Source organism: Tachyglossus aculeatus, chromosome 1 (assembly GCF_015852505.1).
Source record: "Tachyglossus aculeatus isolate mTacAcu1 chromosome 1, mTacAcu1.pri, whole genome shotgun sequence".
Taxonomy (NCBI): domain Eukaryota; kingdom Metazoa; phylum Chordata; class Mammalia; order Monotremata; family Tachyglossidae; genus Tachyglossus; species Tachyglossus aculeatus.
Window position 1 is genome coordinate 87,885,621 of NC_052066.1, and position 144,179 is coordinate 88,029,799.

General features: G+C 44.6%; 1 protein-coding gene, 1 non-coding gene and 1 pseudogene across 2 annotated transcripts; 2 read left to right on the plus strand and 1 right to left on the minus strand.

The window, feature by feature from the left end:
• Positions 1-31,386: 31,386 nt before the first annotated feature.
• LOC119936138 lies at positions 31,387-31,489 on the plus strand (annotated as a pseudogene).
• A 10,522-nt stretch (positions 31,490-42,011) lies between these two features.
• SLC25A36 (solute carrier family 25 member 36) lies at positions 42,012-116,976 on the minus strand. Its single transcript, XM_038745742.1, has 7 exons — positions 116,899-116,976; positions 84,517-84,687; positions 72,752-72,829; positions 62,500-62,600; positions 54,926-54,992; positions 49,051-49,340; positions 42,012-46,062 (listed from the first exon to the last, which is right to left on the minus strand). The coding sequence occupies exons 1-7, from the start codon at positions 116,937-116,939 to the stop codon at positions 45,869-45,871; spliced, it is 942 nt and encodes a 313-aa protein (XP_038601670.1). The 5' UTR covers positions 116,940-116,976; the 3' UTR covers positions 42,012-45,868.
• A 12,635-nt stretch (positions 116,977-129,611) lies between these two features.
• On the plus strand, positions 129,612-129,749 carry LOC119935611. The gene has a single exon (XR_005453399.1). It is a non-coding gene; the product is annotated as a small nucleolar RNA SNORA7 (small nucleolar RNA).
• The last annotated feature ends 14,430 nt before the right edge of the window (positions 129,750-144,179 follow it).

Sequence of the window (144,179 nt, forward strand, 5' to 3'; positions counted from 1 at the left end):
TCCAGCCCACCCCGCCCCCTCCGCTCCTCTGCCGCTAATCTCCTCACCGTCCCTCGTTCTCGCCTGTCCCACCATCGACCCCCGGCCCACGTCATCCCCCGGGCCTGGAATGCCCTCCCTCTGCCCATCCGCCAAGCTAGCTCTCTTCCTCCCTTCAAGGCCCTACTGAGAGTTCACCTCTTCCAGGAGGCCTTCCCAGACTGAGCCCCCTCCTTCGTCTCCCCCTCACCCCCTCTCCATCCCCCGTGTCTTACCTCCTTCTCTTCCCCACAGCACCTGTATATATGTATATATGTTTGTACATATTTATTACTCTATTTATTTATTTATTTTACTTGTACATATCTATTCTATTTATTTTATTTTGTTAATTTGTTCAGTTTTGTTCTCTGTCTCCCCCTTCTAGACTGTGAGCCCACTGTTGGGTAGGGACTGTCTCTATATGTTGCCAACTTGTACTTCCCAAGCGCTTAGTACAGTGCTCTGCACACAGTAAGCGCTCAATAAATACGATTGATTGATTGATTGATTGATTGATTAAAACACGATCGGAGAAGCCGCGTGGCCTAGTGGATAAAGGACAGGCTTGGAAGTCAGAGCCTGGGTTCTAATTCTGGCTCCACCACTTGTCTGCTATGTGACATTGAGCAGTTCACTTCACTTCTCTGGCCTCAGTTACCTCAGCTGTAAAATGAGGACTAAGACTGTGAGCAGCTTGTGGAACACGGACTGTGTCCAACATGCTAAGCTTGTATCTACCCCAGTGCTTAGAACAGTGCCTGGCACATAAGTGCCTAATAAGTCTTTGTCTTATTCATTCATTCATTCAATCGCATTTATTGAGCGCTTACTGTGTGCAGAGCACTGTACTAAGCGCTTGGGAAGTACAAGTTGATGCTCTCAAATCATCTCTGACCATAGCGACACCATAAATACATCTTTCCCAGAATGCCCCACCTCTCTTAGCGATTGTTCTGGTAGTGGATCCATAGAGTTTTCTTGGTAAAAATATGGAAGTGGTTTAGCACTGCCTTCTTCCGCACAGTCAACTTGAGTCTCCGCCCTCGTCTCTCTGCCATGCTGCTGCTGTCCAGCACAGCGGAGCCTTGACTTGTAGAAGATGGCTTTCCACTGGCTAGCCACTGGCCAAGCTAGGAATGAAATGGACAGGACTCTGCTTGACTCTCCCTCCCATAGTCGAGACTGGTAGCATACTGGGAACTCTCCATGTGCGATCCTGAGAGGGTACCCTAACGAGTATCGTGAAAAAAAAATCTTCTGAATCCCAGGCCTGTGCTTTTTCTACTAAGCCAACCTACTCCTGCACTGTAAATTCACTGTGGACAGGGAATGTGCCTTTTTATAGCTGTATGGTACAACCCCCAAGCATTTAGTACAGTGCTCTGCACATAGTAAGCACTCAATAAATAGGATTGAATGAATGACTGAATGAATAAAAATCTCATCATGTAAATATGGTCGATTTTACTTCACGGCAACAGTGTGCCCTCTTGGATGGGGAGGGAAGACAAATCTGGCTGCATCTCCTGGATTAGAGAATGCCAGGGCAATGCCAGAGAAGCAGCGTGGGCTAGTAGATAGAGCGAAGGACCTGGCTTCTAATCCCGGCTCTGCTGCTTGCCTCCGGTGTGACCTTGCACAGTCATTTAGCTTCTCTGTGTCTCTGCTACCTCGGCAGTGCAATGGGGATGATGGCTGTGAGCATGTGGGGCAGGAACTGTATCCAGGAAAGAGCCCAGGCTTGGGAGTCAGAAGTCGTGGGTTCGAACCCCGGCTCCTCCAGTTGTCAGCTGTGTGACTTTGGGCAAGTCACTTAACTTCTCTGTGCCTCAGTTACCTCATCTGTAAAATGGGGATTAATCAATCAATCGTATTTATTGAGCGCTTACTGTGTGCAGAGCACTGTACTAAGCGCTTGGGAAGTACAAGTTGGCAACATATAGAGACAGTCCCTACCCAACAGTGGGCTCACAGTCTAAAAGGGGGAGACAGAGAACAAAACCAAACATACTAACAAAATAAAATAAATAGAATAGATATGTACAAGTAAAATAAATAAATAAATAAATAGAGTAATAAATATGTACAAACATATATACAGGTGCTGTGGGGAAGGGAAGGAGGTAAGATGAGGGGGATAGAGAGGGGGACGAGGGGGAGAGGAAGGAGGTTCTTGAGGAGTGGGGAAACATGGACTGAACTCCCCAGCTCACATGCTTTGTTCTTCTTCAATTCACAATTTTATTGTGCTTCACTTTTGACTCTCCACCTCTGAACACTCCATCGCCCTGAGCCTTCCGCCAGGAACTGCCTCTCCCTTTGTGCCCTAGTGGAAAGGGCTTGGGCCTAGGAGTCAAAGGGCCTGAGTTCTAAGCCCGGCTCCATCACTCGCCTGCTGTGTGACTTTGGGCAAGTCCCTTAACTTCTCTTGCCTCGGTTCTCTTATCTGTAAACTGGGGATTCAATACCTGTTCTCCCTCCTACTTAGACTTTGAGCACCAGATGGGACAGGGACTGCATTCAACCTGATTATCTTGTATCTATCCCCAGTAGCTAGTACAGTACTTGACATATAGTACATACTTATATACTAAAATAATAATAAAGCACAGTAGGTCATAGCTCTCCCCATTTTCAATGCTCTCTGAAAATCATAATAATTATAATGATGGTATTTGTTAAGCGCTTACTATGTGCCAAGCACTATTCTAAGCACTAGGGTAGACACAAGGTAATCAGGTTGTCCCACATGAGGCTCACAGTCTTCATCCCCATTCTACAGATGAGGTAACTGAGGCACAGAAGTCAAGTGACTTGCCCAAAATCACACAGCTAACAAGTGGTGGAGACAGGATTCAAACCAACTACCTCTGACTCCCAAAGACTGTGAGCCCCCTGAGGGACAACCTAATTACCTTGTAACCTCCCCAGTGCTTAGAACAGTGCTTTGCACATAGTAGGTGCTTAATAAATTCCATCATTAATCCCGGCTCTGCCACTTATCAGCTGTGTGTCTCAGTTACTTCGTCCGTAAAAGGGGGATGAAGACTGTGAGCCCCACGTGGGACAACCTGATTACCATGTACCTACCCCAGAACTTAGAACAGTGCTTGGCACATAATAAGTGGTTAACAAATACCATCATCATCCAGTGTGGCTCAGTGGAAAGAGCACGGGCTTTGGAGTCAGAGGTCATGGGTTCAAATCTCAGCTCCACCACTTGTCAGCTGTGTGACTTTGGGCAAGTCACTTCACTTCTCTGGGCCTCAGTTCCCTCATCTGTAAAATGGGGATGAAGACTGTGAGCCCCACGTGGGACAACCTGATCACCTTGTAAACTCCCCAGCGCTTAGAACAGTGCTTTGCACATAGTAAGCGCTTAATAAATGCCATCATTATTGTTATTATTATTATCCAAACCAATTTGCTTGTACAAACCCAATGCTTAATACAGTGCTTGGCACATAGTAAGTGTTTAACAAATGCCGCAATCGTCGTCATCATTATTCGTTTTTATGTTCTATGTTGCCAACTTGTACTTCCCAAGTGCTTAGTCCAGTGCTCTGCACACAGTAAGCACTCAATAAATGCGATGGAATTGAATTGCAATTGAATTGTTTTTGCAGAGCAGCTGCTGCACCATGTTCCTTTCAACATTTTCCTCATCGGGGGCTGCCTCACTTGGACTCACCTTCACAACTGTGATCTCTACAAACCATAGCGGGGCCAGCACTGCTCAATCAATCCTATTTACTGAGCGCTTTGGATGGAAAGATGCTCACAAAGGCGAGTCACTGGGTGATTGGGCTCTTAGGGGCAGAATTCAGAATGATCTATTTCACCCTGTGTATTTTAAAGTCTAGATTCTAGACTGCAATCTTCTTGTGGGCAGGGAACATGTCTACCAACTATCATAATAATTAATAATGGTATTTGTTGCTATGTGCCACACACTGTACTAAGTACTGGGGCACACACAAGATCATCAGGTCCCATATAAGGGTCACAGTCTAATTAGGAGGGAGAACAGGTATTGTATCCCCATTTTGCAGATGAGGGAACTGAGGCCCAGATAAGTTAAGTGACTTGCTCAAGGTCACACAGCAGGTAAGTGGCAGAACTGGGATTAGAACCCAGGCCCTCTGACCCTCAGGCCCCTGCTCCTTCCACTGTCACACTGATTGTTTTACTACAATCTCCCAAGCGCTTAGTACAGTGCTCTGCACATGGTAAGTGCTCAATAAATACCATCTGGAAAATCAGCTCTGAGTAAGCAAAGCTACAGGCAAAATCCAGGACCAACCTGAGGGACTGGCTATGTATTTGGAGAACCACAGCTTCTTTCCTTGCTCCACCCCATCTCTCCATTCCCTTTACCTCCCATCCTCAGTCTCCTATGTGGGCCTTGGAAATGGGCAGAGGATGATATATGGCCCACATCTTAACTTGAGCAAGGTCCTCGGTTGTAATCTACTCTCAACAATGCAATGATTCCATCCCCTTATCTGACTCCCACTTCAAATTGAGCCTAAATGCTGCTACCAAAGTCATCTTTTGTTTGAACCATTGCCTCTCACCTCTTTTTTTTTTTTGGCCTGTATTGGCTTCTAACTGTGCCAGAGCTCCAGGCAAGATCTTCACCCCTCTGCCGGGGTGAGTGGTTTCCGACCCATAGCAATAATCACGGACACATCTCTCCCAGAATGTCCCGCTCTCCATCTGCAATCGTTCTGGGAGTGGATCCATAGAGCTTTCTTGGTAAAAATATGGAACTGGCTTACCATTGCTGCCTTCTGAGCAGTAAACTCGAGTCTCCGCCCTCAACTCTTCTCCCATACCTCTGCTGCCCAGTGTGGGTGAGTTTTGACTTGTAGCATATTGCCTTCCACTTGCTAGCCACTGCCCAAGCCAGGAATGGAATGGACAGGCCTCTGCTTGACTCTTCCTCCTGTACCTGAGACTGGTAGCCTACTGGGAACTCTCCACATGCGACCCTGAGAGGGGTCCCTCTTATCATCCATCGTTAATTTCTTTTTAGCATGCCTTGGAGGCTTGCTAATTTTGATTGGCTCACAAGGCACCGTCATTGAGAGGGCTCCGGAGACAGAAGAAATCCCATTCATTAAAGGGTTGCTTTTTTTTTAATGGCATTCATGAAACTCTTACTATGTGCCAGACACTGTTCTAAGCACTGGAGTAGCTACAAGCTAATCAGATTGAACACAGTCCGTGTCCCATATGGGGCTCACAGTGTTAATCCACATTTTATAGCTGAGGTAACTGAGGCACAGAGAAGTGAAGTGACTTGCCCAAGGTAACACTGCTTGGATTAGAACCCTGGTCCTTTTGAACTCCCAGGCCCATCTTCTATCCACTAGGCCATGCTCTTTCTCTGGGCTTAGGTGAAAGAGAAAAAGTACAAGGACCACATCCCTTGAGGGTCCAATGACCAAACTCTGACAAAACCAGGAGAGGAGAAGTGAGGCTTCGCATCTCCTCCTGCCTCGCATCTCCTCCTGCCTTCAGGACATCTCCATCTGGATGTCTGCCCGCCACCTAAAACTCAACATGTCCAAGACTGAACTCCTTGTCTTCCCTCCCAAACCCTCCCAAACCCTTCCCTCCCAAACCCTGCCCTCTCCCTGACTCCTGTATATATGTATATATGTTTGTACATATTTATTACTCTATTTATTTATTTATTTATTTTACTTGTACATATCCATTCTATTTATTTTATTTTGTTAATGTGTTTAGTTTTGTTCTCTGTCTCCCCCTTTTAGACTGTGAGCCCACTGTTGGGTAGGGACTGTCTCTATATGTTGCCAACTTGTACTTCCCAAGCACTTAGTACAGTGCTCTGCACACAGTAAGTGCTCAATAAATGTGATTAATTGATTGATTGATTGATTGATCAACTCCCCAAAATGGCTTTGGATCTGTTGGTACTAGGGAAGTTGATCTACCCAGGTATTTAAGGGAAAATAACAATGATGGTGGTCTACTCTGTGCCACATATATAGTATGACATATGAGGTAATCAGGTCAAGCACAGTACTTCTATACCCCACAGCATTTATGTACATACACATAATTTATTTATTTCTATTAATATCTGTCTCCCCCTCTAGATTGTAAGCTCACTTTGGGCAGGGAAAGGGTCTACCAACTCTGTTATATTGTACTCTCCTAAGCACTTAGTAAAGTGCTCTGCCCACAGTAAGTGCTCAATAGATATGATTGATTGAAACACTTGTGCCCCACATGCGGTTCATGGTCTAAGTCTAAGGGAGAACAGAAAAGCAGGTGGGTCACAGATGGTCAAGTGAGATTTTGGATTATATAAGGCTAAATTTCTTGGTCCAGGAAATCGAAGAATCAACTACGGTGTATATGCTTTTTGATTTGATTCTGATACACCAGGGAAAATGTCTCCTCTCTCTTTGCCCAAAACCATTAAGTTTGGCCAAGTCTCCAATCAGGCAGCAGCTAATAAACCCACTGATTCAATAAATAACAGAGTTTTGGGTTAAAAAAGTGTCCTTTCCATAATCATAAAATGTCAAATGTCTTGAGTTCTTTCCCTCAGTTCCCTCATCTGTAAAATGAGGATTAAGACTGTGAGCCCCACGTGGGACAACCTGATCATCTTGTATCCTCCCCGGCACTTAGAACAGTACTTTGCACATAGTAAGCACTTAATAAATGCCATTATTATTATTATTATTATAAACTACTGTCAGAGATAGGATGGTGTGCTGCATAAATCATTGGTCTGGTCTAGTAATGCCATTATGTGCCAAGTGTTCTCTTGGAATTCTTAAAGGAACAAATCCAAAGAACATACAATCTTGCTGCATCTAGAAATTATCCTTTGCATCCCTCCAATGAATCTGGCATTTGCAAGCCCCAACAATCCAAATTAGCACTTTAAGGTTGCAACTGTTACATTCCCCCACACCCAAATTTTCTATGCACGTGTCTTGAAGAGCATAATTCCCTAGAAGAGGCAAGTGTAACCAGCAGTTACATTACTAGTATCTTGGTTTTGTATGGTACTTTGATTTCCACAAGGCTCTCCTGTTATCTCCTTTTTTTGAGATAATTAATGTTACCCAGAGCCATCAGATAATCCAAAACATTCTCCACAATGGTTGACTATGTTTTACCAAAACATGGATTTACAATAAAATAATAATAATAATAAAAACAACAATGGTACTTGTTAAGTTCTATGTGCCAAGCACTGCTCTAAACACTGGGATGGATACAAGTTAATCACGTTGGACACAGTCCCTGTCCCACGTCTTAATCCCCATTTTACAGATGAGGTAACAGGCACAGAGAAGTTAAGTGGCTTGCCCAAGGTCACAGAGCAGACAAGTGGCAGAGCCAGTATTAGAAGAAGCAGCGTGGCTCAGTGGAAAGAGCCCGGGCTTTGGAGTCAGAGGTCATGGGTTCAAATCCAAGCTCCTCCACTTGTCAGCATGTGACTTTGGACAAGTCACTTAACTTCTCTGTGTCTCAGTTGCCCCATCTGGAAAATGGGGATTAAGACTGTGAGCCCTACATGGGACAACCTGATCACCTTGTAACCTCCCCAGTGCTTAGAACAGTGCTTTGCACATAGTAAGCGCTTAAAAATGCCATTATTATTATTATTATTATTATTATTATTATTATGTGGCTCAGTGGAAAGAGCCCGGGCTTTGGAGTCAGAGGTCACGGGTTCAAATCCCGGCTCTGCCAATTGTCAGCTGGGTGACTTTGGGCAAGTCACTTCACTTCTCTGGGCCTCAGTTTCCTCATCTGTAAAATGGGGATTAAGACTGTGAGCCCCCTGTGGGACAACCTGATCACCTTGTAACCTCCCCAGTGCTTAGAGCAGTGCTTTGCACATAGTAAGTGCTTAATAAATGCCATTATTATTATTATGTCCTCTGACTTCCAAGCCTGTGTTCTATCCATTAAGCCATGCTGCTTCTCAACTACTTGATATAAGTACTACTTAACTACAAGTACTTGATATTCACCCCACCCTCAACCCCACAGCAACTAGACACATACCTGTAATTTATGCTAATGTGTGCATTCCCCTGTAGACTATAATCAATCAATCAATCAATCAATCAATCGTATTTATTGAGTGCTTACTGTGTGCAGAGCACTGTACTAAGCGCTTGGGAAGTACAAGTTGGCAACATATAGAGACAGTCCCTAACCTCCTTGTGGGCTGGGATTGTGTTTGCCAACTCTGTTGTACTGTCCTCTACCAAGCTCTTAATAAAGTGTTCTGCACACTGTAAGCACCCAATAAATACTATTGATTGATTGATGGCCATTTTTCTAGGCTCATAAGAAAGCTCTTGTACCCTACAAGCACTGAGGAGGAGAAGCTGTTCTTGAGGGGCTTTAGAGTTTCACAACTTCCAAGGGTTTAGCTGAGGTATATAATTTTCCTTCAGATTCAATGAGGAGCTCGTTGAAAGGGAGTTTTACCTCTAAGGGAAAGGAGGGGATATTTTTCTTAAAAATAGGCTGATAAACACTGTGTCAAAATCAAACAGGACAAGAATGTGCCTCTGCGGTAATGTGGAAAAGTAGCTCGCACTTGCCTGTTATAATATTTAACAGAGATGAAAATGAATCACAGAAATCTTTCTCCTTAGTGAAAAGTGGAAGAAGAAAACAATATAGAAGCAACTTGGCCTAGTGGAAAGAGCCAGAGTTTAGAAGTCAGGAAACCTAGAAGATAATCCTAGCTCTACCCTTTACCTGCGGTGTGACCCTGGATAAATCATATCAATTCCCTGTGCCTCAGGTTTCTCATCTGTAAAATTGGGGATTAACTACCTGTTCTCCTTTCCTCTTAGACTGTCTGTGAGCCCCATGTGGGACAGGGACTCTGTCCAATTTGCTTCTATCCTATCTTACCTAGAGCTTAGTACAGTGCTTGGCACAGAGTAAGTGCTCAGCATATACCATAACCACTAATTATTTGGGGAGGTGAGCATACTAAGCGCTTGGGAAGTACAAGTTGGCAACATATAGAGACGGTCCCTACCCAACAACAGGCTCACGGTCTAGAAGGGGGAGACAGACAACAAAACATGACATGTAGACAGGTGACAAGACAGGTAGACTTAACAAATACAATCGTTATTATTATTAATCAATCAATCAATGGCATTTATTGAGCGATTACTATGTGAAGAGCACTGCACTAATCACTTGGTAGAGTTGGCAGACATGTTCCCTGCCCACAGTCTAGAAAGGGAAGAGGGACTATTTAGAAGCAGCGTGGCTCAGTGGAAAGAGCATGGGTTTGGGAGTTACAGGTCATGGGTTCTAATCCCACTCTGCCACTTGTCAGCTGAGTGATTTGGTGTAAGTCATTTAACTTCTCTGTGCCTCAGTTCCCTCACCTGTAAAATGGGTGAGGGAGAGTGTGAGCCCTATGTGGGGCAACCTGATTACCTTGTGCTCACCCAAGCACTTAGAACAGTTGACCTTGGACAAGTCACTTCACTTTTCTAGGCTTCAGTTTCCTCATCTCCCTTAGACTGTGAGTCCCAGGTGGGACAGAGATGTGTCCGACCTGATTGCCTGGCATCTGCCCTAGAGCTTAGAATAGTGCTTGACACAGAGTAAGTGTTTAAAAAATATTGCTACAGCACTTACATACATGTGAGCCTGCTGTTGGGTAGGGACCGTCGTTATATGTTGCAAACTTGTATTTCCCAAGCGCTTAGTACAGTGCTCTGCACACAGTAAGCACTCAATAAATACGATTGGATGAATGGATACTTTAGCTGGTCAGATTTAGCAGCTAAGATTTCTTTGCTTTCTGGTACCCAAGGGTGGGTTGAAGCAGTGATTACCCTAAACTGAAAATATTCCTCCATTCCAATCAATCAAATCAATCATATTTATTTTAGTGCTTACTGGGTGCAGAGAACTGAACTAAGTGCTTGGGAGAGTACGATATAATGGAATTTGTAGACATTCCCTGTCCACAGTGAGGATACAGTCAGCCCATTTATCAACATACATTCATGCTAAATTCTTGGGGAACAAAACCCTGTGTTCTCCAGTGGATTGGAGGAAGAGGAAAGTGAGCTATCCTTCCTAACTGATGAACTTGGCATTATTTTTGCAGCTACCTTCAGGGTGGATATCTGGACCCTTCTAAAGGGAAAGAGGAAATATACTCCAATCTTATACTCCAATCTTATACTCCAATCTTAATGTTTTGACAGCAAACTAAAAATAATTTGGCAGATTTGGGTGTCAGGTTTGAGACAAACCATTTCCCAGTCCCTGAGTGGTTTTTGTTAAGAGTTCATCATTCTTGCCCCACAGAGCTACCTAGACACATTTCCAGCGGCTTATTAACATTTTAAAATACCTCTCCAACATCTGACTCGATGACATGACAAATTACTTTCCATCAATCTCCTTCAGCCAGTACAAATTCTACTTTGCCGTTTAAATTTTTAAAAATGTTCCCATTTAGAACGTTCCGAATTTGCTGCGGGTCGAGCCGAGTCACCATCTGTTTCAGACAATAAAATATTCAGGATGATCTGGCTTGACGGGGCAGTGACACAACCCCAGGGATGGGAATATGTGGATCTTATTTTTCCGGGAAGTAGCTGCCAACTGCTTCCCGCGGCTGGGCCCGCACTGACTGGTAAAGCGGATTTGAACGCTACCCAATTTGCGACTCCGCTCAGGGAGCCACCGGAGTCAGAGAGAAAGAAGAGAGAGACATCAGCCTGACTGGAAGGTAGAGACAGGAGTGGCTACTGTCTCTCCACAGAGAAGCAGCATGGATTAGTGGATAGAGCATGGGTCTAGGAATCAGACGGACCTGGGTTCTAATCCTGGCTCCATCTCATTTTTGGCTGTGTGACCTTGCGTAAGTCACTTAACTTCTCTGGGCCTCAGTTACCTCATCTGTGAAACGGAGATTAAGGCTGTGAGCCCCATGTGGGACAGGGAGCAGCGTGGCTCAGTGGAAAGAGCACGGGCTTTGGAGTCAGAGGTCATGGGTTCGAATCCCAGCCCTGCCACCTGTCTGCTGTGTGGCCTTGGGCAAGTCACTTAACTTCTCCGTTCCAATCAATCAAATCAATCATATTTATTTTAGTGCTTACTGGGTGCAGAGAACTGACCACCCCCTTCTCCTCAACACGTTATCTGACCTTGGCTTCACAGACTCCGTCCTCTCCTGGTTCTCCTCTTATCTCTCCGGTCGTTCTTTCTCAGTCTCTTTTGCAGGCTCCTCCTCCCCCTCCCATCCTCTTACTGTGGGGGTTCCCCAAGGTTCAGTGCTTGGTCCCCTTCTGTTCTCAATCTACACTCACTCCCTTGGTGACCTCATTCGCTCCCACGGCTTCAACTATCATCTCTACGCTGATGACACCCAGATCTACATCTCTGCCCCTGCTCTCTCCCCCTCCCTCCAGGCTCGCATCTCCTCCTGCCTTCAGGACATCTCCATCTGGATGTCCGCCCGCCACCTAAAGCTCAACATGTCGAAGACTGAGCTCCTTGTCTTCCCTCCCAAACCTTGTCCTCTCCCTGACTTTCCCATCTCTGTTGACGGCACTACCATCCTTCCCGTCTCACAAGCCCGCAACCTTGGTGTCATCCTCGACTCCGCTCTCTCATTCACCCCTCACATCCAAGCCGTCACCAAAACCTGCCGGTCTCAGCTCCGCAACATTGCCAAGATCCGCCCTTTCCTCTCCATCCAAACCGCTACCCTGCTAATTCAAGCTCTCATCCTATCCCGTCTGGACTACTGCACTAGCCTTCTCTCTGATCTCCCATCCTCGTGTCTCTCTCCACTTCAATCCATACTTCATGCTGCTGCCCGGATTATCTTTGTCCAGAAACGCTCTGGACATATTACTCCCCTCCTCAAAAACCTCCAACCTCCAAAAACCTCAAAAACCATCAATCTGCGCATCAGGCAGAAACTCCTCACCCTGGGCTTCAAGGCTCTCCATCACCTCGCCCCCTCCTACCTCACCTCCCTTCTCTCCTTCTACTGCCCAGCCCGCACCCTCCGCTCTTCTGCCACCACTAATCTCCTCACTGTACCTCGCTCTCGCCTGTCCCGCCATCGACCCCCGGCCCACGTCATCCCCCGGGCCTGGAATGCCCTCCCTCTGCCCAACCGCCAAGCTAGCTCTCTTCCTCCCTTCAAGGCCCTGCTGAGAGCTCACCTCCTCCAGGAGGCCTTCCCAGACTGAGCCCCTTCTTTCCTCTCCCCCTCGTCCCCCTCTCCATCCCCCCGTCTTACCTCCTTCCCTTCCCCACAGCACCTGTATATATGTATATATGGTTGTACATATTTATTACTCTATTTATTTATTTATTTATTTTACTTGTACATTTCTATCCTACTTATTTTATTTTGTTGGTATGTTTGGTTCTATTCTCTGTCTCCCCCTTTTAGACTGTGAGCCCACTGTTGGGTAGGGACTGTCTCTATGTGATGCCAATTTGTACTTCCCAAGCGCTTAGTACAGTGCTCTGCACATAGTAAGCGCTCAATAAATACGATTGATTGATTGATTGATTGATTCTCTGAGCCTCAGTTACCTCATCTGTAAAATGAGGATGAAGACTGTGAGCCCCATGTGGGACAACCTGATCACCTTGTATCCCTCCAGCGCTTAGAACAGTGCTTTGCAGATAGTGAGCACTTAACAAATGCCATTATTATTATTAACTTGTACATATTTACTATTCTGTTTATTTTATTTTGTTAATATGTTTTGTTTTGTTGTCTGTCTCCCCCTTCTAGACTGTGAGCCCGCTGTTGGGTAGGGACAGACTCTATATGTTGCCAACTTGTACTTCTCAAGCGCTTAGTACAGTGCTCTGCACACAATAAATACGCTCAATAAATACAATTGAATGAATGAATGAATAAATGAATGAACTTGTCTCTACCCCAGCACTTAGAACAGTGCTGGGCACATAGTAAATGCTTAACAGATGCCATAATTATAATTAATTATTAGCCTGGAAGTCATAAAGCTTGATGAAAAACCAAGCCAATCTTTTAACGCTGTGACAGGGGGTGGTGATGTTTATAAAGAGATGTTTAGCATGATCTAGTGGAAAGATTCCTGGGAATCAAGGAACCTGCTCTGCCACTTGATTACTGTGTGATTTTGAGCAAGGCACTTAACTTCTCTGGGCCCCAATTTCGTCATCTGCAACATGGAGATTCAATACCTGTTCTCTCTGAGCCTCATGTGGCACAGTGACTGTGTCTAATCTGCTTAAATTGTAGCGATCAGCCCACCTTGGGGCAGAGCTGCCTGAGCTCTGCTCCCTTTGTTCCTGTATATATGCATATATGTTTGTACGTATTCATTAGTCTATTTCTTTATTTATTTTACTTGTACATATCTATTCTATTTATTTTATTTTGTTAATATGTTTGGTTTTGTTCTCTGTCTCCCCCTTCTAGACTGTGAGCCCACTGTTGGGTAGGGACCATCTCTCTATGTTGCCAACTTGTACTTCCCAAGCACTTAGTACAGTGCTCCGCACACAGTAAGCACTCAATAAATACGATTGATTGATTGTTCTTCCCCCCTCCCAGCCCCACAGAATTTATGTACATATCAATAATTTGGGTAGGGACCATCTCTATATGTTGCCGATTTGTACTTCCCAAGTGCCTAGTACATTGCTCTGCACACAGTAAGCACTCAATAAATACGATTGAATTAATACTTTAGTTTATTAATAATAAAATGTATTAATAATCAATATATTTATTTATAATAATGTCTGTCTCCCCTCCCCCTAGACTGTGAGTTCATTGTGGGCAGGGAATGTGTCTGTTTATTGCTGTATTGTACTCTCTCAAGCTCTTAGAAGTGCTCAGCACACAGTAACCACTCAATAAATATGAGTGACTGACAGTAATATAATAATAATAATAATAATCAGCATGGCCTAGCAGAAAGAACACAGGCCGGGAGTCAGAAGGAACAGGGTTCTAATCCCAGTTCAACTCCTTAAACAAATTGATTGATTGGAATTTCTACTCGATATGGAGAAAACACCTCAAGTTGTATCTCTTCCAGGGGCTCTCCCATTACCTCCATGATCTTTATAGAGGCAGCATTCATTCAGTCATATTTATTGAGCGCTTACTGTGTGCAGAGCACTGTGCTAAGGGCTTGGGAAGTACAAGTTGGCAACATATAGAGACGGTTCCTACCCAACAGTGGGCTCACAGCACTTAGAGAGATCTCAAATCCGAGGCCCCTTTCAAAAGTGGCTTTACAATTCTGCGTCACACTGAAAGGAAGAACTCCAGCTTCAATCTCACAGTAGAATGACTGCACACACACCAACCCATCAACTGCTCTTCCATTGTTAGTTAAAATATAGGTGGGCTAAAAACAAAAATACTATACCTTCATGCCCCAGTTCTCTATGTTAATAAGGTGTCTCTTTTAAACGCTGCTTAGAAAGCAGTGTGGCTCAGTGGAAAGAGCCCAGGCTTTGGAGTCAGAGGTCATGGGTTCAAATCCCAGCTCTGCCAATTGTCAGCTGTGTGACTTTGGGCAAGTCACTTAACTTCTCTGTGCCTCAGTTACCTCATCTTGGTAAAATGGGGTTGAAGAATGTGAGGCCCTGTGGGACAACCTGATCGCCTTGTAACCTCCCCAGAGTTTAGAACAGTGCTTTGCATTCATTCATTCATTCATTCATTCAATTGTATTTATTGAGCACTTACTGTGTGCGGAGCACTGTACTAGCCACTTGGGAAGTACAAGTCGGCAACATATAGAGATGGTCCCTACCCAACAACAGGCTCACAGTCTAGAAGGGGGAGACAGACAGCACATTGTAAGCATTTAATAAATGCCATTATTATTATTATTATGTGAATGTGAATGTTATATACCCATGTGAATGTGTCTGTTTTATTGTTATATTGTACTTTCCCCAGTGCTTAGTTCAGTGCTCAGCACACAGTAAGTGCTTAATAAATATGATTGACTGACAACGGTAATAATAATAACAATAATAACAAGCAACATGGCCTAGTGGAAAGAGCACAGGCCTAGGAGTCAGAAGAACCTGGGTTCTAATCCCAGTTCTGCCAATTTATTGATTTGTGATCTTGGGCAAATCACTTAACTTCTCTGTACCTCAGTTTCCTCAGCTATAAAATTGGGCTTATTCTCACTCCTACTTAGACTGTGAGCCCCATGTGAAACAGGGACTGTGTTTGACCTAATTAACTTGTACCTACCCCAGCACTTACAACAGCGTTAAAAAGTACCATAAATAATAATAACTGTGGTATTTGTTAAATGCTCAGGTCCCAAGGGCTTAACAAAAATCATAAAAAATAGGAAGAGCCCTTGACCTCATTTCAACTTTTGCAGGAAAGAAATATAGTCCCCCTTCTAGACTGTGAGCCCACTGTTGGGTAGGGACCGTCTCTAAATGTTGCTGACTTTTACTTCCCAAATTCTTAGTACAGTGCTCTGTACATAGTAAGCACTCAGTAAATATGATTGAATGAATGAATGAATAGTCCCAGGCAGACATGTCACGTTTAGTGGTTGCACCATTAGTCAATTCCCAGCCCTAACTTTCTGCCTCTTCTGTTTCCAACTCTGCAATTGGCCTGAGCGCTGGTTTACCTCCCCTGGTCCAGGAGAGCAATCAATCAATCGTATTTATTGAGCGCTTACTATGTGCAGAGCACTGTACTAAGCGCTTAAGAGCAGACCCGAGCTCCTCGTCAGCCTCTGAAGAACTTCACATCAACACCTAGCCGCATCGGGGGCTGTTGCAATTCCTAACTTGGATTGCCACGAAGGGAATGCCGCACAATTGGAAATCAGAAGTGCTTATTGAGCACGTACTCTGTATTCATTCATTCAGTCAGTCCTATTTATTGAGCACTTACTGTGTGCAGGGCACTGTACTAAGTGCTTGGGAAGTACAAGTCAGCAAAATATAGAGATGGTCCCTACCCAACAACGGGCTCACGGTCTAGAAGGGGGAAACAGACAACAAAACAAGTAGACAGGTGTCAAAACCATCAGAATAAATAGAATTATAGCTATATATGCATCATTAATAAAATAAATAGAGTAATAAATATGTATAAATATACACAAGTGCTGTGGGGAGGGGAAGGGGGAAGGCAGAGGGAGGGAGTGGGAGTGTTGGGGAGGGGAGAAGGAAGCACTTGGGAGAGCATACTAGAGCTAAGAGGACCCATCTTTGTCTTCAAGAAGCTTACACATAAAACCTGAAAAATAGGCGTTCGAGAACTATCTGTCACTATTTATTGACATGAATTTGCAGTTTATATGTTTTCTTGAGCAGTCCCCTCAGGTGAAAGAATGACAAGCATTTCCTGGGTGAATAAATGACTCCAGGTATATAGCTCCTGAAGTACATTTGAATCTTTCCTGTAATTCCTCAAAGATACTATTTTTCACAAGAACTTTATACACCGGTGTCTATTTTTCTCGGGGTATTTTTTTCAACCGATCCCATCTTGGTTGCTTGAACCCTGAGTGGATCGTGCTGACTCACAATTGTGCTACCCACTCCCTTCTCTAACCTAATGGCAGTGGGAATGAGGAAGCTTAGAGGATAAGTTAGATGAGAAGCTCCTCTTAATAGCTACCCTTTGGTTGAGGAATATGCCGAACATATGTACACATAGAAATATTAAATTGTCATTTTGATCACTCGTTACTGCTTCTTCGGGTGTTTTTAAAAGGAACCATGATTCGGCCCAATGTCAAATCAGTAACCTACATACCCCAAAGCCGTAGACCTCTTGTAACATCTGGAAAGGACTGCTGCCCTGATTTACCATTCTGCTTCTGCACTTGGCGCTTAGTATAGTGCTCTGAACACAGTAAGGGCTCAGTAAGTACTACTTGACTGATTGCTTGGTCAAAGAAAGTGATTCTTAGAATTGAGGTTTCTTGATTTCCAGCTTTTACCTGAGAACTGTTTTCTTGGGATGGCCAGTGTGCATTCTTTGGGGGTCTTCAGGCTTCTCTCCGGGTTTTCCCTGGAGTCCTGACAGCAGCCAGAGATGCCAACTGCAAGTCTGCTTTTGCAAGTTGTCTTTACCCTCCCCTAATTCTGGCCTCCCTCTTAACCCTGCACTCTAGTGCGCATACATGCACACACATATACACCACACACACACCCCTCTTCCCTCCTCCCCCTTAGTGGAAAGAGCATGAGCTTGGGAGTCAGAAGCTCCTGGTTCCACCACTTGTATGCTCTGTGATCTTGGGCAAGTCATTTAACTTATTTGTGCCTCAGTTACCTCATCTGTAAAATGGGGATTAAGATTTGAGCCCCATGGAGGACGAAGACTGTGTCCAATCTGATTAGCTTGTTTACTAAACATTTCACAGTGCCTAGCAGATAGTAAATGCTTAACAAATATAAAAAAAATTGAAAACATTTACCTTGCTTCCATATCTGTTTACTCAATCGCTTCCCCTACCGGCAATTTACCCTAGTGTTTGCCTCCCCTACTAGATTCTAGATTTCCCAAGGGCAGGGAGGCTGCAAATCCTGTGTAGGATAGGGATTGGGACTGGTTTTCCTTCTGTCTCTCTGACCACCCCTTCTCATCACCAGTGGTATTTATTCAGTGCTTATTGTGTTCAAACCACTGCATTAAACACTTGGGAGAGGACAATACAACAACAGATTCAGTACACATGTTCCTTGCCCACAGTGAGGTTACAAATCTACAAGGCTCACCTCCTCCAACCGGCTTTCCCTGCCAGAGCCCTCCTTTCCTCTTCTCCAGATCTCCCTGCTGTCTCGCCCTGACTTGTGATTAAGACTGTGATCCCCACATGGGACAACCTAATTAGCTTGTATCTACCCCAGTGCTTAGAACAGTGCTCTACACAGTAAGCACTCAGTAAATACAACTGAATGAATGAATGCTTGGCACATCCTCTCCATCCAAACCGCTACCTTGTTGGTTCAATCTCTCATCCTATCCCAACTGGATTACTGCATCAGCCTCCTTTCTGATCTCCCATCCTCCTGTCTCTCCCAGCTTCAGTCTATTCTTCACTCTGCTGCCCAGATTATCTTTCTACAGAAACACTCTGGGCATGAAACTCCCCTCCTCAAAAATCTCCAGGGGTTGCCTATCAACCTTCTAATTAAGCAAAAACTCCTCACTCAGCTTTAAAGCTCTCCATCACCTCACCCCCTCCTACCTCACCTCCCTTCTCTCCTTCTCCAGCCCAGCCTACACCCTCCCCCCCTCTGCTGCTACCCACCTCACCGTGCCTCTTTCTCGCCTGTCCCGCCATCGACCCCTGGCCCATATTCTACCCCTGGCCTGGAATGCCCTCCCTCCACACATCCTCCAAGCTAGCTCTTTTCCTCCCTTCAAAGTTTTACTGAGAGCTCACCTCCTCCAGGAGGCCTTCCCAGACTGAGCCCCCCCTTTTCCTCTGTTCCTCCTCCCCTCTCCATCGCCCCTACTCCCTCCCTCTGCTCTACCCCCTTACCCTCCCTACAGCACTTGTGTATATTTGTACATATGTATTACTCTATTTTATTAATGATGTGTATATATCTATAATTCTATTTATCTATTTTGATAATAATAATAATAACAATGGCATCTTCCTATGTGCAAAGGTGGTTACAAGGGGACTCACAGTCTTAATACCCATTTTATAGATAAGGTAACTGAGGCACAGAGAAGTGAAGTGACTTGCCCAAAGTCACACAGCTGACTATTGGCAGAGCTGGGATTTGAACCCATGACCTCTGATTCCAAAGCCCATGCTCTTTCCACTGAGCCATGCTTGAAACTTGTCTACTTGTTGTTTTGTTGTCTGTCTCCCCCTTCTAGACTATGAGCCCGTTGTTTAGTAGGGATCATCTCTATAGGTTGCCGATTTGTACTTCCCAAGCACTTAGTACAGTGCTCTGCACACAGTAAGTGCTCAATAAATACGATTGAATAAATGAATGAATGAATGAATGAATTCATTCATTCCCCTTCCCAGCTCCAGAGCACTTATGTACATGTCTGTAATTGATTGATTTATTCATATTAATGTCTGTCTCCTCCTCTAGACTGTTAGCTGGTTGTGAGCAGGGAATGTGTCTGTTGATATATTGCATTCCCTCAAGAGCTTAGTACAGTGCTTTGCACAAAGTGCTCCATAAATAGGATTGAATGAATTAATGAATAAGAATGATGAATCCCACCTAATAATGCTAGAATTTATTAAGGGCTTATAACTGCATTGCATTTTACTCTCCCAAATGCTTAGTACAATGCTCTGCACACATAAGCACTCAATAACACTGACTGATTTATTTATTTATTTATTTATTTAATTTATTTCTACATATCTATTCTATTTTATTTTGTTAGTATGTTTGGTTTTGTTCTCTGTTTCCCCCTTTTAGACTGTGAGCCCACTGTTGGGTAGGGACTGTCTCTATATGTTGCCAATTTGTACTTCCCAAGCGCTTAGTACAGTGCTCTGCACATAGTAAGCGCTCAATAAATACGATTGATGATGATGATGATGATTGATTGATTATCGTGTGCCAAGCTCTTGGGCAGATACAAGATACATGACAAGATAGATTAGAAGCTCTCCTGATTGCACATGGAAATCACAGTCTAAGAGGGAAGGTGAACAGTCTTTTAATCACCATTTTACAGATGAGAAACTGAGGCACAGAAGAGTTAAATGACTTACCCAAGATCGGACAACAGGACTGAAGTCTTTCCACTAGGTCATGCTGTTTGTTCTGTTAGAATGTGTCATTTGGACAAATCTGGTTTCAACTTAAAGTTCCTTCAGTTCATGCCCATTCAACTGTTAGTCAAGTCCATCCACGGGGATGTGTGTTTCATCCCCAAGGAATCCAGTATTCTGCTGAGGCCTTGGAATCCATAGGAAGGAAGTTCCTGTTTTCTAGGAGCTTACGATCTTAAGGTTCTCCCTCCACTTAGACTGCGAACTCCATGTTCACAGCGTGGCTCAGTGGAAAGAGCCCAGGCTTAGGAGTCAGAGGTCATGGGTTCAAATCCTGACTTTGCCACTTGTCAGCTGTGTGACTTTGGGCAAGTCACTTAACTTCTCAGTGTATCAGTTACCTCATCTGTAAAATGGGGATTAAGACTCTGAGCCCCAAATGGGACAACCTGATTACCTTGTATCTTCCCCAGCACCTAGAACAATGCTTTGCACATAGTAAGCGCTTAACAAATGCCCTCATCATTATTATTATGGGGGACAGGGACTGTATCCTACCTTATTACTTGTTAAATGATTAACTGATTAACTAAGCACTAACCCTAGTGCATAGACCAATGCTTGACACAGAGTAAGTGCTTAAAAAATACCATAAAACAACTAATTGAAGAGAGCGTGCACACACACAAACACACCAATAAAACAAATACGTGCCAATAGAGGGAATAATTGGAAGAATGACCTAAGTGGGGTTATGATGGGCCTGAGGGGTTGGGATTGTGTCACAGGGCAAGGGGGTGAGGCTGGAAATGCAATGGAAAAGAGGTGATGGGGAGGGGGGCTTAATGGGGGTGGATACAAGCAGATGGTTTGTGCAGAAGGGATAGTGAGGACAAAGAGTTAGCCATGAGGGAGGGCAAGTTGGGGATAAGGAACCACTAGTCGGGTGCATTCTGGGCTAGAGGGAACCATGGAACAGTGCTCTGCACACAGTAAGTGCTCAATAAATACGATTAATGATGTCAAGCATGCATTTATGTGCCATAGCATGCTGGGAAATTCCCAGGCCAAGAGAGGGTGATTTGGATGGAAGCTGACTTTAGAAGCAGTGAGGAAGGACTGGGAGATCTGTAAGAAAGAGAAGCAGTGTTGCTTAATAATAATAATGGCATTTATTAAGCGCTTACTATGTGCAAAGCACTGTTCTAAGCACTGAGGAGGTTACAAGGTGATCAGGTTGTCCCATGGGGGGCTCACAGTCTTAAATCCCAATTTTCCAGATGAGGTAACTGAGGCACAGAGAAGTTAAGTGACTTGCCCAGAGTCACACAGCTGACAATTGGCAGAGCAGGGATTTGAACCCCTGACCTCTGACTCCAAAGCCCGGGCTCTTTTCTACGGAGCCACGCATGGGCTTGGGAGTCAGGGGATCTACCTGGGTTCTAATCTTGGCTCTGTTACTTGTATTTATTGAGCGCTTACTGTGTGCAAAGCACCATATAATGATAATAATATTTGGTATTTGCTAAGCACTTACTATGAGCCAAGCACTGGTGTAGACACAAGATATAATAATAATAATGGTATTTGTGCTGGGTAGTGTACTAAGTGCTGGGGAGGATACAAGCAAATTGGGTTCCCCCTCCTCTCCCTCCCTATCCCCCCCGCTTTACCTCCTTTCCCTCCCCACAACACCTGTATATATGTATATATATTTGTACGCATTTATTACTCTATTTATTTATTTATTTTATTTGTACATGTTTATTCTATTTATTTTATTTTGTTAATATGTTTTGTTTTGTTCTCTGTCTCCCCCTTCTAGACTGTGAGCCCACTGTTGGGTAGGGACTGTCTCTATATGTTGCCAACACGTACTTCCCAAGCACTTAGTACAGTGCTCTGCACACAGTAAGTGCTCAATAAATACGATTGAATGAATGAATGAATGGCCAAGTTTACTGGTAAATAATTCTCCATGGACTTGACCATAGTGGAAAAAAATAAATTAATAATAGAATCACCACTGGAAGCTGGGTTTGGTACAAGAAAAGGACTAGAACATAATGTTCTAAAAATCGATCTAATTAGAAATGGGGTATTTCCCCCCTTTTGTTGCTTCCCAATTTTTGCCGTTGTTAAAGAACTCAGCTATGTACACAAACACGATGGAGTTACAAATTGGGAAGCTGGATAGGGCTGGAACACAATGAAAATCCATATTGCAATATTAAAGTCTTATATCAGTAGATGTAAAAACCTCGCTGCATCCTAAAATATTAATGCCATCGTAAACATCCACACTCTACCCTAAACACAAAGTAGAAAGCATGAAATATTCAGTGCGCGCGCTCGCACACACACACACACACACATTCTCTCTCTCTCTCTCTCTCTCTCCCTCTCTCTCTCTCTCTCTCTCTCTCTCACTCATCACCCGACCAGATGGGATAGCGATTTTTGGGTCTTACTCTGGACTCTAAGCTCACTGTGGGCAGGGAATGTGTCGGTTTATTGTTGTATTGTACTCTCCCAAGTGCTTAGTACAGTGCTCTGCACACAGTGAGCACTCAATAAATACGATTGAGTGAGCGAATGAATGAATGAATGAATGAATGAATGAATGCAATGACCCACCTGATCTTCCCACTATCCACCTCAACCAGCTCACATGGAAGTTTGCAGCCATTATGCAACCCAAATGAAAGAACTTGAACTTTTATAATAATAATAATAATAATAATGGCATTTGTTAAGCACTTACTATGTGCAAAGCACTATTCTAAGCACTGGGGTGGGGATACAAGCTGATCAGGTCATCCCACGTGGGGCTCACAGCCTTAATCCCCATTTTACAGATAAGGTAACTGAGGCTCAGAGAAGTTAAGTGACTTGCCCAAGGTCACACAGCAGACATGTGAAACATTTTCTTTAAAAACCTACTCTGGTTAATATTCTGGGGGAGCAACATGAACCAAGATATACCATGTTTTTAAGCCCCAAGTCTCAAAGGAACATTAGAAAGAATAGAGGAGGATTTTTTTTTCAAGTCTGCAGCTCCCCATTAAAATGAATTTCACTCTTGCCGGCTTTCCAAGAGCCCCTTCAAACTAACCCTCCCCCTACCCCTGCCCCCTCCACACATACACCAGCCATAACCCTGAGATACCACTTACCTGTTGTGTGACCTTGGACGAGTCACTTAACTTCTCAGTACTTCAGTTTCCTCATCTGTAAAATAGAGATTCAACGCATGTTCTTCCTCCCACCTTGACTGTGAGTTCCATGTGAAACAGGGGCTGTGTCTGAACTAATTATTTTGTAACTACCCCAGCGCTTAGTACAGTATTTGGAGCATAGTACACACTTAACAAATAGCATTATTATTAATAGTAGTATTATCAACATCATTATGGCAATCCAGTTTTTAAGGAGAGGAATCAAAAACAGTTTTAAGGACAATGTTTCCAAAGAGTGCATTGAAAATTCACATCTGGATATTTCACAATCCAGCTGAAATCACTATATATAAATATATATATATAGTTTTATATATGAATATATTTATTTTAATATATTGATTTATGTATATATGTACAGTGATTGTATATGTAAACACACGTATATATTTACACACACGTGTGCGTGTGTATTCATATGCATTTAAACAAAGTAGGCCCATCTGTTAGTTTTAGCTTAATGGGATACTGATTCCACGAAGAAAGGCCCATTAAAATTAAAAGGAGCTCAAGGCTCTAAGATTTCTTCAAATCAATTCTTTCCGGAACCACCGCAGAAAGCTAGTATAATGATTTTGCCATCGTAGGCCTCTTGTACCAACAGGAAATAAAAATGAGACAGCATCAGTTTGAGCAAGAGAAAAAAGTAATTTACTTTATTAGGAGAAAAATAAACCACCACGTGTCTTTCAAATTGAAAGCCATGGAACCATACGGTAGTTGTCAAAACTGAATAAGGTTATTTCAATAAGCAGTGGAGGGCACCGTCAAGCTTAAGAGACTGGTTATTGGAAATTTCAGATGCTGGTTACTGGAAATCCCCTACTAAAGTCAGCTTATGAGAAAGTTCTCTGATACTAGGGGCTTTAATGGAGAAAGGATGAGCCTCTGAGACGAATTGCAGCACACTTTGGGGACGATTCAAGCCGCAGCCAGTGGTTGGGGGAGGGAGAGAGACAGCAAAACAGAGACAGAGACAGAGAGAGCTGTGCTACTTTTCTGCTTCTTCCTGTGTCCTTCCGTTTACCCACATTTCCACAGCCCATAGCCCCTCCTTTGGTGACCAGTCAAGAGGAGAACAGTGCGATCTCTAGGCCTTTCAGGCTCTCCTCCAGACATCTACAACTCCTCTGTCCCCTCTTTCTTTCTGCTCTGTGCAAGGGAATAGTGGAACACTTCAAATGGAGACAGTGCCCTCCATTAATCCGCAGGAAGTCCTCCGCAGGTGAGACATGGCAGGTGCTCGCTGTTTGTAACTCATTTGCTCCTGGAACAATCAATCAATCGTATTTATTGAGCGCTTACTGTGTGCAGAGCACTGGACTAAGCGCTTGGGAAGTACAAGTTGGCAACATGTAGAGACAGTCCCTACCCAACAGTGGGCTCACAGTCTAGAAGGGGAAGACAGAGAAAAAACCCAAACATACTAACAAAATCAAATAAATAGAATAGATATGTACAAGTAAAATAAATACATAAATAGAGTAATAAATATGTACAAACATATATACATATATACAGGTGCTGTGGGAAAGGGAAGGAGGTAAGATGAGGGGGATGGAGAGGGGGATGAGGGGGAGAGGAAGAAGGGGGCTCAGTCTGAGAAGGCCTCCTGGAGGAGGTGAGCTCTCAGTAGGGCCTTGAAGGGAGGAAGAGAGCTAGCTTGGCGGATGGACAGAGGGAGGGCATTCCAGGCCCGGGGGATGACGTGGGCCGGGGGTCGACGGCGGGACAGGCGAGAGCGAGGTACGGTGAGGAGATTAGCAACAGAGGAGTGGAGGGTGCGGGCTGGGCTGGAGAAGGAGAGAAGGGAGGTGAGGTAGGAGCGGGCGAGGTGATGGACAGCCTTGATGCCGAGGGTGAGGAGTTTCTGCCTGATGTGCAGATTGATTGGTAGCCACTGGAGATTTTTGAGGAACATTGCTCACCATGACCATGAAGGGAACTTAACAAATTCTGACCAATCTATCTACCAAACCTGCATTACGGTTTGATCCGAACGGAGTACAGAAATGAGCTGCCTTATTTTTAATTGCATTTGTTGCATGGCTCAGCAGAAAGAGCACGGGTTTGGGAGTCAGAGGTCATGGCTTCTAATCCCGGCTCTGCCACTTGTCAGCTGTGTGACTTTGGGCAAGTCACTTGACTTCCCTGAGACTCAGTTACCTCATCTGTAAAATGGGGACTAAGACTGTGAACCCCCCATGGGACAACCTGACCATCTTGTATCCTCCCCAGCACTTAGAACAGTGCTTCGCACATAGTAAGTGCTTAACAAATACTATTATTATTATTATTAAGGGTTTACTGTGTGCCAGACACTGTACTAAGTGCTGGGGTAGTTACAAGATAATCAGCTTGGACACAGTGGGGATTGCAGTCTTGATCCCCATTTTAGAGATGAGGTAACTGAGACACAGAGAAGTGAAGTGACTTGTCCAAGGTCACACAGCAGACAAGGGGAGGAGCTGGAATTAGAAGGCAGGTCTTCTGACTCCTGGGCCTGTGTTCTTTCCACTAGGCAGGATAGGGAATGTGCTTGGATTAATGTGATTTGAATGGAGAGGAAACAGTGGATTCTAGAAATGTTGTGAGATAGAACCTGCAGCAATTGGTGATGGATTGAATGTGTGGATTGAATGAGAGAGAGAAGAGTCAAGCCAAGAGATATCTAGTGGATAGAGCACAGGCCTGGGAATCAAGAGGATCTAGGTTCTAATCCCGACTCTGCCACTTAATAATAATAATGATAGCAGTAATAATAATTGTGGTATTTATTAAGTGCTTACTATAAGCCAAGCATTGTACTAAGCATTGGGGTGGATACAAGTCCCTGGCCCATGTGGATCCCACTGTTGGGTAGGGACTGTCTCTATATGTTGCCAACTTGTACTTCCCAAGCGCTTAGTACAGTGCTCTGCACACAGTAAGCGCTCAATAAATATGATTGATGGATTGATTGATGTGGAGCTCACAGTCTCAAACCCCATTTTGCAGATAAGGTAACTGAGGCCTAGAAAACTAAAACGACTTTCATTCATTCATTCATTCAATCGTATTTATTGAGCGCTTACTGTGAGCAGAGCACTGTACTGAGCGCTTGGGGAGTACAAGTCGGCAACATATAGAGACGGTCCCTACCCAACAGTGGGCTCACAATCTTGAACGGGGAGACAGACAACAAAACAAAACATGTAGACAGGTGTCAAAATCATCAGAACAAATAGAATTAAAGCTATATGCACATCATTAACAAAAATAGAATAGGAAATATATACAAGTAAAATAAATAGAGTAATAAATCTGCACAAATATATATACAGTTGCTTTGGGGAGGGGAAGGAGGAAGGGAGGAGGGGATGGGGAGGAGGAGAGTAAAAGGGGCCTCAGTCTGGGAAGTCGTCCTGGAGGAGGTGAGCTCTCAGTAGGGCTTTGAAGGGAGGAAAGGAAGGTGAGCTCTCAGTAGGGCTTTGGAGGGAGGAAAGGAAGGTGAGCTCTCAGTAGGGCTTTGGAGGCCTTCCCAGACTGAGTCCCTTCCTTCCTCTCCCCTTCGTCCCCCTCTCCATCCCCCCATCTTGCCTCCTTCCCTTCCCCACAGCACCTGTAAATATGTATATATGTTTGTACATATTTATTACTCTATTTATTTATTTATTTATTTATTTTACTTGTACATATCTATTCTATTTATTTTATTTTGTTAGTGTGTTTGGTTTTGTTCTGTCTCCCCTTTTTAGACTGTGAGCCCACTGTTGGGTAGGGACTGTCTCTATATGTTGCCAATTTGTACTTCCCAAGCGCTTAGTACAGTGCTCTGCACATAGTAAGCACTCAATAAATACAATTGATGATGATGAGGAGGAAGAGAGCTAGCTTGGCAGATGTGCGGAGGGAGGGCATTCCAGGCCAGGGGAAGGATATGGGCTGGGGGTCGACAGCGGGACAGGTGAGAATGAGGCCCAGTGAGGAGGTTAGCAGCAGAAGAGCAGAGGGTGTGGGCTGCGCTGGAGAAGGAGAGAAGAGAGGTGAGGTAGGAGGGGGCAAGGTGATGGAGAGTCTTGAAGCCGAGAGTGAGGAGTGTTCGCTTGATTCGAAGGTTAACAGGCAACACTGGAGACTTTTGAGAAGGGGAGTGACATGCCCAGAGCGTTTCTGTACAAACATAATCTGGGCAGTAGAGTGAAGTATAGACAGAAAGTTAGAGACAGAAGGATGGGAGATCAGAAAGGAGGCTGATGCAGCAATCCAGTCAGGATAGGATGAGAGATTGAACCAGTAAGGTAATGGTTTGGATGGAGAGGAAAGGGTGGATCTTGGCAATGTTGCGGAGGTGAGACTGGCAGGTGTTGGGGGATGGATTGGATGTGAGGGGTGAATGAGAGATCAGAGTCGAGGATGACACCAAGTTTGCGGGCTTGTGAGACGGGAAGGATGGTAGTGCCGTCAACAGTGATGGGAAAGTCAGGGAGAGGGCAGGGTTTGGGAGGGAAGACAAGGAGTTCAGGCTTGGACATGTTGAGTTTTAGGTGGCAGGCAGACATCCAGATGGAGATGTCCTGAAGGCAGGAGGAGATGCGAGCCTGGAGGGAGGGAAAGAGAGCAGGGGCAGAGATGTAGATTTGGGTGTCATCAGCGTAGAAATGATAGTTGAAGAAGTGGGAGTGAATGAGTTCACCAAGGGAGTGAGTGTAGATAGAGAACAGAAGGGGACCAAGAACTTACCCTTGACGAACCCCTACTTGCCCAAGGTCACAGTGCAGGCAAGTACAATATCTCTAGAATCCACTGTTTCCTCTCCATTCAAACTGCTACCACATTGATCCAAGCAGTTACCCTAACCTGCCTAGTGGAAAGAGCCTAGATCCACTCAGAGGACCTGACTTCTAATCCCGGTTCCATCCCTTGTCTGCTGTGTGATCTTGGACAAGTCACTTCACTTCGTGTCTCAGTTACCTCATCTGTAAAATGGGGATTAAGGCTGTTACCCCCACTGTGTCCAACCTAATTATCTTGTACCTTCCCCGGCGCTTAGTAATTTCCTTACATTTCTAGTGAGCAACTCTTTATTTCTAAATATTCCAGATCATGAAAGAGTATTTGCTCCTCTGCACTGAATGAGTGCTATTGTGCATCTCACATCACAGTGTTTTTATTGAATTCCCTGCCCTGACAACACTCTTATCTCTGATAAATGACTCATTTTGAAATCACTTTGGGTAATTACAACTTCTATGAAGTCAGGTCACAGAAGACTAGACTATAAAGAATTCAAACACAGATAAACTAAAGATGCCGCTTCCCAGGTTTCCTCTCTACAGATGGGTAAAGCAGGTTGTAACTATTTTGCCTGTGAACAACTTCTAGCTGGTCAGCCCTGTGTTGACCCTGGGTAGCATAGATATTTCAGTGATTAAATTGGAAATTTAAGTTTGCCATACAATCGACAACTGGAAGTGAATGATCCTAAACTCTAATTTATGTATGATGGCATTAAGGTTAAGGCTCCTCAGACTCACACCAAAAAGGTAATTTTCATTTAAAGGTTTAAAACCAAGAAATTTTAAGAAAATGAATTTGACAACTAAAATGACTTGGCTGTTTTAGAACAGGAAGCATCGAGGCTGAAATATTACAGCAAATTAACCTTTAGAGACATGTCCTTGTTTGCCTAAAGCCAGGGATATTTTTATAGTTACTTATAAAACTGTCTACTGAAGATAAATCCAAACACAGAAATAAGCTCAATTTGTCTGCTAATTTAATGTCTCGGAACTTAAAACTCCCTCCACTGGTGACTCAGAAACCTATGTAAATTAAAAATGAAAATAAGAATGCACACTTTTAATACATTCTTTGAAAAGTCTTCAGGATTTTTGCTTAGTTTTATTTTAATTGACATGTTCACAATTACACGGGATTTAAAAAAAACATTTAATTTAGGTAGACACTTAAATGGGAAAAAATCAAACTAATCAGAGAATAATGAGGCTGAGGGAGACTTCACATAGCTACAGTACTTGGAGATAAATATTATTGTGAGGGAAGGATGAGCTATTAAGCCTGTTCCCTCAGAGCTAGCAGTCTCCTATGTGCAATACAACCTAGGAACATAACAAAAATGTGTGCACACAACTGCTGAAGAGGTGTAGACGATAATGTCACCAAGACAGAGGGAGGGTTAGCCAGGATAGGAATATTACTTGTCTGCTATGTGACCTTGGGTGAATCACTTAACTTCTCTGTACCTCAGTTGCCTCATCTGTAAAATATGTAAAATACCTCATCTGCCTCACCTGTATATGTGTATATATGTTTTTACGAATTTGTTACTCTATTTATTATTTTACTTGTACACATTCTATTTATTTTATTTTGTTAATATGTTTTGTTTTGTTCTCTGTCTCCCCCTTCTAGACTGTGAGCCGACTGTTGGGTAGGGACCATCTCTATATGTTGCCAACTTGTACTTCCCAAGCGCTTAGTACAGTGCTCTGCACACAGTAAGTGCTCAATAAATACGATTGAATGAATGAATGAATGAATAAAATAGGGGCTAAGAGTCTGACTCCCATGTGAACCACGAACTGTATCCACCCTGATTACCTTGTATCTACCCCAGTGCTTAGAGCAATGCCCAGCACATAAGTTCTTAACCATTAAAAAAAATAAAAAAGAAAGTAATTCTTGGAATTTAGGTTGGCAGATCTCAAGCTTTCACCTGAGAAATGTCTTCTTAGGATGCCAGTGAGCATTCTTCAGAGTTCTTCAGGCTTACAGTTACACTTAGGAAGCACTTTAACAAATAATATAAACAATTTTTTAAAAAGCACTGGGGTAGATATGAAATAATCAGGTCGGACACAGTCCCTGCCCCACATGGGGCTCACAGTCTAAGGAGGAGAGAGAATGAATATTTCATCCCCATGAAATATTTTCTGAGGCACAGAAAAGTGAAGTGACTTGACCAAAGTCACGCAGCAGGCAAGTGGCAGAGCCGGGACAAGAACCCAGGTCCTTCTGACTCCCAAGACCATGCTCTTTCCATCAGGTCCTACTGCTTCTCTATGGCAAAGAGCCATTTATGTAAGCAGAACAGGATGGGGTGAGGAGGAAAGGAAAGCTAGGGAGAGAAGACAATTGAAGAAAGAAAGGGAAAGTATGTGTGTGTGAGAGAGAGAGAGAGAGAGAGGTCCCAAAAGTGCAAAACACGGCACTTGCTGTTGACACTATCACATTTGCACCCTCTGTTTTCTCCTAAGCAGCCACCACTACAACCTCCACCACCCCAAACCTGGCACTTGGTGGTAAATTCATTCGTTCAATCAGTCGTATTTACTGAGCTCTTACTATGTGCAGAGCACTGTACCAAGCACTTGGGAGAGTACAATTAAGCAATAAGCAGACACATTCCCTGGCCACACAGAGCTTACAGTCTGGAAGGGGAGGCAAACATCAAAATAAATACATGAATTTCAGATCTTTCCTCCACGCCTGGTGGGGAGCAAGGCTTCCAGCCTGAGGGCTGTCCTTGCCCCCATCCCCGCACTTCCCTGCCTGAAAAGCAACCCACCACAGCCACACTAGTGCAAGGGGCACCCCCAAAGCCAGGCTTGGGGGTCTGCTCCTATCCTCCCCTGGCCCCGCTCCAGAGCCTACAAAGGGGTAAGCACTCTTCTCCACCTGGCATGGCCGGTCCATCTCAGCCCTGCTGCTGCTACTGTTGCTGCTTCTGCTTGCATAGACGCTGAGGAGTGGGAGTGAGAGCAGCAGTGTGGACTAGTGGATAGAGCATGGGCCTGGGAATCAGAAGGACATGGGTTCTAATCTCAGTTCTGCCACTCTTCGGCTGCGTGAATTTGGACAAGTCGCTTTGCTTCTTTGTGCCTTATCTGTAAAATGGGGATTAAGACTGTGAGCCCCATGTGGGATAGGGACTGTTTCTGAATCAGTTTGCTTGTAATAATAATAAATAATAATAATGATGGCATTTATTAAGTGCTTACTATATGCAAAGCACTGTTCTAAGCACTGGGGAGATTACAAGGTGATCAGGTTGTCCCATGGGGGGCTCACAGTCTTAATCCCCATTTTACAGATGAGGGAACTGAGGCACAGGGAAGTTAAGTGACTTGCCCAAAGTCACACAGCTGACAATTGGCGGAGCCGGGATTTGAACCCATGAACCCTTGTATCCACCCCAGTGCTTAGTACAATGGTTGGCACACAGTAAGCACTTAACAAATGCCATTATTATTTTTATTATCAACTCCAGCCCATTCTGTCATCCAATGAGTATGGTGGGAACACCACTGACCCCCAGACTGTGTAGGACAAAGGAGAGGACAAAGGAGAGATGGTTAGCACTCCCCTTGAGAAGGATGGAAGAGGTCTTAGTTAAGGCATTGCCACCTGCTTCATGGCATTCATTCATTCATTCATTCAATCGTATTTATTGAGCACTTACTGTGTGAAGAGCACTGTACTAAGCACTTGGGAAGTACAAGTCGGCAACATATAGAGATAGTCCCTACCCAATAACGGGCTCACAGTCTAGAAGGGGAAGACAGACAACAAAACAAAACATGTAGACAGGTGTCAAAATCATCAGAACAAATAGAATTAAAGCTATATGCACATTATTAACAAAACAAATAGAATAGTAAATATGTACGAGTAAAATAAATAGAGTAATAAATCTGTACAAATATATATACAAGTGCTGTGGGGAGGGAAAGAAGGTAGGGTAGGGGGATGGGGAGGAGGAGAGGAAAAAGGGGGCTCAGTCTAGGAAGGCCTCCTGAAGGAGGTGAGCTCTCAGTAGGGCTTTGAAGGGAGGAAGAGAGCTAGCTTGGCAGATGTGTGGAGGGAGGGCATTCCAGGCCAGGGGAAGAATGTGGGCCGGAGGTCAATGGTGAGAACGAGGTACAGTGAGGAGGTTAGTGGCAGAGGAGCAGAGGGTGCGGGCTGGGTTGGAGAAGAAGAGAAGGGAGGTGAAGTAGGAGGGGGCGAAGTGATGGACAGCCTTAAAGCCGAAAGTGAGGAGTTTTGCTTGATTCGTAGGTTGACAGGCAGCCACTGTAGATTTTTGAGGAGGGGAGTGACATGCCCAGAATGTTTCTGTACAAAGATAATCCAGGAAGCATACTGAAGTGGGGAGAGACAGGAGGATGGGAGATCAGAGAGGAGACTGATGTAGTAATCCAGTCGGGATAGGATGAGAGATCGAACCAGCAAGGTAGCGGTTTGGATGGAGAGGAAAGGGTGGATCTTGGCGATGTTGTGGAGGTGAGACCGGCAGGTTTTGGTGACAGATTGGATGTGTGGGGTGAATGAGAGAGCAGAGTCTCGGATTAATAATTAATTAATAAGGGCATTTTATTAAGCGCTTACTATGTGCAAAGCACTGTTCTAAGCACTGGGGAGTTTGCAAGGTGATCAGGTTGTCCCACAGTGGAGCTCACAGTCTTAATCCCCATTTTACAGATGAGGTAACTGAGGCCCAGAGAAGTGAAGTGACTTGCCCAAAGTCACACAGCTGACAATTGGCAGAGCCGGGATTTGAACCCATGACCTCTGACTCCAAAGCCCGGGCTCTTTCCACTGACCCACGCTACTTCCCAAGGATGACACCAAGGCTGCAGGCTTGTGAGACAGGAAGGGTGGTAGTGCCGTCTACAGTGACCGGAAAGTCAGGGAGAGGGCAGGGTTTGGGAGGGAAGATAAGGAGTTCGGTCTTGGACATACTGAGTTTTAGATGACCGGCAGACATCCAGATGGAGGTGTCCTGAAGGCAGGAGGAGACGTGAGCCTGGAGGGAGGGAGAGAGAGCAGGGTCAGAGATGTAGATTTGGGTGTCATCAGCGTAGAGATGATAGTTGAAGCCGTGGGAGCGAATGAGGTCACCAAGGGAGTGCGTGTGGGGACCAAGAACTGACCCTTGGCAACTAACCAATTTTTTCTGTCTCCCCCTTTCTAGACTGGGAGCCCGTTGTTTGGTAGAGATTGTCTCCATCTGTTGCCAAATTGTACTTTCCAAGCACTTAGTACAGTGCTTTGCATACAGTAAGCACTCAATAAATATGACTGAATGAATGAATGAATGACTGAATCCTTCTGGTGGAGTGGGCAGAGAATGTATCTATTGTTATAGTGTAGTCTCCCAAGCACATAGTACAGTGCTTTGCACACAGTACGTGCTCAAAAAATACGATCGAATGAATGAACTGAATGAATGTGCAATCAATCTTCTTTGTTGAGTGCTTACTGTGTGCAGAGCACTGTACTAAGCGCTTAGGCAAGTGCAATATAACAGCTGATAGGCACATTAACTGTTTACAAGGAACATAAAGGCCTGGAAGACAGAGGCTCTGAGTTTTAATCCCTGCTCCATCCCTTACCCGCTGTGTAATAACAGTAATGATGGTATTTGTTAAGTGCTTACTATGTGCCAAGCACTGTTCTAAACGCTGGGGTAGATACAAGGTAATCAGGTTGTCCCACATGGGGCTCACAGTCTTCATTCACCTTTTACGGACGAAGTAACTGAGGCACAGAGAAGTTAAGTGCTTCATCTGTAAAATGGGGATTAAGACTGTGAGCCCCACGTGGGACAACCTGATCACCTTGTATCCCCCCAGCACTTAGAACAGTGCTTTGCACATAGTAAGCGCTTAACAAATGCCATTATTATTATAATTATTAAGTGATTTGCCCAAAGTCACACAGCAGACAAATGGAGGAGCTGGGATATGAACCCATACCCTCTGACTTCCAAGCCCATGCTCTTTCCACCTTGGGCAAGTCACTTAACTTTTCTGTATCTCAGTTCCCTCATCTGCCAAATGAGGTTTCAAAACCTATTCTCCCTCCTACTTGGACTGTGAGGTAAGGTAAGTGCTTTACCCCAGCACTTAGTGCAGTGCTTGGCATGTAGAAAGCACTTAAATACCACAATTATTATCTTTGCAGTTTAGAGGGGGAGAGAGCCATTGATATAAATAAACAATTACAAGGACTGGAGTCACCATCTGGACTCCACCCAGGCCCGTTCCCACTCAGAGGGTCCAGCAGGCCAGACGCTTCATGTACAAATCACTCTAAGGGTCCTCTGTGAGCCCACTGTTGGGTAGGGACTGTCTCTATATGTTGCCAACTTGTACTTCCCAAGCACTTAGTACAGTGCTCTGCACACAGTAAACGCTCAATAAATACGATTGATTGTTAATGCTTGCAATGGTGTCACCCTCATGCTACCAAACCCATCCACAGAATGGGCTCCTAGCCTTGAGAGCCACATCTGGTATCAAGAATCAGCTCTAGCTTGCCAGCCAACGGCGCTCATACCACCGCTTTTCTGCTGTCCGTAACTTCCCTGGGCCTCGGTTCCCTCATCTGTAAAATGGAAATTAAAACTGTGAGCCTCACATGGGACAGGAACTGTGTCCAATCTGATTACCTTGTATTTACCCTAGCGCTTAGTACAGTGGCTGGCACAAATCAGCACTTGACAAGTACCTTAAAAAAAGAAATAATAACAAAAAAAGTTGTAGTGTATACACTAGCTAGATCACAGAGTGATCTGGATTGTGGGTGGGGGGTTAATAGCTTATTTTACATTCATTTTTGCCCCACATGATACAGTTCCATTACTTGAAAACAAATGACACTGGAAAAGGATTCACCTCTGAGCATGTGAGCCACATAGGAGAGATGGAACAGCTCGTGTTGAACATTATTTTTGATTTTAAAATTGCTTTCCCACCTCAACTTTTCTGCAAACATCAGGAAAATGTGCTGAGCTCATGCGGTTAAGATAGAGGGAAGGGAGGACAAGGTTATTGCTCAAACACCTCTTGAAGTTCCAAATCAGTGTGGAAAGTGGCAGAGTCTTCAACTGTGGAAAAGGCAGCTGTTTGGGGAATAGAAGACGGCCAGCAAATTTCCAAGAGAAATAGAGAAATGCAAAGTTGCAGCCATTTTAGTGATTGACTAGAAGGAAATTTTTAATTACAGGAGCTGTAAATTTAGTGAACAACTGGAGCTGGCCCCAGTTACTACCGACTCAGGGTACAATTATTCTCCCTGGCTCCAAAGAGTTATTGAAGGCACATCTGCTAAAAGAGGCCTTATCTGACCAAACCCTCCTTTCCTCTTCACCCATTCCCTGGGGCATCATCCTGACTTGCTCCCTTTATCCCAGACTAAGCACCCCTTTTCCTCTGCTCTCCCTCCCCTCCCCATCCTCCCTCCCTTTGTTCTACCCTCTCCCCCCACCACAGCACTTATGTATATATGCATATATTTATAATTCTATTTATTTATATTAATGATGTGAGCCTGTTGTTGGGTAGGGATTGTCTCTATCTGTTGCTGAATTGTACTTCCCAAGCGCTTAGTACAGTGCTCTGCACACAGTAAGCGCTCAATAAATACGTTTGATTGATTGATTGCTCTGCACAAAGTGTAATGCGATTGAATGAATGAATGAATGTTCATCCCCCACCCCCCAGCACATATATACCCATCTGTAATTTATTTTATTTATGTTAATGTCTGTCTCCCCCTCTGGATTATAATCTTGTTGTGAGCAGGGACTGTTATCTGTTTATTGTTTTGTACTCTCCCCAGGGCTTAGTACAGTACTCTGCACACAGTAAGCACTAAATAAATACAATTGAATAAATGAACACCCCCCATTTCCCCAACATCTCCCAGCTTCTTATTTTTCCAGAAACATTTTGTTTCAGAAAATGCCTGATCACAGTACATTTGGAGGTAATCAAAATGAAGACTTATTCCTATTTACGAGAAGAAATATTGAGTGTTCTGCCAGATTCTCCCAGGGCATGAGTTAGAGGGTGTGAGAGGTGGATTAACTCTCTGGCCACTGGAGCCAAGTGCCAGGACCCAACCAGTTTCCAAATAGGTAGGGCCAGGGAAGGCATTCCTCAAAGGGCCTTTCTTATTCCAACAAGTAACTTAGCCACTGACCACACCTGCACAGAGCCAATCAAATGATCACCGGAGGGAAAGGATCCCTCAGCCCTGTTTATTAACACCAGAATAATAATAATAATAATAATAATAATAATATTGGTATTTGTTAAGCGCTTGCTATGTGCCAAGCACTGTTCTAAGCATTGAGGGGGATACAAGGTAATCAAGGCTGTCCAACGTGGGGCTCACAGTCTTAATCCCCATTTTACAGATGAGGGAACTGAGGCACAGAGAAGTTAAATGACTTGCCCAAAGTCACACAGCTGACAGGTTGGGGAGCCGGGACTCCTAGCTTTCTTCTCCACTCACCAAGAGATTGAATCTAGGATGAAGTTGTTTTTTGGGGGGGGGGGGCAAGGCAATTGAGGAACTCACCCCATCCCCACAGCACTTATGGACACATCCTTAGACTCAGTTGCTTCCCCAGTTTACAATCTAGAGGAAAGAGCACAGGCTTGGGAGTCAGAGGACCTGTGTTTTAATCCCTGCTCTGCCACCTATCTGATGTGTGACATTGGCCTAGTCACTAACTCAGTTATCTCATCTGTAAAATCAGGTTTCAATACCTGCTCTCCCTTCTACTTAGACTGTGAGCCCTGTTTAGGACAGGGCCTGTGTCTGAAGTGTTTATTTTGTATCTTCCCTAGCGCTTGGAACAGTGCTTGACACATAATGAGTGCTTAAAAGATACCACAATTATTATTATTATTATTCAATGCTGTCTTCTTTGAAGGTAGGGATCATGTCTACCGATCTTTGAAGGCAGGGATCGTGTATTGCGATTGTATTGCAACCTTGATTACCTTGTTTTCCCCCAATGCTTAGAACAGTGCTTTGCACATAGTAAGCGCTTAACAAATACCGTTATTACTATTATTATTATTATTATTATTGTGCTTGCTCAGGTGTTCTGTATAGTGCTCAGTACAAAGTAAGCACTCAATAAACACCATTGATTGATTAGTCAAATAAGGTTTGCTTCAAAAATCAATCAGTCAATGTGTGCAAAGCACTGTATTGAGCACTTGGGAAAGTACAGTACAACAAAGTTGCTGTATACATTCCCTTCCCACAAGGGGCTTCCAGTCCAGAGGACTGGACGGCGGAGACTGTGTCCTACTAGAGGGGGAGACAGATTTTAAAACAAGTTATGGATATGTATGTTAAGTGCCAGAGGGCTGAGGGTGGGTGACTCTCAACTGTTTAAAAGATACAGATCCAAGTGCGCTGGTGATGCAAACGGGAGAGGAAGTAGGGGAAATGATGGCTTACTCGGGGCCGGCCTCTTGGAGGAGATGGGATTCTAGTAAGGCTTTGAAGGTTGGGAGAAAATCAAAGAGGAATCCTTCAAGAAAGGTGAACACCTCCTGAGACTGGATCCCTTCCCTGCCGGTGAAGCACACAGTCTTTCTCTCACCTTGCCCAGAAAGAAGCAGAGAACTAAAACATGCCTCTTCTTCTTCTCTGATGGTTGAGAAGAGAGCAGCGTTTGCCTGCAAATGAACCGAATGGGCTCCCTCAGCATGTCCTCTCCCCCTCAGCCCCAACCCCCTTCCTCATCTTGTTACCTTCTCCCACCACTTCCGCAAACCCTCTGACCCTTTCAAATTCCCTGCCACCTTACCTCCCCACACCCCAGGGCCCCTCTCCCACAACTTAATTGCCACTGTGATCCGTGAAACCCCTGAGCCATCAAGGGCAAACTCCCCACTATCCTCAACCTGTTCCCGACTCACTCGCTGCTCCTCCTTTCCACCTCAGAGACTCATCTCTCACACGATGACAACGCCTCCCGCATTGCCCTCTCTTTTCAGAAGGCCTCATCTTCTCCCACTCTTTCCAGCTCACAAGGAAAGGAGGTCGAGTTGGCCTGCACCTTCCAGTTTCCATGATCCCTTGAAACCTGGTTTCCAATCCCTCTACTCCATGGAAACTGTCCTCTCTAACATAACTACTGGCCTCCTTCCAGCCACATTCAACTGCCTCTACTCCATTTGAATCGTCCTTGACCTCTCAGCTGCCTTCAACACTGCAGACCACCCTCTTCCCGTGGAAACATTATCTAACTTCAGCTTCACTGACACTGTCCTCTCCTGGTTCTCCTCCTATCTCTCCGGCTGCTTATTCTCAGCCTCTTTTGCAGGCTTCTCCTCCTGTTTCCCACCATCTAACAAGCGCTTAATACAGTGCTCTGCACACAGTAAGCACTCAATAAATACGATTGAATGAATCCAACTTTGGGAGTCCCTCCAGCCTCAGTTCTAGCTCTCTTTCTCCTCTCAATCAATCTTTTTTATTGAGCACTTACTGAGTGCAAAGCACTTGGAAGAGTACAATAAAACAATAAAACAGATGCATTCTCTGCCCACAGCGAGCTTACTATTTAGAGGGGGAGACAGGCACAAATATAAATAAATTAATTACCAATATGTACATAAGTGCTATTCCTCCCCTCACTGGCTTGCACCTGGAGAGTTTCCAGTACTTAACCAGTCTCGACTGCAGGAGGGAGAGTCAGGCAGAGACCTATCCATTCCATTCCTAGCATGGCCAGTGGCTAGTGAGTGGAAGGCAATCTACTATAAGATAAAACTCACTTGTGCTGGGCAGCAGCGGCATGCGAGAGAGTCGAGAGTGGAGACTCGAGTGTACTGTATGGAAGGAGACAATGGTAAACCACTTCCCAGACTTCAAGATCGTTTGGGCAGGGATTGTCACTGTTTGTTGTTGTATTGTTCTTTCCCAAGCACTTAGCACAGTGCTCTGGACACAGTAAGTGCTTAATAAATGCATTTGAATGAATGAATGAATCAATCAATCAATCGTATTTATTAAGCACTTACTGCGTGCAGAGCACTGTACTAAGCGCTTGGGAAGTACAAGTTGGCAACATATACAGTCCCTACCCAACAGTGGGCTCACAGTCTAGAAGGGAGAGACAGAGAACAAAACCAAACATACTAACAAAATAAAATGAATAGAATAGATATGTACAAGTAAAATAAATAAATAGAGTAATAAATAAGTACAAACGTATATACATATATACAGGTGCTGTGGGGAAGGGAAGGAGGTAAGACGGGGGGATGGAGGGGGGATGGGGGGAGAGGAAGGAAGGGGCTCAGTCTGGGAAGGCCTCCTGGAGGAGGTGAGCTCTCAGTAGGGCCTTGAAGGGAGGAAGAGAGCTAGCTTGGCGGATGGGCAGAGGGAGGGCATTCCAGGCCCGGGGGAGGATGTGGGCCGGGGGTCGATGGCGGAACAGGCGAGAACGAGGCCCGGTGAGGAGATTAGCGGCAGAGGAGCAGAGGGTGCGGGCTGGGCTGGAGAAGGAGAGAAGGGAGGTGAGGTAGGAGGGGGCGAGGTGATGGACAGCCTTGAAGCCGAGGATGAGCAGTTTCTGCCTGATCCGCAGATTGATTGGTAGCCACTGGAGATTTTGAGGAGAATGAATGAGGTGTCAGCAAAATATCTAGGTAGAGATATCCTGGAAAGGCAGGAGGAAACATGGGACTGTAGAGGAGAGAAGTCAGGATTTGGGAGATAGTTTTGAGAATCATCTGCTGAGACAATAGTTGAAGTTGGGGGAATGAATGAGTTCTCCAAGGGAGGAGATGGAGAATAGAAGGGGACACAAAACTGTGCCTGGAGGGATGCCCACATTTAGAGGGTGGGAGGCGGAGAAGGAGAGGGTGAAAGAAATTGAGGAATGTTAACAGAGAAAGGAGAACAGGGAGAGGCGAGTGTCTGTGAAGCCAAGGTTGGACTGTGAGAAGTAGCGTCAGTGAACAGGGCACGGGCCGGCAAGTCCGAAGGAACTGGGTTCTAATTTTGACTGCCACAAGTCTGCTGTGTGACCTTGGGCATGTCACGTCACTTCTCTGTGCCTCAGTTCCCTCATCTGGAGAACGGAAATTAAGACCGTGAGTCCCATATGGGAAAGGGACTGTGTCCAACCCAATTTGTTTGTATCCACCCCAGGGCTCAGTAAAGTGCCTGGCACATAGTAAGCAGTTAATAAATACAATTATTTAGACTGTAAGCTCATTATGCACATGGATTATCACTGTTTTTTGTTGTATTATAGTTTCCCAAGCGGTTAGTAGTCCTCTGCATACAGTAAGTGCTAAATAGATATGATTGAATGAATTATTGCTGGATAAGACCACCTTCGATATATCCCTTGTTCTTGCCTCTCCAGTCTTTGTCCCCCTGGTCTTGCTGTTTCTCCAAGATGAAATTCCTTCCCATGACCAGACAACAGCTCTTCTTGAGTACTTTGCCATTACCCTGAGCCAAACTATCCTTAAAGCCAATTCTGGCACTTATCAACCTATTTACACCCTCATTAGTGTAATTATGTCCTTTTTAAAACTCCCTCTAGATGGAAATACTCCTTTGTTTGTGTCCCCAATTAAGGCTCAGTGCTCCTTATGGACACGGATTGTGTCATTTTGTTGTTCTACAGCTGCATTAGAATTTCTCATGCACTTAGTACAGTGATCTGCACACAGAAAGTGCTCAGGAAATAACATTGATCGATTCCCAAGCACCTAATACAGAGCACTTCACTAAGAGGGTGCTCAGTAAGTGCTACTGAGGTGAATCAACAATTTAGTGAAAAACACATAGACTTACTAGAATGCCATTTAAGGATATAAAAAATTTGCAGAATATGAAGCTTTTGATTGTTTTCCTACTATATGATAATAATAATAGTAATGGCATTTATTAAGTGCTTACTATGTGCAAAGCACTGTTCTAAGCACTGGGGAGGTTACAAGGTGATCAGGTTGTCCCATGGGGGGCTCACAGTCTTAATCCCCATTTTACAGATGAGGTAACAGGCTCAGAGAAGTGAAGTGACTTGCCCAAAGTCACACAGCTGACAATTGGCCGTGCCGGGCTTTGAATCCATGACCTCTGACTCCGAAGCCCGTGCTCTTTCCACTGAGCCAAACGTATCCAGAAGGCTTGCTATCTGCAAGCTATATTATGAAAAAAATGCTATTTTTTCTTCATAGTGCTTAGGCTTTTAAAATAAAGGTTCACCATTCACAGATGGTCCCTTCTCAGAATTGCACCTGGAGAGTTTCCAGTAGTGGGAGGGAGAGTCAAGCAGAGGCATACCCATTCCACTCCTAGCTTGGGAAGCGGCTAGTGCGTGGAAGGCAATCAAGTCAAAACTCACCTGTGCTAGGTAGCAGCAGCATGGGAGAGTCTCGAGGTTGGAGACTCAAGTTTACCATGTGGAAGAAGGCAATGGTAAACCACTTCCATGTTTTTACCAAGAAAACTCTGGCTACACTACTAGAATGATCACAAATAAAGGTGGGGAATTCTGGGAGAGATGTGTCCGTGAAGTCGCTATGGGTGGGAAACGACTTAGCATAAGACAAGACAAAGTCATAGACGCAGACCACTGTACTAAGCACTTGAGAGAATATAAAAAGAGTTGGTAGACATGTTCCCTGCCTACAACAAGCTTACAGTCTCTAGGGGGAGAGACATTAATATACAGAAATAAATTAGGGATATGTACATAAGTAGTGTGGGGCTCAGGGAGGGTTGAATAAAGCGTGCAAATCCAAGTGCAAAGGCGACATTGCAGGGAGTGGGAGAAGAAAAGAGGGCTGGGTCGGGGAAGGTCGTTTGGAGGAGATGTGATTTTAAAAAGGCTTTGAAGGTGGAGTGATTATCTGTATGTCTTTCGACTACGAAGAGGGAGGGAGTTTCAGGACAGAGACAGGGCATGGGTCAAAGGGCAAGATAGATCAAATGGAGGAACAGTGTATGTATCCTGGCATTAGAGAAGTGAAATGTGCAGGCTATCTTGGAGTAGGAAACTAAGGAGGCAAGATCGGAGGGGAAAAGGTGATTGAGTGCTTTACAGCCTGCAGACGTGGATGGGCAATCACTGGAGTTCAAGTAGTGGAGCAACGAACCGAGAAAAACATTAACATAAGTATGATTTAATTTTTAAAATTTTAATATGATCCAGAAATTCAGCTAAATAACAAATACAGAGTAAATGCACACAATTTACAGCACTTTCTTTAATTCTGAATCGCCAACTCATACCGTCAGAGGATTTCAGTTCTTAGAGGGTGAGAATTTTACTCCAGCAGGTCCTAATATAGAGGATGTGCAGTTTTAAATCGGAGTGATGTAAATCTTGCTTGAAACAGAAAACTGAATATAAAAAAGGGCATGGACAGGGAGAGCTACACATTTAATTAGATCGTGTTTGGTAGTCCAATTGTTTGTGCTTTAAGAACAGTTCCAAAGCTTTCTAATTTGAACTCTAAAGAAGGAAAGAATTGTATCTATTTAGGAATGCTTTAAGTTGTCATCAAAATGAAAAGGAAAAAAAGGTCAAACTGTACCAGCCCAAGAGGTGTCACTGACAGGTTGTTTGGAGGATTTATGTAAACAAGCTGCACACAATATCAACGGAGAAGGGGCTGGCTGATTTAATCACTGACTCTAAAATAACTTAAAAACATCCACCATTTATATGAACCTTTGTCGTAGTTCACGACTACGAGAAAACCCTCAAATGATATTTAGAGTTTAGTTAAGAGCTAGATAGAACACTTTCAACTCAGCCGGTCCTAGTAAGAGCACTGCTTCACAATGTGCCTGGGATGTCAAGGCAGAGAGAATTCCATGTTTATAATCGACTGATCTAACAATAAAATTCTACCATGGCCTCCAAGTTCCAAATGGATGATTTGAGGGGTGACACAATTTTAATCATTTCGTTTCTCAAAGTAGAGTGTGTAATGGGATGAGAACTTTTCAGCGCTTTTATTTACGGTGGCTTTGCACTTTCCAAGCGCTTGGTACTGTGTTCTGCACACAGTAAGCACTCAATAAATACAACTGAATGAATTAATACACCCAGCAATTGTAGTTAAAAGTGGATTAGGCTTGAATTGAATTTGGAATCTGCGGAGTGAGATTCTATGAACCAGTGCACCACCAACTGGCTACAATACAGTGTTATCTCTAGACCTTTTTCTCTTCATTTTTTTTTTTAACTCCAATCAGCTAGTAAGCCAATTAATTCCATTTCTGGGAAGATTATATAGGAAGAGATACCAAAATAGAACACTAAGTGTTTCCTGTATTCTAGTAATCATATAGGCGAAACAGAAAAAGCCCGACTTCAAAGCTGAAGCAAATGAATAGTGACGATGAGTAGAAAACCTTTACTTTAGGAATATAAACCAAAAGAGCGAAACAATTTATGAAGTCTTTGGGAAACACTTTAAATTGATCTTTGTACAGACATTACAGACCTAGTTTTACCTTGTATCTCTCCAAATTGCAATTTTCATAAAAACTAGACAATGAAAATAATCTTAGGTGCTCTTCTCCAAATCAATCGCATTGTTAGTAACTACAGACAAGATTCATCAAAATCCTTTCTTCCTCTCTTGTATGCTCAATACTTTTACTTCATTAAAAAGCTAAGTGTATGCCCTGAAGGAAAAGTCAACACAAGCCTGTTGAATAGGATACAGCTGTTTACTATTTTTGAGGAAAATTCAGATTTCACATCCTGGCCCAGAACCGGGAGACCACTAGCAAACCTGGAAGAACTTCTATACATATATTCAATACCTCATAGTTACTATACTGTACACCCTTGGGGTACAATGGCACTGTATTAGACCCTACACCAATAGCAGCAGAAAGGTTAGGTCAAACACATCAGGCTGTGGACATCAGATAGAAGAGCTCTCCTTTTTCACAAGACAAGATTGTCAAACCTAAATCTTAGAGTATTCAATGTAAAAAGGCTAAGCAAATTAATTCACTTTTGGTCTCATAACAGCCAAGAATACTTAGGTATTTCCAATGAAAACACTTTAACAATGTCACAGTGTTTTTAAGAATTAAGACATCTTTGTGTCCCGTTGATGACTGCAGTAGGAAACGTCTTTGCTATTACAGGGAATTTCCAAAATTTTATAATAGCGTAGGGGTCACTATGGTGCTCAAGAGAAAAAATGAATTGCTCGATATATGTGAAGCTTTACTTAGAGGGTCTCCCTTAATGTGAGTGGTCCTGATGCCTTATTTTCTGCAGGGTTTCAAACACACTGCTTTTTGCAAAGAATCCATGATATCTTGAACAGTTCTGACCACGCATGATCATTACTCTGAAATCTGAACACAGAAATTCACAAGCCAAAAAGGAAAGGCCACAAAGTGCATAAGGAGTCATTCTCAATATAAAGCCATTGCACACAATGCACAGTTTAATGTATACTGAAGTACCACACCGGAGTTTAATTGCACTATTTTGTCATCCAGTGTAGCAGCATCCATAGGTAGAAGTTTATTGACACAAAATTATGATGAACACTTCTATTAAGGGCAATAGATAATAACCGAATTACAAGTATTAGAAGGTGCAATTCAGAAATCTAAAAGATTTAAAAGCTATATGATATTGTTAGAGCATTTAACTTCCATATCTTTCTGTGATTTGTCACTTAGTAAATTAGGATAGCATAAGTAAGGTCTTTTTGTATTCTCAAATACAAAACGCATGGTTGGTAAATGTCACTTTACAAAAACCAAATCCTTTACAAAACCCCACCTGAAGAATCTGACAATATACTGGAGGGGCTTCTTTTACATAATGCTTATTCTGCCATATAGGATTTCACAAAACATTGCTCTTTAAGAAGGGATTCCACAATTTTCTTTTAAAGGCAATGCTTAAACAAAAGTCTCAATTATTTTCTCATTCAATTGGGTTTAATTTAGAGTCGCCAAAAAATGAATTACAGCTTTATGTTCTTATGAAACAGGAACAGTTCTAAGAACAATCAATCACAAAATATACCTGTGGTAAAATATTTCTCCCCCCCACAACCCCTTTGAATTCAGTCATCTTAACTGAACAGTCATGATTTAGGGTAAGCTCTTCAGGAAGAATAATGAAAATAGCTTTGTAGCCACGGTTCCCTCAAAGGCAGAATGCTTCTTGCCTTCTTTTGTAGTTGTGTGAGGATTTTAGTATGTGTTAAATCCTACGGTTTCTTTGGTTCAATTCCCATCAAATTAGGTGGATCTATAATCTACTCCAAGTACAATTACCTTTGGAATTACATATGCATTTAGGAGGGAATTAAATGTCTGCTTAACCACAATTGTAAGTAGCTGGCAGAACTATAAACCAAAGCACTCCAACAATAAGGGGCACGTGATACTCTTTAGATGCCTCACTGTAAATGGCCAGAAATGGCAGAGGCTAGTGAGAAAAAATCCACTTTTAGATTCCTGGGCCAGATTTGGTACGGTGCAATGCAAGACGTAGTACTTTGGAAGAGTAACTACTTAGTTCACTGGTAACTTCACAAGGAGTTAAACGGAATCAGAGAGCTGGAAATCCTGTTCTAGTCAGCCCCACCTTCCTCAGGCTCCCATTCCCTATAAGTCAAATTAAGAGGCTATCACTTAGGAGAGTGGAGAGGCACCCTTGATGTTACAGCTGGCTGCTATCCACTCCCACTCTCCCAAGCAGAGCCAGAACCATACTGGGTCAGGGTAACAGAGAGAGAAAATAGCAATTTCAAAATCTGGGGTGTTTTAAAGGCATTCCCGTCAGGGTGGACCATGTTGTGTAACATTGCCAAAAAGATCAAAATAAGGCAGAAGAATTGTTTTAGTTGCCGCTATCGATCTTCCATACATGTTCCCGAATGATTGTTTTTTTTCTTCTTCTGTCCTCCAGAATGGTTTGACATTTCATGGTCCACTACATCTTTTGGTCTTCCACCTTCTTAGGACAGCAGCAGAATGTCGCTACCCGTTGAGGAAGTAGACTACCAGTTCATAGGTGGCCATCATTATGGCTGTGTTTGGAATTTGCCTGACCAGATGAGTTGTTAGACCTCGATAGAGAGACCCAGAACCTTCTTCTTGGACCACCAAAGACAGTGTCTGAAAGAAAGATCTGTATTTTGTTCCCTCTTCCCGTAGCCTTGTTCTCACAACTTCTGCATAAAGGAAAAAGAGGTACTGGTTAATGTACACGTTAAGGAGACAATCCCCATGTCCTTCTATCCCCTCCAACTCTATTAAGAAAACAAATGCAGAGAAATTCACAAATACCAACTGACATTAAAAGTAGGGAGGCTGGTGGGGAAGGGGTGGAGGAGGAGAGTAAGAGAGGATAAGAATGCTTCTAACCTTATCTACAATGCAAAAATTGTACTCAACCTGAAACATTCAGTGTGTTGAGGTGAGGGGGAGAAGCACCTCAAAAAAGTATAAACAAAAGGCAGTGAAAAAAGAACCACCTCTATCACAGAAATTTAGGGGATTACCTGAGGAATGGGGAGAAAGGGGAGCTGAAATGAAGGGATAAGCTCCATACAGACACGGCAAATTAACAGAGAAACAATCTAGTCTGTGCAGTCCTTGAAAGCATTGATGGCCAAAAAACCAACAACTAGCGAGCACTGGAGCCCATCGAAGCACTTCCCCACAGCACTGTCCCCCGAGGTACAGGAAGCTCAGGGACGAGGAAGCTCAGGGGTCCCCACAGCTTGGCATGGACATCACTGGGCTGAAGGAAAGCCCTGAGATCTCCCCCTAGCATTCCTTCTGTGCTTCCGGGTTGTCTCCCCCTTCTAGACTGTGAGCCCGTTGTTAGGTAGGGACCGTCTCTATCTGTTGCCAACTTGTACTTCCCAAGCGTTTAGTACAGTGCTCTTCACACAGTAAGCCCTCAATAAATATGACTGAATGAATGAATGAATGTCTTGCAAAATAGGGTTGTGAATGGAACGGAAGGCTCTTCAGTAGTTCTAGAGTTGTTTCTGGTTCTTAGCTCTGGGGCTTGGACAAGATTTCCTGGGCTCTTCCAGAGATCCACATCCAATGGGGAGCCTCAGATCTGACACTATAAACCCACTGGACTTTCGCAGCCCATTTAAACATGGAGCGTGGCTTTGGGAAGGAGTGGGTTCTCTGGGCTTGCTAGCTCAAATGTGTGGCCCAGGCGTATCTCTAGAGTGACAGTAGCACGTAATAATAATAATAATAATAATAATTGGGGTATTCATTAAGCACTTACTATGTGCCAGGCACTGTTCTAAGTGCGGGGTAGATACAAGCTAATGAGGTCGGACACAGTCCATGTCCCACATGGCGCTCATAGCCTTAATCTGCATTTTACAGATGAGCTGAGGCACAGAAAAATTAAATGTCTTGCCCAAGGTCACACAGCAGACAAGTAGCAGAGCCGGCACTAGAACCCAGGACCTTCTGACTCCCAGGGCCTGTGCTCCATCTACTCGACCACGCTGCTTCTCAACGTCTGTGGGCATTATGACCAACCCACAATCCATTCACTGTTCAGCTATCAGCTTCCTGGCTGGGAGAAACAGGTGCTGAGCAATTCATTAATTCCACCTTATTTATTTATTTAGAGAGGCTGCTTATTTAGAGAAGCAGCATGACATAGTGGATAGAGCACAGGCCTGGGAATCAGACGGTCATGGGTCTAATCCTGGCTCCGCCACTTGTCAGCTGTGTGACTTTGGGCAAGTCACTTAACTTCTCTGTGCCTTAGTTCCCTCATCTGTAAAGTGGGGATTGAGACTGAGAGCCCCACATGAGACAGGGACTGTGTCCAAACCGATTTGCTTGTATCCACCCCAGTGCTTAGTACAGTGCCCAGAACACAGTAAGCGCTTAACAAATACAACAATTATTATTATTATGTGCAATACTGGAGGGAGAGCTCCTATAATCATGTTGTATTCAAATATGTTTTAGAGATGCTGCCAGTGCACATTTTGCTTATTTGGACTGGCGTACTACCATTTTACCCCCTGCTTTACAAATGCTATTGAATGGCATTGCCTAAGTGTTATTAATAGAAAGGGGGGAAGGGGTGTGAATTTACATGCTGTAGCAAATGGGAAGAGTTCTTTGGGGCAGGGCCTGAGGGATCCAGGGCTGCCTTAATAATAATAATAATAATAATAATAATGATGGTATTTGTTAAGCGCTTCCTGTGTGCAAAGCACTGTTCTAAGCGCTGGGGAGGTTACAAGGTGATCAGGTTGTCCCACGGGGGGCTCACAGTCTTAATCCCCATTTTACAGATGAGGGAACTGAGGCACAGAAGTTAAGTGACTTGCCCAGAGTCACATAGCTGACAGTTGGCGGAGCTGGGATTTGAACCCATGACCTCTGACTCCAAAGCCCATGCTTTTCCCACTGAGCCACACTGCTTCTCCTTCTATTGCCTTGCAATAAAAATAAAAATCAGGGTAGTTCTAGGTAACTGTAGAGGTCAGCTTCAAGACTGATGAAAGGTAGAGTTGTTGTCTTAAGTCCTACCCAAATGTGATTTTTTTATGGTATTTGCTGAGCGCGTACTTTGTGCCAGGCAATGTTCTAAGCGCTGAGGCAGATACAAGTTAGTCAGGTTGGTCACAGTCCATGTCCCACATGGACTTAATGCCCATTTTACAGATGACGTAACTGAGGCACAAAGAAGCAAAATGACTTGCCCAAGATCACAGAGCAGACAAGTGGCAGAGCCAGGATCAGAACCCAGGACCTTCTGACTCCCAGGCTCCATCCAATGGGCCACTCTGCTTCTCATAGGGGACAACCCCAGCCCCCAAGCACTTGGTGCAGGGTGACAGATACTTCCCAAGCCCTTAGTACAGTGCTCTGTACACAGTAAGCGCTCAATAAATATGATTGAATGAATGAATGTGAGCCATCTATTGATCTCCCTTTAGTCTCTCAGTCTTAAACAAAGAAAAAAAATCCATAAACCAGGGATTTTGAGGGCCGGTAACATCAGCGCTTTAGACGCTGTAACGGAGTTGTACAGATGCTAATGATAAAGCTCAATCAGTAACGGAGATAGACCAGCGCTATGAAATTAGGTTGACAAAATAAAAGACATCACTTACGTATAATACATCACCTACTCGTAATGTACATTGCAAGTCTCTTACCATGTGGATATGCTATGGATGTGGCACATGTTTTGGAGGTGGCCGCAGCCAACATCATTCCAACGAAGTCTGAAGCTTCTTTCACAGACTCCTCCTCATCATCCACATTAGAAGCAGTTTTATATTCCAGTAGCTTTTGTTTAATACCTTCGTAAATAACAAAGTGAATAACAGTCTCTGATATGCCAGCGTATGAAGCCGACATTCCCCTATAAAAGCCTTTAAGTCCATCTGTCTGATACACTTTACGAACACATTCAAAAGCACTCATTCGCTTTTCCCCACGGTTCCTGAAAAAGAAAAAGGAAACACCCGATTACCCTGACCTTAAAAATACTAAGGCGGCATTGTTTTCTCACGGAGCTTAGAGACAATTAAATGAAGATGAAAAAATTTGGCAATTCTGACAGAACTTAACTCTCTGGAAAGATGGCTGGTCCTGTCGGCAGGGAATGTGCCTGTTGTGTTGAACTCTCCCAAGTGCTCAGTACAGTGCTCTGCACACAGTCAGTGCTCAATAAATACGATTGATTGACTGAATTTACAAATAACTACTGTCAATTTGTAAACTACATTCTTCTCAGCACCTGATCCCAAATTCATCACATTGGCTAGATAGCATTTGTTAATTTTATTTTACTCGGCAGATTGCTTTTTTCTCATTTTTGAAGAGTGTACAAGGTGAGCTTTATGGGATTGCATAGGGCAAAGGTGTCCTTAATAGGGATCTTCATAGGGACTGTCCTTCTCACTCCAAGAAGACGACAACCACAATGAGATTCACCTACCAGTGCACGGGTGACTGTAAAGGCCAATGCGGAATCCCTAGCCCCAACCACAATGTGCATACATAAAGACCATCCCTATTGTGCTGACGTGTTTATCATCTTCAGCGCCTAGCAACTTTTTCCACTTTTGCTTCCTTGCTTTCCTTCCTTCACAATCTTTATGAAGGTCCTGCTTAAGAAGAGCCTCTCCTTCCTTGAGTCCATGCTGTGGGGTACTTGACTTCCAGTTTTCAGCTGGGATCCATCACTGTCTAAGACTTTAGTTTACCGTGTCCTTAAAATGCTTCCTCTGCCCTCCTGGTTTCGGTGTCCCAATTTCAGCTCTCCATACAGCAGCTGTTTGGGTATCCTGCCGTCACTCATTCTCCTCACGTCTCTCCCAGGGCAGCTGTACGGAGGTGAGGTGCTAGGAGACAGACTTTGCTTTAGGATTCGTAGTTTGTAATCCTGTCTTACCATTTGATGTTGAGTAGAGCAGGTAAACGATATAGATAGAACAGCTCGAGAAGTCATATAAGACATTTAGGGAGCAGTCTAGACATGCCTGGCTTAGGTTCTGCTGGACAGTACTGGAGCTCGGTCGACCTATAGTTGGGACTAGAGCATTAATACCATGCTGCCACTACTGTTTGACAGTCTCCCTGAGTTTGTGCAGGCCTCCTTATTTGATTTTCTACATATTTGCCTAAGGTGGCCACATTTATCACTGGAGTGCCTAAGTAACAAACGTTGTGACATCATTTAACTGGTTTGCCAAATGACTTTTTTTTGTTCTACATACAGCTTCTCTGAACTCACCTACAGATAATATAAGAAATTCATAAACACTGCAAAGATAATTGCAAAGATACTAGTCTGAAGATGATCGCCACACAATCAAAATTTGGGGGCAGGTTCCACCCATTCAAAATGTCAACCTTGTTTAGGTCACCCAATGCATTTTAAACATTTCCACTCTCGGCCTTGGTTTTGGTTTTTTGATTTTGGCTCACCTCATCGCAACTGTCTGAGTGCCCCTACTCCTCACGACCTTCCCAGCACTACCAGGTTTGCATTTAAAGCTACACAATATGGAATGGAATGACTTTACAGTTTAATCTTTTACTTCATTAAGACAAAGCAAAATTTTTCCTCTATTATTTGGTTTACTGATCCCAAATTATTTTGGGACTGTACTAAGCGCTGGGGTAGATACAAGCTTATCAGTTTGGACATAATCCCTGTCCCACACGGGGCTCACTCTCTTAAACCCCATTTTACAGATAGGGGAACTGAGGTACAGAGAATTTAAGGAACTTGCCCAAGGTCACACAGCAGACAAGTGATGGAGCTGCGATTAGAAGCCAGGTGCTTTTGACTCCCTTCTAACTTCCAACTGTCCAAGGAGACATGCCTGTGAGATATGGCTTTAATGAGATGTATGCTTCTGCAAGGTTTGGGAACACATTTGTTTCCTTTACTCCTGCAATAACTAGAGTACTCTATCTTATCTGATTGGGGCAGTTTAGCTTCTTCCTAAAGCCAAAGCAAATGAATTGCAGTCTTTTAAGGACTCTCCCAATTTTATGATCACTGGGTCAGTACAAAACTGACTAAACTAGACAATTAGTGATAGTCACTAAATCCTTACTGTGTACTTGCCATGCTCACGACCCCAGTACAGTTAGCACTGCCATAACACAGATTTTCATTATGTGTTTAGGAAGGTTTCTTCCCATAACAAACTCCTGTCTGGCTATAATGTGATGCAAAGTAAAAAAAAAAAAGTTTTGTATATATGCATGGTCTTGGTCAAGAAGTACTACAAAAAAGTTATCCATTAATCACTGATATTTGTCGAGAGCCTTCAGGGTATAGAACACTGTACTAAGGGTTTGGAAAAGTACAATAGTAGGAGCGCACACACTCTCTGCCTTGAAGGAATTTACAAGCTAATGGAGGAGAAAGACGACTTTACAAAGAGTGGGGTCAGAGATAAGTCAGGGCAAAATATATGAAAAAATAATTGTAATAATAATAATAATGATGGCATCTGTTAAGCGCTTACTATGTGCAAAGTACTGTTCTAAGCGCTGGATTGTAGATACGTATACTGTCAGTTCTGTTATTAGGTGAGACTTGTGCTCTTGAAGAACCCTGCATTATCAGACTTGTATTTTGAATTCATGCCTAGAACGTCATCATCATACACATTCACAAAAGTATTCCTTTCAATACCACATCATGATGTATCTTGACAGATTACCACTGTCAGAAGATTCTCTAATTCTTCTGTGTCATGATCAATCCAAAATGGGAAAGAAAACACGTTAAAGAACTGTCTCCACTGAGTCTTGAGAATGAGTAAAATAACCCCAATTTATCTTAATGTCCGTCTCCCCTGTAGACTGTAAGCTCTTTGTGGGCAGAGAACTTGTCTACCTACTCTGTTGTACTGTAATAATAATATCAATAATATTTGTTAAGCACTTACTATGTGTCAAGCACTGTTTAAAGCGCTGGGGTAGATTTGAACTCATCAGAAGGGACACAGTCCCTGTCACACATGGTGTTCACAGTCTTAATCCCCATTTTACAGATGAGGTAACAGAGGCCCAGAGAAGTGAAGGGACTCACCCGAGATCACACAGCAGACAAGTGGAAGGGTTGGGATCAAAACCCAGGTCCTTCTGACTCTCAAGCCCGTGCTCTACCCACTATGTGATGCTGCTTCTCTACTGCACTTTCCCAAGTGCTTAACACAGTGCTCTGCACACGGTAAAAGCTCAACAAATATGACTGATCGAAGATTATGGGCTAAAGATGGCTGCTGGATTGACACAACTTCAGATGTTTCTAGAAAAAGTGAGATTTTAGGACAGCAAAGATGATGGGGGAGTGCTGTGGCATGTGGGTTTCCAAGTGGATGGAATCACTCCAAGTGGGGCAAAATGAGCATGGGGAAGCAGGAGTCGCAAAGGGGAGGTTGTGATGAGGTGAACTTTGGAACTGAAAGTACAAGTTGGAAAGTAGCAGCAGACCAAGAAATAGTGTATGCTAGACGGAGAAGTTGGTGGAGGTCAAGAATGAGAGTTATTATTGCCACCCCTCTCCCCTCACTTCCCTTTTCTAACAGCCTGACCCATTAACCCCCCAAGAAGATTAAGCAGTGGCATTTATTAAATGCTAAGAACTTGGGAGACGCCATTAAGGTATACTCTTCTGGACGGCAGGGATCACGTCCACCAACTCTAACGGACTGTAATCTTCCAAATACTGTACTCTAGACACAGTAAGCCCTCAATAAATACCACTGCTGCAACTTTCTGGTTCTTCACTCCCTTGTTATTCTACTTTCCAATTGTAAATTCAATCATTTAGGAACAGGACCTTTTTTGTTCTCTTCACAAGCTATAACATTTAAATATCCAACCCCAACCATACAAAAATGCATGTTTTAAAATGAGGAATGAAACATATTTTCCTTTCTTCGGTAAGGTAAATAGTCTGACTTCTGGATTATTTGGAGAGTGTTTTTTTAAAATAACCTTTCTCTACCTCCATCATTCTTTTTCAGATTCTTTCTGCTTTAAGAGTCAATTAAAAAGTCCTATCTTAAAAAGTAAGCCTAAAATGATTTAAGCATTGGGCCCCCTTCCAAATAACTTATAAGAATTACGCAGTTCATCTTGAAATTCCTGCAATTAAATTTGAGGATAAGATAATTCAGTTTCAGCTAATTGATATAATTTATCTCCTGAATTACTTTCAATACAGGCTCCAGGCAATAGCATTTACAACCACCTAAAAATAGAGAGCTGTGAAAAATTTTAATGAGCAAGTTTTGTTCAAACTCAAATGGACTGCAGATGTAAATTACATTACTGTCCTGAACTATTCCAGGTACAAAGTCCTAATTTAAAAGGGAAATTTGTTTCTCATAGCTTGGGAGATTTTTTTAAGCTTACCATTATAATTCATTTGTTAAAAGCCAACTTTTCCTTTTTTTTTTCCTTGGGTATCTAAGATTCAGAATTCAACTTCTAGCTGCTGGGAGGCAAAATAGCACACCTGGTTTTTCTCAACGAAGGGGTGGCATTCCCGCAAGGTCCCATACGGAGGAAACCTTGTGATGCAGTTCTCAATCAATCAATAAATGGTGTTTACTGAGGGCTTACAACGTGCAGGGCACTGTACTAAGCGCTTGGGGGAATACAATGTAACAGTACTCACCAAGCCCGACACCAATGCACCACACATGCTTAAACCACTTCCTCCGGCACCGCATGGTGGCTTTATCAATCAATCAGTGGTGTTTATTGAGTGCTTACTCTGAGCAGAGCACTGAACTAGGGGCTTGGGAAATTACAACATAATAGGCTCCCCTCTAGACTGTAAGCTCATTGTGGGCAGGGAACGGGTCTACCAACTCATACTGTACTCTCCCAAGCACTTAATACAGTGATCTGCATACAGTGAGTACTCGATAAATATAACTGATTGATTGTCGGACCAACGTTCTCTGATTTCCTAATTTATGGTCTGGCCAAGACACACAGTAAAGCACACATTCTGACAGAACTGAGTGTATTGCGGAGTGTATTGCGGAGAGTTATTTCCACAGCTACTCAAGTCCATTACGAGGTGCCTGCTAGCCAGGGTGAGGGATCCACTTCTATCCCACGAGACGAGTCACCCTTCTTGCTCTCTCTACACAGAGGATCTCAAAAACCATGATCACTAAATAACGAACCATCTACCACAAGTCTGGAGCTAGATTTCAATGACAACAAAAAAATCCAAAGTGAGCAAAATCCAAAGAATGGGTTCTCACTGACCTTTCCGTTCAATTAATCCAACCTAAGAAGACATACATGCAAAATGTGATGCTAAGGAAGAAATATCCATTACCAAGTACACACAAAAAAATAAATCAAGGAGTAGTATGATAGCAGTTTCATAAACTAAAATGTATTTTGCCATACTAATGCATTTTGCTAAATACAGCTGATTTGTTTCTTGAGGGTAAAACAAAAATCAAAATTCTATTAGATGGTGGTTAGACCAACAAAACCTGTCCAAAAAGTTCAATTATATAGTCAACTGACCTCGCATCAAGCTGCAACCGAGTCTTTATTAGCCAAATGGGGTTGGTCGCTGTGATTGCAGTAAAACCTAAACAAATAAGATTAAATTAGCTTTGATAATAATGAAAACCAATACAAACTGAAAAAACAACATTTTAAAACAATGTGTACAGTACAGAAGATGTGTAAAATATTTAAACGAAAAATTCACTGCTGTAGGCTAATTTTTTTGATGACTTTTACAAGTCCACAGAGCCAATAAACTCTTTCCCCTTTAATACTGGGTTTCATATGAATACATTTCTCAAATTTAGTGCCTAGCTAAAAAAAATCACTATCACAATAAGATGTGACTTTGTATCAATTCCTCTCCCAGAGTCATCATAGCTTTATCTTCTGGGTTCTAGCACTACTCAAACAAATTCTAAGCTAAGCTTAATTAAAACTAACTAATTCAGAAATTTATAACTCCTGAGGATATTGAAGGCACTACTGAAATAATTTCTATTTCTTGAAATATAGTCTGAGCTTTTAAAAGCATGCAAACTGAACTGCCGCTAAGAGACACAATCAATCATATCAAAAATGGCCACTACATAACTTTTAAGTTGAAGATTGATTAATATTCATTTCTTTTTTTAACTGCCTGTGCCAAAAAGCAAGGATTGGTGGTTGGCCCCATGAACACTTGTACAAGCCTATAAACATTAGTGATATTACTAAAATGATGGAATTACTGAAATGATCTATGAAAGCTTAAATGCTTCTGTTAGGGTTAATGGGTCAAAGATGTACTTTTTCATCTTAAAAATTCATTCACAAATCCCAAACCAAAACAAGAACCAGAAAAGAAAAAGAGCCTCCCTCTCCGTTGCATAATCTCAGATATTAGAAGAGTGGGTCTGGTGGGGAGGAGGTGGCTACCTGGACAGCTAGCTATGCCACCATGAATGGACCACCATTTGGGGGTGGGGGGGTGTTCCTCATGGCATAAATCAAGTGTGGTGGTACTTCCCCAAAAGATACATACCAAACCCTCTGACATCATGTGCTTCTTAGGGGAGCCACAACATCATGCTCCTTTCCTCATGAAAATACTAGCTTATTCACGGGCATTTACGATGCACACGTCATCTAGAGGAAACTGGTTTGGGATCCGTTCCTGAGGGAGATTAAACTCGAACCATCCTAATTCCTCAGAATTGCTTGCCCGTCAGCATCATTAACCAAGAAAGCTTGACTATTAATAGCCGATGCACAGAAATTCCCAGGGATCTTAACTGTTTTAATATTTTCTACTACTGCTTCAGACACGCTATCTTTTAAGAGCCTAACAACAACAAAAACAAAAACAAAATATCACTCTATAACTTGTAGATTTCTACCTACAGCACAATTCAACATGTTAGGAGGTTAGACTGTGATATGACTCCAGAAAGACCTGCTGAGACACAATATTTGTGTTTTGCTGTATTTAGATATTACATAGTAAAAATTCCCATTAAATAAGATTTGTAAGGCGTGCTTCAATAGCCTCCTGCCATAAATAGAGTTTGGCTTTCCATCTTAACAGGGCCCCACCTAAGGGATGCTAAAGTTTAAAAATAAAACAAAACCTTTGAAAGGCTAAGGGAATGTTAAAATTGGTTGAGTGACTCATCAGGCCCTGTTACAGCCAGAACTTCTCGGAGAAAGGGGACTAAATAGCTAGAAAACCTATTCCCATCCATTTTCCTTCAAGAAAAAATTACTGGGGATGGCCTGTCCTCAGGACCACATCTCCCCAAATCCAGTTGCAGTTTTGGGACCTTCTTGGAGGACACCCTTTAGACTTGGTGTGGGCAGGGAACGTGTCTGCCAACTCTGTTGAATTATACTCTTCCAAGGGCTTAGGACAGTGCTTTGAACAGAATAAGTGTTCAATAAATAGCACTGATTGACTGATTCAAGCAAACAAAATCACTGTATGCAGCTGTTTCAATTTGATTACTAAGTAAGGATCTGAAATTTTAATAACTGCCCTTATGGATACAACTGGCACCTCTGAAAATGCCTGTTGAAAAGAGGATTTTGGAGTCAAAGTTTTTAAAGACAGGGCTTCTGTTTTGATGCAAATATTCTTAGTATAATGGAAAAAAGAAAAAATACAAAACATTCATGTTATTTCTGGTCTCATTAAGTTATATTGTTAATATGTTCTTTTACATTGGCTTTCACAAATGATAGACCGTATAGACAATAATATTCTACTTTAAATCAAATTAGACTCATTAGTCTGATATTTTAGTTTTGCTAATGTCAATTTCTTGTTTTCTCATTTATTCACCAGCATCACTAAATGTCTACACAGAAATGTCAAGTTTGTTAGTTAATGGATGCTAAGCAGCACATGACCCAAAAGCATTTGGCATTGCTCATAATTGCTCTTAAAAAAAAACAAAAAACACTCTGCCCTGAGTCACCCACAAGATTAGCATTCAAAAATATCTATTTTTTTTTTAAACCCAAAGTTTAACACTGGGTTTCCACACAGAGAAATATTTCAAATTATTGCATCAAGGGCAAAAACTATTCCCATTCTTTTACTTCAATGCTCTTTCTGCCCATAACATTGATCAAAACAGTACACCCTAGAACTAACTCTTGCGAAAGGCACAAAATTACTCAACATCAAGGGAGGCCCAGATTGCATCTGATCAATACTTGCTGAGGACAAACCCCGGAGGAAGTGAACATGACTTTCCTTGGGTTTGGCCAAAAACAGATTTCCCCTAAACTTTCAATCAAGTCCACGTGAAAAATTTCCAGGAAGCAACTTTGCATTTTAAAAAGACATAAAATGAAAGTTCCTCCTGTTCAGTTCACCTGCCACTCCCTTTAGGGATCATCTTGATGACGTTAAAGAATATTCTCCATGAGTAAAAGTATTTTGCACCAACTATCAATTCTAGTATACATTTTTGAGGTTTACAGCACTCTGTGTGCTTCAGTAAACTGAAAATTAAATTGCAGATTGCTATTTTGGGAAGGTTCCTTTTTGATCAGCTTCAAAATTAACAATATTTAAGTAGTACAGCAACATTCTGAGCAAGCTGCTGCATTTTACACACGGCAGTGCAATGAGTGGGGGATAAAATTGCCTCAGATCCTCTCTAGGGATCATTACACAACTTCAGTGTGCATGAAGACCAAACTGCTGCTTTGAAGAGACTAATTGCAAGTTAATCTTTAAAACTGCTAATTAAAAACTAAAACAGCTAAGATCCCAGGTATTTGTATTCTGCATTTTCTTTGAAAAGGCCAATAGCCCTACACTAAGTACCTAATTAGATAATGTCACATTAAAACAAAATTTAAAGGCTACAACATTAACAGTGAGCTCCGGAATCTTAAATACTACTGGGCAATAAGATTGTCTTAATCAAGATGGACCATCCAGTTGATGTTACATGGTCATGTTGGCTAACTTCTATTTTGTGTTTAGTTTGTTTTTTCCTGTACAACAATAAGGGCCTTTTATAAAGCAAATGGGTAGGAATGTTTTTTATACACACATGTATCAAGATAAAGCACACGCACGCACACACACACACACATAAAATCTAGAAAATGAAAGTGTTTTTCCTTTAAATCTATTTACTCCATATAGATATATATATAATGCGCACACACACACAAAATCTAGAAAATGAAAGTGTATTTCCCTTAAATCTATTTACTCCATATAGATATATATTAAAAACCCAACGTGTGTTTCTTACACTAAAGGCTGCAAGAGATGCTCAGATCAGTACTCACGAGGTTTAAGTTAGTCCATATTTCTACAGGAAGTGACCTGCGGATGGGGAGCATGAGATGACACGATCTCACTCTTTTCACGGGAGAAATGTACAGTAAATGCCTAAAATAGACACAGACTTTTCTGTATCATAACAACAAGCAGTCACCTCAGCAGACACATGTGTACAAATTGAATCCCATTGGAAGGATGTGAGAATTATTTCCTGTGAGATCTAACTTTCTCAGATTAAAATTATAAAAAAAAAAAAGAAGAAAAGGAAAAACTAGCAGAACAGGCCACAGGTTGCTTAATGTTCTGAGTACTGAAATTTCTGCCATCTGCAGCAGTTCAAACTTTAGTAGTTGTAAATACTTACCAACTAGAAAAAGAAGCCACCCATAACCGCTTTAAAAAAAATGCTAACCTTGTCAGGGAGATATGTTTGGAGGGGGGTCATTGGGATTTTATTCACTGAATGTCTATCTCTACTTGATAAGTCAAAGCATATACCCAGGGCATGCAATCTTATAATCTAATCTGTGTTTAAATACCCCAGATTTGGTGGGCTTTATAATTAAGGATGTTAAAAAACCTTTCAAATGTGCTGAATGGCTATCACATGGGGAAAAATTCTTTCAACTTCTGTATTATGGTCTTCATTGCTTTGCATGTATATATTTCAAAGGTTCTAGAATCATTTGCTCCAGATAATGGAGTGAAAACGCACAGTCCAATCAATTTATATCTGTATCCAGCCACCAAAGACATCTGTATCCAGCCATGAGAAAGAAATTATATGCATGCATGTATACATTATATGCATATAAATATACAAACATGTACCATGCGACTCCATTGACATAAAATCTTCCTTTAAAAAAATGAATTATTTTTATTGTTTGTAAAACTTTTTTCAAATCAAATGAAAAATGTATCATCAAGTCTTAAAGCAGATATTAATTTCTAATTGGCAGAATGCACCCTGATGAAAAATGATGGTTGAGTGCCCTTTTTCACAAGCAAGGTTCAACTATACCTAGTCTTTTGTACTGTATCAATCAATCAAGTATACTCTCCCAAACACTTAGTAGAGTGCTCTACACATTGGAAGCACAAAAATACCACTGATTGATTGACTCTTAGGTGTAATTAATTAAGATCTAATTAAAAGCTTAAACATTCTCATCCTCCTCCAATGTAACTGACCATTGGCAGTTATTTAGATTTTAGATTAACTGAAGAAACTCTGCTTTGAAATATGTCAAAAACTAAAATGTGCTTTGAACAGATCAGGTCAGTTAGGGTATACCAAGGAAAGTTGTGCATTACTTCATTAATTTTGTTTTATTATCAATAAGGGCGTCTTTAAATTGATCTGGTAATAATAGGGAATTAAAAATACACTTCTGACATGTTTCATTTTAAAAACTTACGGGATTTGCCTGCAGTGTTGTGCATGCTTAAAGAACAGTGTGGATGCATTTTAAAGAGTAACTTTAAAATGGGATAGCCTAGTGCCATTTCACGTATTTACAAGGAAGCAAATATTGTGTGATTCTACTGCCACTTCACAATACTAACTGGGAAATGTTCAATGGTTTAAACACGTACAGAATTCTAACTTTGTGGGACCTCACCTAACTTCTTGATGTCACTCGAAATCCTTCACTTTTATATTTGCCAATGCAAGCCAAAAAGAAATGCAACAACTTCCAGGCAATGTTAATGGCTGATTTTAGTGCATTTCCTGATATTTATGTGACAAGGTTAGCATCTTTTGAGAAGCTTCTCTAGTTTTTAAAATGGCTCTTCATATAACTAATTCCAGCACTATGAATCATTTAGTCTTTCATATTTAGTACAGAATTACAAATGCTTCCACAGAAGTCTGCATACTGTACTAGATATTGCAAGAACAAAAACAATAGCACTTTCTTTGTCAATTGGCAAAGGGACATTTAGTTTCACCAACCATATGGTTAAGTGTGTAAGTGCAAAGCTCAATAATACTACAAGGAAGACTTTGGATTACAATGTTTAAAAAAAAACCCAACAACACAAAAAAAACAGTTCCAACTGGGAAAAGTGTTTTACATGCTAATAAGTATAAAAATGTCTAAGAACAGGTAGAAATACTTCAAAAAGGGGTTAAGGCTTTGAGAACTCAAGGGACAATAAGATCGGGGTAAAACGGAAAGGGGCAGGTTCCCCACACAAGGGAGAAAAACACAAAAATGCAACTTCTTTTGAGATACTTTGCAACACGAAACGCAAGTGCCGAAAAATTTAAATTGGAATATTCTGAATCTATATTTGCAGTATTGGTTATAAAAGAGCTGTCTTCATAATTTAAAGGGAATGCCTAACCATGTTCATGTCTTCAGTTCTCTCTCAAGGGAAAAAATAACATTTCTTTATAATTCTCTGGGGAAAAAAAAAGAACACAGGTAAAGGAGAAAAAAAATCTTCACATCATCATCAGCGCCTATGAAGCAACTAACTGACTGTGATGCAGTTATACATTGTTGAATACAGTTTTTATTCCACCACCCTTTTATTCATATTCATGAAAGACCCAAATTTACTTATATGAAATAAATGTAGCAATAATCTACATTATTTTTATTTAACCAGTTAGTCTATGGCCAACATCTTTTTCCACAACTAGAAAAGTAGATCTTAACCACTTTAGTTAAATCTAACTGGGTTAAATCCCCTGCAATATCAAACTTTTGATGTCACAGTCAATTATCTGCTTTATGAAGTGCCACAAGTTCTCCTGTATAAAGCATAATATTTTACATCAGACATGTGGATGTTTACAAGGATTTTATTTTCAATAATGCAAGAAAATGCTAGACTTACAATATCCACCTTTCAGAAAGGAGCTGTTCAATTTACTCTGTAGTAAATTGATTTAATTTATGTCCTAAATGCAAGGTAAAATAATAGTCAAAAACTAACCACTTTGAGTTTTCTGTGGCACTTAAACAGAAAAACGGCTGGGACTGGATAGAAGGGAGGAGAGAAGGACAACAAAAGTAAACACCAGTGACAGTGTAATCTGTTTTCTTTTAAACACCTGCAGGACACACTTTCATAAAAATTTTAACATTCAAATAACTAAAATTTTAGCCTTGGGATGATAATATAAACCAATGGCCAATTTTATCTAATTGGATTAGAATTCTTCACTATCCGCAGACCACTGACTACATTTCATTTTCAAAAGCAACCGAATGGAGTTTGAAGAAAACAGCTCTAGACATCCCCAACCCACCCCTTATATTTCAAACCCATTTTCATTAATTAACTTAGCTTGCCAAATCATACAACACACACACATACAAAAAATAGCAGCATTTGAGCATGGGACATATTAATACTTTACCAAGAGCTGCCGGCACATTTCAGACAGAAGCCAAAACATGCAGCATAGGAAAAAAAACGCTCTAACAAATAAAAAAAATCAATGAGGAGAGAAGAATGAAATACAGCTCCAAAATTTACATACAGTACAAATCATTCTTGTTTTTTAAAATGACTAGGAAAAAACAACTCGTATTAAAAATGAGCTGGATACTTAAAAACTTATAACTAATGTCAAAATTAACTAAAGTGTACCCAAATTAGATTGCTCAAACTTCCATTTATGCTTATTAGCTGCCAGCATAGCTCATGCATTTATCACCCTCCTCTTATGTTAAGGAACACTGTAACAAGCATGGAATACTTTCTCCAAGTTCATTTTCTTCATTGTTTAATCAATTCTAAGCCTCTAGGTTGAAGGAAGTAAAAAGTGACAGATTCTTACCTGCCATTGCTGCCGAGGTCATGTGTACCTGGGTGGAATCTGGTTCAAATAGATTATTCAATTTTTCCTTGCAATTTGAGTATGCGGCAAAGTATATTGCTCTACAAGATAAACAAGATCAGAATCACTAGATCATTAACTCAACACATCACAGTGTCCATCTAGTTTAAGATGCTTTTTTCGTCCCTACTCGATGAAGGCAGTTGAGGCAAGTTTCCTTATAATTAATAATAATGATGGCATTTATTAAGCACTTACTATGTGCAAAGCAGTGTTCTAAGTGCTAGGGTGGTTACAAGGTGATCAGGTTGTCCCACGTGGGGCTCACAGTCTTAATCTCCATTTTCCAGATGAGGTAACTGAGAAGTTAAGTGACTTGCCCAAAGTCACACAGCTAATTGGCGGAGCCGGGATTTGAACCCAGGACCTCTGACTCCAAAGCCCATGCTCTTTCCACTGAGCCATGCTGCTTCTCTATAATTCCTTATCATTGACTTTGCTTTCCTCCTCCTAAAGCCTAAAGCCTCCTAAAGTCTTCTAGACTGTGAGCCCACTCTTCTAGACTGCGAGCCCACTGTTGGGTAGGGACTGTCTCTATATGTTGCCAACTTGTACTTCCCAAGCGCTTAGTACAGTGCTCTGCACACAGTAAGCGCTCAATAAATCCGATTGATTGATTGATTGATTGATTAAAGCCAGCTGTACACAGAGATTTGCCAGCTCAATGGGGGCAACATGAGAGCAGATGGGTCACCCATATGTGGCTTCTTGTAGCCTCCCCCTCTTCATCCTCACCATGGGTTAAGTCTCCAACTCCACACTAAACATTATCCCTTCTTCCTCTGCCATCCCTGTCTCAGAAAGAAGAATCAATAGCTCCCGTCAGAACGGGAGTAGATGCCAACCAATATCTCCCCCACCCCTCACTGCCCCTCAGCCAGGATTCAGTAAGCTCGTTGTGGGCAGGGAATGTCACTGTTTTTTCTTGTGTTGTACTTTCCCAAGCGCTTAGTACAGTGCTCTGCACACAGGAAGCACTCCATGAATACGACTGAATGATTGAATGAATGAACGAAAGACCTGGACAGCAGTTCAGAGAAAAAGGTGGGTTGACAGGCATATCTTTGTAGGGCCTTAGCTTCAAGCAGTGTGGTCTAGTAGATAGAGCACAAGCCTGGGAATCAGAAGGACCTGGGTTCTAGTTGAAGGTCTCTGCCATTTGTCTCCTGTGTGCTTGGGCAAATCACTTCACTTCTCTGGGCCTCAGTTACCTCATCTGTAAAATGGGGATTAGTCATTCATTCATTCATTTATTGGGCGCTTACTGTGTGCAGAGCACTGCACTAAGCGTTTGGAAAGTACAATTCAGCAGTAGAGAATTTCATTCATTCACTCAATTGTATTTGAACACTTACTGTGTGCAGAGCAATGTACTAAGCTCTTAAAATGATGGTATTTGTTAAGCGCTTACTATGTCCCAATCAATCAATCAATCGTATTTATTGAGCGCTTACTGTGTGCAGAGCACTGTACTAAGCACTTGGGAAGTCCAAGTTGGCAACATATAGAGACGGTCCCTACCCAACAGGGGGCTCACAGTCTAGAAGGGGGAGACAGAGAACAAAACAAAACATATTAACAGAATAAAATAAATAGAATAAATATGTACAAGCAAAATAGAGTAATAAATACATACAAACATATATACATATATATACACAGGTGCTGTGGGGAAGGGAAGGAGGTAAGGCAGGGGGGATGGAGAGGGGGAGAGGAAGGAGGGGGCTCAGACATGTGGCAGAGCCAAGATTAGAATCCATGACCTCTGACTCCCAAGCCCGGGCTCTTTGCACTGAGCCACGCTGCTAATAATAATAATAATAATAATAATAATAATAATAATAATAATAATGGCATTTGTTAAGCGCTTCCTGTGTATGCGGCACTGTACTAAGGGCTGAGGTGGCTCCAAGCCAGTCGGGTTGGATCCAAGTCACTTCACGTCTCTGTGCCTCAGTTCCCTCATCCGTAAAATGGGGATGAAGACTGTAAGCCCCATGTGGGACAACCTGATTACCTTGTATCCCCCTCCCGGAGCTTAGAACAGTGCTTGGCACATAGTAAGCGCTTCACAAATATTATTATCATCCAGTCCCTGTCCCAGGTGGGGCTCGCAGCGCCTGCCCCCCTGGGGCCCAGACATTGTTCTAAGCACTGGGGTGGATACAAGCAAACTGGGTTGGACAAAGTCCCTGACCCATGTGGGGCTCACAGTCTTAATCCCCATTTTCCAGATGAGTTAACTGAGGCCCAGAGAAGTGAAGTGACTTGCCCAAGGTGACAAAGCAGACAAGTGGTGGAGCCAGAATTAGAACCCAAGACCTTCTGATTTCTAGGCCCGTGCTCTATCCACTATGCCATGCTGTTTCTCGATATCCCTGCCCACACCAAGCTTACAGTCTAGAAAGGGGAAGACAGACATCAAAAAAGGAAACAGGCATCAATATAAATAGAATTATAAATATATACATATATACATAAGTGCTATGTGGCGGAGAGAGGGGGGAAGAGCAAAGGGAGTGAATGAAGGTGACGCAGAAGAGAGGGGGAGCTGAAGAAAAGGGAGGCTTAGTCTGGGAAGGCCTCTGGGAGGAGGTGAGCCTTTAGTAGGTCTTTGAAGGGGTGAAGAGAGATAGTTTGGCAGATGTGAGGGGGGAGGGCATTCCAGGCCAGAGGTAGGATGTGGGCCAGGGGTCGAAGGCGGGACAGGTGAGACTGAGGCACAGTGAGAAGGTTAGAACCAGAGGAGAGGAGTGTGTGGCTGGGATGTAGAAGGAGGGAAGGGAGGTGAGGTAAGAAGGGGTAACTTGATGGAAAGCTTTGAAGCTAACAGTGGACTAAGACTGTGAGCCCCATGTGGGGCATGGACTGTGTCCAACCTGGTTACCCTGTATTTACCCCAGTGCTTAAGAAAGTACCTGGAACATAGTAAGCACTTAAATGCCATAAAAAAAATCTCTCCCTATCTTCTCCTATCTGCCACTCATACCATCCAGAAGGCAGTGGCAGTGCCCAGGGCCTGATTCTTCCCAGCTCCTGTAGCTGATAGTAATCCTTATCCACAACTCACCCGCTCCCCTCTACCCATGCCCATCCCTCACTCTGGGGAGATAAAGGACACAGTTCAACCATCCAGGCCCCAAAGTCAAAATGGCACACATATTGTGGTATTTGGTATTTTTTACATACTATGTATCAAGCACTGAACTAAGCGCTGGGATAGATATGAGATAATCAAGTCCCACATGCAGCTCACACTCTAAGCATGAGGGAGAACAGGTATTCAACCCCCATTTTGCAAACTGTGAACTGAGGTATTGGGAAGTGAAGTGACTTGCCCAAGGTCACACAGACAACAGTTGTTGATACAGGATTAGAACTCAGGTCCTCTGACGCCCAGGTCTATGAGCTTTCCACTAAGCCACATTGCTTTTCCAGTACCAGAGCCGGCAGTACCAAAAATAAGGTACGGATATATACTTTCTTCTCTGGGTATCTGCTTTAAAGCTGTCAGGAATGGGAGAGGGAGGGAATAAGGGGGTCTTTGACCTGCAGGATAGCCCTAACCTACTTAAACATTTACCTTATTGCTCCCAAAACAGGAACAGAAAAGATGGGAGATGGAGGAGAAAAAGACAGTGGCATGTTTCTATCAAGTGTGGAAGGCTAATATCAGACACTACTTTACAATAATAATAATTATGGCATTTGTTAAGCGCTCACTATATGCTAGGCACTGTACTAAGCGCTGGGGTAGATACGAGCAAATCAGGTTGGACACGGTTCCTGTCCCTCGTGGGGCTCATGGTCTCAATAACAGCTGAGGGAACTGAGGCCCGAAGAAGTGAAGTGACTTGCCCAAGGTCACAGGAGACAAGGAATGGCGCCAGGATTAGAACTCATGACCTTCTCACTCCCAAACCAGTGCTCTTCCCACTACGCCATGCTGTTTCCCTGCACCATACTTTTACTACGGCACTGTTGGGCACTAGGTGTTACTGTACTAAGTGAAAGTGCTTAGCACAGTGCTCTGCGTGCACTAAGTGCTCAATAAATATGACTGACTACTTCAGTCACTGCCTTGGAGGGTTATTGTAATGACCCAGCAAATTCAATTTGCAAGCCCTGACGTTTCCTACAATACACTGCTCTTTGGCTTCGATCAATCAGTGGTATTTGAGTGATTACTGTGATACACAGCACTGTAGTAAGCACTTGGGAGCGTACAAAATAACAGAGATGGCAGACATGTCCTCTGCTTACAAGGACCGTACAGTCTAGGTTAGACACGGTCCCTGTCCCACATGGAGCTCCTGGTCTGAGTGGGAGGGAGAACAGGATTTGAATCCCCATTTTACGGGTGAGTAAACTAAGGCACAGAGAAGTTAAGTGATTGCCTAAACTGACCCAGCTGGCAAGTGCCAGAGCCAGAATTAGAACCCAGGTCCTCTGACTCCCAGGAGTGAGATCTTTCCACAAGTCCACGCTGCTTTCGTTGTGGGCAGGGAATGTCTTATAGTTACACTGTACTTTCCCAAGCATTTAGTACAGTGCTCTGCACATGATAAGCACTCAATAAATAAGGCCGGTTGACTGCTACTGTATTAAATGAAACACAAAATTCACACAAAGATAGAGAAGCCCATGGCCTAGAAGATTAAGTGTAGATTTGGGAGTCAGAAGGAACCGGATTTTAACCCTAGCTCCACCAATTGTCTGTTGTGTGACCTTGGGCAAGTCACTTAACTTCTCTGTGCCTCAATTAACTCTATCAATCAATCAATCAATCAATCGTATTTATTGAGCGCTTACTATGTGCAGAGCACTGTACTAAGCGCTTGGGAAGTACAAATTGGCAACACATAGAGACAGTCCCTACCCAACAGTGGGCTCACAGTCTAAAAGGGGGAGACAGAGAACACAACCAAACATACCAACAAAATAAAATAAATAGGATAGAAATGTACAAGTAAAATAAATAAATAAATAAATAAATAGAGTAATAAATATGTACAACCATATATACATATACACAGGTGCTGTGGGGAAGGGAAGGAGGTAAGATGGGGGGATGGAGAGGGGGGCGAGGGGGAGAGGAAGGAAGGGGCTCAGTCTGGGAAGGCCTCCTGGAGGAGGTGAGCTCTCAGCAGGGCCTTGAAGGGAGGAAGAGAGCTAGCTTGGCGGAGGGGCAGAGGGAGGGCATTCCAGGCCCGGGGAGGGCATTCCAGGCCCGCTGGAACTCTAGACTGTGAGCCCGCTGTTGGGTAGGGACCGTCTCTATATGTTGCCAACTTGTACTTCCCAAGCGCTTAGTACAGTGCTCTGCACACAGTAAGTGCTCAATAAATACGATTGAATGAATGAATGAACTCTTCTGCAAAACAGGGAGACTTAAATCCCATGTGGGACATAGGCAGGGTACAAACTGATTAGCTTGTAATCTACCCAAATGTTTATTACAGTGCTCGACACCTATTAAGTGAGTAACAAATACCATTAAAAAATGCGGATACTATTCAATAAAAATGGCCTTAAATCTTATTACTCATTCACAAATTCAGGCAGGCAAGAAAAAGAGATTAGTAAGTTTGATTCTTTTTTAGGAGAAACACTGTATATATTAATGTAGAAAACCAAAAGAAGGATATTGTTTTGAATATGTCTAAAATATCTTATCCAAACTTTTAATTTATCAAAAACTGATCTATCAAATGCATAATTTTCAACTTTTTGTGACTAAAACTTGCTTATAAAATTTTTGTTTGCTCGAAAGCATATATATCAAAAAGATCTGAAGGCCTGAATCTGTAGCCCATGTCCCTATTCTCACGTATCATTAAGTTAACATTATTAGCTCTGCAAACATGTTTTCCCTCTGACTAAAACGGCAAAGCACTCGTTGAGATCTGTCTAGTTTAAAAAATGGGACACTGAACCCCATTTAGCATGATATATGCTATGTTCCCTCCAACTTCGCAGCTTAGTCAAACAAAAAAAATGCTGCCCAGGTGCTCTTTAGCAAATGCTTAATTGAAACAAGTATTTGATCAAGATTTTGAGGCTAGGAACAATTATGTTTGTGGTCATTTGTCAGGTCAAACACTGTTATCGAAGATGGAAACGTGGAAGACTCTGGAAAAGATGTCACTGGAGACTGGGGGCAGGTGGAGGAGAGAGAAATAAATACAGTTAATTGATAAAATAGAAAAGTTAATGAAAACATTAAGTTCTGCAACTGCAAAGATAGAATGCCTGAGTGTCCATATAGGCACATTTAAAATGTAGAAATCCAGTGCTTAGATTATCTCCCTCATTTCTCAAAACTCCACAAACCCACAGCAACTGTTTTACTCCGCCAGAACCCTTATTCATTCGGGGTCAGCCCAACATTCAACTGTATCGATTAGCATCTGCAGTAAACACAGCACTATACAAGGCACTGGGGAAAGTAACGTGAGAAAAATCCGGACTGGTCCCTGCCCTTGCTTAGTTTACACTCCTCAAAAACCAGCCATGGTTGCCCATCCATCTCCACATTTAACAAACTCCTTGCCAGTGGCTTCAGAACACCAGATCAGCTCTCTCCTTCCTACCTTCTCTTGCTCCTCTCCCATTACTGCTCGGTCCACACACTTTGCTGCTCAAAAAACCAAACCTATCATGCTTTGTTCACCCTTTGCTCACGTCCTGACATTTGCCTGCTGTGTGACTTGGGCAAGTGACTTAACTTCCCTGTGCCTCGGTTTCTTCATCGGTAAAATGAGGATTCAATACCTGTTCTCCCTCTCCCTTAGGAAGCCCCATGTGGGAAAAGGACTATGTCCAACCTGATTATCTTGCATTTATCACAGTGTTTGGTACAGTCCTTGGCACATGGTAAGCACTTAACAAATTTAATAATACTACTATCATCTATCCAAACTTGTAACCAGCTTCAAAATTAGCATGAAGTCTAATGACCCGGACAAAGGAGTTAAGAAAGAGTTTGGTTCTTAGATTGGCCACAAATGACCAAAAACTTAAATTCTTCAATTTCAGTTTTCTCCCATTAGATGGTAAACTCCTTTAAGGGCATGGACCATTCCTTAACTCTCTATTGCACTTGTCTAAATGCTTAAGACGGTGCTCGGCACACACTAGGCACTCAATAAATACAAAGGACTGATTGGAGGTTCATTCATTCATTCAATCATATTAATTGAGCGCTTACTGTGTGCAGAGCACTGCACTAATTGCTTGGAGAGTACAGTTCGGCAACATATAGAGACAGTCCGTACCCAACAACAGGCTCACAGTCTAGAAGGGGGAGACAGACAGCAAAACAGAACAAGTAGACGGGTGTCAATACCATCAAAATAAACAGAATTAAAGATATATACACATCATTAATAAAATAGAGTAATAAATATGTACAAATACACATTAGTGCTGTGGGGAGGGGAAAAGGGTAGAGCAGAGGGAGGGAATGTGGGTGAAGGGGAGGGGAGGAGGAGAGGATAAGGGGGCTCAGGCTGGGAAGGCCACCTGGAGGAGGTGAGCTCTCAGTAGGGCTTTGAAGGGGGGAAGAGAGCTAGTTTGGTGGATGTATGGAGGGAGGGCATTCCAGGCCAGAGGTAGGACGTTGGTCAGGGGTCAACAGGCAAGAACAAGGCCCAGTGAGGAGGTTAGCGGTAGAGGAGTGGAGTGTGCACGCTGGGCTGTACAAGGAGAGAAGGGAGGTGAGATAGGAGGGGTCAAGGGGATGGAAAGCTTTAAAGCCAATGTTGCAATGACTGTGGGATTGTGAACAGCCCTGTCTGAAAATGACTCCAACTTATTCAAAATATTCTTTTTTTATGGTATTTAAGTGTTAACTATATTCCAGGCACTGTACTAAGCACTGGGGTTATGAGTTAATCAGGTTGGATACAGTCTGTGTCCCATTTGGGATTTACAGTCATAATCTCCATTTTACAGATGAGGCACAAAGAAATGAAGCGATTTGCCCAAAGTCACAGAGCAGACATGTGGAAGAGCTGGGATTAGAACCCAGGTCTTCTGGCTCCCTGGCCAGGGCTCTATCTACTAGGCCTACAATTCTCTACAATTTTAATTGAATTTGTCATCCTTATGTCCCGCTTTTGTTTCGTCTTTATTTCAGTCTATCCTCATGTGCTTGTCAGCTTCCCGGCCTTGTTTTAGATTATGAGCCTCTTGATGGGCAGCGACTATGTTTTATTTATCTTCTATTGAACTCTTTCCCCAGTACAGTGCTCTACACATAGTAGGTGCTCAATAAATACTACTGAATGAGTCTTTCTTCTGGGAATAACAGCTTTAACTTTTCTATCACTCTTAGATACGGCAGATTAACATCCAAATAAACTAATTACAAATATACAGGACTAACCAAATGAGAAACTTTACGGAATATCAATCAAGACTTTACCTCAAACAATTAGCTAGTTGTTTTTTTCCACAGTTGATGAATCATGCCAAGTTCTAAATTTTAATCCCAATAGTGCCTTGTTTTTTGGCATCTGCAGGGATCCTCAAAATTCTCTTACATTTTTAAACTCATTCTAAGCTCCAAAGACAGCAAGAGGAGAGAGCAAAGGTAAATCCATATGGAAGAGGAGAGTGGCCATCAAGGAACTTGATAAGCAGGATTGTCTAGTGGAAAGACAATCCGTTACCAAACCCTGCTGGTCTCACCTTCACAACATCACCAAAATCTGCCCTTTCCTCTCCATCCAAACCGTTACATTATTGGTTCAATCTCTCATCCTATCCCGACTGGATTACTACATCAGCCTCCTTTCGGATCTCCCATCCGCCTGTCTCTCCCTGCTTCGGTCTATTCTTCACTCTGCTGCCCAGATTATCTTTGTACAGAAACGCTCTGGGCATGTCACTCCCCTCCTCAAAACCCTCCAGTGGGTGCCTGTCAACCTTTGCATGAAGCAAAAACTCCTCACTATTGGCTTCAAAGCTCTCCATCACCTCACCCACTCCTACCTCACCTCCTTTCACTCCTACCTCACCTCCCTTCTCTCCTTCTACAACCCAGCCCACAAATTCCGCTCCTCTGCTGCCGCTAACCTCCTCACTGGGCCTCTTTCTCGCTTGTCCTGCTGTCGACCCCTGGTCCATGTTCTACCCCTGGCCTGGAATGCCCTGCCTCCACAAATCCGCCAAACTAGCTCTCTTCCTCCCTTCAAAGCCCTACTGAGAGCTCACCTCCTCCAGGAGGCCTTCCCAGACTGAGCCCTGCTTTTCCTCTCCTCATCGCCCCAACTCCCTCCCTTTGCCCTACCCCCTTCCCTTCCCCACAGCACTTGTGTATATTTGCACATATTTATTACTCTTTATTTTATTAATGATGTGTATAAAGCTATCATTCCATTTATTCCGATAGTACTGACACCTGTCTACTTGTTTTGTTTTGTTGTCTGTCTCCCCCTTCTAGACTGTGAGCCCATTGTTGGGTAGGAACCGTCTTTATATGTTGCCGATTTGTACTTCCCAAGCTCTTAGTACAGTGCTCTGCACATAGTAAGCGCTCAATAAATATGATTGAATGAATGAATGAATGAAAGAGAACAGGCCTGGGAGTCAGAAGACCTGGGTTCTAATTCCAGCTCTGCCACTTACCTGCTGGGTGACCTTGAGCAAGTCACTTAACTTCTCTGCGTGTCTGTTTCCTCATCTGTATGATGACTCAATACCTGCTCTCTCTCCCCATTACTCATTCAATTGTATTTATTGAGCGCTTACTGTGTGCAGAGCACTATACTAAGTGCTTGGGAAGAACAAGTCGGCAACATACAGAGAGGGTCCCTACCCAACAACGGGCTCAAAGTCTAGAAGGGGGAAACAGACAATAAAACAAGACTTAGTTTCCCTTAGACTGAGAGTTCCATCTGGGACAGAAACTGTGTCTAACCTGATTACGTTGAATATACCCCAGAGCTTAGTACTGTGACTGGTACATAAAAAATGCTTAACAAATGCCACATTCATTATTATAGTTGAGGAACTGCTTCTTGAGAAGCACCTCACTGATTTTTGAAACAAATCAAAAATCCTCATGTTGTCGAACATAATACTTTTAATTGCAATGTTACAAACCCATTCAGGAAAATTCTTCATATCTTCAGAGAAACCTTAATAAGAGGCAAGTTTTTGCTTAATATTTTCAATAATTTTTTACCTGGAAGGGGCCACTCCCACCAAATTAGGGCCAAGGCCTCTAAATAATGAACGAGGACCTTCTTTTTCCAAGATCATCCTAAAAGGAAAAAAAAAAAACAAGATATTTTTGAGGAACAAGTCAGATTAAAACCTTTAAATACCTTTTTGCTTCTTTACTGCTAACTGATCAACATTTTCTCAAAAACCCTTCCAGGATCTTGATTTACTTCTGTTGAACTACAGAAAGATACTACCCTTCCTAAGTGGTATCCTGACAAGACAGTTACTCAGCTTTGAGAGAAAATAGGTTCATTCATTTTAGATTCCTCCGCAAGTCCAAGTACCTTAAAAAATTACTCACAATTCATCTACGTACCAAAACGATCAATGATATTTACTGAGCATTAACTGTCTGCAAAGCACTGTACTAAGGGCTTGGGCGAGTATAATACAGAGTTGGTAGATGCATTCCCTGACCACAAGGAGCTTATAGTCTAGAAGGGGAGACAAACAATAATATAAACACACAAATTAAGGATATACTCATAAGTGCTATGGGGCTGAGGGTGGAGTGTATATCAAATTCTCTAAGGGTACAGAAGCCTAGGAAATAGGTGATGCAGAAAGGAAATGGAAGTGGAGAAAAGAGGGCTTAACCAGGGAAGACCTCTTGGAGGAGGTGTGACCTTAATAAGGCTTTGAAGATGGGGAGAGGGGTGGTTTCATGCATATGGAGTGGGAGTTACAGAAGGAGAATGTGGGAAAGGAGCTGGCGATTAGATGAGACTGAGGCACAGTGAGCAATTGGCATTAAAAGAGTAAAGTGTGCAGGCTGGGCTGTAGGATGAAATTGGCGAGGTAAGGTAGGATGTGGCTAGCTGACTGTATTCTTTAAAGTCCATGGTAAGGAACTTCTGTTTGACTCTGAGATGGATGGGCAACCGCTGGGAGGGTCTTGAGGAGTGGGGAAACATGGGCTGAATGGCTGATTCGAAAAAGGATCCAGGCAACAGAGTGAATTATGGACTGGAGTGGGGAAGAGATAGGAGGCAGGGAGGTCAGCGAGGAAGTAGAAGCAATAGTCAAGGAGTGATAAGTGCTTGGATTAAGGTGGTAGTAGTTTGGATGATGATGGAAGGCCAGATTTTAGGTGGAAGGTAGAAATGAAATGATTTGGGAACACGCTGAGTATAGGGATTGTATAAGAGAAGTCAGTTGAGGTTAATGCCAAGCTTACAGGCTTGTGAGACATGGAGGATAGTGGTACTGTCAAGAGTGATGGGAAAGACGGTGCAGGACAGAATTTGGGTGTTAAAATGAAGAGTTCCTTTTGGGGCATGTATGATTTGAAGTGTCGGCAGGACACTCCTCACCCTTGGCTTCAAGGCTGTCCATCACCTCGCCCCCTCTTACCTCACCTCCCTTCTCTTCTTCTACAGCCCAACCTGCACCCTCCGCTCCTCTGCCGCTAATCTCCTCACCGTGCCTCGTTCTCTCCTGTCCCACCATCGACCCCCGGCCCACGTCCTCCCCCTGGCCTGGAATGCCCTCCTTCCGCACATCCGCCAAGCTAGCTCTCTTCCTCCCTTCAAAGCCCTACTGAGAGCTCACCTCCTCCAGGAGGCCTTCCCAGACTGAGCCCTCTCCTTCCTCTCCCCTTCCTCCCCCTCCCCTCCGCCTTACCTCCTTCCCCTCCCCACAGCACCTGTATATATGTATACACGTTTGTACGTATTTATTACTCTATTTTATTTGTACATATTTATTCTATTTATTTCATTTTGTTAATATGTTTTGTTTTGCTCTGTCTCCCCCTTCTAGACTGTGAGCCCACTGTTGGGGAGGGACCGTCTCTATATGTTGCCAACTTGTACTTCCCAAGCGCTTAGTACAGTGCTCTGCACACAGTAAGCACTCAATAAATACGACTGAATGAATGAATGAATGACAACCAGGTAGAAGTTTCTTGAAAGCAAGAGGAAATGTGAGACTGCCCAGGAGAGAGGTCAATGTTGGAGAGGTAAAGAGGTAAATTGGGGAATCAGCCCCATAAAGATGGTAGTTGAAACCAAGAGAGCTAACGAGTTCTCCCAGGGAATGCCCGGAGATAGAGAACAGAAGAATCCTACTATACCCAAAGTACTCACACTACCACCACCCTAATCACTGTACTTCTATCTCGTCGCCAAGCCCTTGCCCACGTCCTGACCCTTGCCTGGAATTCCCTCCCTGCCCCCCTGCCCAAATGCTTTCATATCTGACTAGATGATCACTCTCCCCACCTTCAGAGTCTTATTAAAAGGACATCTCTTCCAAGACTCTAGACTATATAAGCTCCCTGTGGGCAGGGAATGTGTCTACCAAATCTGTACTGCACCAAGCGTTTAGTACAGTGCTCTGCACACAGTAAGAACTAAATAAATACAAATGAATGATTGAGGCCTTCCCCAACTAAGCTCCCATTTCCCCTATTCACTCTCCCTTCTGCATCACCCTTGCACTCTCTATTCGCCCCACCATTAGCCCCATAGCACTTGCGTACACATTTGTAATTTATTTTAATATCTTTTTCCCTTCTAGGCTATAAGCTCCTTTTGGGCAGGGATCATGTCCGCCAACTCTGTTATACTGTACTCTTCCAAGCACTTAGCACAGTGCTCTGCACATTCTAAGTGCTCAATAAATACCATCGATTGATTCAGAGTTATAATTATATCAAAACACTTCCATAAATCTGGAGGCTTTTGGAGCTAAAAATGGACACCTCGGATGCTTCTGATGTCTCGAACATAAAATATTTCTAAATGTTCTCCCTTTTAAGGGGTGCCCAAGCTCATCAACAAAAAATGACCATGAAAGTGAAATGACTGTTGAAAGTTCTTAGAATGGAATTCAACTTGAGTTAAGCTACAGTCTCCGAAGGTTTAGCAGGCAGTTCCCGGCCCCAGTTATAACGGCAAACTATTCATGGAAATATCTCAGTGTGATAACTAATCAGTTTGCCAGGCACAAAATATTAAAACACAGAGGTAAAGTTCATGTATTTCCAGTTTATCCAATTTCCTAAGATGCCCAGTAAAAATACGCATAAAGGGCAAGAGCCGATTTGATAGCAAAGTAACTCCGAGACCCATTTGATTTTTGAAGGACATAATCAAGGGAAACTGTTTCTTAGGCATATCAAACCCACAGCCCAGAAAAATCTATGGAAATAAAGTTACCAATCATCAACTAGCAATCCCGAATAGGTGATAGCGAAATGCTACAATCTCTATGAACAATAAGATTAGAAGGCAAGGATTCAATTCTGGGCCTGGGAAGGAAATGCTTCAGTGAACTGTTCTTTGACTAGTAAAACAAGATGGATTTTTCACATTTCATCTCCAATTCTTACCTCCTTCTGTTCCTTCTGTTCTCCCCCACCCCCACCCCACAGTGCCAAGCCCCTTCTAAGTCTTTGCTCTTGTTCCTTCCCCATTTCCCCTGCCACTTTTGAAGTAGCATGGCCTAGTAGATAGAGCACGGGCCTGGGAAACAGAAGGATCTGGGTTCTGCGAAGCAGCGTGGATTAGTGGAAAGAGCAAGGGCTTGGGAGTCAGAGGTCGTAGGTTCTAATCCCTGCCCTGCCAATTGTCAGCTGTGTGACTTTGGGCAAGTCACTTCACTTCTCTGTCTCTCAGTTACCTCATCTGTAAAATGGGGATTAAGACTGTGAACCCCACGTGAGACAACCTGCTTACCTTGTATCTAACCCAGTGCTTAGAACGGTGCTTGGCACATAGTAAGCGCTTAACAAATACTATCATTATTATTATTATTACTCTAAAGCTGGCTCCACCACTGTCTGTTGTGTGACCTTGGGCAAGTCCCTTAATTTCTCCGTGCTTCAGTTCCTTCATCTGTAAAATGGGGATTAAGACTGCGTGCCTCAAATGAGATAGGGACTGTGTCCAACTTGATAAGCTTGCATCTACCCCAGCCTAGTAAGTGTTGAACAAATATCATCATTTTGAGACTGACCAGCAGAATTGGCCACGGGGCTTGGAGAAGTAGGAAGAGGAGAAAGAGGAGTCAATTGCTGTGGAGCCCAGAGCCTTCTCCTCCCTCTCTTTCTGTCTCTCCTGCCCACAAAGCTCTGCCCGTGGGTAAGTCCAAGATAAGGGCAACAGCTTCCAATACCACGTCCATCTTATCTTTACATGCATCTCTATCACAGCTTTCCTCTTGGTGCAGGAGGGTGGTGGGGAGAAGAAATGAGGGGAGCTCATAGACTAGGGAATCGCTTTAATAAGCCAATATGAAACCCAATATATTGCGCATTTTAAAAAAAAAGCAAACTCAGTTAAACTCAGTTAAACATAATAATAATAATTTTAAAAACGTAGCTACCAGCCCTTAAATTATGGCCTCTTATTCTTACCCCTCCATAATCCAAACTTTAACCACTCGTTTTGTGATCTGGGCATAAAGCGTCTGTTGGTATTATTCTTTAATACAATTTCTGTCATAACTCCACCTTGTGAATTAACATTTAAAGCTCACTGATTCCTTAAGAAGGTGGGAACAGTTCTTTCTGCACCTTTAATGACGGTGCATCACTATTATAGCCAACTGATTTTTTTTTTAATTAGGGCAATTGGTGAGCTTGGAGAAAATTCAAGGCAATGAAGGAGATTTGTGTGGGAAAGGAGTGAAAAGCTACAGACCTGAGGGAAGGCAGAGACTCGGAATGGTTGCTGGGAGATTTAGAAGGTTTGAGAGCCCAAAATATGGTGGGCTAGGCTACCCAAGAGGAGGAGCTGGGGAAATGGGGAAATTCCAGGCTTTGGATTTAGAGGATTATTGAGGAAGAGGAAGCCTTGGTGGATTGAAATGTAGTAGCGACAATTAACTTTTTGAGGCTGTGAACCCCTGAAGACTCTCACAGTCCATAAAATAAGGAAGTCTAAAAAAACCTCCTTTTTTAAGGGGGATGAGAAAGGAGGGGAGGAACGAAATACAGGAATGAAAATGCAAGCGAAAAACAAGGCTGTTTGCTCTTGAGGGATTCATAGGTATTAATTTGTAAGGCCTCTATCTAAATGAATAAGTTCTGAGTCAAATCGGCAAGTGATATCATTATACATTAGAGAGGAGTTCCACTTGTGGGGAAGGAATAGGAGGAGATCTAAAAAAAACCTTGATTTTGTTATAATAAGACTGGAAGTATAACAGGTTCCCAGTCTCGGAGCAGGTGAAAGTGATATGAGGTTTTCCTTCCCCTCAGTCAATCAGTGGTATCTATCGATCACTTACGGTGTGCAGAGCACCATACTAAGTGCTTGGTAGAGTACAACAGAATAGCATTGGAAGACACTTTTTTGGTATTTGTTAAGAACTTACTATGTGTAAGGCACTGTACTAAGCACTGGGGTACATACAAGCTAATAAGGTTGGACAGAGTACACATCCCACAAGGGGCTCAGTCTTAATTCCCATTTTACAGATGAGGTAACAAGCACAGAAAAGTTAAGTAACTTGCCCAAAATCCCATGGCAGAAAAGTGGTGGATCTGGGATTAGAATCCAGGTCCTTCTGATTCTCAGGCCCATACTCTATCCACTAATCTATGCTGCTCCTCATGTTCCCTGTCCCCAAGGAGCTGGCAGTATACAGGGGGAGATAAACAGCAGTATGGCCCAGTAAAAAAAGAGCACAGGCTTGGAAGTCAGAGGACATGAGTTCTAATCCTGGCTCTGCCACTTGCCAGCTGTGTGACTTTGGGCAAGTCACACAACTTCTCTGTGCCTCAGTTACCTCATCTGAAAAACAGGGATTAAGACTGTGAGCCCCACGTGGGAAACCTGATTACCCTGTATCTACCATCGCGCCTAGAATAGTGCCTGGCACATAGTAAGCGCTTAACAAATACCATACTAATTATTTTTCTAAACATTTTAAAAATTAAGGAGAGGGGAAATGGCAGAATATAAGGATATGTACATAGGTGTTGTAAGGCTGGGGTAAATATCAAAGTGCTTAAGGGGGATCCAGACAAGTGAATAGGTGAAGTAGAGCAGAGGCTGAATACAGAGGGGGGATGAGGGGTAATCAAGGAAGGTCTACAGGAGGCACTGAGGTTTCAGAAGGGCTTTGAAGATGGGGAGGGCAGTGGTCTGTTGGCTATGAAGGGGGTGGGAGTTTCCAGGCCAGAAGGAGGAAGTGGGAAAAGAGTTGTTGGCGAAAGAGTGGATTGGTGTTCAAGAAGAGAGGTGGGTGGGTTGGGTTATAATACGAAAACAGTGGGAAAAGATAGGAGGGAGAGAGCTGATTAACTGCCTCAAAGCAGAAGACAAGTGGGCAACCACTGGAGGTGGTAAAGGAGTGGGAAGACATACTGAATTATTTTATTTTTAAGAAAAAATGATCCAGGTAACCAAGTGGAGGATGGTGGGGGAGAGACAGGAAGCAGGGAGGTCAGCAGTAGCTATGGCAGGATGAGTGCTTGAATGGATGTGGTAACAGTTTGGATGGGGAGGAAAGGGCAGTTTGGCTACTTTCAAACGGGCTTCTGTTTCTTGGGTGAGTGTTTCCCCTCAGCTGTGAGTTGCAAAGGCAGCTACTGAAGCAGCTTTGAATCCACTGTCAATCAATCAACATTCAAAGCAGCATGGCCTGGTAGACAGAACATGGGACTGGGAGTCTGAAGGTCATGGGCCAGACTGAGCCCCCTTTTTCCTTTCCTCCTCCCCATCCCCCCCCGCCCTACCTCCTTTCCCTCCACACACCACTTGTACATATATTTGTACAGATTTATTGCTCTATTTTACTTGTACATAATTACTATTCTATTTATTTTGTTAATGATGAGCACATAGCTTTAATTCTATTTGTTCTGACGACTTTGATACCTGTCTACATGTTTTGTTTTGTGGCCTGTCTCCCCCTTCTAAACTGTGTGCCCATTGTTGGGTAGGGACTGTCTCTATATGTTGCCGACTTATACTTCCCAAGCGCTTAGTACAGTGCTCTGCACACAGTAAGCGCTCAATAAATACGACTGAATGAATGAATGAACAGGCTCTAGTCCCGGTTCCACCACCTGTCTGCTTTGTGACCTTGGGCAAGTCACTTCACTGCTCGGTGCCTCACTGACCGTATCTGTAAAATGAGGATTGAGACTGTGAGCCCCACTTGGGACGGGGACTGTGTCCAACCCGATTTGCTTGTATCCACCCCAGCACTTAGTATAGTCCCTGGCACATAGTAAGTGCTTAACGAATACCGTAATAAAAATAATAACAACAGCAACAACAACAGCATGTATTGAGCCCCAACTCTGTACCAGGCACTGCCTGTCCAACTAGGTTCCTCTGGTTTGAGTCCTTCAGTGTGCATGCTAACAATGTGTCTATGTGCGAGGCAGAAGTACTGCATCAGCAGTACTGCATCAGCCTCCTCTCGGATCTCCCATTCTCCTGTCTCTCCCCGCTTCAATCCATATTTCATGCCGCTGCCCAGATCGTCTTTGTGCAGAAACGCTCTGGGCATGTTACTCCCCTCCTCAAAAATCTCCAGTGGCTACCAATCAACCTACGCATCAGGCAAAAACTCCTCACCCTCAGCTTCAAGGCTGTCCATCCCCTCGCCCCCTCCTATCTCACCTCCCTTCTCTCCTTCTATAGTCCAGCCCTCACCCTCCGTTCCTCTGCCGCTAACCTCCTCACCGTGCCTCGTTCTCGCCTGTCCCGCCGTCAGATCCCAGGCCCGTGCTCTGTCCACTAGGCCATGCTGCTTTCCAGCTTCTGAGATCCGTCGACCCCCGGCCCTCGTCCTCCCCCTGGCCTGGAATGCCCTCCTCCCTCCGCACAGCCGCCAAGCTAGCTCTCTTCCTCCCTTCAAAGCCCTACTGAGAGCTCACCTCCTCCAGGAGGCCTTCCCAGACTGAGCCCCCTCCTTCCTCTCCCCCTCCTCCCCTTCCCCATCCCCGCCACGTTACCTCTTTCTCCTCCCCACAGCACCTGTATATATGTATATATGCTTGTACATATTTATTACTCTATTTTATTTGTACATATTTATTCTATCTATTTTATTTTGTTAATATGTTTTGTTTTGTTGTCTGTCTCCCCCTTCTAGACTCTGAGCCCACTGCTGGGTAGGGACCGTCTCTATATGTTGCCAACTTGAACTTCCCAAGCGCTTAGTACAGTGCTCTGCACACAGTAAGCGCTCAATAAATACGATTGATTGAATGAATGAATGAATGAAAGTAGCTTACGCAGGGGTCAGGGCTCCATTTCCCTCTACCACCTCTTCGGGTTCCTATCAATCACTCCATAATACTTGAGCTCTTACTGAACTAAGCACTTACCAGAGTAAAATAGGATTAATGGACATAATCCCTGCCCTCAAGAAGACAGTCGAGTGGGGTGACAGACAAGTAGAGGCGATGGACGGCAGGGGTATTTAAGTGAAGCAAAAGTGAAGAAGCAATGGAGGTGGATGGTGGGAGTGGGGGGGGGGGGAGAGAAGATATAGGATAGCAAGATGAAAGATTAAGCAAGGAAAGCCTCCCGGAGGAGATTTCAAAAAACCTGACCCCACAATTCAGAAGAGGATATTTAAGGCTCCAGGGATCAGGGTACTGAATTCCTGCTTTCAAGATAGGGTGAAAAACAGAGTGAAAAACAGGGAGAAGCAGATCAGTGCCAGGACCACAATAAGTATTGAACAAATACCATTTAAAAAACAAAACAAAAAACCAGGCTCCCTTCGTACTACCTCCAGAAATTCAGCTAAAATTAGGATCCATGAAACAGTAGCATCACGCTGGTTCCAGCAGAAATAACAAGCTCCACGTAACTGGACTGCATAATTCATAACACAACATGAAACAGCCAGATGTCAGCAGCACCTGCCTAGACTGGCCTGACAGAGGTAGGAGAGAAGGTTGATGTTTATCGATTCACTGTGCAGAGACCTCTGTGTGAATACTAGAAACCACTAGTTGCAGAAATTCAGAAGGGAAAGAGGTCAGTGAGAGGTACTTCGCACTAGGTTCCATGAAGAGACCTCTGTTACAAATTTTCACCATGCAAGATGAGACACATCAAGCCACAAACTGGTGAGAACAAGACTGGGTTTTAGGGCAATTCCTGCTCTGCTTCTCCATGATCACAGAATTGGATAGCATTAAAAAAGTGACTAAAGCAGTGAGCAATCAATTTCTCTAAGTAGCCAGTTTATTTGGTCCAGACCATCGCTGCCTGTTCCCTCTTGCTATCCCAGGGCTAAATATGATCTCAGAAGCCGGAAAGCAGCATGGCCTAGTGGACAGAGCACGGGCCTGGGAATCAGAAGGACCTGATTCCGGCTCTTCCACGTGTCTGCTGTGTGATCTTGGGCAAGTCACTTCACTTCTCTGGGCCTCAGATACCTCATCTGTAAAATGGCGATTAAAGCTGTGAGCCCCATGTGGGGTATGGACTGTGTCCAACCTGATTAGCTTGTACCGACCCCGGTGCTTCGTACAGTGCCTAGCACAGAGTAAGCACTTAGTACTTAGCAAATATCACTAAAAAAAAAAAAGCCAGAGGAGAAGCAGCAGAGCCCTCAGTTTGGGCAGCACTGACTGTCAAGACACGGCCTGCAGTGACCAAAGAGAAGGGAATCAAGCAAATGATGAAATCTTTTCGTGGCAAAGGTTAACTTTGGATGAGTTTATTCTGCTACGGAAAAATAAACACCACTACACCAAGGTCAAATAAATCGAGTCCCCAATGAGCCGATGAATTCAGGCACTGCAAATGTTTGGTTACGTAAGAGGTTCTGAAAATTCTAATTTTGCGTTAAGCTGTTTGTTTAGTCTTTCCAGTCATTTTAGAATACATCGCATGACAGAGAAAGTTACCATTCTTGTTAAGTAGTTTTCGTGGTCCAGATTCTCAGAAATTCCATTAGCTCCTGGTAATGATGTATTCAAGAAACATTTTGCTGAGAGAACAACATCAGCAGAACCTTTAGGTAAACAGAATTTTTCTGACTTCAACTCCAAATTTTGGGGTCGAAATTGGATACCATTTATACCTACCCAAAAAGAATTGTTTAGGCCTAAGAGACAGTTGGCTAACAAATGTTAAGCTTTTCAGATTATACACAGTATTACTCCAAAAGAAATACACAGAGTAGTTACTATAAACCTAATTAATCAATTATGCTTACAATTACTGTTTATCCATATAAGTGCTGGGGTTCATCCATAAGAGTAATAGATCAAAATTTTGCAATGCCTGAGGCCCAGTGATGTGCAGATTTGGAATTTTTTCACTTATTCCCCAGGGGCCCCAAGGCTGAGTGAGAGAGGGAGGCTTGAGGCATAAAGAAGCAGCGTGGCTCAGTGGAAAGAGCACGGGCTTTGGAGTCAGAGGTCTTGGGTTCAAATCCCGATTTCGCCAACTGTCAGCTGTGTGACTCTGGGCAAGTCACTTACTTCTCTATGCCACAGTTATCTCATCTGTAAAATGGGGATTAAGACTGTGAGCACCCCGTGGAACAACCTGCTCATCTTGTAACCTGCCCAGTGCTTAGAACAGTGCTTTGCACATAGTAAGCGCTTAATAAATGCCATTATTATTATTTATTATTATTATTATTATATGTCTGGCACTACCAAGGAGTAAAATAGACTAGGGCTGGCCTCCAAGAAGCAGGAATAGCCAGCCCCTCTGGGTAGCAGGCAGAGCTAGATCAAACTGGATGGAGCCCAGGCCTTGGAGTCAGAAGGACCTGGGTTCTAACCCCAGCTCTGTCACTCGTCTGCTGTGCGACCTTCGGCAAGTCACTTAACTTCTCTGGGCCTCAGTTCCCTCATCTGTAAATTGGGGATTAAAAAGACTATGAGTCCCATGTGAGACACGAACTGTATCCAACTTGATTAGCTTGTATCCCCAAAGCTTAGAACAGCGCCTGGCACACAGTAAGCAGTTAACAAACATCATTATCCTTAGAAGAGCAGCAGCAGGCCTGAAGCCCAGAACGGAAAAGCAATCAGGTTACTGGGGAAGCAGGAGTTGGGGCAGGGGTAGTAGCAGGGGCAGCAGTGGCCCTTCTGCCAGATAAATCCCTGCATGGACTGGACGTGAGGGCCTCGGCCTCACCTGGCCTCTCCCCACCCTTCTGAGTCCAGCCTCCACTGAACACCAGGGCCAGAAGGGAACCTTAGAGAAGCAGTGTGGCCTACTGGATGGATCCCAGGCCTGAGAATCAGAAGAACCTGAGTTCTAATCCCAGCTCCACCACTCATCTGCTGTGTGACACTGGGCAAGTCACGTCACCTGTCTGGACCTCAGTTACCTCAGCCGTAAAATGGGGTTTGAGACTGTGAGCCCCCGTGCGGGACAGGGACTGTGTACAACTCCATTTGCTTGTATCCATCCTAGCACTTGGTAGAGTTCCTGGCACATAACAAGCACTTAACAAATGCAATTCTTCATCTTCTTATTATTATTACCAACTTCAAGTTGCCTCCTGAGGCACAGGAACCATTCATGTTGCCACTAGACCCAGAGAGGCGACCACTTGAGTGGAGCAAGCTACCACATGGGCATGTTAGTGCCCCAAATCCTACCAGGGGGTGGCCACCCTGGCCTCCCCAAGTTAGACTGAGGCCAGCAGGATGCCAGCCCAGGATCAAGACTCGCAGGGCCCAAGGGGAGAACCAGGACCGAGTGTCTACGGCCGCACATTCTGGACGTGAACAAATACCGATTTGTGTACCAAAAATACAAACCGTTGGGTACTCACTTTAGGCAATGGAGAGGTCCGGGGGAGACTCTAGCCACACGGCCGACACTAGCTCCATTTACAGTATTGAGTTGAACTTCAGAGATGTACAGTGTCACCGAGGAGGACTGCAGTCTTGTTTTTACAACTTCCAGTGGGCATGTCAGAATTGCACCTACAGTCCCCCCACATCTGAAAGGGAAAAAGATAGCAAACCAAAATGATCATCACTAACGGACTGTATGTGAAACATCCTCCCAGAGTGGTAGTAATAATAGCAATGGTACTTATTAAGCACTTACTGTATGCAAAGCACTGTCCTAAGCACTGGGAAAGAACACTCAGGTGGGAATTGGGCCTGGTCCCTGTCCCTCAGGGGGCTCACAAGTACAAATGATAATGGTATTTGTTAAGCACTTACTATGTTCCAAACACTAGCACTACAAGGTAAGCAGTTTGTCCCACTTGGGGCTCACGGTCTTAATCCCTATTTTACAGATGAGGTAACTGAGGCACGAAGTTAAGCAGCTTGCCCAAGGCCACACAGCAGACAAGTGGCAGAGCCAAGATTAGAACCCATGTCTTCTGATTCCCAAGCCCGGCGTCTTGCCACTAAGCCATGCAATAAAATAAAATAAAAAAATAAAAATAAAAACCCCTGCCCTTTCCACTCCAACCAAACTACTACTCTCATGTTAATCCAAGTACTTATCCTATCCAGCCTTTATTACTATATCAGCATCCTTGCTGACGACTCTACCTCCTGCCTCTCCCCACTTCAGTCCATACTTCACTCTGCTGCCTGGATTATTTTATTCTAGACTGTGAGCCCACTGTTGGGTAGGGACTGTCTCTATATTTTGCCAACTTGTACTTCCCAAGCGCTTAGTACAGTGCTCAGCACACAGTAAGTACTCAATAAATACAATTGAATGAATGAAAAAAAGCTACTCCGTAAAGACAAGGAGATGCAGCAAGTCTTTCCTCTTGTAGCTGAATCAATAAAGACCTTAAAAGCACCGGTCACCCAGGCAAACCAAGGAATAACAAATGGAAAACAAATACTTAGGGCTGGTGATTTACAAATAAACAGAAACCAAAGCAATTGGATGATTATGTCGGGTGAAAATGAAGTTTCTTCTGCTTGCCTAAAGCCCTCATGGCAAATGAGGCTGTTCCTTCTTTGAATGCTTCTACTTTTACCTCTTGCAAAGCGGTAGAGTTCAGAACAGCCCATCAGGCCAGGCTGAATGACAAATTATGGCAAGTTGGTAGGAGGAAATGCTTGATTTAATTTTGTTTTACTCCCTGGGCATCTGTTGGAACGCAGGACGTGTGTTGGTAAATTTTGGGTTGCTGTTTACAAGACTGGTTTAGAGAGCTATTCAGAGAAAGGAAGGCCCAAGGCTCAGAGGTGACAGCCTTACCTGGGCAGAAGCAGCACAGCCTAATGGCAAGAGCCTGGGCTCGGAAGTCAGAGGACTTGAGTTCTACTCCTGGCTCTGTCACTTGTCTGTTGTGTGACCTTGGTCAAGTCACTTCACTGGGCCTAAATTACATTTTAAGAGATGTAATGGGGATTAAGGCTGTGAGTCCTGCGTGGGACAACCTGATTATCTTGTGTATCTGATTATCTACCCCATTGCTTAGAACAGTGCTTGGCACATAGTAAGCGCTTAACAAATACTATAATAATAATAATTATTATTATTATTTCAGAGTCCAAACCAAGCCTGGTGGATATTGGTCCTACCCTACCCTATCTGGACTCCTTTTTCCCCCCTCATGGGGCTGAAGTGGACTTGAGGATTTCAAGGAAGGAGCAGGGAGAGAAGGGAGACAGAAAGGGGGGTAAGCCTTTTTGTCTTTCTGTGGGGTTGATTTCTAGACTGTAATCTTGTTTGGGCAAGGTATGTGCCTCTTGTTTTATTGTATTCTTCCAAGGGCTTAGTACAGTGCTTTACACACAGTAAGCACTCAATAAATACGATTGAATGAATGAATGATCAGGCTCACGATATATGGATTGAATCAAGGTTCGGCAGGTCTGTGAGCCCGTCTTCTAGACTGTGAGCCCGTTGTTGGGTAGGGACCGTCTCTATATGTTGCTGACTTTCACTTCCCAAGTGCTTAGTACAGTGCTCTGCACACAGTAAGCGCTCAATAAATATGACAATGAATCAGTCAATCAATCAATTGATGGCAAGTTGCTAAACCTAGTGAAAAGAGCCACGGCTTGGGCTTCAGGACCTGGGTTCTAATTCCGGCTCTGCCACTTGCCCGCTGTGTGACCTTGGGGAGGTCATTTCACTTCTCTGTGCCTCAGTTCCCTCATGTAAAATGGGGATTAGATCCTCCTCCCGCTGATTTAGAATGTGAGCCCCATGTGGGACAGGGACTGTACTGGGTCCGGCCTGATTATCTTATATCTACCCCAATCAATTGAGAAGCAGCGTGGCTCAGGGGAAAGAGCTTACAAATCCCAGCTCCGCCAATTGTCAGCTGTGTGACTTTGAGCAAGTCACTTAACTTCTCTGTGCCTCAGTTACCTCATCTGTAAAAATGGGGATTAAGACTGTGAGCCCCCTGTGGGACAACCTGATCACCTTGCAACCTCCCCAGCACCGAGAACAGTGCTTTGCACATAGTAAGCGCTTAATAAATGCCATTATTATTATTATTATTATTATTATTATCATTATCTACTGAGTTCAGAGCACTGTATTAAGTGCTTGGGAGAGAACAATATAACAGAGTTGGAAGACTGTTCCAGGCTATGAGTTCACAGTTCTTAGAAGAGTAAGCGTTTAATGAGTACCATTAAAATGACACATAGTAAGTGCTTAACAGCTGCCATTAAAAAAAAACTACTTTAGGCTCTCACTTATAACATAAAAGTCTGAGTCATGTCATCTTATTTCCAGTATTTGAATTACATAGGGAAAACTACCCACAAATGCATGGGAGAACTGCTGAAACATGCAATAGTGGAAAGAAAAACTTAAAATAATGAATTATGGCACTTCTTAACTTATTTTATGCTAAGTAATGGGGAAGATATAAGGTTATCAGATGATAATAGTCCCTGTCCCAGAGGGTTCACCAACTGTCAACCACACGTTATGTGAGAAGCAGCATGGCTTAATGAAAAAAGCACAGGCTTGGGAGTCAGAGGTTGTGGGTTCTAATCCCAGCTCCACCATTTGTCTGCTGTGTGACTTTGGGCAGGTCATTTAACTTCTCTGTGCCTCAGTTACCTCATCTATAAAATGGGGATTAAGACCATGAACCCCACGTGGGGCAACCTGATTACCCTGTATCTCCCCCAGTGCTTAGAACAGTGCTTGGCACAGAGTAAGCAATTAGCAAATACCATCATTACTCTTCTTCTTATTATTATTATTACTATTATGGCTGAAGAAGCTCAAGCTCAGAGATGGTAAGACTTGTTCAAGGTCACAGAGCAGGTGAGTGGCAGAACTAAGACAAGAACCAGGGTCTCCTGACTTCCAGTTCCCTGCTCTTTCCACTAGCCCACACTGCCTTCAAGTATATGAGCTATTAAACACATAAATTAAAACATAGCATTGCTTCACATATCCCCGTTGGCTAGGAACACCTCTGCTAATTCTGTTACATTTTGCTCTGCACATGGTAAGCACTCAACAAATATCACTGATTGATCGACTGGTAGCATTCTATTCCAAATCAAAGCAGTGTTCTTGAAAACTATTTATATAAAGGCCTTTTCTCAGTATTTGAAATAAATGCTTAAAGAGTAAGATGGAAGTTACGTAGCACATACACATCTTTTTTTAATGATATTTCTTAAGCACTTACTATGTGCCAGGCACCGTACTAAGCACTGGGATAGATACAAGCTAATCAGGTTGGACACAGTCCATGTCCCAAACGGGGCTCACGATCTTAATCCCTATTTTACAGATGAGGTAACAGATCCAGGGAAGTGAAGCGACCTACCCAAGGTCACACAGTAGACAAGTGGCCGGGATTAAAACCCAGGTACTTCTGACTCTCAGGCCCCCGCTCTATTCACTACGCCTCGCTGCTTCCCAAGGTCACAGAGCAAGTGAGACACAATACTCTGCCCCAAATAAATGTAATGACAGTCCATTTGGAGAGCCTTGAAGCCAATTAGGAATTTTTGATGTGGAAAGTACTGTACAGCCCACTGGAAGGTGCTTTTTTTTATGAAGGAGAGGTGTGCAGAGCAATGTTTCAGGAAGATAATCAAGGAGCAGTGGGTAGCAAAGGCAGAAGGGGGAATAAGCTTGAAGCAAGGATTCCAGTAAAGCACTGATTCAGTAATCTAACCATGATATGGCATGAGCTTGAATCAGGGTGGGAGCTGTCAGTAGAGGAGGAAGGGGTAGATCTGGGAAAGACGGGGGGAGAAACCCACGGGATTTAGCAAACGATTAAATAAAGACGAGAGCGGAGAAAGTGGTTACAATTACGGTGAACCAAAGCTGCAGGGGCAGGGAGGATGGTGGTGTTATCCATAGAGATGAGAAAGCTAATAATAATGGTACTTGTTAAGTGCTTGCTATGTGCCAAGCACTGTTTTAAGTGCTAGGGAAGATATGAGCTAAGAGTTACAGGGTTAGAAGGGAATTTGAAAATTCACGGTATGGCACAGCCAAACCCTAAATGATGATTAGGGTATTGGCTAAGCACTTAACTATATATTAAGTACTCTTCTTAAGTGCTGGGCTAGATACGGTTGGACCTAGTTGCTGTCATTCATTCATTCAATCGTATTTATTGAGCACTTACTGTGTGCAGAGCACTGTATTAAGCGCTTAGGAAGTACAAGTTGGCAACGTATAGAGACGGTCCCTACCCAACAACGGGCTGACAGTCTAGAAGGGGGAGACAGACAACAAAACAAAACATGTGGACAGGTGTCAAGTCATCAGAATAAATAGAAATAAAGCTAGATGCACATCATTAACAAGATAAATAGGACAGTAAATATGTACAAGTAAAATAAATAGAGTAATAAATCGGTACAAACATATAAAGGTGCTGTGGGGAGGGGAAGGAGGAAGGGCGGGGGGGTGGGGAGGAGGCGAGGAAAAAGGGGGCTCAGTCTGGGTCCCACATGAGGCTCCTAAGTCCAAGTTCTGTCTGCTCATTTGGCTCATTAAATGGCTACTCTGTGGCTCGTTGGTAATGCTGAGGCCTGGAGAGGTTGTGGGCTCAGGGAGCAAAGCCATTCAGCTCTGCTCAGCAAACACACCGAAAACAAGAAAGGTGCATTTATCTTCTTCCTTCTTATCCCTCTTACTGCCTAGTCTGTGAGGGGCAGTCAGCGGGAGGAGAGGAAAGGGTGCGGAAGCCTGCTCAATCACAATTCAGCCTCCATCTGATGATGATGGTATTTGTTAAGCACTTACTATGTGTCGAACACTGTTCTAAGCACTGGGGTAGATATCTAATCAGGTTGGACACAGGCCCTGTCCCACCTGGGGTTCACAGTCTTAATCTCCATTTTACAGATGGGGTAACGGAGGCCCAGAGAAGTGAAGTGACTCACCCAAGGTCACACAGCAGACAAATGGAGGAGCTGGAATTAGAACTCAGGTCCTTCTGACTCTCAAGTCCGTGTTCTATCAACTAGGCCATGCTCCCGGCTCCCTTGAGACCCACCGGCTTGGGTTTCCCTGAAAACACATACCTGGGCTGGCCCAGCCTGAGCTCTAGTTTTATTTAAAATGTGGGACAAGATTGGAGGAGGAGGAAACAGAAGAAATCAAAAAAAAAAAAAAAAGGGAGAGAGACAAAATTTTCAGTTTTGATGTTCTTAATGCTGGTTTCTTTTTGTGGTCCACGGTTGCTGGTTATTTTCACACCAAGAGAATACAGAACCATAGTATGGCAGCACCAGTCTAAAGTTTAGACTGTGAGCCCACTGTTGGGTAGGGACCGTCTCTATATGTTGCCAACTTGTACCTCCCAAGCGCTTAGTACAGTGCTCTACAGTGCACACAGTAAGCGCTCAATAAATACGATTGATGGATTAGGAGGGACAGATTCTAGAAGCATTATCACAGGGTCACCTCTATTCACGGCTTCATTTCTTCCAAGCTGCTTTCCTTCAGCAACCTCCTTAATGGTTTCCCCTTCGGTCTTTCATCTTTTTAAGAACCCCGTTTTGAGCAGACGACCATCAAACCTTCCAAAGATTAGTCATTTCTTTGGGCAAAGGCAAAAATTCCTCTAAATCACTGTCTTCAGGATTTCCACCAGCTGTCTCCCTCTTAAATAGCCATGTTCTTCTCCCATTATACCCCAGCAAGCGTTTTTCACTCGTCCCAAACTACACTTCACTCGCAACTCTCCCATCTTCAAGCCATTGCTCATACTTTTCCTGTGCTATGAAATTCACCCTGAGTCAGTCCCAGCAAACCCCACATCCCTCCCTGTCTTCAGAGTCTTCTTAAAAATAGCCCTCCAAGGAGTCACCCCTGATTAACCCTCCACCTTCCTGGTCATGCCACCCCATCAGCTACTTAAGGCATCACATTTATACCAGCTTGTTACTCACTATTGAATTGCCCCTCACATATTTTCAGTCTCTTTTGAGGGCTCCTCCTCTGCCTTCCACCTCATAACTGTGGGGGGTCCCTCAAGGTTCAGTTCTGAGTCCTTTTCTATTCTCCTTTTATACCCATTCCCCTCAGAGAACTCATTCACTTCCAGGGCTTCAACTACCACCTCTTTGCAATGACTCCCAAATCTACATCTCCAGCCCTGACCTCTCTCCTTCTGTAAATCCTCGCATTTCCTCCTGCATTCAAGACATCTTTATTTGGATGTCCTGCTGACACCTCGAATTTAACACTGCCAAAACAGAACTTCTCAGTTCTTCATTCTCAGTCTCCTTCGTGGGCTCCTCCTCCCCCCGCCATCCCCTAACTGCAGGGGCTCCTCAAGGATCAGTTCTTGGTTCCCTTCTGTCCTCCATCTATACTCACTCCCTCAGAACTCATTCGCTGCCATAACTACAACTACCACCTCTACGGGGATGATACCCAAATCTACATCTCCTCTCCTGTTCTCTCCCTCCCTCCAGGCTCGCATCTCCTCCTGCCTTCAGGACACCTCTACCTGGATGTCCTCCCGCCACCTAAAACTCAATGTGTCCAAGACTGAGCTCCTTATCTTCCTTCCCAGAACTTGTCCTCTCCCTGACTTTCTCATCACTGTGGACGGCACTACCATCCTTCCCGTCTCACAAGCCCGCAACCTTGGTGTCATCCTTGACTCCAGTCTCTCATTCAGCCCATATATCCAATCTGTCACCAAAGCCTGCTGGTCTCACCTTCACAACATCGCCAAGTTCCATCTTTTCCTCTCCATCCAAACCGCTACCACGTTAATACAATCATTCATCCTATACTGACTGTATGACTGCATCAGCCTCCTTTCTGATCTCCCAACCGCCTGTCTCTCCTCACTTCAGTCTATACTTCACTCTGTTGCCCCAATTATCTTCCTAGAGAAATGCTCCAGGCATGTCACTACCCTCCTCAAAAATCTCCAGTGGTTGCCTATCAAACTCCATATCAAGTAAAAATTCCTCACTATTGGCTTCAAAGCTCTCCCTTACCTTGCCCTTTCTTACCTCACCTCCTTTCTCTCCTTCTACATCCCAGCTCCCATACTCTGCTCCTCTGGTGCTCACCTCACTGTGCCTCGTTCTCACCTGTCCCACCATCGACTCCTGGCCCACATCCTACGTCTGGCCTGAAATGCCCTCCCTCCTCAAACCTGCCAAGCAATCGCACTTCCCCATTTCAAAGCCCTACTGAAGGCTCACCTCCTCCAGGAGGCCTTCCCAGACTAAGCCCCCCTTTTCCTCTGCTCCCCCTCCTCTCGCCATTGCCTGACTCACTCCCTTCACTCTTCCCCCATTTCCCCCCATGACGTGTATAGATCTATAATTATATTTATTCTATTGATGCCTGTTTACTTGTTTTGATGTCTGTCTCCCCCCTTCTAGACTGTAAGCCCGTTGTGGGCAGGGATTGTCTCTGTTGCTGAATTGTACTTCCCAAGTGCTTAGTACAGTGCTCTGCACACAGTAACGGCTCAATAAATACGGCAGAATGAATGAATGAACTTCTCACCTTCCCACCCCGATTTTCCTGTCACTGTAGAAAGCACCACCATCCTTCCTGTCTCACAAGCCTGTAACCTTGGTTTTTGACTCCTTTCTCATCCAATCCACATATTTGATCTGTTACTAAATCCTGTCAGTTTAAACTTCACATCACTAAAACCCACCCTTTCCTTTCCGTCCAAACTGCTACTACGTTAATCCAGGCACTTATCCTATTCCACCTTGTTTACTGTATCAGCCTCTTTGCTGACCTCCTGTTCTCTCACTACAACCAAGCCCACTCGCTTGCTCTTCTGCCAACCTATTCACTGTACCTCCATCTCATCTATCTCACTGCAGACCTCTCACCCACATTCTGCCTTGGTCCTGGAACTCCCCCCTCTTCACAGTGACAGACAATTACTCCCCCAACCCTTAGAGCCCTTCTGAAAGTACATCTCTCCCAAGAGGCTTTCCCTAATTTCCCTCATTTCCTCTTTCCCCCACACCCTGATTTGCTCCCTTTATTCACCCCTCAGCACCACGGCACTTATATACATACCTGTAATTTATATTAATGTCTGTCTCCCACTCTAGACTGTAAACTGTTATATTGTACTCTCCCAAACACCTAATACAGTGCTCTGCTCTACCCTATCCCGCTGTCGGCCCCCGGCCCATGTCCTTCCGCTGGCCTGGAATGCCCTCCCTCCACACATCGGCCAAACTAGCTCTCTTCCTCCCTTCAAAGCCCTACTGAGAGCTCACCTCCTCCAGGAGGCCTTCCCAGACTGGGCCCCCTTTTTCCTCTCCTCTCCCCCGTCCCCCCCACCCTCCCTCCTTCCCCTCCCCACAGCACTTGTATATATTTGTACAGATCTATTACTTTATTCATCTTACTTGTACATACTTCCTATTCCCTTAATTTTGTTAAGGATGTGCATATAGCTATAATTCTATTTGTTCTGACGATTTTGACACCTGTCTACATGTTTTGTTTTGTTGTCTGTCTCCCCCTTCTAGACTGTGAGCCCGTTGTTGGGTAGGGACCGTCTCTATATGTTGCCGACTTATTCTTCCCAAGCTCTTAGTACAGTGCTCTGCCGACAGTAAGTGCTCAATAAATACAACTGAATGAGTGAATGAAGGCACACAGTAAGTGCTCAACAAACTCGACCGATTACTTGACTGACAGATCTGGCAGATAACCTGGTTTGGGGGTGAGAGGCAGAGGAGCCAAGGAAGGAAGGAGTTAGAGAAGAGCGACCAGAGATGGAACCACCAGGTGAGTGGCATTCATTCAATCGTATTTATTGAGCGCTTACTGTGTGCAGAGCACTGTACTAAGCACTTGAGAAGTACAAGTCGGCAACAAAGAGAGACGGTCCCTACCCAACAACAGGCTCACAGTCTAGAAGGGGGAGACAGACAACAAAACATGTAGACAGGTATCAAAACTGTCAGCATGAATAGAATTATAGCTATATGCACATCACTAATAGAGTAGTAAATATGTACAAGTAAAATAAATAAAGTAATAAATATATACAAATGCTGCAGGGAAGGGAGGGGGGAGGGCAGAGGGAGGGAACCAACTCTGGGCATGTTGGCTAAGCCAAAAATCAGAGAGTGTTTCCAGGAGGGGATGGTCAGCAGTATCAAGGGCAGGTCTAAGGTCAAGGATGATTAGGACAGAGTGGAGCCCTTTAGGCTTGCTCATGGGATCTCTGGATCTCCTGGTGAGTGAAGCAGCGTGGTTTAGAGGGTAGAGCCTGGGCCTGGACTGGGTTCTAATCCCGCTCTGCCACAAGTCTGCTGCGTGACCTCGGCCGAGTCATTTCACTTCTCCGGACCTCAGTTACTTCATCTGTAAAATGGGGATTAAAAGTGTGAGCCCCATGTGGGACAGGGACTGTGTCCAACCTGATTAACTTGTATCTACCCCACAGCTTACAACAATGCTCAGCACATAGAAAGAGCTTATTAATAATAATAATAATAAAGAATCAAGGCATTTATTAAGCACTTACTATGTGATGAGCACTGTTCTGACACCGAGGTAAAGACAAGGTTATTGGATGGGACACTGTCCCTGTTCAACAAAGGACTCTCATCTTAATTCCCATTTTACAGATGAGGGAACTGAGGCACAGAGAAGTTAAGTGACTTGTCAAGGGTCACACAGCAGACGAGTGGTGGAATGGGAATTGGAACCCGGGTCCTTCTGACTCCCAAGCCCATGCTTTATCCACTAAGCTACGCTGCCATAATTAGCATTATTATTATTAGCACAGCCACAGTAGAGTGACAGGAGCAAAAACCACATTTTACTGGCTCAAGAAGAGAGCTGGTGGAGAGAAAAGTAAAAACAGCCCATCTGAAGAATTTAGACAGGAACAGGAAGGAGATGAGGTGATAACTGCAGTATGTAGTGGGATTCAGAGGCTTAAAAAAGCACTGATAGTATTTGCCTCTCTCCAAAGCCCTCCAAAACCCAGGAGGAATTCACTGATGAATTTCCATCAGCTCAGATTGGGGTGAGGGGGGAGACAGAGAGGGAGAACATACATATATTGATTTATGTATTCTGCTTATTTACTCTCTCTCTCACACACACACACACAAAGTAAATAAGCAGAATACATAAATCAATATGCATATCGATTGATGTATTCTGCCTATTTACTCATTTGTTTGTCCACACTCTTGCTCTTACTGGTAGTCTATGCTTTTCTCCCTGTTTCCACTATTTAGAAAAGGGTTTATGTCTCCTTGCTTCCTGGATTAGACTGTAACCACGTTAAGTGCAGAAACTTGTCTTTTACTTCTATTATGCCCTATCAAACATTCATTAAGGGTACCAGACATGGCAGATGCTCAATAATTAATGTTCTTACACTTTATTTTAAATTTGGCAATTTGTGCCTGCTTAGCTAATTATAGTATGTATTAAGTGCTCACTTTGTGCCAAACACTGTGCTGTGGTAGGGTGGAAGCAAACACAACAGACCAGACCCAGTGCCAGGCCTACATAAGGCTCATAGTCTAGATGGGAATAACAATAATTATAACAGCATTTATTAAGTGCTTACTATGTGTCAAGCACTGTTCTAAGCATTGGGATAGACACAAGTTAATCAGGTTGGACACAGTCCCTACCCACCTGGGACTCACAGTCTGAATGGAAGAGAGAACGGGTATTTAATCCCGTTTTACAAGTGAGGAAACTAAATTAAGAGACTTGCCCAACCTCATTAAGATGGTAATTGGCAGAGTCGTGATTAGACTGACTCATTCATTCAATTGTATTTATTGAGCACTTACTGTGTGCAGAGCACTGTACTAAGCACTTGGGAAAGTACAATTCAGCAACAAGCAGTGACATTCCCTCCCCACATAGCAATGGATTGCAAGTAACAACAAGATTCAAAACTACCAAACCAGGGGGATATGTCAAGCCACAAAAAATCAAAGATCTTGAAGGTGGGAAGTCCTCCTGGCTCTAAGAAAATAGCCTTCTTGCCCAGACTTGTGAACACTCAAACAATGGTATTTATTGAGAGCTTTCTGGGTGCAGAGCACTGTACTAAATGATTAAGAGAGTACAATGCAATAGAGTTGAGAGACACAATCTCTGCCCACAAGGAGCTTCCAGCCTAGAGGGGAGGACGGACACTAATACAAATATATAATGGTTAGATACATAAATGCTTTGGGACTGAGGGATGCACAAATATCAAGTGCAAGGGCGACACAGAAGGGAGACAGCACAGGGGAAATAAGGGTATAGATAGGGAAAGCTTCTTGGAGGTGTGATCTTAATAAGGCTTTGATGATGGGAAGAGGAATTGTGAGATATGAAAAGGGAGGATGTTCCAAGCCAGAGGGCAGATGTGGGATAGGGGTCGGAGGCGAGATAGCTGAGATCGAGGCAGAGTGAGCAACTGGTGCTAGAGAAGTGAAGTATGCAGGTTGGGCTATAAGGAGGAAATCAGCAAAGAGGGGGCAAGCTAGTTGAGTGCTTTAAAGCCGATGATAAGGATTTCTATTTGGTGCAGAGGTGGACGGGCAACCACTGTAGGTTCCTGAGAAGGGGGGAGATAGGGACTGAACCTTTTTTTAGAAAACCAATCTGGGTAGCAAAGTGAAGCATGGACTGGAGTGAGGAAAGACAGGAGGCTTGGAGTTCTGTAGGAGGCTGATACAGTAATCGAAGCGGGATAGGATGAGTGCTAAGGATCCAGTGAGGTAGCAGTTGGGATGGAGGGGAGAGAACAGATTTTCACAAGGTGGTGAAGGTTGAACCAGCGGATTTGGTGATGGATTGAATACGTGGGCATGAGCGAGAGGAGTTGAGGACACTATGGTTATGGGCCTGTGAAACAGGGAGGGTAGTGGTACCATCTACAGTGATGGGAAAGACCGAGGGAAGAATGGGGTTTGGATGGGAACCAGAGTTTTGATTTGGACACATTAAGATTGAGGTGTCAGTGGGATATCCAAGTAGTGATGTCCTGAAGGTAGGAGGAGATTTCTAGACTGTGAGCCCGTTGTTGGGTAGGGACTGTCTCTATATGTTGCCGACTTGTACTTCCCAAGCGCTTAGTACAGTGCTCTGCACACAGTAAGCACTCAGTAAATAGGATTGAATGAATGAATGAATGTGAGACTGCAAAGCAGGAGAGGTCAGAGCCATAAAGGACACTATATTAAAAGCTTGGGAGAGAACAACAGAGTCGGTAGAAACATTTCCTGCCCACAATGAACTTACAGTCTAGAGGGGGAGACGTATATTAATATAAATGAAGGATATGTACATAAGTGCTGTGGGACTGAGGAGGGCAAATATCAAGTACCCAAGGGGCACAGATCCAAGTGCAGAAATGACGCAGAAGGGAGAGGGAGTTGGAGAAAAGAGGGCTCAATTGGAGAAGGCCCCTTGGAAATGGGACCTTAATAAGGCTTTTCAAGTGGGAAAGAGTGGGCATATGGAAGGGGAGACCAAAGAGAGGATGTGGGAAAGGGGTCGGTGGTCAGATGGTGGGAAAGGATGCTAAAGGCCTTGCCTCCTCATCTCCCTGTGTCACAGTTAGAGCAGGGCTGAGCAGCTGTTTTGATCTGTGCAATCTGTGTCGAGGTGCAAACTTCCAGGGAAGAACAGGGTGAGGTGGATTCTCAGGTGTGGAAGGGCAGTTCCTCTTCCCCTCTCCCCGCCACCAACGGCAGCTCCTTTCGGGTTGTGAAGCAGCCCCGGACACAGTCCGTATCCTCCGTACTCTGCTGTCTTCAGGGCCCCAGTGCAGCGGGGTTGCTTAACTTAGCCACAGCTGGCTCAGAGCCCGGAAGGAGCCCCAAGACATGGAAGCCACTGACTCAAGAGCTAGAGACGATGCAGCTGGTGGACTGGACTTTACCCATTCCTCCTGATGTCTCACTTTCTCCTCACAAAGCTCTATCTCTGCCAACCTTGAGATTTTCGACCCTGGGTTTTGAGGGAGCTACGGTTCTCGGAAGAAGGTCTTGGATTTGTACCCTTTATTCACCCCTCCCGCAGCCCCACAGCACTAATGCACATAGCTTGTCTGCTGTGTGACCTTGGGCAAGGCACTTCACTTCTCTTGTGAGCCCCCAATGGGACAACCTAATCACCTTGTAACCTCCCCAGCGCTTAGAACAGTGCTTTACACATAGTAAATGCTTAATAAATGCCATCATTATTATTATTATTATTATTTGCATCTCAGTTACCTCATCTGTAAAATAGAGATTGAGACTGAGCATCCCACATGGGACAGGGACTGTAGACTATAAGCTCATTGCGGGCAGGAAATGTGTCTGTTTATTGTACTGTATTCTTCCAAGAACTTAGTACAGTGCTTTGCACATGGTAAGTGCTCAATAAACACAATGGAATGAATAAATCCATAATTTATGTATTTGTATTAATGCCTGCCCCCCCTCTAGACTCTAAGCTCATTGTGGGCAGAAAATGCACCTATGAATTCTTTCGTATTGTTTTATTTTACTCTCAAGTGCTTAGTACAGAACCCTGAACCTACTAAGTGCTCAATAAATACCACTGATTGACTGAATAAATTATTGATTTTTATTTTATGGTATTTGTTAAGTGCTTATTATGCATCAAGTACCGCCCTAAGCGCCGGGCACATACAAGTTAATCAGGCTGGATCCAGTCCCTGTCCCCTATGGGACCCACAGTCTAAGTAGCAGGGAGAACAGGTACTGAACCCCCATTATGCAGCTGAGGAAACTGAGGCACTACAATGGACTGATTGTTTGAAGTGCAGATTTGTGAGAAAAGCTCTGCGCAAACAGAGCTAAGCCTCAAAACTGGGAATCCGAGGCCAGGGCTAACGAGGAAGGTACCCTCACTCTTCAATTCACTGGCATTTATTGAGGGCTTGCTGTGTGTGAAGCACTGTACTAAGCGCTTAAGAGACTACAATACAATAAACAGATACATTCCCTGCCCACAATGAGCTAATAGTCTAGCGGGGGAGTCAGATATTAATAAGAATAAATTAATAATAAATTAATTACAGATATGCATATAAGTACATATATACATAAGTGCTGTCGGGCTGGGAGGGGAGAGGAATAAAAAAGGGAGCAAGTCAGGGTGAAACACAAGGAAGTGAGAAAAGATGAAAGAAAGGTTTAGAGAAGGCTTCTTGGTGGAGGTGTGCCTTCAATAAGGTTTTGAAAGAGGGGAGAGTAACTGTCTGTTGGATAGGAGGAGGGAGGGCAATCCAGTCCCGAAGCAGGACGTGGGTGAGAGGTCGGTGGCGGGACTGTAAGCCTGTTGTTGGGTAGCGATTGTCTCTATCTGTTGCTGAACTGTACTTTCCAAGCATGTAGTACAGTGCTCTGCACACAGGAAGTGCTCAATAAATACGACTGAATGAATGAACGAGATTGAGGTACCACCGTACCTGAGTGAGAAGGTACTCTGGGTGAATGTGTAGGTGAGTGGGTGGGGAGGAGAAGGGCAATGAAGAAGATAACTTTGCAAGTTAGATCCATCTGCATGGGGTCCTGTGAGCTAATCAGAGCAGAGGCAGTACTTGTGGCAATAAGGGTTGACAGGTGTGAGGCGGGGGTCAGCAGCAGCCAGAGGTACGAGAGAGCTTGCCCCGACTCCTTGAACCCTTGAGTTTGAAGCCTCATGGTCTGGCATTGTGAATGTATACCCAAACTGCAACAAGGAGCTAATAGTAACAGTGATCACGGTGGCATTTGTTAAGTGCTTATTCTGTGCCAAGCACAGGACTAACCACTGGGATAAACTGTAAGGCTAGTTACAGACACGAAACATGCCTGCTGATACTACTGTACTGCTCTCTCCCAAGCGCTTAGTATAGTGCTCTGCACATAGTAAGAACCCAATAAATACCACTGATTGATTGGGGTGTGTTTCTTCGGGCTGCCCAAGTGCCTGATAACTAGGGGCATACAGGCTACAGCTGTGGTGTCTGATCTCTTCTCATCTTTTTTCTCTTTTCTCCCAAATGGCATTTGTTATGAAAGAACAGTGCTTTGCACATAGTAAGCGCTTAACAAATTCCAACATCATCATCATTTACCATGTGCCAGGCACTGTATTAAGCACTGGGGCAGATAAATTATCAAGTTGGATGCAGTCCCTGCCTCACACAGGGCTCACAGTCTTAATCTATCAAGTTGGATGCAGTCCCTGCCCAACATGGGGCTCACGGTATTAATCCCCATTTTACAAATAAGGTAACTGAGGCATGGAGAAGTGAAGTGACCTGCCCAAGGTGAGAGAGCAGACAAGTGGCGGGGCTGGGACAGGAACCCAGGTCTTCTGACTCTGAGGCCGGTGCTCTTTTCAGTAGGCCATTCTGCTTCTCTGCTCTAAAACACTTTGAAGCTGTCGCCTTTGGACTTCCCCCAACGAGGCCTCTGAGGAAGCCAGGTAATTAGATCTCAAAACCCCTACCTACCACTCCAAACTGAAAATAAAAAGTCTTCTCAGAGTCTGAGAATCAAACACACTGTCCCATTACGGATGGTATAAAAGCATCCCTTTATTCAGAACTTTAGCTCAGCGTGAAGCACGCAGAGTACGAAGTTGACTGCATAACCTCAGTGCCAAGGACAGTATAAGTAAGGTACCTTGTCTAAAAGCAGCCCTATTTTGGAAAAATCCTTCAAAGCCATCCCGGCCATCTCCCTATAGCAATTACATGGGGAAGGAGTTTCACGTTCATAAACAGAAACGAATTTAACTACCTGGAATTTCAATTTAGTGGTGAGAAACAGGAGGCACGTGAACATGTAACCGGTTTCATTATGTAGGTTTTACTAGTTAAAACATGTAGAACATGTAAAACATCTGGAAGTATAGCCATCTCCCCCTTCTCCAAGTGCCTTCCCACACTCACACTTTTGGATATTAATGCTTCTATTTCCAGCACCACTTACACTTCACGACAGCACTCTGTATTAGCTAATGTAGAAGGAATGTTGGTTACTAGAAACTTCTAAATATGCTGCGAGGCTTTCTGACCTACCTAGACCTAGCTACGCTGGCAGCTAGAAGAGATGGTCCAAGGGATGATTAAGGAGGAGAGGCGGGGTGAGGGAAGGTGGGTGGGTAAAGGGGTTTGGCCCATCTGCTTCTGCCACTGTTCCCGCTAAGGCTCCCTTGCACTCCCTGAATTCCATCACCTCTTGTTACATGATGAGGTCTTCTTTAAAAGCACTCCAGAGCAGTGGGCCTAACTTTTTCTCCTCCAGAAGTCCCATTATTGGGTCCTGTCCATTCTGGCATCCCTCCTGTGGCAAGTGGCTAAACGGATCCTCATCTCCCCTCCCTCCTCCTCCTGCAAGAATCCCCCTCGTCCCTCTTCAATGCTTTCCCCCTCCCCTCCCACCACGGTTTTTAAAGTCATTTCCTCCTTTTCCTGTGGCTCCAGTGTATCCCTGCCCAGAACCCCCTAATCTACCTCCCCAATCCCTATGTTCCCCCAACAGCCCTCCCCAATGCCTAGCTCCACTTAAAAATATTATTTTTCATCTGTTTCACTGCTCCAGCAACACAAAAAGGAAGCAACTCAGAATTCAAAACTACCTGAAGGGAAGGTGGGATAGAGATTGGGGTTCGTGAAGGGCTCCTTCTGCTCCCCTGCCCTAGCCTGGTCCTCATGGCAGCCTCAGAGACTGCAGCCAGAGCAGTGAAACAAATAAAAAAAAAATGCTTTTAAGCAGATCCACACGGGAGGTAGGCTGCGCTCAAACAATTTTGAAAATAGTGGTGGGGGGAGAGAAAGGGGAAGACAATTTAGAGAGGGGTGAAGGGGAGAGGAAGCTGGAGAGGAAGAGGGGTGAGGGAAGCAGGGTTAGGATGCATCTACTTGACAGCTAGCCAAGGATGCCAGAGTTGACAACTTTACTTCTGGTGAAGTAAAATTCAGAACCGCTGCCGACTGACTTGTGCAACTAGAATCTCTCGATGAAAAAAGTCTGTGAAACGTTTTGCCAGGTGACATTAGCAGAGAACTCCCTACCCTTTAGACACCCTCACGCTTCTGTCCACAGTGGAAGAAGCGATGATATGAGAGAGAGAGAGAGAGAGAGAGAGAGAGAGAGAGAGAGAGAGAGAGAGAGAGAGTCTACACTGCAGAGCCTTAGACTGCAATGGAAAAGTGTGGGACTATTTTGGGGTAACTGCTATGGAACGTCATGAATCTTCAAAAAGCTACAGTTAGAGAAAACAATCAGGTCTGGACTTTAAAAAAGAAAACTATAGCAACTTCACTGCTAAGAACTGACAAGGCTTAAGGGTAAGGGAGGTTCTCTTCAAATAGTTTATTCTCCGATTTATGCAACCTACAAACCCACGTTAAGACTCATATTAAGAGACTTGTGCCCGTGCCCAACTCTTCCTCCCAACAGAAAGGCACACTTTGGTGGGAGAGTGTTCCCTAATTCCCCAGCAGTGTTCTTTCCAAAACATGTAATGAAAACACTTGATACAGGAGAATGGACAGTCTGTGTGTCAGCTGGAAAAATTGAGTTGTGGAGCTACTAAAGGTTACCGGGCATTTCTGGAACTCTAGTTTTCCTTATACCTTCAAATTAGAGATGGGAGTGGATCTAAAAAAAAAAAAGGTCACACAAAACACCTGACTGGCAAAAAAAAAAAACAAAATGGAGCCCCAGAGCAACATCAAAAGGAAGCAACTAAAATTCAACCAAATTCACAAAATTATCTGAAGGGAAGGAGAAGGGTCTCGAGGAACAGAAAGGCCAATTCCCTCAGTGTCAGGGAGCCGGGGGAACTGTAAGACCAGGAGACTGTGCCACAGGAGAAGTCCAGGAGAGAGCCCTGCTCGGGACTGGACCTGCACTAGAGGCCTGGAGCTGGGATGGACGAAATCAGGTCAGGCTCAGAAACGGTCAGGAGACCCACACCTCTACTTGAGTCTCTGCCCTTATAATAATAATAATAATAATATTGGCATTTGTTAAGCGCTTACTATGTGCAAAACACTGTTCTAAGCGCTGGGGGAGGTACAAAGTGATCAGGTTGTCCCACGTGGGGCTCACAGTCCTAATCCCCATTTTACAGATGAGGGAACTGAGGCTCAGAGAAGTTAAGCGACTTGCCCAAGGTCACACAGCAGACACGTGGCGGAGCCGGGATTCAAACCCATGACCTCTGACTCCAAAGCCTGTGCCCTTCCCCTTGCAAGGTTTCTCGGGACCAACGGGAGAGGGTGGCCCCTGGCAAATTCAGCTACTATGCCTATTTATGAAATTACATAGATACCAAGATGGATATCTAGACAGATAGTTCTCTCTCCATATCCATCTAGATATCTACCTATTCTATAAAGAAATATATATCTAGATTTCGAGAGACAGAAAGTCCAGGTGCATCTCTTTCTCCACCCACCCCACGCCAAATCCTCTCCTCCAGATTTAGCAGCATGGACTGGTGGAAAGAGGATGGGATAGAAGTCCAGTTGTAAAACCTCCCCCTGAAAACACACACACACACCCTAATCCCTCTTCTCCAGTTGGCCTGAGTCAAGAGGACCTGGTTCTAACGCTGGCTCTGCCACTTTCATTCATTCATTCAATCGTATTTATTGAGCGCTTACTGTATGCAGAGCACTGTACTAAGCGCTTGGGAAGTACAAGTCGGCCACATATAGAAGACGGTCCCTACCCAACAACGGGCTCACAGTCTAGAAGGGGGAGACGGACAACAAAACAAAGCAATGTAGACAGGTGTCACTTGTCTGTTGCAGGGCCTTGGGCAAGACACTTCACTTCTTTGTGCCTCAGTTCCCTCACCTGCAAAATGGGGATCTAATACCTGTTCTCCCTCCTTAGATGGGGAACCCCATTTGGGACCTGATTATTTTGTATTTACACCCATGCTTAGAACAGTGTTTGGCACAGAGTAAATATGTTCAAATGTCACAATTATTATTACGATTATTATTTAGGGTCTAGTCCAAAGCCAGCTACTATGTGGGCTCCTTAAGGCAGGGATCATGCCTACTTATTCTATCCCATTCTCCCAAGCACTTAGTACAGTGCTCTGTACAGCAGCACTCAACAAGTACCAAGGACTGATGGACTTGGTTCAAGCTAAACTGAAATTCATCCCATGCAGGGCTTTAGGAGAAGCAGCATGGCTCAGTGGAAGAGCCCGGGCTTTGGAGTCTGAGGTTATGGGTTCAAATCCCGGCTCCGCCACTTGTCAGCTGTGTGACTTTGGGCAAGTCACTTCACTTCTCTGGGCCTGTTACCTCATCTGTAAAAAGGGGATAAAGACTGTGAGCCCCACGTGGGACAACATGATTACCTTGTATCTACCACAGCGCTTAGAACAGTGCTTTGCACATAGTAAGTGCTTAATAAATGCCATCATTATTACTACTATTAATTATTTAGGAGGAAGAAGTAGCCACTCCCACCAAGGACTGAGCTAACTCCAATCCTTCCCACCCCTGGCCTCCATCCCCAGGTTTTGTCTGAAGAAATCAGATATAAGTATAGTAACAAGCCTGGAGCCTCTCACTTAAGGGGATATTCTTGTTATAAAGGTGAACCTAAATCATAGTTTCTGCTGATAATCATGGCGGCCAGAACTCATTAAGGCACCTACTTCTTTGCCGTAAGACCACAAATCTGCTTTTCAAATGATTATTTCAGACGCAGAAATTGATTGTCACATTTTGATTTTTACAACCAATCAATCAATCAATCAGTCGTATTTATTGAGCGCTTACTGTGTGCACAGCACTGTACTAAGCGCTTGGGAAGTACAAATTGGCAACATATAGAGACAGTCCCTACCCAACAGTGGGCTCACAGTCTAAAAGGGGGAGACGGAGAACAAAACCAAACATACTAACAAAATAAAATAAATAGACCAAAATGCCAAGGTAGGTAGTTGAGAATACTTATGTACGTGTATGCCTTTAATTTTTGTCCCTAATCATCAAAAATTGCCCACTGTAACCTGGTAGGAGGTTCTGTGCTTCTTTTCCCTTGTTGCTCATATTAACCTTCAATCCAAGAAGTGATTCTACTACTTGATGGCGCAAAGATTTAAACAGTGCTCCAGCACTTAGAACAGTGTTTTGCACATAGTAAGCGCTTAACAAATACCATCATTATTAGTTAAGCCTGACTTTGCCAGTACTAGTTTTACTTTAAGAGACGATGCCTGCACTGAATTGAGAAAAATCCCTCACCTTCTACAGCCGGCATTTAATGATTTTTCCAATCGTGTGAAGTTTTTACTCTGCTTATTATTGTGGCATACCAGTATCATTTTAAATCAATCAATCGTATTTATTGAGCACTTACTGTGCGAGCACTGTACTAAGCACTTGGGAAGTACAAGTTGGCAACATATAGAGATGGTCCCTACCCAACAGTGGGCTCACAGTTTAGAAAAGGAAGTCGGCCATCAAAATGCTACAGAATCTGAACGTGTCACAATAAAAGGCCGACTGTTTCAACAGTCTCACAAGTAAAACGGCATCTCCCAATAAGAACAGAAATTCAATAAATATTTAACAAGGGAAAAATAGCCCTTTAAAAAAAGTCTACTCAAAAGTCACTGGGGCCAAGACCACAAACATTTTTCTACATGGTCCCTATTCAATGTCTCATGCTCTCATTTTCGTGTGACTTTCTATATATCTAAAGATATATCTATATATCTGTATATATATATATATATATATATATATATATATATTTTTTTTTAGACTGTGAGCCCACTGTTGGGTAGGGACTGTCTCTATATGTTGCCAACTTGTACTTCCCAAGCGCTTAGTACAGTGCTCTGCACACAGTAAGCGCTCAATAAATACAATTGATTGATTGATTGATCTATATAGATAGATATAGAGGTGATATCATCAGTGTTGTCTAAGGTAAAGAAAGAGGCAGTATTTTTCAGTGTGATCAGTTTGATGGCTGTCTCCCCCCTTCCAGACTGTGAGCCCGTTGTGTTGCTGAATTATCCTCTCCCAAGTGCTTAGTCCAGTGCTCTGCACACAGTAAGTGCTCAAACAATACGAAGGAATGAATGAATAGTGTCAACAATTGGAGTCAATAGGTCATGGGTTCAAACCCCGGCTCCGCCACTTGTCAGCTGTGTGAGTTTGGGCAAGTCACTTAACTTCTCTGTGCCTCAGTTCCCTCATCTGTAAAATGGGGATTAAGACTGTGAGCCCCCCGAGGGACAATCCGGGCCTGGAATGCCCTCCCTCTGCCCATCCGCCAAGCTAGCTCTCTTCCTCCCTTCAAGGCCCTACTGAGAGCTCACCTCCTCCAGGAGGCCTTCCCAGACTGAGCCCCTTCCTTCCTCTCCCCCTCGTCCCCCTCTCCCTCCCCCCATCTTACCTCCTTCGCTTCCCCACAGCACCTGTATATATGTATATATGCTTGTACATATTTATTACTCTATTTATTTTACTTGTACATATCTATTCTATTTATTTTATTTTGCTAGTATGTTTGGTTTTGCTCTCTGTCTCCCCCTTTTAGACTGTGAGCCCACTGTTGGGTAGGGACTGTCTCTATATGTTGACAACTTGTACTTCCCAAGCGCTTAGTACAGTGCTCTGCACACAGTAAGCACTCAATAAATACGATTGATGATGACAACCTGATCACCTTGTAACCTCCCCGGCGCTTAGAACAGTGCTTTGTACATAGTAAGCACTTAATAAATGCTGCTATTATTATTATTATCATTATTATTATTATTATTTTATTATTATTACTATTATAACAAACACCAATGTTAGTAGCGCTTTTCAGCAGACCCAAGAATCAGTGAAGAACGTGTGAAATGGTTGCATTTTTAAATGCCCATTTCCTCCCACTTTCAAGCCCTGGTCCAAGCCCGTGGGTGTCACACTCCCGGAAATACATTTGTCGTAATGACTGTGGTCCCTATTCGGCGCTTCCAGGGCGCCAAGCACTGTGCTAGGCGCTGGGGCCGATACCCCACAACGGGCCCCCTCGCCGGGCATCCGGCCTAAGCGGGAGGGGCAAGAGATGGTGCCTCCCCATTCTGCAGATGTGGGAGCCGAGGCCCAGAGGGGGGGAGTGACTTACCCAAGGTCACACGGTGAGCCGGTAGTGGGGGCTGGGATCGGGGGCCCGGCTCGATGATTAACAGATGATAAAAATAATAAAAAAAAAAGGGGTTGGCTTCTGCTTTCTTCAGAAGCCTCTCTACAGCTGAGTTAAACACAGCGTGGCTGAGTGGCAAGAGCCTAGGCTTAGGAGTCAGAGGTTATGGGTTCTAATCCTGGCTCCGCCACTTGTCTGCTGTGTTATCTTTAGCAACTCACCAAACTTCTCTGGGCCTCAGTCACCTTCCCAAGCGCTTAGCCCAGTGCTCTGCACACGGTAAGCGCTCAATAAATACGACAGAATGAATGAATGAAAAGGTGGATGAAAACTGTGAAGCTCACGTGGGACAACCTGATGACCTTGTACCTCCCCCGGCGCTTAGAATAGTGCTTGGCACATAATGAGCGCTTAACAAAAACCAACATTATTATTATCATTGTTATTATTATTATTATTGAAGCGGGTGAAAGTGGGGGCAAAGATGGGTGGATGATTCTATGGTCATGGGTTCGAATCCTGCCTCCGCCACTTGTCAGCTGTGTGACCCTGGGCAAGCCACTTCACTTCTCCGGGCCTCAGTCATGGGTTTGAATCCTGCCTCCGCCACTTGTCAGCTGTGTGACCCCGGGCAAGCCACGTCACTTCTCTGGGCCTCAGTTCCCTCTTCTGTAAAATAGGGATGAAGACTGCGGGCCCCACGTGGGACAACCTGATCACCTTGTATTCCCCCCAGTGCTTAGAACAGTGCTTGGCACATAGTAAGCGCTGAACAAATACCATTATTATTAAGGCCCCGCAGCGGCCCGTTTCCGGGGGTCGACGAGGCGTCCCCAGGCGGTCTGGCCCCCGCCCCCGGCCGGGGGGTCACTTGCTGACCTTTTATCGCACCGAGGCGTAAAACAGCGCTCAGCACAGAGTAAGCGCTTAGCAAACACCGTCGTCATGACTCCTGTCCCCGTGTTTTGTTCTGTTGTCTCCCCCTTCTAGGCTGTGAGCCCGTTGGTGGGGAGGGACCGTCTCTAGATGTTGCCAACTTGTACTTCCCGAGCGCTTAGTCCAGTGCCCTGCACTCAGTAAGCGCTCAATAAATACGACTGAATGAATGAATGAATATCACAGCGCTTCCAACAGTGCGTGGCACGGAACAACAGTGCTTGGCACAGAGTAGGCGCTTAACAAATACCGTGATTCTTAGGGTCCGGGGCCCACCACCCATGCAAAGCCCCGAAGGCCGGGGGCCCCTGTGCCCAGGGCTGATAATAATAATAATAATAATAATAATAATAATAATAATAATAATAATAATAACAATAACGGCATTTGTTAGGCGCTTACTATGTGCCAAGCACTGTTCTTAGCGCTGGCTCGGGGTGCCTGGGGGCCCAAGTGCCTGGGGTTAATAATACTAATGATGACGGTATTTGTTAAGCCTCAGCACTGGCTCCATGTGCCTGGGGATAACAATATTAATAATGGTGGTATTTGTTAATCAATCAATCAATCGTATTTATTGAGCGCTTACCGTGTGCACAGCACTGTACTAAGCGCTTGGGAAATACAAGTTGGCAACATATAGAGACAGTCCCTACCCAACAGTGGGTGTTAAGCGCTTACTATGTGCCAAGTGCTGTTCTAGGCGTTGGATCCATGTGCCTGGAGATGATAATGGTATTTGTTAAGCGCTTACTAGGTGCCAAGCACTGTTCTAAGCGCTGGATCCATGTGCCCGGGGGCTCATGTGCCCAGGGGTAATAATACTAATGATGATGGTATTTGTTAAGCCTAAGCACTGGCTCCATGTGCCCGGGGATAATAATATTAATAATGGTGGTATTTGTTAATCAATCAATCAATCAATCGTATTTATTGAGCCCTTACCGTGTGCAGAGCACTGTACTAAGCGCTTGGGAAATACAAGTTGGCAACATAGAGTGACAGTCCCTACCCAACAGTGGGTGTTAAGCGCTTACTATGTGCCAAGTGCTGTTCTAGGCGTTGGATCCATGTGCCTGGAGATGATAATGGTATTTGTTAAGCGCTTACTAGGTGCCAAGCACTGTTCTAAGCACTGGATCCATGTGCCCGGGGGCTCATGTGCCCGGGGATAATAATACTAATGATGATGGTATTTGCTAAGCGCTTACTATGTGTCAAGCGCTGTTCTAGGCGCTGGATCCATGTGCCCGGGGATAATAATAATAGCAATAGTATTTTTTAAGTGCTTATTAGGTGCCAAGCACTGGACCCGGCGCTTAGAACAGTTCTTTGCACATAGTAAGCGCTTAATAAATGCCATTACTACAGAAAAGCAGCGTGGCTCAGTGGAAAGAGCATGGGCTGGGGAGCCAGAGGTCGTGGGTTCTAATCCCAGTTCCGCTACTTGTCAGCTGTGTGACCTTGGGCAAGTCACTTCACTTCTCTGGGCCTCAGTTCCCTCATCTGTAAAATGGGGATGAAGACTGTGAGCCCCACATGGGACAACCTGATTACCCTGTATCTCCTCCAGCGCTGAGAACAGTGCTTGGCACATAGTAAGCGCTTAATACCATTATTATTATTATTATTCACGTGCCTAGGGATCCATGTGCCAGGGGATGATAATACTAATAATACTAATAACGATGGTATTTGTTAAGCGCTTAGTAGGTGCCCAGCACTGTTCTAGGTGCTGGACCCGTGTGCCCGGGGATGATAATAGTAACAATACTAATAATGATGGTATTTGTTAAGCGCTTAGTAGATGACCAGCACTGTTCTAAGCGTTGGATCCGTGTGCCCAGGGATGATAATAATAATAATGCTAATAATGATGGTATTTGTTAAGGGCTTAGTAAGTGCCCAGCACCGTTCTAGGCGTTGGATCTGCGTGCCCGGGGATGATGATAATAATAATACTAATAATGATGGTATTTGTTAAGCGCTTAGTAGATGCCCAGTACTGTTCTAAGCGTTGGATCCGTTTGTCTGGGGATGATAATACTAATACTAATAATAATGATGGCATTTGTTAAGTGCTTAGTAGGTGTCCAGCACTGTTCTAGGCCCTGGATCCGCGTGCCCGGGGATGATAATAATAATACTACTACTAATAATAATGATGGCATTTGTTAAGCGCTTAGTAGATGCCCAGCACTGTTCTAGGCATTGGATCTGTGTGCCCGGGGATGATAATAATGATAATGATAGTATTTGTTAGGCACTTAGTAGGTGCCCAGCACTGTTCTAGGCGCTGGATCCGCATGCCCGGGGATGCTAACAATAATACTAATAACGATGGTATGTGTTAGGCGCTTAGTAGGTGCCTAGCACTGTTCTAGGTGCTGGATCCGTGTGCCCGGGGATGCTAACAATAATACTGATAACGATGGTATGTGTTAGGCGCTTAGTAGGTGGCCAGCACTGCTCTAGGCGCTGGATCCGTGTGCCCGGGGATGCTAACAATAATACTAATGATGATGGTATTTGTTAGGCGCTTAGTAGGTGCCCAGCACTGTTCTAGGCGCTGGATCCGCGTGCCCGGGGATGATAACAATAATACTAATAACGATGGTATGTGTTAGGCGCTTAGTAAGTGCCCAGCACTGTTCTAGGCACTGGATCCGCGTGCCCGGGGATGCTAACAATAATACTAATAATGATGGTATGTGTTAGGCGCATAGTAGGTGCCCAGCACTGTTCTAGGTGCTGGATCCGCGTGCCCGGGGATGATAACAATAATACTAATAATGATGGTATGTGTTAGGCGCTTAGTAGGTGTCCAGCACTGTTCTAGGCACCGGATCAGCGTGCCCGGGGATGCTAACAATAATACTAATAACGATGGTATGTGTTAGGCGCTAAGTAGGTGCCCAGCACTGTTCTAGGCGCTGGATCCGCGTGCCCGGGGATGATAACGATAATACTACTAATACTAATAAAGATGGTATGTGTTAGGCGCTTAGTAGGTGTCCAGCAGTGTTGTAAGAGCTGGATCCGTGTGCCCGGGGATAATACTAATAATGATGGTATGTGTTAGGCGCTTAGTAGGTGTCCAGCACTGTTCTAGGCGCTGGATCCGCGTGCCTGGGGATGCTAACAATATTACTACTAATACTAATAACGATGGTATGTGTTAGGCGCTTAGTAGGTGCCCAGCACTGTTCTCGGCGCTGGATCCGCGTGCCTAGGGATGCTAACAATAATACTACTAATACTAATAACGATGGTATTTGTTAAGTGCTTAGTAGGTGCCCAGCACTGTTCTAGGCGCTGGATCCGCGTGCCCGGGGATGATAATAATACTAATGCTATTACTAATAATAATGGTATTTGTTAGGCGCTTAGTAGGGGCCCAGCACTGTTCTAGGTGCTGGATCCACGTGCCCGGGGATGCTAACAATAGTACTACTAATACTAATAACGATGGTATGTGTTAGGCGCTTAGTAGGTGCCCAGCACTGTTCTAGGAGCTGGATCCGCGTGCCTGGGGATGCTAACAATAATACTACTAATACTAATAACGATGGTATGTGTTAGGTGCTTAGTAGGTGCCCAGCACTGTTCTAGGCGCTGGATCCACATGTCCAGGGATGCTAACAATAGTACTACTAATGCTAATAACGATGGTATGTGTTAGGCGTTTAGTAGGTGCCCAGCACTGTTCTAGGCGCTGGATCCACGTGTCCAGGGATGCTAACAATAGTACTACTAATACTAATAACGATGGTATGTGTTAGGCGTTTAGTAGGTACCCAGCACTGTTCTAGGCGCTGGATCCGCGTGCCCGGGGATGCTAACAATAATACTACTAATACTAATAATGATGGTATTTGTTAGGCGCTTAGTAGGTGGCCAGCACTGTTCTAGGCGCTGGATCCATGTGCCCAGGGATGATAATACTACTACTAATAATAATAATGATAGCATTTATTAAGCGCTTACTATGTGCAAGGCACTGTTCTAAGTGCTGGGGAGGATACAAGGTGATCAGGTTGTCCCACATGGGGCTCACAGTCTTAATCCCCATTTTCCAGATGAGGTAACTGAGGCCCAGAGAAGTTAACTGACTTGCCCAAAGTCACGCAGCTGGCAATTGGCGGAGCCAGGATTTGAACCCATGACCTGACTCCAAAGCCCGTGCTCTTTCCACTGAGCCATTCTGCTTCTCTAATACTAATACTAATAATAATGGTATTTGTTAGTAGGTGCCCAGCACTGTTCTAGGCGCTGGATCCGTTTGCCCGGGGATGATAATAATAACACTAATAATAATAATGATGGTATTTGTTAAGCGCTTAGTAGGTGTCCAGCACTGTTCTAGGTGCTGGATCCGCGTGCCCGGGGATGCTAACAATAATACCAACAACGATGGTATGTGTTAGGCGCTTAGTAGGTGCCCAGCACTGTTCTAAGTGCTGGATCCGCATGCCCTGGGATGCTAACACCAATACTAATAATGATGGTATTTGTTAAGCGCTTAGTAGGTGTCCAGCACTGTTCTAGGCGCTGGATCCGCGTGCCTGGGGATGATAATAATAATAATGCTAATAATGATGGTATTTGTTAAGCGCTTAGTAGGTGCCCAGCACTGTTCTGGGCGCTGGATCTGCGTGCCCGGGGATGCTAACAATAATACTACTAATACTAATAACGATGGTATGTGTTAGGCGCTTAGTAGGTGCCCAGCACTGCTCTAGGTGCTGGATCCGCGTGCCCGGGGATGCTAACAATAATACTAATAACGATGGTATGTGTTAGGCGCTTAGTAGGTGCCCAGCACTGTTCTAGGCGCTGGATCCGCGTGCCCGGGGATGCTAACAATAATACTAATAACGATGGTATGTGTTAGGCGCTTAGTAGGTGCCCAGCACTGTTCTAGCCGCTGGATCCGCGTGCCTGGGGATGCTAACAATAACACTACTAATACTGATAGCGATGGTCTGTGTTAGGCGCTTAGTAGGTGCCCAGCACTGTTCTAGCCGCTGGATCCGCGTGCCTGGGGATGCTAACAATAACACTACTAATACTGATAGCGATGGTCTGTGTTAGGCGCTTAGTAGGTGCCCAGCACTGTTCTAGGCGCTGGATCCGCGTGCCCGGGGATGCTAACCATAATACTAATAACGATGGTATATGTTAGGCACTTAGTAGGTGCCCAGCACTGCTCTAGGCGCTGGATCCGCGTGCCCGGGGATGCCAACCATAATACTAATAACGATGGTGTGTGTTAGGCGCTTAATAGGTGCCCAGCACTGTTCTAGGCGCTGGATCCGCGTGCCCGGGGATGCTAACAATATTACTACTAATGATGATATGTGTTAGGCGCTTAGTAGGTGCCCAGCACTGTTCTAGGCGCTGGATCCGCGTGCCCGGGGATGCCAACCATAATACTAATAACGATGGCGTGTGTTAGGCGCTTAGTAGGTGCCCAGCACTGTTCTGGGCGCCGGATCCGCGTGCCCGGGGATGATAACAATAATACTACTAATACTAATAACGATGGTATGTGTTAGGCGCTTAGTAGGTGTCCAGCACTGCTCTAGGCGCTGGATCCGCGTGCCCGGGGATGCTAACAATAATACTACTAATACTAATAACGATGGTATGTGTTAGGCGCTTAATAGGTGCCCAGCACTGTTCTAGGCGCTGGATCCGCGTCCCCGGGGATGCTAACAATAATACTAATAACGATGGTATGTGTTGGGCGCTTAGTAGGTGCCCAGCACTGTTCTGGGCGCTGGATCCACGTGCCCGGGGATGCTAACAATAATACCACTAATACTAATAACAATGGTATGTGTTAGGCGCTTAGTAGGTGCCCAGCACTGTTCTAGGCGCTGGATCCGCGTGCCCGGGGATGCTAACAACACTACTACTAACACTAATAATAATGGCATTTGTTAGGCGCTTAGTAGGTGCCCAGCACTGTTCTAGGTGCTGGATCCGCATGCCCAGGGATGCCAACCATAATACTAATAGCGATGGTATGTGTTGGGCGCTTAGTAGGTGTCCAGCACTGTTCTAGGCGCTGGATCTGCGTGCCCGGGGATGATAACAATAATACTACTACTAATAATAATAATGGTATTTGTTAGGCGCTTAGTAGGTGCCCAGGACTGTTCTAGGCGCTGGATCCGCGTGCCCGGGGATGCTAACAATAATACTACTAATACTAATAACGATGGTATGTGCTAGGCGCTTAGTAGGTGCCCAGCACTGTTCTAGGCGCTGGATCCGCGTGCCCGGGGATGCCAACCATAATACTACTAACGATGGTGTGTGTTAGGCGCTTAGTAGGTGCCCAGCACTGTTCTGGGCGCTGGATCCGCGTGCCCGGGGGTGCTAACAATATTACTACTAATACTGATAGCGATGGTCTGTGTTAGGTGCTTAGTAGGTGCCCAGCACTGTTCTGGGCGCTGGATCCGCGTGCCCGGGGATGCCAACCATAATACTAATAACGAAGGTATGTGTTAGGCGCTTAGTAGGTGCCCAGCACTGTTCTAGGCGCTGGATCCACGTGCCCGGGGATGCCAACCATAATACTACTAACGATGGTATGTGTTAGGCGCTTAGTAGGTGCCCAGCACTGTTCTGGGCGCTGGATCCGCGTGCCCGGGGATGCCAACCATAATACTAATAACGAAGGTATGTGTTAGGCGCTTAGTAGGTGCCCAGCACTGTTCTGGGCGCTGGATCCGCGTGCCCGGGGATGCCAACCATAATACTACTAACGATGGTATGTGTTAGGCGCTTAGTAGGTGCCCAGCACTGTTCTGGGCGCTGGATCCGCGTGCCCGGGGATGCCAACCATAATACTACTAACGATGGTATGTGTTAGGCGCTTAGTAGGTGGCCAGCACTGTTCTAGGCGCTGGATCCGCGTGCCCGGGGATGCTAACAGCACTACTACTAACACTAATAATAATGGCATTTGTTAGGCGCTTAGTAGGTGCCCAGCACTCTTCTAGGCGCTGGATCCGCGTGCCCGGGGATGCCAACCATAATACTAATAGCGATGGTATGTGTTGGGCGCTTAGTAGGTGTCCAGCACCGTTCTAGGCGCTGGATCCGCGTGACCGGGGATGCTAACAATAATACTAATGATGATGGTATGTGTTAGGCGCTTAGTAGGTGCCCAGCACTGTTCTAGGCGCTGGATCTGCGTGCCCTGGGATGTTAACAATAATACTACTACTAATAATAATAATGGTATTTGTTAGGCGCTTAGTAGGTGCCCAGCACTGTTCTAGGCGCTGGATCCGCGTGCCCGGGGATGCCAACCATAATACTAATAGCGATGGTATGTGTTGGGCGCTTAGTAGGTGTCCAGCACCGTTCTAGGCGCTGGATCCGCATGACCGGGGATGCTAACAATAATACTAATGATGATGGTATGTGTTAGGCGCTTAGTAGGTGCCCAGCACTGTTCTAGGCGCTGGATCCGCGTGCCCTGGGATGTTAACAATAATACTACTACTAATAATAATAATGGTATTTGTTAGGCGCTTAGTAGGTGCCCAGCACTGTTCTAGGCGTTGGATCCGCGTGCCCGGGGATGCCAACCATAATACTAATAGCGATGGTATGTGTTGGGCGCTTAGTAGGTGTCCAGCACCGTTCTAGGCGCTGGATCCGCGTGACCGGGGATGCTAACAATAATACTAATGATGATGGTATGTGTTAGGCGCTTAGTAGGTGCCCAGCACTGTTCTAGGCGCTGGATCCGCGTGCCCTGGGATGTTAACAATAATACTACTACTAATAATAATAATGGTATTTGTTAGGCGCTTAGTAGGTGCCCAGCACTGTTCTAGGCGCTGGATCCGCGTGCCCGGGGATGCCAACCATAATACTAATAGCGATGGTATGTGTTGGGCGCTTAGTAGGTGTCCAGCACCGTTCTAGGCGCTGGATCCGCATGACCGGGGATGCTAACAATAATACTAATGATGATGGTATGTGTTAGGCGCTTAGTAGGTGCCCAGCACTGTTCTAGGCGCTGGATCCGCGTGCCCTGGGATGTTAACAATAATACTACTACTAATAATAATAATGGTATTTGTTAGGCGCTTAGTAGGTGCCCAGCACTGTTCTAGGCGCTGGATCCGCGTGCCCGGGGATGCCAACCATAATACTAATAGCGATGGCATGTGTTGGGCGCTTAGTAGGTGCCCAGCACCGTTCTAGGCGCTGGATCCGCGTGCCCGGGGATGCCAACCATAATACTAATAGCGATGGTATGTGTTGGGCGCTTAGTAGGTGCCCAGCACTGTTCTGGGCGCTGGATCCGCGTGCCCGGGGATGCTAACAATAATACTAATAACGATGGTATGTGTTGGGCGCTTAGTAGGTGCCCAGCACTGTTCTAGGCGCTGGATCCGCGTGCCCGGGGGTGGCCATAATAATGCTAATAATACTAATGACGATGGTCTGTGATAGGCGCTTAGTAGGTGCCCAGCAGTGTTGTAAGCGCCCGAGCCCCGACTAGGCCCCTTCGGGTCCCTCCGGCCCGGGCCCGGGCCCGCGCGCGCACAGACAGGCATGCACACGCATGCACACGCATGCACGCGCATGCACACGCGCATGCACACACGTGTGCACAGACACACACACACACACACACACACACGTACCCTCCGGCAAACAGATGCACCAGCGTGTCCCTCTGGCTCATCGTCTCTCCGGCATCACCCCGTGCCCGCGGAGCCAGGGCGCGTCCCCGCGCGCGCGCCCCCGCGCGCGCGGGCACGAGTATGCAAATCAGCCCCAACGCCCGTCCCGATTGGCTCCCCCCCCGCCGGGTGACGTCACGGGGGACCCGGCGCGCGCTCTCCCCCGTCCGAATGAAAGGCGGCGGGGAGGGGCCCGCGTGACGTCACCGCCCGAGGGACCCGGATGCTGCGCTCGCCCTCGCCCCTTCAGGCTCGAGTTGGGCCACCGGGATTCAGTCAATCAATCAATCAGTCAATCAATCAATCAATCAGTCGTATTTATTGAGCGCTTCCTGCGTGCAGAGCACCGTACTAAGCGCTTGGGAAGTCCAAGTTGGCAACATTATAGAGGCGGTCCCTACCCAACAGTGGGCTCACAGTCTAGAAGGGGGAGACAAGACAACAAAGCAGAACATGCTAACAAAATAAAATAAATAGAATAGATAGGTACAAGTAAAATAAATCAATAAATAGAGTGATAAATATGTATACAAACATATATACTTTTATACAGGTGCTGTGGGGGAGGGAAGGAGGTAAGATGGGGGGGATTCGGCTTGAAGAGGCCTATACTACTGGTGTTTGATTCATTCAGTCCTATTTACTGAGCGCTTACTGTGTGCAGAGCACCGTACTAAGCGCTTGGGAAGTCCAAGTTGGCAACAGCTAGAGACGGTCCTTACCCAACAGCAGGCTCACAGTCTGGATAGGGAGACACAGATAACAAAACAGAACATATGAACCAAATAAAATAAGTAAATAGAGTAATAAATATGTACAAACATATACATTCATTTATTCATTCATTCAATCTTGTTTATTGAGCGCTTGCTGTGTGCAGAGCACCATACTAAGCGCTTGGGAAGCCCAAGTTGGCAACAACTAGAGACGGTCCCTACCCAAAGCAGGCTCGCAGTCTGGATAGGGGGAGACAGACAACAAAACAGAACATATGAACCAAATAAAATAAATAAATAGAGTAATAAATATGTACAAGCATATATTCATTTATTCATTCATTTAATCGTGTTTATTGAGCGCTTACTGTGTGCAGAGCGCCGTACTAAGCTCTTGGGAAGCCCAAGTTGGCAACAACTAGAGACGGTCCCCACCCAACAGCAGGCTCACAGTCTGGAAGGGGGAGACAGACAACAAAACAGAACATACGAACCAAATAAAATAAATAGAGTAATAAATATGTACAAACATATATACATTCATTCAATCGTATTTATTGAGCGCTTACTGTGTGCAGAGCACCGTACCAAGCACTTGGGAAGCATAAGTGGGCAACATCTAGAGACGGTCCCTACCCAACAGCGGGCTCACAGTCTGGAAGGGGGAGACAGACAACAAAACAGAACATACGAACCAAATAAAAGAAATAGAGTAATAAATATGTACAAACATATATACATTCATTCAATCGTATTTATTGAGCGCTTACTGTGTGCAGAGCACCGTACTAAGCGCTTGGGAAGCATAAGTGGGCAACATCTAGAGACGGTCCCTACCCAACAGCGAGCTCACAGTCTGGAAGGGGGAAACAGACAACAAAACAGAACGTATGAACCAAATAAAATAAATAGAATAATAAATATGTACAAACATATATACATTCGTTCATTCATTCAATCGTATTTTTTGAGTGCTTACTGTGTGCAGAGCACCGTACTAAGCGCTTGGGAAGTATAAGTGGGCAACATAGAGAGACACTCCCTGCTCAACAGCGGGCTCACAGTCTGGAAGGGGGAGACAGACAACAAAACAGAACATATGAACCAAATAAAATAAATAGAATAATAAATATGTACAAACATATATACATTCATTCATTCATTCAATCGTATTTTTTGAGTGCTTACTGTGTGCAGAGCACCGTACTAAGCGCTTGGGAAGTATAAGTGGGCAACATAGAGAGACAGTCCCTGTCCAACAGCGGGCTCACAGTCTGGAAGGGGGAGACAGACAACAAAACAGAACATACGAACCAAATAAAATAAATAGAGTAATAAATATGTACAAACATATACATTCATTTATTCATTCATTCAATCCAATCAATCAATCAGTCAATTGTATTTATTGAGCACTTACTGTGTGCAGAGCACTGTACTAAGCACTTGGGAAGTCCAAGTTGACAACATTATAGAGACAGTCCCTACCCAACAGTGGGCTCACAGTCTAGAAGGGGGAGACAGACAACAAAACCAAACATGCTAACAAAATAAAATAAATAGAATAGATATGTACAAGTAAAATAAATAAATAAATAAATAGAGTAATAAATATGTACAAACATATATACGTGTGTACAGGTGCTGTGAGGAAGGGAAGGAGGTAAGAAGGGGGAAATGGAAAGGGGGATGAGGGGGGAGGGATTCGGCTTGAATAGGCCTATACTACTAATAATGATGGTGTTTGATTCATTCAGTCATATTTACTGAACGCTTACTGTGTGCAGAGCACCGTACTACGCACTTGGGAAGCCCAAGTTGGCAACAACTAGAGACGGTCCCTACCCAACAGCGGGCTCACAGTCTGGAAGGGGGAGACAGACAACAAAACAGAACATATGAACCAAATAAAATAAATGGAGTAATAAATATGTACAAACATATACATTCATTTATTCATTCATTCAATCATGTTTATTGAGCGCTTACTGTGTGCAGAGCACCGTACTAAGCGCTTGGGAAGCCCAAGTTGGCAACATCTAGAGACTGTCCCTACCCAACAGCGGGCTCACAGTCTGGATAGGGGGAGACAGACAACAAAACAGAACATATGAACCAAATAAAATAAATAAGTAGAGTAATAAATATATACAAACATATATACGGTCATTCATTCATTCAATCGTATTTATTGGGCACTTACTGTGTGCAGAGCACCGCACTAAGCGCTTGGAAAGTAAGGTTGGCAACATATAGAGACGGTCCCTACCCAACAGCAGGCTCACAGTCTAGAAGGGGGAGACAGACAACAAAACAGAACATATAAACCAAATAAAATAAATGTGGACAAGTAAAATAAAGAGTAATAAATATGTACAAACATATATACATTCATTCATTCATTCAATTGTATTTATTGAGTGCTTACTGTGTGCAGAGCACTGTACTAAGCACTTGGGAAGTCCAAGTAGGCGACATATATAGATAATCCCTACCCAACAGCGGGCTCACAGTCTAGAAGGGGGAGACAGACAACAAAACAGAACATATGAACCAAATAAAATAAATAAGTAGAATAATAAATATGTACAAACATATATTCATTCATTCATTCATTCAATCCTATTTATTGAGCACTTACTGTGTGCAGAGCCCTGTACTAAGCGCTTGGGAAGTACAAGTCGGTGACATATAGAGACGGTCCCTACCCAACAGCTGACTCACAGTCTAGAAAGGGGAGACAGACAACAAAGCAGAACATATAAACCAAATAAAATAAATGGAATGAATATGTACCAGTAAAATAAATAAATAGAGTAATAAATATGTACAAACATATATAAATTCATTCATTCAATCCTATTTATTGAGCGCTTACTGTGTGCAGAGCACTGTACTAAGCGCTTGGGAAGTACAAGTCAGCAACATATAGAGACGGTCCCTACCCAACAACGGGCTCACAGTGTAGAAGGGGGAAGACAGACAACAAAACAAAACATATAAACCAAATAAAATAAATAGAATAAATATGTACAAGTAAAATAAATAAATAGAGTAATAAATATGTACAATCATATACATTCATTCAATCGTATTTATTGAGTGTTTACTGTGTGAAAAGCACTGTACTAAGTGCTTGGGAGGTCCAAGTTGGCAACATATAAAGACGGTCCCTACCCAACAGCAGGCTCACAGTCTAGAAGGGGGAGACAAGACAACAAAACAAAACATATAAACCAAATAAAATAAATAGAATGAATATGGACAAGTAAAATAAATAGAATAATAAATATGTATAAACATATACACATTCATTCATTCATTCATTCAATTGTATTTATTGAGCGCTTACTGTGTGCAGAGCACTGTACTAAGAACTTGGGAAGTACAAGTTGGCAACATATAGAGACGGTCCCTACCCAACAGCGGACTCACAGTCTAGAAGGGGGAGATGGACAACAAAACAGAACATATAAACCAAATAAAACAAATAGAATAAATATGTACAAGTAAAATGAATAGAGTAATAAATAAGTACAAACATATATACATATATACAGGTGCTGTGGGGAGGGGAAGGAGGTAAGGTGGGGGGGTTGGGGAGGGGGAGTAGGGGGAGAGGAAGGTAGGGGCTCAGTCTGGGAAGGCCTCTACACGTGCTGCCTAGAATTCCTCAACAACAACTCTCTCCTCGACCCCCTCCAGCCTGGTTTCCGTCCCCTACATTCCACGGATACTGCCCTCTCAAAGGTCACCAATGACCTCCTGCTTGCCAAATCCAACGGCTCCTACTCTGTCCTAATCCTCCTCGACCTCGCAGCTGCCTTCGACACTGTGGACCACCCCCTTCTCCTCAACACGCTATCTGACCTTGGCTTTACAGACTCCGTCCTCTCCTGGTTCTCCTCTTATCTCTCTGGTCGTTCTTTCTCAGTCTCTTTTGCAGGCTCCTCCTCCCCCTCCCATCCTCTTACTGTGGGGGTTCCCCAAGGTTCAGTGCTTGGTCCCCTTCTGTTCTCGATCTACACGCACTCCCTTGGTGACCTCATTCGCTCCCACGGCTTCAACTATCATCTCTACGCTGATGACACCCAGATCTCCATCTCTGCCCCTGCTCTCTCCCCCTCCCTCCAGGCTCGCATCTCCTCCTGCCTTCAGGACATCTCCATCTGGATGTCTGCCCGCCACCTAAAACTCAACATGTCGAAGACTGAACTCCTTGTCTTCCCTCCCAAACCTTGCCCTCTCCCTGACTTTCCCATCTCTGTTGACGGCACTACCATCCTTCCCGTCTCACAAGCCCGCAACCTTGGTGTCATCCTCGACTCCGCTCTCTCATTCACCCCTCACATCCAAGCCGTCACCAAAACCTGCCGGTCTCAGCTCCGCAACATTGCCAAGATCTGCCCTTTCCTCTCCATCCATACCACTCCCCTGCTCGTTCAGGCTCTCATCCTATCCCGTCTGGACTACTGCATCAGCCTTCTCTCTGATTTCCCATCCTCATGTCTCTCTCCACTTCAATCCATACTTCATGCTGCTGCCCGGATTATCTTTGTCCAGAAACGCTCTGGGCATATTACTCCCCTCCTCAAAAATCTCCAGTGGCTACCAATCAATCTGCACATCAGACAGAAACTCCTCACCCTGGGCTTCAAGGCTGTCCATCACCTCGCCCCCTCCTACCTCACCTCCCTTCTCTCCTTCTCCAGCCCGGCCCGCACCCTCCGCTCCTCTGCCACTAATCTCCTCACCGTACCTCGTTCTCGCCTGTCCCGCCATCGACCCCCGGCCCACGTCATCCCCCGGGCCTGGAATGTCCTCCCTCTGCCCATCCGCCAAGCTAGCTCTCTTCCTCCCTTCAAGGCTCTACTGAGAGCTCACCTCCTCCAGAAGGCCTTCCCAGACTGAGCCCCTTCCTTCCTCTCCCCCTCATCCCCTTCTCCATCCCCCCATCCTACCTCCTTCCCTTCCCCACAGCACCTGGATATATGTATATATTTTTGTACATATTTATTACTCTATTTATTTATTTATTTATTTTACTTGTACATATCTATTCTATTTATTTTATTTTGTTAGTATGTTTGGTTTTGTTCTCTGTCTCCCCCTTTTAGACTGTGAGCCCACTGTTGGGTAGGGACTGTCTCTATATGTTGCCAATTTGTACTTCCCAAGTGCTTAGTACAGTGCTCTGCACATAGTAAGCGCTCAATAAATACGATTGATGATGATGATGATGATAATATGTATATATGTTTGTACATATTTATTATCCTATTTATTTTACTTGTACATATTTATTCTATTCATTTTATTTTGTTAATATATTTTGTTTTGTTGTCTGTCTCCCCCTTCTACACTGTGAGACCGCTGTTGGGCTCACATAGTAAGCGCTTAAGAAATACCATTATTATTATTATTTTAGTAAGTGCTTAATAAATGCCATCATGATTATTATTATTATTTTACAGATGAGGGAGCTGAGGCACAGAGATGTGAAGTGACTTGCCCAAGGCCACACAGCAGACAAGTGGTGGAGCGGGGATTAGAACCCATGACCTTCATCTCACTCTGAGTGCTGTGGTGATTCACCGCCAAGAAAGAGCAGAGTTAAACTGACACCAAGTCGAGCTAATGAAACTGAGGTGAAGGAACTGTGCCCTTGTCCCGGTTCTGTTGGGCACCCCATTCCTCACACGGGGCACCCCGCTCCTCACGGCCTCCTGGCTTCCACCCACCTCTGGCCCCGGTCTCTCCCAAGCCTTGGTTGCCGGAGGCTGGGAGCACAGAGCTGCTTTTCAGGAGCATCCCTGGAAAAACCTGCTGGGTCCAGGGCAACGAGTCCATTCATTCAATCGTTTTTATTGTGTGCAGAGCACTGTACTAAGCGCTTGGGAAGTACAAATCGGCAGCATAGAGAGACGGTCCCAACAACGGGCTCAGCGGGGGACCCCTCTTGGAGGGAGGAGGGGGAGAGGGCAAGTAGAGATCACAACTCTAGAAGCAGCAGTGGCCAAGTGGAAAGAGCACAGGCCTCGGAGTCAGAGGACCTGGGCCTGTCTGATCATCATCATCATCAATCGTATTTATTGAGCGCTTACTGTGTGCAGAGTACTGTACTAAGCGCTTGGGAAGTACAAGTTGGTAACAAATAAAGACAGTCCCTATCCAGCAGTGGGCTCACAGTCTAAAAGGGGGAGACAGAGAACAAAACCAAACATACTAACAAAATAAAATAAATAGAATAGATAGGTACAAGTAAAATAAATAAATAAATAAATAGAGTAATAAATATGTACAAACATATACATATATACAGGTGTTGTGGGGAAGGGAAGGGGGTAAGATGGGGGGGATGGAGAGGGGGATGAGGGGGAGAGGAAGGAAGGGGCTCAGTCTGGGAAGGCCTCCTGATCTGATCTGATTAATGCCTGCTTACTTGTTTCGATGTCTGTCTCCCCACCGACTGTGAGCCCGTTCTGGGCATCGATTTGTCCCTTTTTATTGCTGAATTGCTGAATTGTACTTTCCAAGTGCTTAGTACGGTGTTTTGCACACAGTAAGCACTCAATAAATATGATTGAATGAATGACTGATTAGTTGGTATCTACCCCAGCATTTAGTACAGTGCTTGGTGCTTAGTAGAAGCAGCGTGGAAAGAGCACGGGCTCTGGAGTCAGAGTTCATGGGTTCAAATCCCAGCTCCGCCAATTGTCAGCTGTGTGACTTTGGGCAAGTCACTTCACTTCTCTGGGCCTCAGTTACCTCATCTGTAAAATGGGGATGAAGACTGTGAGCCCCCCGTGGGACAACCTGATCACCTTGTAACCTCCCCAGCGCTTAGAATAGTGCTTTGCACATAGTAAGCACTTATAAATGCCATCATCATCATCATCCTCATTAGTAGGAACTTAACAAATAGAGAAGCAGCATGGGTGAGGGGATAAAGCACAGACCTGGGAATCAGAAGAACCTGGGTTCTAGTCCCTGCTCTGCCACATAATAATAATAGTAATTATGCCATTTGTTAACATTTTCTATGTGCCAGGTACTGTTCTAAGCACTGGGGTGGATACAAGCAAATGGGGTTGTACGCAGTCCCTGTCCCACGTAGGGCTCATGGTCTCACTCCCCATTTTACAGATGAGGTAACTGAGGCCCAGAGAAGTTAAGTGACTTGCCCAAAGTCACACAGCTGATAAGTGGTGGAGCCGGGATTAGAACCCATGACCTCTGACTCCCAAGCCCGGGCTCTTTCCACTGAGCCATGCTGCTTCTGTACTGTACTAAGCACTGGGGTGGATACAAGCACATCTGGCTGGACACAGTCCGTGTTCCAGATGGGGCTCGTAGTCTCAATCCCCATTTTACAGATGAGGTAACTGAGGCCCAGAGAAATGAAGTGATTTGCCCAAGGTCACACAGCAGACAAGTGGTGGAGCTGGGGTTAGAATCAATCAATCAATCAGTCGTATTTATTGAGCGCTTACTATGTGCAGAGCACTGTACTAAGTGCTTGGGAAGTACAAATTGGCAACACATAGAGACAGTCCCTACCCAACAGTGGGCTCACAGTCTAAAAGGGGGAGACAGAGAACAAAACCAAACATACCAATAAAATAAAATAAATAGGATAGAAATGTACAAGTAAAATAAATAAATAAATAAATAAATAGAGTAATAAATATGTGCAACCATATATACATATATACAGGTGCTGTGGGGAAGGGAAGGAGGTAAGATGGGGGGATGGAGAGGGGGACGAGGGGGAGAGGAAGGAAGGGGCTCAGTCTGGGAAGGCCTCCTGGAGGAGGTGAGCTCTCAGCAGGGCCTTGAAGGGAGGAAGAGAGCTAGCTTGGCGAATGGGCAGAGGGAGGGCATTCCAGGCCCGGGGGATGACGTGGGCCGGGGGTCGATGGCGGGACAGGCGAGAGCGAGGTACGGTGAGGAGATTAGCGGTGGAGGAGCGGAGGGTGCGGGCTGGGCTGGAGAAGGAGAGAAGGGAGGTGAGATAGGAGGGGGCGAGGGGATGGACAGCCTTGAAGCCCAGGGTGAGGAGTTTCTGCCTGATGCGCAGATTGATTGGTAGCCATTGGAGGTTTTTGAGGAGGGGAGTAATATGCCCAGAGCGTTTCTGGACAAAGATAATCCTGGCAGCAGCATGAAGTATGGATTGAAGTGGAGAGAGACACGAGGATGGGAGATCAGAGAGAAGGCTGGTGCAGTAGTCCAGACGGGATAGGATGAGAGCTTGAATGAGCAGGGTAGCGGTATGGATGGAGAGGAAAGGGCAGATCTTGGCAATGTTGCGGAGCTGAGACTGGCAGGTTTGGTGACGGCTTGGATGTGAGGGGTGAATGAGAGAGCGGAGTCGAGGATGACACCAAGGTTGCGGGCTTGTGAGACGGGAAGGATGGTAGTGCCGTCAACAGAGATGGGAAAGTCAGGGAGAGGACAAGGTTTGGGAGGGAAGACAAGGAGCTCAGTCTTTGACATGTTGAGCTTTAGGTGGCGGGCAGACATCCAGATGGAGATGTCCTGAAGGCAGGAGGAAATGCGAGCCTGGAGGGAGGGGGAGAGAGCAGGGGCAGAGATGTAGATCTGGGTGTCATCAGCATAGAGATGATAGTTGAAGCCGTGGGAGCGAATGAGGTCACCAAGGGAGTGAGTGTAGATTGAGAACAGAAGGGGACCAAGCACTGAACCTTGGGGAACCCCCACAGTAAGAGGATGGGAGGGGGAGGAGGAGCCTGCAAAAGAGACTGAGAAAGAACGGCCGGAGAGGTAAGAGGAGAACCAGGAGAGGACGGAGTCTGTGAAGCCAAGGTCAGATAACGTGTTGAGGAGAAGGGGGTGGTCCACCGTGTCAAAGGCAGCTGAGAGGTCGAGGAGGATTAGGACAGAGTACGAGCCGTTGGATTTGGCAAGCAGGAGGTCATTGGTGACCTTTGAGATGGGCAGTTTCCGTGGAATGAAGGGGACGGAAGCCAGACTGGAGGGGGTCGAGGAGAGAGTTGTTGTTGAGGAATTCTAGGCAGCTCGCGTGGACAACTCGTTCAAGGAGTTTGGAAAGGAATGGTAGGAGGGATATGGGACGATAACTAGAAGGTGAGGTGGGGTCAAGAGAGGGTTTTTTTAGGATGGGAGAGACATGGGCATGTTTGAAGGCAGAGGGGAAGGAACCAGTGGAGAGTGAGCGGTTGAAGATGGAAGTTAAGGAGGGGAGAAGGGATGGAGCAAGAGATTTCATAAGATGAGAGGGAATGGGGTCAGAAGCACAGGTGGCCGGAGTAGCACTTGAGAGGAGGGAGGAGAGTTCCTCTGAGGATACCGCTGGGAAGGATGGGAGAGTAGCAGAGAGTGTTGAGAGCCGGGGGTTGGAGAAAGGGGGGAAGAGACTTTGGGGAGGTCGGACCTGATGGATTTAATTTTGTTAATGAAGTAGGAGGCCAGATCGTTGGGGGTGAGGGAAGGAGGAGGGGGAGGAACCGGGGGCCTGAGAAGGGAGTTGAATGTATGGAAGAGCTGGCGGGGGTGATGGGCATGGGTGTCAATAAGGGAGGAGAAATAGCTTTGTCTGGCAGAAGAGAGGGCTGAGTTAAGGCAGGAAAGGATAAACTTGAAGTGAACGAGGTTGGCATGGTGTTTAGACTTTCGCCAACAGCGTTCGGCAGCTCGAGCATAAGAGCGAAGGAGGCGGACAGTGGCAGTGATCCAGGGCTGTGGGTTAGTGGTGCGAGAGCGGCAAAGGGAAAGGGGAGCGAGTGAGTCTAGCTGAGTAGAAAGGGTAGAGTTGACAGCAGTAATATGATCATCAAGACTGGGTAGAGAGGAGAGGGCGGCGAGGTGGGGTGTGAGGCGCTCCGAAAGATGGGTGGGGTCCAGAGAGCGGAGATCTCAGTGAGGGAGTAATATGGATTTACAGGGGAAAGGAGTGTGAGTGAGGAGGCAGGTGAGAAGATTATGATCAGAGAGAGGGATTTCAGAGTTGGTGAGGGTGGACACAGTGCAGCGGTAGGAGATGATGAGGTCGAGAGTATGACCGAGTTGGTGAGTGGGCGAGGTGGGGTGGAGGAAGAGGTTGGCAGCGTCAAGGAGAGATAGAAGGCGGGCGGCAGAGGAGTCGTTAGGGATATCCATGTGGATATTGAAGTCTCCGAGGATCAGAGTGGGCATGGAGAAGGAGAGAAGGAAGGTGAGGAAGGGGTCAAAGTCGTTAAAGAAGTTGGAAGTGGGGGCGGGAGGGCGGTAGATGACGGCTACAAGAATCTGGAGGGGGTGGTAGAGGCGAATAATGTGGGCTTCAAAGGAAGGGAAGGAAAGGGAAGGGGGAGGAGGGATAGTGCGAAAGCGACATTGGGGGGCGAGAAGGAAACTGACTCCTCCTCCTTTTCCGGTGAGTCTGGGGGAGTGGGAGAAGAAGAGGCCTGCACTGCAGAGAGCAGCAGAAGAGACCGTGTCGTCCGGAGACAGCCATGTTTCAGTTAGAGCGAGGAGAAGTAAAGAACTGGAAAGGAAAAGGTCCAGGATGAAAGGGATCTTACTTAGAATCCATGACCTTCTCACTCCCAAGTCCATGCTCTATCCACTATGCCATGCGACCCTTCACACATGTCTGCTGAGTGACTGTGGGCAAGTCACTTCACTTGTCTGGGCCTCAGTTACCTCATCTGTGAGCCCCAAGTGGGACAGGGACTGTTTCCAACCTGATTAGCTTGTATCTAACCCCGGTGCTTAGTATAGTGCCTGTCATGGAGTAAGCGCTTAACAAATGCCATTAGAAAAAAAAAACAATTTTAGGTTTGGGTCTGTCGACTGATAGCTTGGTTCCCAGTCCTCAGGGGCCCAGCTCCTCTTGGTTAGCATTCATTCAGTCACATTTATTGAGCGCTTACTGTGTGCAGAGCAGTGTACTAAGCGCTTGGGAAGTACAAACTGGCAACATATAGAGACGGTCCCTACCCAACAGGCCTTTGGACCGGGCAGGGAGAGTAGGGTCAGAAGTGCTGTCTACCAAATCATGGAGTGCACAGTCTAACTCACCAGAATGGGGGAGAAACCCTCAAATGAATCTTGATACTACTAATAATTGTGGTATTCACTAAGCACTTACCATGTGCCAAGCCATGTACTAAGTGCTGCATATAATAAGCACTCAGCAAATATTATTGATTGATTAATTGATTGATTGATTGGGAGTTGCAAGATAATCAGGTTGAACACCATCCGTGTTCTATGTGAGACTCACTCTAATCAATTAATCCTATTTTTTGAGCACTTACTGTGAGCAGGGCACTGAACTAAGAGCCTAGGAGAGTACAGTATAACATTCATCCACTCATTCAATCATATTTATTGAGCACTTGCGTGGCTCAGTGAAAAGAGCACGGGTTTGGGAGTCAGAGGTCATGGGTTCTAATCCCGGCTCCGCCACTTGTCAACTGTGTAACTTTGGGCAAGTCACTTAACTTCTCTGTGCCTCAGTTTCCTCATCTGTAAAATGGGGATTAAGACTGTGACCCCCATGTGGGACAACCTTGATTACCTTGAATCCTCCCTAGTGCTTAGAAGAGTGCTTGGCACATAGTAAGGGCTTAACAAATACCAACATTATTATCATTATTATTACTGTGTGCAAAACACGCTACTAAGCGATTGGGAGAGTACAATAAAACAACAGACACATTCCTTACCCACGATAAACATCTTCCCCACCTACAATGAGCTTACAGTATAGACAAGTAGGAGGGAGAGCAGGTAGTTCATTTCTGATAAATGAGGAAACTGAGACACAGAGAAGTTACGTGGCTTGCTGAGGTCTCACCGGAGACAGGTAGTGCATCAATCAATCAATCGATGGTATTTACTGAGCACTTACTCTGTGCAAAGCGTTGTACTCAGAGCTTGGGAGAGTACGATACAAAAGGGTATTATTAGCATTGGAATCATTATATTGCCCTCTCAGTATCTCCCCTGGAGAGTTTCCAGTCCTCTACCAGTCTCGGCTACAGGAGGGAGAGTCAAGGAGAAGCCTGTCCATTTTATTCCTAGCTTGGGCAGTGGCTAGCGAGTGGAAGGCAATCTGCTACAAGGCAAAACTCCCCTGTGCTGGGCAGTCGCAGCATGGGAGAAAGTCGAGGGCAGAGACTCAATTTGACTGTGCAGAAGGAGGGAATGGTAGATCACGCCCATATTTTTACCAAGGAAACTCTCTGGGTACACTACCAGAACGACTGTGAGCCCGTTGTTGGGTAGGGACCATCTCTATATGTTGCTGACTTGTACTTCCCAAGCGCTTAGTACAGTGCTCTGTACACGTGGCTCAGTGGAAAGAGCCCGGACTTCGGAGTCAGAGGTCGTGGGTTCAAATCCCGGCTCTGCCACTTGTCGGCTGAGCGACTTTGGGTAAGTCACTTAACTTCTCTGGGCCTCAGTTACCTCATCTGTAAAATGGGGATGGAGACTGTGAGTCCCACGTGGGACAACCTGATTACCTTGTATCTACCCCAGTGCTTAGCACATAGTAAGCGCTTAACAAATACCAACATTATTATTATTATTATTATTACACAGTAAGCGCTCAGTAAATACGATTGAATGAATGAAGATTGAAGATGGAGGAGAGGTGTTCTGGGAGAGATGGAGTCTCTACGGCTCAGAAGTGACTCGACAGCATAATAGATCATCAGGAAGTGGAAAGAGCATGGGTTTTGGGGTCAGAGGTCATGGGTTCTAATTCCGCTTTGCCACTTATCAGCTGTGTGACTTTGGGCAAGTCTCTTAAGTTCTCTGAGCCTCAGTGACCTCATCTGTAAAATGGGGATTAAGACTGTGAGCCCCACATGGGGCAACTTGATAGCCCTGTATCTACCCCAGTGCTTAGAACAGTGCTTGGCACATAGTAAGCGCTTTAACAAATGCCATCGTTATTATTATTTTCCTTAAGTGCTTACTCTGTGTGAAGCATGTGCTAAGCAGCAGAGAAGCAGTGTTGCTTAGTGGAAAGAGCATGGGCGTGGAAGGCAGAAGATGTGGGTTCTAATCCTGTCTCTGCCACTTATCTAGATTGTGAGCCCACTGCTGGGTAGGGACTGTCTCTATATGTTGCCGACATCTATATGTTGCCGGTTGTTCTCTGTTGACGGCACTACCATCCTTCCCGTCTCACAAGCCCACAACCTTGGTGTCATCCTCGACTCCGCTCTCTCATTCACCCCTCACATCCAAGCTGTCACCAAAACCTGCCGGTCTCAGCTCCGCAACATTGCCAAGATCCGCCCTTTCCTCTCCATCAAAACCGCTACCCTGCTCGTTCAAGCTCTCATCCTATCCCGTCTGGACTACTGCATCAGCCTTCTCTCTGATCTCCCATCCTCGTGTTTCTCCCCACTTCAATCCATACTTCATGACGCTGCCCCAATTGTCTTTGTCCAGAAACGCTCTGGGCATGTTACTCCCCTCCTCAAAAATCTCCAGTGGCTACCAATCAATCTGCGCATCAGGCAGAAACTCCTCACCTTGGGCTTCAAGGCTGTCCATCCCCTCGCCCCCTCCTACCTCACCTCCGTTCTCTCCTTCTCCAGCCCAGCCCGCACCCTCCGCCGCTAATCTCCTCACCGTACCTCGTTCTCGCCTGTCCCGCCATCGACCCCCGGCCCACGTCATCCCCCGGGCCTGGAATGCCCTCCCTCTGCCCATCCGCCAAGCTAGCTCTCTTCCTCCCTTCAAGGCCCTACTGAGAGCTCACCTCCTCCAGGAGGCCTTCCCAGACTGAGCCCCTTCCTTCCTCTCCCCCTCGTCCCCCTCTCCATCCCCCCCATCTTACCTCCTTCCCTTCCCCACAGCACCTGTATAGATGTATATATGTTTGTACATATTTATTACTCTATTTATTTATTTTATTTGTACATATCTATTCTATTTATTTTATTTTGTTAGTATGTTTGGTTTTGTTCTCTGTCTCCCCCTTTTAGACTGTGAGCCCACTGTTGGGTAGGGACTGTCTCTATATGTTGCCAATTTGTACTTCCCAAGCGCTTAGTACAGTGCTCTGCACATAGTAAGCGCTCAATAAATACGATTGATGATGATGATGATGATGTTGCCAACTTGTACTTCCCAAGCGCTTAGTACAGTGCTCTGCACACAGTAAGCACTCAATAAATACGATTGAATTGAATTGAATTGAATTATCTGCTGTGTGACCTTGGGCAAACTGCTTAGCTTCTCTGTGCCTCAGTTACCTCATCTTTAAAATGGGGTTTAAGACTGTGGGCCCCACATGGGACAACTGATTACCTTGTATCTACTCCAGCGCTTAGAACAGTGCTTGGCACATAATAAGCACTTAACAAAAAGTATAATTATTGTTATTTTTAAGCACTGGTGTAGATAGAAGTTAATTGGGTTGGACAGGTCCTGTCCCACGTGCGGCACACAGTCTAAACATGGTGGACGTGTTCTTTGCCCACAAGGTACCAGCAGCATCACTCCCACAGTCCCTGGGACAGAAAATGGAGCCAAACTCACTTTCCTGTATCCTCACCTTCTCACCGGGGATGGGCGAGGCAGTGTGTCTGTGAGTCAGGGGACGGGAGGCAGGCAGAAGGATGTTTGTGTTCCTGGAAGAACATGGCGATCCATATTTTTTCCAGTCTCCAAACCATCACCCGGTTCGGAGTTTGGCGCCTTTGGAAACAGAAGGTGCTTATCCGTACTCCGTGGTCGGAAGCCCCAGTACAAGGAGAGGTGTTGTTCCACTGGTTGCTAATGTCCACTGCTGGCCTTTCTCCAGGAAATGAGAAAAATTTCTCCCTAATTATCACATTCTGGGGTCTGAGGATATTTGTTTTTGACTAGATAGGCGGTCAATTGGCCAGTTAGCCACTCACTTATATGTACTGAATGCTTCCTGTCTGCAGAGCACTGTACTACGTGCTTGGGGGAGTACAATAGAACAGTATAGCAGATACATTCCCTGCCCACAATGAGCATACAGTCTAGAAGGGGAGACAGACCTTCCTTGACTAAGCCCTCATTTCCTCATCTCCCACTCTCTTCTGAGTTACCCTGACTTGCTCCCCTTATTCATCCCCCCTCCCCAGCCCCACAGCACGTATGTTTATATCTGGAATTAATTTTTGTTAATGTCTGTCTCCCCCTCTAGACAGTAAACTCACTGTGAGCAGGGAATGTGCTTGTTTATTGTCGTACCGTATTATCCCAAGCACTTAATACTGTGCTCAATAAATATGATTGACTGACACTAATATCAAATAAATAAATTACAGATATGTGCTTAAGTGCTACTGAGCTGGGAAGGGGGATAAATAAAGGAAGCAAGTCAAGGCAATGCAGAGGGAGTGAAAGAAATGGAAAAGAGGACTTAGGGAAGGCCTCTTGGAGATGATGCGCCTTCAGTGAGGCTTTGAAGGTGGGAGAGTTATTGTCTGTCGGATATGAGAAGGGAAGGCATCCAGGCCAGAGGCAGGATGTGGGCGAGAGGTCAGTGTTGAGTTAGACGAGATCCAGATACAGTGAGAAGATTAGCGTGACAGTAGTGGAGTATGTGGGCTGGGTTGTAGGAGAATAATTTGGTGAAGTAGGAAGGGGCAAGGTTTTAATTCATTTTGTGGATTGTTAAAGTTATTTACAGCAGTCTGTTTTTTACTAATGACCCAGAAGCTAGCACGTGCCCCTAAATTGGTGCTACTGAGCTTTATCTATTTTTTTTTAGTGTGTTATCAAAGTTATCAGGGTATGTATTAAGTGCCAGGCACTGTTTTAAGTGCTGGGGTAGATACAATCTAATCAGGATGGACACAGTCCCTGTCCCACATGGGCTCACAGTCTTAATCCCCATTTTACAGGTGAGGTAACTGAGGCCCAGAGAAGTGAAGCGGCTTGCCCAACGTCACACAGCAGACAAGTGGTGGAGCCAGGATTTGACCCCAGGTCTGTCTGAGTTCCAGACCTGTGGTCTCTCCACCAGGCAGGCCACACTGCTTCTAGTGCTTCCCCTTACCTGTGCAGTGGTTTTGTCTTACTCTTTCTTTCAGAATGCAAGAAAGGCCATGGCTTAAGCTGATGACTTCTCCTGCAGAAATGAGGAGAACAGAGATCCTGGCAAATGGTTAGACTGTGTTTTCATAATAATAATAATAATAATAATAATGATGGTATTTATTAAGCGCTTACTATGTGCAAAGCACTGTTCTAAACATTGGGGGAGATACAAGGCGATTAGGTCGTCCCACGGGGGAGCTCACAGTCTTCATCCCCATTTTCCAGATGAGGGAACTGAGGCCCAGAGAAGTGAAGTGACTTGCCCAAAGTCACCCAGCTGACAAGTGGCAGAGCCGGAATTTGAACTCATGACCCCTGCTTCCAAAGCCCAGGCTCTTTTCACTGAGCCACGCTGCTTCTCTACATTCTCTTCATTCATTCATTCAATCGTATTTATTGAGCACTTACTGTGTGCAGAGCACTGTACTAAGCGCTTGGGAAGTACAAGTTGGCAACATACAGAGACGGTCCCTACCCAACAGTGGGCTCACAGTCTAGAAGGGGGAGACAGACAACAAAACAATACATACCATTCGTTCATTCATTCATTCATTCAATCGCATTTATTGAGCACTTACTGTGTGCAGAGCACTGGACTAAGCGCTTGGGAAGTACAAGTTGGCAACATATAGAGACGGTCCCTACCCAACAGTGGGCTCACAGTCTAGAAGGGGGAGACAGAGAACAAAACAAAGCATATTAAGAAAATAAAATAAATAGAATAAATACGTACAAGTAAAATAGAGTAATAAATATGTACAAACATATATACATATATACAGGTGACCCGTATATACATATATATAGGGTGACCCGTAAGCTCATCCCTCTAGAAGGTAAGCTCGTAGTGGTCAGGGAATGTGTCTGCTGTACTCTCCCAAGTGCTTAGTACAGTGCTCTGTACACAGTAAGTGCTCAATAAATATAATTGAATGACTGAAAGTCACTCAGAAAGCAGTGTGGCTTGGTGAAAAGAGCCCGGGCTTGGGAGTCAGACGTCATGGGTTCTAATCCCGGCTCCGCCACTTGTCAGCTATGTGACTTTGGGCAAGTCACTTAACTTCTCTGTGCCTCAGTGACCTCATCTGTCAAATGGGGATTAAGACTGTGAGCCCCACGTGGGACAACCTGATTACCTTGTATCTACCCCAGTGCTTAGAACAGTGCTTGACACATAGTAAACACTTAACAAATACCATCATCATTGTTATTATTATTAACTCATCTGTAAAATGGGGATTGAGTCTGTGAGCCCCACGAGGGACGGGGACTGCGGCCATCCTGATTAGCTTGTGTCTACCCAGCACTTAAAACAGCCTCTGGCACATAATAAGCGCTTAAATACAACTATTATTATTATTATTATTTTTAAAAGGAAATGGATGTCGATGTGAGAAGCTACAGGGCTGAGGAGCAGAGCAGACATGGGGGAAGGACCTGAGCAGATCGGGGCAGGGAACAAGCACGACAACTGGAAGATGGAATGCCTAATCAATCTGTGGCATCTACTAATCCATCAGTCAATCAGATTTACTGAATGCTTACTGTGTGCAGAGCACCGAACAGCATTAAGCGCTTGGGAAAATGAAATACAATTAAGATGGTAGATATAATCCCTTCCCTCAAGGAGCTTACAGTCTAGAGGACCCCCACAATTTCAGAAATTGCACAGAACACCCAGGTCCAAATTAGGCAGGCAATTCTGGTACGTTCTTAGTATTGTTCATTTAATTGCATTTATTCAATGCTTACTGTGTGCAAAGCACTGTAATAAGCACTCATCAATATCTTCTATGTTGTTAAAAAAAAAAGCCAACGTATGGGAATAAGGATTGAATGCCTAAGAGAGGCACCCAAACAGATAGAAGATGTGGGAAAGCCAAATGTATGGGACTGTGTATCTCTGGGGAGAGGGATATACTCGTCTGTGGAAGAAATTTTTCAGCCATTATATACAGCATTCACATTCATAATTTTAATTCCCCCTCTGATTTTTGAGGAAGAAATAATATACATATATATATTTTATCATCATACAGGATTAATTTTTTTGGTATTTGTCTAGTGCTTGCTATGTGTCAAGCACTGGTACAAGTAGGTATAAGTTAGTGAGGTGTAACTGGCAGAGCATGGGCTTGGGAGTAAGAAAGTCATGGGTTTTAATTCCAGCTCCTCCACTTGTCTGCTGGGTGACCTTGGGCAAGTCCCTTGACTTCTCTGGGCCTCAGTTACCTCTTCTGTAAAATGGGGATTGAGATTGTGAGCCCCAAGTGGGACAGGGACCGTGTCCAACCTGATCTGCTTGTATCCACCCCAGTGCTTAGTACAGTGCCAGGCACTTAACAAATGCTATCATTATTATTATTATTGTTATTACAAGTTAATTAGATCCAGCATAGTCCCTGTCCCACCTGACACTCACAGTCTAAGTAGGAGAGAGAACAGATATTTAATCCCATTTTAACGGTTGAGGGAACTGAGGCCCAGAGAGGTCAAGGGACTTGCCCAAGGTCACACAGCAAGCAGTTAGCAGAGCTAGGATTAGAACCCAGGTCCTCTGTCTCCTGGGCCCGGGCTTTTTCCACTACGCCATGCCTGATCAGACAAGACACAGTAAACCAAAACCATCTCTCCCAGGACACTAAATTCAGCAAATGTGGCCTGACTCCTACAACTCTTTGATAAAAACATTTAGTGAAGCATTTGGCTCGTTATAATTGGTTTCCAGGAGGAGTTTAAAAAGGTCTTCTTCAAATATCTTAAAATAAGTGTAGGCTTAATATAGAGTTAGGTTGAAAACATGTAAGCAATAAGTATCTATTTAGGGCTTATGGCAAACAAGTGCATGTTTCAGTTCTGTTTTTGTATTTGTTTTTAAGCAGAGGCCTCTAACACTTCACTAGAAAGTGAGTGGCATGTCTGTACTTGCAGACTACAACATCTCTGTCAATGACGTGATTGTGCTGCGATGAAATTAGGCTGGTTTCACCAAGGTGTCAGGTTTAAGGGACCCTTGGGGTCTCTTCGGGCTCCATGTAAATGCCTGGATTTATAACAGTTCCCTGATATTCACTGTCAGAATATAATTCCATTTAGGTGTCAAATGTCTACCTGCTTCGGTCTGCTAAATATAATCAGAAGCACTTCAGAGACCTGCTCTTACTGATGGAAGGGGAATGGGAAGAAGGATGACAGAGCTAATGTGAAGCGAAAAATTCCTCAGGCTCATCCACACAAGCCACAATTCTCACCGGGGCAGGTTCACACATACCTGAAAGATTTCGGGGAATTTCAATTGACTTCAGTTGATTTATAAAACTGTCTTGAAACGGCCTTTCATGCAATTTTCTCTTGGTTCTAACTGAATTTGCTTCTGTCAAAACCTAGAAGAGATTTAGGTGAAAGGCCAGGCTCAAAAATACCTTAAGAAAATATCAGTTATTTATTGTAGTGTCTATGTGCCTGCTAGATTGTAAGTGGTGGAGTCTAGTGGAAAAAGCTCAGGCCTGGAAATCAGAAGGCTTGGGTTCTAATCAAAGCTCTGCCACTTGCCCACTGTGTGATATTGGGCAAGTCACTTAACTTCTCTGTGCCTCAGTTTCCTCATCTTCAAACTGATGATTAAATACCTGTTCTCCCTGCCTCTGAGACTGTGAGCCCTGTGAGAGACAGGGATAGTGTTCGATTTGACTATATTTTATGTACCCAGTGCTTAGTACAGTGGTTTGCACATAGTAAACGCTTAAATACTATTACCATTATAATCATTATCATTATTATTATTATTGTGCTCCTTGAAAGCAAGGATCATGTTTACCAACTCTGTTGTATTCTCCCAGGCACCTAGTACAGTGCTTTTCACAGAGTAAACACTTAGTAAAAGCCACTGATTGAGTGGTTTGAGATTCTTTTTTTAAATCATATTTGTTAAGTGCTTACTATTTGCCAGGCACTGCTCTAAGCACTGGGGTAGATCCAAGGTCATCAGGATGGACACAGTCCCTGTCCCACAGGGCTCGCAGTCTTAAACCCCAATTTACAGATGAGGGAATTGAGGCCCAGGGAAGTGAAGTGACTCACCCAAGATCACACAGCAGACAGGTGTCAGAGCTGAGACTAGAACCCAGGTCCTTCTGACTTCCGGGCCTGTGCTCTCTTCACTGGGCCACGCAGATGTTTCTTCTGCCTGCATAGGACCGTTAATAATAATAATTGTGGTATTTGTTAAGTGCTTATTGTGTACCAGAAACTATACTAAGCGCTGGGGTGGCAAAACAGGTTGGACACAGTCCCTGTCCCACATGGGGCTCACAGTCTCATTCCCTATTTTACAGATGAGGTAACTGAGGCACAGAGAAGTGAACTGACTTGCCTAAGGTCACACAGCAGACAAGTATTACTCTATTTATTTTATTTGTATCTATTTATTTTATTTTGTTAATATGTTTGGTTTTGTTGTCCGTCTCCCCCTTCTAGACTGTGAGCCCACTGTTGGGTAGGGACCGTCTTTCTATGTTGCCGACTTGGACTTCCCAAGCGCTTAGTACAGCGCTCTGCACACAGTAAGCGCTCAATAAATACGATTGAATGAAAGGAGCAGAGCCGGAATTAGAACTCACGACCTTCTGACTCCGAGGCCCGTGCTCTATCCACTCGCAATGCTGCTTCTCATATCATGTTGAAAACTTTCACAGCTGCTGCCTGTATCTTAACAGTCCTTTTGGTATCTGACGCATTACCATGTAAAGAGTTCAGACGTTTGCTACGGCTATTTTTTATTTCCATTTATCACGGTTAGGAATCAACAATGATAAACCAAACTTGGTGCAGACAGGGGATGTTTCTCCATGAGAGTATGTGGTTGGACTGGCACCATGATTGCCCAGAGGATCACCTGATTGACAGCTACTGCCCTAGCATGTCGTTAGCACTGCTCACCACCCAGTCATTCATGCATTCATTCAATCGTATTTATTGAGCGCTTACTGTGTGCAGAGCACTGTACTAAGCGCTTGGGAAGTACAACTTGGCAACATATAGAGACATCCAGATGTCCATTGGTCAAATGTAGGAGTTCCTGATAAGCAATTAACTCCTATTCCCGGTGCTTGTTACAATGCCTAAGGATCCTGATGGAGTCAAAGATGACGTTCTGCAGATGAATCTCCCCTTTACTTCTAGTTTGGATGAAGATATTGACAACTTTGAGGTGGATGATGATGATGGGTTTAACATGGCCATGACCGCTAGAGCTGTAATTTAAATTTTTAATCAGTCCCTACCCAACAACGGGCTCACAGTCTAGAAGGGGGAGACAGACAACAAAACAAAACATGTGGACGGGTGTCAGTCCTTTCCCCTGAGGTCACCCAGGGTGGTGAAAGGGAGGGATGGAGAGGGCTGGACCGTTGTGGGGTCTGGGGTAGTGGGGGGAGAAAGGAAGGGGAGACGCAAAGATAGAAAGCCCCAAATGTCACCTTTGTTGAGGTGAGTTGGGAGGTGGGACCAGTAGCAAGTGATTGCAAAGCTATTGATTTTGTCCTTAGGAGGTATTTCCTGCTACTATTACTTTCCCTGTGCCAGACCTGTGGGAGAAGCCCTGAGATCTTTGGGTAGAACTCAGAAATCCCAGTTTTGCTGGTTTAACTTCTAGACTGTGAGCCCACTGTTGGGTAGGGACTGTCTGTATATGTTGCCAACTTGTACTTCCCAAGCGCTTAGTACAGTGCTCTGCACACAGTAAGCGCTCAATAAATACGATTGATTGATTGATTGATTAACCCCATGTCCAGACAAGCCTAGGCACTTCAGCAGCATGGGAAGCAGCATGGCATAGTGGTTAGAGCACAAGCCTGGGAGTCAGGAGGTCATGAGTTCTAATCCCGGCTCTGCCGCTTGTCTGCTGTGTGACCTTGGACAAATCACTTCACTTCTCTGCACCTCAGTTACCGCATCTGTAAAATGGAGATTAAGACTGTGAGCCCCATGTGGGACACGGACTATGTCCAACCCTATTTGCTTGTATCCAGCCCAGTGCTTAGTATAGCCCCTGGCACTCAGTAAGCGCTTAAAAAATACCAGAGTTATTGTCATTATTATTATTATTTAGGCAGTGGGGCAGGGGAGGTGGGAGGGAAGGGACCGAACCCAGCAAAACCACAAGGCCTAGTGGAAAGGAGCCCAAGCTTGGAAGTCAGAGGACCTGGATTCTAATCTCAGCTCCACCACTTGCAGCTGGATAACCTTAGGCAAGTAACTTCACTTTTCTGTAGCTTATTCATTCATTCACATTGTACTGTGAATTACATTACACTTATGAATTACATTACATTGCACTAATTCACATTGCCAAGATCCACCCTTTCCTCTCCATCCAAACCGCTACCCTGCTCGTTCAAGCTCTCATCCTATCCCGTCTGGACTACTGTGTCAGCCTTCTCTCTGATCTCCCATCCTCATGTCTCTCCCCACTTCAATCCATACTTCATGCTGCTGGCCGGATTGTCTTTGTCCAGAAACGCTCTGGGCATGTTACTCCCCTCCTCAAAACTCTCCAATGGCTACCAATCAATCTGCGCGTCAGGCAGAAACTCCTCACCCTGGGCTTCAAGGCTGTCCATCACCTTGCCCCCTCCTACCTCACCTCCCTTCTCTCCTTCTCCAGCCCAGCCCGCACCCTCCGCTCCTCTCCCGCTAATCTCCTCACCGTGCCTCGTTCTCGCTTATTCCGCCATCGACCCCTGGCCCTCATCATCCCCCGGGCCTGGAATGCCCTCCCTCCGCCCATCCACCAAGGTAGCTCTCTTCCTCCCTTCAGGGTCCTACTGAGAGCTCACCTCCTCCAGGAGGCCTTCCCAGACTGAGCCCCTTCCTTCCTCTCCCCCTCGTCCCCCTCTCCATCCCCCCGCCTTACCTCCTTCCCTTCCCCACAGCACCTGTATATATGTATATATGTTTGTACATATTTATTACTCTATTTATTTATTTATTTATTTTACTTGTACATATCTATTCTATTTATTTTATTTTGTTAATATGTTTGGTTTTGTTCTCTGTCTCCCCCTTCTAGACCGTGAGCCCACTGTTGGGTAGGGACTGTCTCTATATGTTGCCAACTTGTACTTCCCAAGCACTTAGTACAGTGCTCGGCACACAGTAAGCGCTCAATAAATACGATTGATTGATTCATTCATTCATTCATTCAATCGTATCTATCGAGCGCTTACTGTGTGTAGAGCACCGTACTAAGTGTTTGGAAAATACAACTTGGCAACAAGTAGAGACAATCCCTACTCAACAACGGGCTCACAGTCTAGAAGGGGGAAGACAGCCAACAGAACGAAACGAGTAGACAGGCATCGTTAGCGTCAACATGAGAAGCAGTGTGGCTCAGTAGAAAAAGCCCGGGCTTTGGAGTCAGAGGTCATGGGTTCAAATTCCGACTCAGCTGTCAGCTGTGTGACCTTGGGCAAGTCACTTAACTTCTCTGTGCCTCAGTTCCCTCATCTGTAAAAATGGGGATTAAAAATGTGAGCCCCCTGTGGGACAACCTGATCACCTTGTAACCTCCCCAGAGCTTAGAACAGTGCTTTGCACATTGTAAGCGCTTAACAAATACCATTATTATTATTGTTATTAATATAAATAAATAGAATTATAGCTATATACATATATAGAGACATATAGCTTAGTTTCCTCATCTGAAAAATGGGGATTAAAAATCTGTTCTCCCTCCCCCTAAAACTGGAAACCCAATGTGGGACAGGGTCTTTGTCTGATCTAACTAACTTGTATCCACAGTAGCTCTTAGTACAGTTCTTGGCATATAGTTAGCACTTAATAAATACAACACTTACTTACTATTATTATTATTCCTTCAACCACATGTGGGTGAGGGGTGGCAGTGCTGGTGGTTTCTGCCCATGCCACCGCTGAAGAATCAATCAATCAATCAATCAATCGTATTTATTGAGCGCTTACTATGTGCAGAGCACTGTACTAAGCGCTTGGGAAGTACAAATTGGCATCACCTAGAGACAGTCCTTACCCAACAGTGGGCTCACAGTCTAAAAGGGGGAGACAGAGAACAGAACCAAACATACCAACAAAATAAAATAAGTATGATAGAAATGTACAAGTAAAATAAATAAATAAATAAATAAATAAATGGAGTAATAAATATGTACAACCATATATACATATATACAGGTGCTGTGGGGAAGGGAAGGAGGTAAGACGGGGATGGAGAGGGGGACGAGGGGGAGAGGAAAGAAGGGACTCAGTCTGGGAAGGCCTCCTGGAGGAGGTGAGCTCTCAGCAGGGCCTTGAAGGGAGGAAGAGAGCTAGCTTGGCGGATGGGCAGAGGGAGGGCATTCCAGGCCCGGGGGATGACGTGGGCCGGGGGTCGATGGCGGAACAGGCGAGAACGAGGTACGGTGAGGAGATTAGTGGCAGAGGAGCGGAGGGTGCGGGCCGGGCTGGAGAAGGAGAGAAGGGAGGTGAGGTAGGAGGGGGCGAGGTGATGGACAGCCTTGAAGCCCAGGGTGAGGAGTTTCTGCCTGATGCGCAGATTGATCGGTAGCCATTGGAGGTTTTTGAGGAGGGGAGTGATATGTCCAGAGCGTTTCTGGACAAAGATAATCCGGGCAGCAGCATGAAGTATGGATTGAAGTGGAGAGAGACACGAGGATGGGAGATCAGAGAGAAGGCTAGTGCAGTAGTCCAGACGGGATAGGATGAGAGCTTGAATTAGCAGGGTAGCGGTTTGGATGGAGAGGAAAGGGCGGATCTTGGCAATGTTGCAGAGCTGAGACTGGCAGGTTTTGGTGACGGCTTGGATGTGAGGGGTGAATGAGAGAGCGGAGTCGAGGATGACACCAAGGTTGCGGGCTTGTGAGACGGGAAGGATGGTAGTGCCGTCAACAGAGATGGGAAAGTCAGGGAGAGGACAAGGTTTGGGAGGGAAGACAAGGAGCTCGGTCTTCGACATGTTGAGCTTTAGGTGACGGGCGGACATCCAGATGGAGATGTCCTGAAGGCAGGAGGAGATGCGAGCCTGGAGGGAGGGGGAGAGAGCAGGGGCAGAGATGGAGATCTGGGTGTCATCAGCGTAGAGGTGATAGTTGAAGCCGTGGGAGCGAATGAGGTCACCAAGGGAGTGAGTGTAGATTGAGAACAGAAGGGGACCAAGCATTGAACCTTGGGGAACCCCCACAGTAAGAGGATGGGAGGGGGAGGAGGAGCCTGCAAAACAGACTGAGAAAGAACGACCGGAGAGATAAGAGGAGAACCAGGAGAGGACGGAGTCTGTGAAGCCAAGGTCAGATAACGTGTTGAGGAGAAGGGGGTGGTCCACAGTGTCAAAGGCAGCTGAGAGGTCGAGGAGGATTAGGACAGAGTATGAGCCGTTGGATTTGGCAAGCAGGAGGTCATTGGTGACCTTTGAGAGCGCAGTTTCCGTGGAATGAAGGGGACGGAAGCCAGACTGGAGGGGGTCGAGGAGAGAGTTGTTGTTGAGGAATTCTAGGCAGCGCGTGTAGACAACTCGTTCAAGGAGTTTGGAAAGGAATGGTAGGAGGGATATGGGACGATAACTAGAAGGTGAGGTGGGGTCAAGAGAGGGTTTTTTTAGGATGGGAGAGACATGGGCATGTTTGAAGGCAGAGGGGAAGGAACCAGTGGAGAGTGAGCGGTTGAAGATGGAAGTTAAGAAGGGGAGAAGGGATGGAGCGAGAGATTTCATAAGATGAGAGGGAATGGGGTCAGAAGCACAGGTGGCCGGAGTAGCACTTGAGAGGAGGGAGGAGAGTTCCTCTGAGGATACCGCTGGGAAGGATGGGAGAGTAGCAGAGAATGTTGAGAGCCGGGGGGTTGGAGAAAGGGGGGAAGAGACTTTGGGGAGGTCGGACCTGATGGATTTAATTTTGTTAATGAAGTAGGAGGCCAGATCGTTGGGGGTGAGGGAAGGAGGAGGGGGAGGAACCGGGGGCCTGAGAAGGGAGTTGAATATACGGAAGAGCTGGCGGGGGTGATGGGCATGGGTGTCAATAAGGGAGGAGAAATAGAAATAGAAGAAGAGGAGGAGGAGGAGGAGAAGTGGCTAAGGCTGAATTCATTCAATCGTATTTATTGAGCGCTTACTGTGCGCAGAGCACTGTACTAAGCGCTTGGGAAGTCCAAGTTGGCAACGTATAGAAATGGTCCCTACCTTACAGTGGGCTCACAGTCTAGAAGGGGGAGACAGAGAACAAAACACAACATATTAACCAAATAAAATAGAACAAATATATACAAATAAAATAAATAGAGTAATTAATACATACTAACATATATATATTCATTCATTCAATCATATTTATTGAGTGCTTACTGTGTGCAGAGCACTGTACTAAGCATTTGGGAAAGTACAATACAACAATAAACAGTGACATTCTCTGCCCACAGTGAGCTTACACTCTG

Excerpts from the sequence above, each read along its gene's own strand:
- SLC25A36 (XM_038745742.1), bottom strand. The coding sequence starts at position 116,939 with ATGAGCCAGAGGGACACGCTGGTGCATCTGTTTGCCGGAGG. Across the intron at positions 54,993-62,499 it reads GACCTCGGCAGCAATGGCAG|GTTTTACTGCAATCACAGCG; the intron begins GTAAGAATCTGT and ends TTATTTGTTTAG. Across the intron at positions 46,063-49,050 it reads ATCCATAGCATATCCACATG|AAGTTGTGAGAACAAGGCTA; the intron begins GTAAGAGACTTG and ends TCCTTTATGCAG.